Genomic DNA, 140,802 nt, shown 5'->3' with positions numbered 1-140,802 from the left:
GGAGGGTGGTGAGGGTCCGAATCTCCACGGGTAGCTCGTTCCAGAGTGTCGGAGCAGCCACAGAGAAGGCTCTCCTCCGGGTAGTCGCCAGTCGGCATTGGCCGGCGGATGGAATTCGGAGGAGGCCTAATCTGTGGGATCTGATCGGTCTATTGGAGGCAATTGGCTGTTCAACTATGTATCAGATTTGATGTTACCAAGCCAGCATGTTCTGTGGTCGCCCCTTCTTCTTGTTCCACTAACTGTTCCTAGCATCATTGATTCTCCAGTGAATTTGCATGACATGACATGGCCAAGATAAATCAGTTGTAGTCTTCTGATCGGCTTCTAGTGACACGTCTGGTCAGTAGTATTTTGGTATTTTTTAAAATATACATTGATATCTAACTGTGGTATATATATTTTTCCCCCCACAACCCTACGAGGAAGGTGGGTTTGAGATTAATTTAGAACCATCAGGTGATTTTCCTTGTTTGAAGATGGACAAGAACTTGGCTCTTCCAGCTCCTAGTCCAACTGATTTGTCAATAGAGTTCCATGCTTGTAATAGGCTAATCAATTTTTTATAGGTTGCTCTAAATGTTGGTGTTGGGCTTTAAAGTTCTTCTGTTCTGAACTTCATCTTGGCGTGCATATATTTGGCATGTCCAAATTTGTATAAATGCTTTCCTTACCTGAACAGTCTTACTATATTTCATTGCCCTGCTGGATGGCCAAATGGCTTCTATTGTTTTTGAAGAGAAAGACTCAACAGCTAAATAGCTGCAGAAAAAATTATATTGTTGACAGAAATCTCTGGTTTGCTTGGATTATGCCTCCTGTCTCTGTGGAGGTCTGTAGCCACATTATAAATGTGACTAATTTTTGCTAATGTCAGTGAAAATGTCACTATTATGGACATGAACAGGAAAATTATTCACGTAGCTTTGGGTGGGATGAATGTGGTCCTCACCATTTCCTGTATATACCAATTTTTTTAAAAAAATTATATGGCTTGGTATATATCTAAATGCCTTTTGTAGTTAAAATGTTCACCATCGCTTTTAGTTAGCTTTCTTTAAATGAATGGCTCTAGCCCAGTAGAATTGTTTAGCACCTAAAAATTACGTTAAATATTTCTTTAAAGCCTTTAGATAATTACAGTATTAATTATCTTAATGACAGGTTGTAGAGTTTTCTGAAACTTGGTTCTGGAGACAGGTTGAGAGTTGTTTCTTTAAAGTATATTTAAACTTTACCTATAAAAGCAAAATCTCAGAAATTTCATGTACCGTATGTTGCTGTAGTTCTCTCCTATTAAGGCAAGCTGAATGTAAGAAATTGCATTTCTGAATATATGTGGTGTGTGTGTGTGTGTGTGTGTGTGTGTGTGTGTGTGGAGTGGGGGCCTGTTGTAATTTCCTACACACTTTTTCACATTGACTTTCTATGAGATCAGAATGGTACTGTGATAACTACTAAATGGCTACATTTTTCATGTGTACCGTCTCTTTCCACCAATGGTGGAATATGGTGGAATGAAATATGCCTTCCCTACAATGTGCACAAATTAATTTGATGGCAATTTTAGTTTCCTACAGTATAGTGGTGTCACTTTTACTCCAGGGATTTCCACTTAAAGCAATAGACCCACTTGCAGTTTTGCCTGAGCCTAGAAACCTTTATAGTCATGAAAATGACCGTATAATTTTCTCCATTAAAAAAATATTTGTCTTCCTTAAACCATTTGTTTCAATACACACATGAATCTTTATATGCCTCATTATTGTTTAACGTTGAAAAAAATTGCTATTTCAATTCATATGTTTCAGAATAAAACCTACACGTTTGGTTCATTTTATGTTAATTAAAATCTTATATTTTTTAAAAAAAAATTTGGGAGAGATTATGTTCAGAGATGTCATGGATATTAGGAAAGGATGTTGCTTCCAGCTTGTAATTCCCATGATTAAATCCTGCTTTTAAACTAACGTCCCGAAATGCTGAAGGCCAGATTAAACCCAATGCACAAAAGTCTGGTAATACAAATATTTCTGGTTTTTCAAGAAAAACCTCCAGATAGGAAAGAGACTTTGAAAAAAAAAGTTGCTGATCTGAACATTCATGACTATAGTAATACAGCTTCTATTTATGTTCGGGTACAAAATTTTTCTTTAAATTATACACATTGTATGTTTCTGATCTCTGGAATCTTGAGCTTATTTAATGAGCGGTAAAGCTTAAAATGTTTTGAATGAATGTTGTATCACCAGTCTTTTAAATAAACAAAAACAAGGGAAGAAAAACTGTTATGCCATAGATAAAAATATTTACCCCATTTCTGCATTGTTTCCCCATTTTTTTTGTCCAATTTAGTAATGTAACTATTTTGTTCAGTCGCATAATTGGTGAAACGGGAATGGAGAATCTTCAGCACATGGAAGCTTCTTTAGTGAAATGTCTTCTATTCCGTTGCTGCTTATCCTACACCAATACGTATCTTTTGAGTAGGAAAAGGCCAGGGGACGCTGGCTCTTATAAGGTCCTTGATGCTCTCTGAGCTTGGTTGTTTCCTTGATGTTTCATTATCATGCTGGGTAACATCATTGGTTCTAGAAGGGAATGGGGTTTTCTCTTGTTTTATGTACTAGTGGTTGACTGTCAGTGTCGCTGGGAATAGTATTTTCTACTTTGTGCTTCCTTGATTGGAGTATTACTTTTTGATTTTTGTCTAGTGTTAATCTCGGTGTTAATGTCTGTTCATCTGGATACTAACTGCTAGTGAGAAAGTATTTTGGTCTTTGTTTCCTTTATGGCTTTTTGGTTGCCTCTCTTGAATGGTATGTAGATGTTATTTATTTCTATGTGTCTGTTGATGGTCAATTTGTCTGAGCACCAAGTTTCCAGAAATTCTCTAGCATTTTGAAACTTGGCTTGGCCTAAGATGCTCAGAGTTTCCAAGTGGAATGTATGTTAAGTCTGTCCATGTGTTGTAAAATTCAGGAGTTTTTATCATGTCCACTGACCAGCACAACTATAATAACAGGTCGCTTGTGTGTCTGAAGCACTCTAGATATGTCAGAGAAAAAAGGAGAAATGGTGTGACAACACAAAAAATAAGTGTCTAAAAAAGCAAAAGCAACATTTGTGAATATCCATGGGATATTTTTCCTATTCTAACTCTTCTACCTTTGTGGAATTAAGGTAATCTGGATCTATCCTATAGAGTTTACTTTCCCTGGACAGGTAGTCAAAAATTCAAAATCCAGTTTAAACATCTCTATGGTGAACAATAATATTACATTTATCCTGCTTTTCTCTTTCTCTGTCTCTCTCTCTCTCTGTCTCTCTTTCTCTCTCTGTTTATGTATATATAAAGTGTGTGTGTGTGTGTGTGTGTAAATGTATGTATGTTTCTGCAGTATATATCAGTAAGTGCATGATAATAATGATTATATAGTCAATTATTTGTGAACAAATAATTTAAAATTAAAGTTATTTAATTTGTTCCTCTGTGTGTGTAAATGTATCTATGTATGTTTCTATAGTATATATCAGTAAGTGCATGATAATAATGATTATATAGTCTGAAGCTATTGCGAACAAATAATTTAAAATTAAAGTTGTTTAATTTGTTCCTGTGATATTTATGTTTTGGCTATGTATTTTTCAAAAGAGCATAATGGATTAAAGTTGATGCTGGAGGAATTCTGCATAATACGTGGGGCTCTGTAGGGTAGCTAAGAAAACATAGGCATCTGTTTTGAGCAAGATGAGGAAAAAATCCTGTAGAAAATGAGTTTGTCCATTCTAATATTTGTTTACATATTTTGTTTTTCAGTCTTGGCCTAAGTATGAGGATATTTATAAAAAAATGCATGCCCTTGCAGATTTCATCGATCTGCCTTGTTTTCCAGATATAACAGAGGGCAGCTTTCTTCATCCAAATATTCTTTGCATGAAATACATGATGGAAATCAACTTGCCTGGTAAGGGAATATTTAGTAGTCTACTTTAGTATCTTCTAGTTGTTTATATGTTCTTGGTCAAAACTAGTGGTGGGTTTCAAAAATTGTTGGAACCTACTCTGTGGGTGTGGCCTCCTTTGTGGGTGTGGCTTGCCACCCATGTGACTGGATGGGAGTGGCTTGCTGCCCATGTGACCGGACATGAAATTATGAATTAGTACTTAGCTCGGTCCAAATAGCTATTCAGAAACTCTGGCATTGAAGCATGCAAGTCTTAAAGCTGTCAAGTTACAAGATCCTTGCCAGTGGTGGGTTTCAAAAATTTTTGGAACCTCTTCTGTAGGTGTGGCCTGCTTTCCGGGTCCACTGGTGGAACCTCTTCTAACCGGTTCGGTAGATTTGACGAACCGGTTCTACCGAATAGGTGCGAACTGGTAGGAACCCACCTCTGGTCAAAACCTTATTTTTTGAAACAGAGGGTCCTATAGTAAAACAAGATAATGGGTACAATGAACAAGCAATTGAACCTTTACAAAACAAAAATAAAGATCTTTGTCTGTCTGTCTATCATCTATCACATCTATTCAGACCATCACTGCATCTAGTGAAGGTTTGTGACATCCTTGCTAACTCGAAAAGTCAGAAAGATTCTTACATTATGCTCTGAATTTAGTGTAATAACGTAAAAAGAAAACCAAGAACAATTAAGTTAATCATACTATCAATCTATAAAACCTCAACACATACTTTTTTAAATTTAATTTTTGACCTGACCATGAACTGTAATTTAATTTTACTTAGTGTATTAAGTTTCTGATTGCTTATACTTTCTAACAAAAATCGCTGGAAGTTTATGGAGTTTTACTTTAGTTTTGTAATGCCAAAACAATCAGTTGTTAAGAGTTTTATTTTTACTGAGCCCGGTCTACTTTGTACTAGGAGATATTCTAATACGATTTTCCATTTTATCTGAAATGCTGATTCCTAAAGGCTAAGCATGTTTACTTGCAACTACGTAACTATTTCAGAGAGACAATATGTAGCTTATTGGTTGATGTGACTATTTCAGAATGTTGCATTCTGTAACATAAGAGCCGAGGTGGCGCAGTGGTTAGAGTGCAGCACTGCAGGCTACTTCAGCTGACTGCTAGTTCTGCAGTTCGGCTGTTCAAATCTCACCGGCTCAGGGTTGACTCAGCCTTCCATCCTTCCGAGGTGGGTAAAATGAGGACCCGGATTGTTGTTGGGGGCGATATGCTGACTCTGTAAACCGCTTAGAGAGGGCTGAAAGCCCTATGAAGCGGTATATAAGTCTAACTGCTATAAGTCTAACTGCTATTTGAGGCTGCTCCCAATTTTTTTTTCCCATTCAGATGAAATGAATAAATGGACTTGTAAAGTGATAAAAAAAATTGGTGTTGGTGAAACAGACTTTCTGACGCTTCATCCTGGCAATAAATCCACTTGGAAAGTGAAATACGATATACTTGCCGTAGCTATTATTATAGTAGTGCTGAAAATTCTATTCTTGTTGGATGATGAATATGAGTGGTAAGTGTCCTTATCTTTATTTTTATTTTTTTTAAAAAGAGAATATTTAACTTTGCAACTCTGAATTGTAAAGTTATTAGTCAAATGTTCTTAATTATAAAAAAAATCTTTAAGAATTGAAAATGGTTTAGATAAAAGATAGCTTCTTGTTTGGTTAATATTAATTTTCACCCATGCCTCTTCACCGGATACCTTTGGGTGAGTCAGTTTCTCTCAGCCCAGCCTTCTTCCCCAGATTGTTGTTGTTTGGAAAAAGGGAGTCAGCACTAAGTACCGTCTTGAGCTCCTATACAAGAGACAATACGCAAACCTAATAAATATAATAAATAAAAAAAATTAATTGCAACTTGCATTTCCCTTTCCCATTTTCCTACGACAAATTGTGTTCATTAAAGCCCTAATAGCGTCAGAATTTATTGAACCTAGTATTAATCAAAGTATTATTTATCTTATGTGCAGGCAGATAAAAATTCTTTTGACGCAGTGAAGTTTAATATTTGGGCTGCGCTGGCAACCTGAATTTCTACATGTGAAAATTTAGCGATGCCCCTCTTTGATGGCAGCAGATGCTCATTTGTAATGTAGTGTAAATATAAGGCTGACAGACTACAGTACTTTTAAACAGCCCAGTGGTAGTAATTCAAATATTAAATATAGCAATAGCAATAGCAGTAGACTTATATACCGCTTCATAGGCCTTTCAGGCCTCTCTAAGCGGTTTACAGAGAGTCAGCATATTGCCCCCAACAATCTGGGTCCTCATTTTACCCACCTCGGAAGGATGGAAGGCTGAGTCAACCCTGAGCCGGTGAGATTTGAGCCGCTGAACTGCTGATCTAGCAGTAGCCTGCAGTGCTGCATTTAACCACTGCGCCACCTTGGTGGCTGCATTTAACCACTGCGCCACCAAATACATTTTGATAAGTTTAAACGCAGGGTCATGATTCCAATAAAGAAGCCAATCTGATTAGCATTTTGTACTTTCAGGTTGCTAGCAAACTACACGGAGGAAAGAAACAAAAAAAATGAAGAAGGTAACCAATCTTTTAAAAAATAGCAATATAGATTAAGTTTTGTAATTTCAACCATTCCTCTTAAAGTATCTATAATTGTGAAGACTTGTCTGAAAAATATTCAAAATTAGGAAAAAAAATCTCTGCATGGTTTGTAATATGTTGGCAGATGACTTTAAAAATATTCAAGGGATTGCCTGAATTTTTACAGTTGCTACTTATAGGATATAAGTTTTGAGTCAGTGAATTCAGAGATCATATGAATCAACCAGTTCTTCAGTTCATGACCCGACAAAACAGCGATCGACAAAATAGTGCCGATTACAACGCGATGTCATAATCGCGCCCACAACTCCGCCTTGATATAAGCGCGACGACAAAACCGCGATGAAGAAAACCACACCCCATTTAAAAGCAGTAGAAATTTATTATGTCAATAAATAAGTTAAAAATTCAGTCACAGGCATTCACAGACTGGCTGCAAGTTTATGCTTTTCTTTCGCACGGTCTCTCACTCTTTCAATGCAGTTTCCCTCAAACGTTCCTGCTGTCCACAGCTGTGATCCATATTAAACTTTTTTGATGACCTACATGTTTTGGGTCAGTGGGGCGCTGTGTTTCCGAGAGCTATTATGGTTTAAATCAATAAAACTATAAACTATAAACTATTATGGTTTAATGAAGATGGTTTTGTCACAGGGTGACAAAGCCGGTAAAATCATTTTATAGGCTTCGGTGTAGGTTGTTTGGGATTAAATCATTATCTTTGAAAATCTGCATTAGGAAGTAGACTTGTTTGTATTAGTTAATATATGCGCTTCATCTTAGGATATCGGAAAATCAGTGTAGCACATTTAATTGCAAAGTGGAAAGAGTTGGCCTGGTTTGTTTGTGTAATAAGGCTTGCCTCTTTCCGAGTTTGTTTCTCTGTTGAATGCTTTTAAGAGAAGAGTTACAAGTTCTCTTGTTCTACAGGTTGTCAGATTTTTGATATTAGAAAATGGTACATGGTGGTAAAGAATATTCTGGATGTGGAGCAGAAAAAATATAATGAAGAAAGAATCAGGTATGTTTCTTAAATACATTCTCTTAGTTATGCGAAACAAAGCAAAGGAGTAAGAAATAGTGAGCCAAAGGAAATAGGGCATTGTAAGAAAAGAAAATACAGCTTAATGTAGTTTATATCAACACCGGTCATTGCATCTCTCCATTATCTTTATATCCATGTGAACCAATCTTGCTTCCCTCACATGTATACACTGCTTCATCCATTTTTTCAGTCCTTTAATCTTCCCTTTATTTCAGTTTCTCATCAACTTCAATCAATAATAGTTTTATCGGTCTTCCTGTTACTCTCAACCTATTCCTCCTTCGTATATTTCTTTTGGAACTCGACCCTCATTCATTCTGTTTGAACGACCAAACCGGCTTAGTGTACATCATTCACTTTTAATATTTGGTCCCTCTTCTTCAGTCCTGACTTTTATCTCTTCTTATTTTCCATGTCAGCCTTCTTAAACACCCGCTTTCCACCACGTTCCACTTGTTTCCCTGACACACCCAAATCTCACTTCCTGGTAACAAAGTGAACAGAAGCCTTCCCCTAAATGTAGCCATTTCACTTTTTCAACAAATGTTTATTCCTTGCAACAACGTCACACAACATCACCGGCTCATCTTAAAATGTCTTCACTTTCTATCTTTAATACATATTACTACATTTAACTGTTTGCTGTGATTTCCTCCCCCACTCTAACCTCCCCCTTTTTTTGGGAACTCAGACCAATTTGCAGTGAGTATAAACATTTAGAGCTCCTTTGAAGCCATACTGTAAATGGTTGTATTTGCCTAGTTGTATGTTAAGTTGTATATATGGATTCAGACTTCTGTTGTGGATATGCGCTATTAGTTTTGCCATTGCTGCTGTTCTCTAAGTTGAAGTCCCCTATCAGATATTGTTGCGTGACCCGACAAATGTGCGCTAGTCAAATGCGCGCCGACAAAACCGCAACATCAAAACCGCGATTAGGGTGAGGGTTAGGGTGAGGGTTAGGGTTAGGGTGGATGGGTTATAAGGTTGTTTTCACGTCCTAGTTTGTTGATTGTTGATTGGCACGCAATTTTGACGTCGCGGTTTTGTCATCGCGGTTTTGTCGGCGCGCATTTGACTAGCGTGCATTTGCTGGTGAACCATATTGTTGGTGTTACATTTCAGTTTTCAGGCACAGTCTTTAATACTTACATGTCAACTCTCCACCTCACAAGCATGTCTGTATTTTCACATTTCTTTAATATACATTCTACACGTGTAGTCTTCTGATTTCTCAACATTCCCACTATATTTATGTTTCCTTTTCATCAGTGTGTTGCCTGGATGTGCATTTTGTTCCCATTTTTTTTGGCAAATCATTATCATTCCCCTAAGGATCTCAAAAATATTCCAAATATTTCCTCATGTCGGTTTTATCCCAAATTATTTTATGTTTTTTTGTTTTTAATTCAACTCATTCTGCTGAAGATTCCTTATTGGCCATTTTCATTCACTTGAAGAACTATATTTTATTATAATCGAAATTGTTTTCCATTACCCAGCCTGCTTTAAGCATTAGCTTGTTTAACTAATTCTTGCTCTGTTTGTTTTTGTTCATTGCAACCTTCTGTATTTCACATTATATTTACAGTATACAGTATATTATATGCTTCTTTTATCATTTTGCAGCAATCATTAGCTAATACACTATAGTGTAAATTCTTCAGAACTATGCGTAATATTGTACTACTGTGTCAGAGGTTATCTGATTCGCAGTGAAGAGAGTCTGCTTAAACAATGAAGTGCACGGCTTTCTGTGAGGTTTATTTAAACAGAATATCTATTAGCAGGAACTGGATGAATTCCAATTCCTGCAAGCCATAATATTATACAGCATTATGGATAATTCTAAAAAGTTCACAAATTCCCCTCACTGATTCTGTTCTGTCTGTTCTGCTCTGTTCCTCATCCACAAAAGACTCTTACGCTTAGTCATTCTGCCTAGTATTCTTTTTCATATCTATAACTCTATGGCGTTAACTCTTCTACGGTATTCTGCACTATAATTTGTTTCAGTCTATTCCAAAGGGTTTCCTCTTCTTTGCATCTATATATTTTCTATTTATTGTGTTGGGAAATTATATTGCTACTCCTTTTTCATATGGGGGTTAATATTTTATCTTCCTGCAGGCTTTCAATTTTCATTTTGGGTTATTTTTTTTCCATTTCTTTTTTTCCATGTTTTTCCCCAAGGTCCCCTATGTATCAACTAACATTTTAAACTCTCATTGTTCTCGTATCCTTTATTAACGCACTCAGTCTTTTTTTAATACACTTATAATTTATTGACATTTTCTATACATACAATTAAACAGACATGAGCCGTCTGTTTGAACACTATCCATTTGAGGAAAGAATAATGCTACTAAAGAGAGAACGATAAAGTTAGAAGTCCTGTAAAACTGTGTATGTGGGAGGGTGACATAATGTAAGCTGTGAGTGTATCTCAGCTCTCAGAACTTAAGGGAAGGGGGACCTGTACATCGGTTTGATTGTAACATGACCATTTGGGGATATTTAGATGTTTCTTCCATGCACTCACAGCCAGTATTTCATTTTTAGGCGTTTATGGCGATGTGAGAAGCCACTACTATATTCAGCCTCTGAAAAGTACGTTGTCCTCAAGAAGAAACGTGAGTATACTTACTTCCCTTTCCTAAAATACACATCATATTCTTTTTTGTTCAGAGAATGAGAGGCCAAAATAACGTGCTCTTCCATTATAAAATCAATTTTTTTAAATTTTATTTCTCATATATACATTCACAATTATATGATCTCATAACTGTTATTAATAATATGTATTTGTAACAATTTTTCTCCCCTACAGTTGACAATATACAACAATCCTACTTCTTCCTTCCTTCCTTCCCTCCTTTCTTCTCTCCTTCTCTCCTTCCTTCCCTCCCTCCTTCCTCCTTCCCTCCCTCCTTTCTTCTCTCCTTCTTCCCTCCTTCCTTCCCTCCTTCCTTCTTCCTTCCCTCCTTTCTTCTCTCCTTCTCTCCTTCCTTTCTTCTCTCCTTCTCTCCTTCCTTCCCTCCTTCCTTCCCTCCTTCCTTCCCTCCTTTCTTCTCTCCTTCTCTCCTTCTTTCCCTCCTTCCTTCCCTCCCTCCTTCCCCCTTCCCTCCCTCCTTTCTTCTCTCCTTCTTCCCTCCTTCCTTCCCTCCACTCTTCTCTCCTTCTCTCCTTCCTTTCCTCCTTCCTTCCCTCCTTCCTTCCCCCTTCCTTATAGAATCAGTTTTATTCATTTGCATGTTTGTTGATTTATATGATTTATATGACTGCTCCTCTTACACAGGGGACTTGCGAGGTGATTTACCAGAGTATGTGCGACATATCAGGATTACAGGAGCAGATCCTCTCTAGCTAGATCACTCACCCTAATCTTTCCGAGTAGATAACATTAAGCATTTCCTAGAACCATTCCTTCCAGCGAATCCATTTCTAGGCTCTCTTTCCCATTCTGCGCCCTAGTAAGAACACTTTCGAAGAGTATCTCCTTACTTCCTTAACATATAAGAACTAGCATTGAATAGCTTCTACCAAGTAGGTTTTTCCTTTTATTCCCCCCAAGAGCCGAGGTGGCGCAGTGGTTAGGGTGCAGTACTGCAGGCCACTTCAGCTGACTGTTATCTGCAGTTCGGCGGTTCTAATCTCACCAGGCTCAAGGTTGACTCAGCCTTCCATCCTTCCGAGGTGGGTGAAATGAGGACCCAGACTGTGGGGGGCGATACGCTGACTCTGTAAACCGCTTAGAGAGGTCTGAAAGCCCTATGAAGCGGCATATAAGTCAAACTGCTATTGCTATTGCTATTGAATCTCGAGGCAACTTTTACAAAGGATTTGAATGTGTTATGTGAAGGGTGTTCCTTCATACAATCTGAAATGTTTGGGTGCACCTAAAACAAATCTTGACTGGTTGTACTTTATTATTGTAGTATTTTGTTTTGTGCAGAGATGGTAATGGATCTTCAGAGGCAGTTTCGTACCCTGACAGGTTGCTTGGAACTAACTGAGAAGCGAAAAACTTCCCTTTTCCAGTTCAACTGGACTGAAGAAAGCACAAAAAAGGACTGTTTTCATGGTCACAGTCTCGGAGCATTTTTGCAACAAAAAGGGGACATCTTCACCCCTCTGAACAGAGACTATTGGTTGTGTTCAGTTAAAAAGTGCAAGAGGTAAATATTTAATGCTTTTGTTGAAAATGTATGTTCTTGTCCTGACCGAGGCTTCCTTAAAAAGCAAGAAGCAGATTCTTAGTCCCAGGAAAACCCCTTTTGTTTACATGACTCTGAATTCCTTTCATTCACAGTCTGCAAGGCTTAACAAACAGTTTTTCAGAGGAAGGTTTAACAAAGGTTTATGACTTTTGGCTGCCTCAAAATATTGGAAAAACAGCTCGTGTACCAGCTCTTGAATTTGAGAAATTTACAGGGTTGCCTGGTAGGCAACCCTGTAAACAGTCCTACAAAAATGCCATCCCTGTGATACGTCTACGTGAATATAGTATGGTGACTGTTGGAAATCAATCAGACTCACACAACTCTGTCAATCCAATTAGTCATTAGATTCAGTTTTTAAGGAGAATCGTGTAGTTTCGTTTCCTTTATTTTTGCCATTAGAGACAATGACAGCTTATACTTTCCAGTACCAAAATGAGAATGAAAACCTCTACACAAAAGCAGCTAAATATTGCTAATTATATGTAGTATTTACCTTGTGGTTTGAATTTCAAACAACTCCTCAACCACTCCGTCTTTTCCCCAGTTTATATGACTATGACTGACTTGAAGTTACAGTCTTCAATATTTATGTTTCTGGATCCTTATCTAAGTTTCTTCCTCAGAGTGTCAACAATCTATGTGTAGATAGGGACTGTATGACTTTACAGATTTATTTTGAAGGCAAACAATGCAAAAGATTATAGACTACATCCAGTATTATGGATTACTCACTTTACCTTCACTCATTTCCTAAATGTATCCCAGTTCTGCTTTGGAAAATGTATATTTTAGGGGAAGAAACATGAATCTGAAATTATGATTTGTTCTACTGATGGAATGACCTCTATCCGACACCACTACTCTTCGGTTCCACCACAAAACCGCGGTCGACTAAAGCGTGCTCGACGAAACCGCGTACCTGACGTCATCACAGCGCGACGAAAAAAGCACGCTGTGAGCGGTAAAGCTAAAATTAACGCGTAAACCCGAAACCTAACCCTAAACCTAACTCTAAACCTAACCCTTAACCTAACCCTAAACCTAACGCTAACCCTTAACCTAACCCTAAACCTAACGCTTAACCTAACCCTAAACCTAACCCTAAACCTAAACCTAAACCTAAACCTAACCCTTACCTTAACGTAAATCGGCTTGCTTTAAAAGCGCCCTTTTTTCTCCGCGGTCGTATTTGTCGCGCTGCTGATGACTTCAGGTACGTGCTTTAATTGGGCGCGCTTTAGTGGACCGTAGTTTTGTCGTGCCACTCTACTCTTCGTTGTATTACTGTGTTTTGCAGTAAAGAACATCAGATGATCTGTAATGGTTTCATTGAGGGCCCTCTGGTCTAGCATTATGACTAAGCAGATGCATTCAAAAAGCTAATAAACATGGACAGGGGAACAGTAGCCATCTTCCCCATTGTCTTTTATCGGCAGGTATTTTGGACATAATTCCTATGATTTCAGAAGTACTACATAGACATTAAAACCAAGACCCAAATAGATAGCTCAGTCTTAATTAACTTATCTTGTCTGTTATTTATTTGTATTTATATTTTGCTTTTCCTCCAAGGAAATTGACTTGGGAATCTTTCTTTATTTTAAGCCCTTAAGGTGATTAGTATTTGTGATTTGGTCTTTTTAATTTTAGAATACATTTGTGCTACTTTTCTTATCACATTATTTCTTTCTTTGTTAGGACGCGCAGTCCTCACGGACGGTACAATGAATCGGATTTCCCCCATACCTATCGCTTTGTGTTAGATCTGTTTTCCTTCCTCCTGAGAGTCCCGCCCTATCTCATCCATGAAGAAGTATCTACAATAGAACATAAACTGTTTCATTCCAAATTGCATATGAAGTCCAGAATATTCAAAATTCAAAAAAAGTCATAAGGCCAATATCCATTGTAATGAAGACCTATAGTAACCAAAAATAATCCGTGTAAGTTTCATGCTCCGTCTCATTAATTCCATGGAAATCATCGGGTTAAGATAAAGGCATCCTGTCTGCAATTAAGTTTACATTTAGGTCAGCTTCAGAAATCAAATGCCCAATCTAATAAGAGCCAAGGTGGCGCAGTGGTTAAATGTAGCACTGCAGGCTACTGCTAGATCAGCAGTTCAGCGGTTCAAATCTCACCGGCTCAGGGTTGACTCAGCCTTCCATCCTTCCGAGGTGGGTAAAATGAGGACCCAGATTGTTGGGGGCAATATGCTGACTCTCTGTAAACCGCTTAGAGAGGGCTGAAAGCCCTATGAAGCGGTATATAAGTCTACTGCTAAGTCTACTGTTATTGCTAATAACCAAGCTTTGTGAAGAGAAAAAAAATATCAGTGATGAGTTTGAACGCTACCTCTGTTTTCTCAGGTCTCTTCCTGCTTAGCAGTCTTTATTTTGTAAAAGATGAACCAGTTTGTTAAATAACAGTTTTCCACAAAATGCATATAATACTGGGAAGACCCCCATTTCCTAAACATCCAGTTTGGGAAACTTTTGAGTTTGTGATTCATACAAACTGAGTTTACAAGCTGAATTTGTTGGATGAGTAATACGTTTGAACTGAATCTTGCACATCCATTCATCAGTTAAATTGTAGAAAAGATGAGATCTGACCACCAAAGTTTGTTTTTTTCTATGCAATACCAAGGATGTTGTAAAATGTTCATACATTTATTTATATTGTATAATATAAACATTATAGATAATATTTTCTTTATATACCTCTGTAATATTTTTTTCATTGAAGTGTATTTATTACTGAACACAATAAAACTTGATATATTGAAATGTTACCTTTTTGGAAATTAAGAATAAATCTGAATCTAATGAAACAGAAGGCCGTTTGTTACAATGCTTTCTCTCAAAATGCAGAGGCAGCTTTCGACTTTTCAATCTGATTCTCCGAACAATTTCAGACTCATTCCCTTCCTAATTCTCTCTTTATGAGGTTACTCATAAGAGCAGCTAAAGATGGCCATAACAATGACAGGTAAAGGATTTTTGTTTGTTTGTTTGTCTTGGGGGAGGAGAATCAAATCAAATATACTTGAGAGAGGATCAGGAATATTTCACTCCCTAACAATACTTTTGAAGAACTTGGAATACTAGTTGATTACAAACTGAATGTGAGTGAACATAGGTTGCCAAAGCAGAAAATGCAATTTTAGGCTGCATCAACAGCTGTTTCTTAGGCATAATAAACCATCCACTTATTCTGTATTTGGTCAGATCCCCAGCCTCAGCCCCTGTAGTCTGGATGCCTTGTTTCGAATAAGGTGTTAGATGAATTGGATCGGTACAGAGAAGGGCAATGAGGACTAAGAACAGAATCCTGTCAAAAGATGAAATAAACTTAGGACCATAGGGTTAAAAAAAGGCTGAAGGGATTCTTCAAACACTGAAAGAATGCCGCACAGATTATTCCATCATGTAAGACTTGGAATAACAATTTAAACAATAGAAAGGTAGATAACCATTAAATTCTAGAAGGAAAAATATCCTAATAAATCAATGAGAGTAGAACTGAATATACAAAGAGCTAGCAGAAAGAAGGACATTTTATCATGTAAAAAAAGCTTTAAAAAATTGGATACAAAATTCATACAGTACATTAATTAAGAATGTTTTAAAGATTAAAATACGATTGAGACCAGAGGCTTTCTTTCGGAACTAATAGGCAATTAGAAAAAAGGCATGAATCTTCGTTCTTATATATGACACTTGCAACAAGATTATCACATGCTGGTGGAACTTGCAGAGACAGCTAAATTAACTATATATTTTTTTTGATTAGAGAAAATACATTTATCTACATTTATGGCTGATTAAAAATCTCATAATTTTTTTGCATAAAACAAAAAATGTACTTTTGATTTTCAGTTTTGATGATTAGAAAAAAGTGGATGCACTTAGTTAAAGCCTTTAACCCTAGTTAAAGATGATCAAGAAACAACAATTATCTCAATCAATTTGAATGGACTGAATGCTGGCATATAGACTATAGAATGAAAGAGAGAGAAAAAAGAAATGATATGAAATTATATGGGATTGTGGAAATACCATCCCCAAGAAAACATAAATTGAGATTTGAAAGAGACACCTATAACAATAGAAAAAGAAAGGGAAGAAGGAAGGAAGGAGAGGAGGAAGGAAGTAGTGAAAAGAGGGAAGAAAGGAGGGAAAGGAGAGGAGGATGGAAGGGAGAGAAAGAAGGAGAGATAGTAGGGAAGGAAGAGGAAGAGTGGAGGAGAGGTAAGGGAAGAAGAAAGAGATAAGGAAAGGGGTAGAAGGGACAGTAAGAGAAGGAGAGGAGGGAGGAAGGGAGAAAAAAGGAGAGAGTAGGAGGGGGAAGAGAGGGTAAGAGTAGGAGAGAGGTAAGGGAAGAAAGAAGGGGAAAGGAGGTAGGAAGGAAGTAGAGAAGGAAGGGAGAGAAAAAAGAAAGAGAAAATAAGGTGATGTCACAATAGATGCTTGGGATGGTAAACAATACAACCCAAACTGTACTCTATAATCTCTTAAATGGAATAACAATAGTATAACATTGGCAAAGAAAAAGAAGAACCGTGTGAATGTTTACCTGGAATTGTATGTATATATAGCACATTAGAGATAAATAATATTTGGTTATAAATAGCTAATTATAGAAAGGGAAAACACTTAACTGTAAAGAAACAGATACGGAACTGCTGTATGATATATGATGGAACTTCTTGTTCCTATGTTGTCTTAAGTCATGTGTTTGTTCTTGTTGATGTGTTTATGTGTGTAAAATAAAAACTTAAGAAAAAGAAAAAAGTGGATGATAGAAAAAGGTGGGGTTCTTTTTTGTAATCATCAGGTAAGAGAGAGCTTTGTACTCATTTGCTAAAAAGGAAATTGGAAGCTTCTTTCTTTTTATATATTGGGTTTCCCCCCCCCCCCCTTTGTTCTCTTTTATTAGTTTCTGTTAGAATTTTGTTCTTTTTGTTCTCTCCTAAATTGAAGAAGGGCTGGGCTCCATGCCCTAAGTGGCTTCTTCTTGCTGTAGTATTTTAAGTTTATAAAATAAGTGTAGAACAGCGGTCATGCTTAGTCAGATTTTTTATTTTACGCTATTCAAGTTAAACTTGTAATACTGGACTACTACAGGTTCAAAATTGGTTTCCCTGGACCTTACCATTTCAAGTTAAACTCCACCCTGCGTCTGAGATACAATATTAACTTTTAGCTAATTGTATAGATGTGTTTTAATTGCTTGCCTCCTTTTGAAAAATGGGGTGTATTTAATGACAGATGCAACTTCATTTTGGAACTACAGGGAGTCAATTCTATTTGTCCTACTGTTTATCTTGAACCAGTCGTGGCCCAAGCAATTTGTTGTATTCTTTTTGGGATGCTGGAGCAGTTTAATATTCGGTATACAAAACTAAAACTTTTTTTTTTAGTTTACACCTTGCATTTTGGATCCAGGATTTACAAATAAAAGGTGCCACAATTCTTAAGCAATTGATCTCTGTTCAAGCATTCAGCATTTTATGAATTAAATCACAAATAAAAGGCAAAGTAATAGTGCCTAGTAATGCATAACCTTTCTGGGGTTTTAAGGGAAAACAAAGTGGAAAAAATATCCAGATCACTTCTATATGAGGCCAAGAAAACTTCATACATTCCATGTAGCCGTGAAAGGCCCAGAAGTTAAGAAGACCGATTTTATGTATACGAGCCTAGAATACCAAATGCATTAAGTCCACTTCACATCACGCTGAGGTGGAGCTGTATTTCTCAAGCAACTAAAAGTGGAATCACCTGGGGGTAAGGTGTGAGGCTCTAAATAATAACTCTGAAAAAAAACTTAACTACTTTTCTGTTTGTATTCAGATTAGCATTCTTTGTTCTCTTCCCAAATGTAGAATCAGCAGTTTGGACATGTCCAAAGCTTGGACATCTCATAGAGGGGAACAAATATTCCATCGACTCCCCCACTATAGTGGCTCCAGAAAAATCAAAGATGTAAAAAGAGAAAATGAAAGTATGGTTTCATTTGATGTCACAGCCTTCTTTATTCCCATTGGTCTGGGAACCAACCTAGTCCAATACGCTAAGACTGAAATAACCAGAATCATACGTCTCATCGATCTCTGACGCTCTACCAACTTTCAGTTTGACGGACAAATAGACCAACAGATCAGAGCAACGCCCATGGGATCTTCACATTTAAGGCTCAGCAGAGGCCAGAATCCAACATCAAGAAACTAGCACTCCAACACGTGCAACTAAAAATATGGATCCAGTATGTAGATGATACATCCAGTATGTAGATGACCTCTCCCTCATAATAAAAAAAAAACAACTGGAAAAGATACAGAAAGGCCCAGGGGGGCCTATGCCCAGGTTCATCTGGTGCACCAATTGCGGCCCTATTTGGATCGGGAGGCACTTCAAACGGTTACTCATGGCCTAGTCACCTCAAGGCTGGATTATTGCAACGCGCTCTACATGGGGCTACCCTTGAAAAGCGTTCGGAGACTGCAGTTAGTCCAGAATGCTGCCGCGCGAGCGATATTGGGTGCACCGAGGTACACCCACATTACACCTGTCCTCCGCGAGCTGCACTGGCTACCAATTGGTCTCCGGATGCAATTCAAGGTATTGGTTATTAGCTTTAAAGCCCTACACGGCTTAGGGCCAGAGTACCTTCGAGACCGCCTCCTGCCACATACCTCCCAGCGGCCAGTAAGATCCCACAGATTGGGCCTCCTTCAGATGCCGTCAGCCAGACAGTGTCGGCTGGCGGGCCCCCCGGAGGAGAGCCTTCTCTGTGGCTGCTCCGACTCTTTGGAATCGTCTACCCCCAGAGATCCGGACCTTACCCACTCTCACGGCCTTCAGGAAAGCGGTAAAAACCTGGCTGTTCTGGCAGGCCTGGGGCTGTTGACCTCACTGTTGAGGTCCAGCCCCAATTAGAATGAATGTATGAAGTGTTGCTGTTTTTAAACTGTTTCTTTCGTTATGTGTTTCGTTATGTGTTTTTTCTCTTTATTTTTATAAGCCGCCCGGACTCCTTCGGAATTGGGCGGCATATAAATGTGTCTAATAAATAAATAAATAAATACAAATTTCTAGTGATGTCAGCTTTGCACCTTAGCCATATGGATAGAACAAAGTTAGGACATTAACGCAAATCTTCTTTGCTACAAATAATAAGAAACAATGCTTTATATTCTGTAAATCCCCTTTAATATTTATTATGAAATTTTAAGTGAGACAGCATATTATTTTTGTCATGAAATCAAAGCAATATATAGCAGGATCCCCAACAGTTCAGTTGCGCTCAAAAAACATGCACATCAGATAAATACACCTAGCATGTAGATTTGCCTAATATAATCTACTTACTCGTGGATAAGCCAAGAATTCTAGGTGTCAAAATGCACCACAAAAATTGGGTTTGGCTTAGCCATGGATCACAAAGTAAACATGGTAACCTCACTGTTGAGGTCCAGCCCCGATTAGAATGAATGTATGTAGTGTTGCGATTTTAAACCGTTTTTTTTCTCTCTTTTTTTGTAAGCCGCCCGGAGTCCTTCGGGATTGGGCGGCATATAAATTTTATAAATAATAATAAATAAATAATAAAAGCAATCAACAGCATTTTGAAATGAATAAAAGCAACAATTCACTACTACCCTCCCTACATATCCTGACCAGCAGAAGTAATGACAGCAAACTAGTAAAACAAGCCAATTAAAAAACAAGCCATACTCACCAAATGCTCTATTGCCAAGGTAACAACCAATGCCTCACAAGAGAAGCTGTATAAGAACATTATTCAGATGAGTACAAATACACTGCATTAACCTAGAACACCGGAAAAAGGAAACAGACTGCCTGTACATCTTTCAACAGAATGGATCACCATGCAACATTATCAAAATGTGCCTGACTAATATCAGTTCCTTACACAACAATTAATAATATCAGTTCCTTACACAACAATTAATAAGGTACATTGTAATGTTCAGATGGCTAAAACCAGAGGGAGTGATGATTACCTGGCAAGATAAAAGATATAAAATAGACACAGTCGAGAAAGCGCATGAGTTCTTTGAACATCACTTCACCGTTGAGGAAGAACAAGAGAGTAGAGAGGAACCAGAGAGTAGAAGCCAAGAAGAACAGCCAGTTGAAAATAGGGAGAAAGAGAAGAAAGAAGAAGACAGGAAGGAGAAGAAACAGAACAAGAAGGTAGTAGAATAGGAATAGAGACAAGAAACGCAAGGAAACTAAGGGTGGCACACAACACAATGGAACAAGAAATTAAGTTACTCTCACTAAATATAAATGGATTAAACTCACCGGAAAAAAGAAGGCAAACTTTGACCAGATTACAAAAAATGAATATCGACATAGTATGCCTTCAAGAGGTACATATCAAAAGCCAATATAACAAGCTACTAGAATATCCAAAGTTAGGAAAACTAGCACACACAAAAAGAGGAATTGCAATATGCATTAAATAATGGATAAACACAAAAAATATATATGAAGAGGGGAGGATTTTAATGATAGAAATAGAAACAGAACAAAGGAAAATTCTCCTCGCAGCAATATACGCCCCAAATAAAAATCAAAAAGAATTTTACAAGAAGATACACCAAAAAATAACAGAAATAGAGTATGAGGATATATTTCTAATTGGCGACTTCAATGCTATAACAGATATCAACGATGACTACAAGAGTAACAAAAGAAATAAGAAAGAATGCTAGCATTTACCTGTTTTGAAATGGTGCAGGAACTGAACCTGAAAGATGTATGGAGAGAAGAGAACATAGGAAACCAACAATTTACATATTATTCAAATCCCCACAAATCATGGTCAAGGATAGATATGATTTGGTCAACCCAAGAATTGAGAAGAGATACAGAAGAGATTGAAATAATGATAAACACTTGGGCAGATCACAATCCAATAAAAATGACATGGAAAGGACCAAAATAGCAAAAGAGAGGGACAATGAATGAAAGAATATTGAAAGATAAAGAATATATAAAAATGATAGAAATGGAATTGAAACTTTTCTATAAAGTAAATGAAGAAACATCGTTACAAAACCTATTGGACACTACAAAAGCTTTTACAAGAGGGTTGACAATAGAATTTTTGGCAAGGAAAAACAAGGAAAAGAGACAAAAACAAGAAACATTAGAGAAAGAACTAAAAAAATTGGAAATGGACCTGCAAAAAAATCCACAAGAAGCAAAAATAAAGGAGAAAAAAGAACTAATAAAACACAAATTAAATTTGATGACACAAGAAGAGACGGCCCCAAAAAATCAAATTTGCGAAACAAAACTATTTTGAAAATGCGAATAAACCGGGAAGATGGTTAGCACACAAATTGAAAAAAGAATAATACATCAACTACAAGGTGAAAGGGGAAACATTCAATATTGGAAAGAGGAAAAAAAATATATAGTACAGAGTGTTTTTGAGAAATTATACAGCAAAGAAAATATATTACAAGACAATATTGAACAATACTTAAATACCGTATATACTCGAGTATAGGCCGACCCGAATATAAGCCGAAGCACCTAATTTTACCACAAAAACTGGAAAAGTTATTGACTCGAGTATAAGCCTAGGGTGGGAAATGCAGCAGCTACCGATAAATTTCAAAAATAAAAATAGATACCAATAATGCCATTGCCCATTGAATAACATATACAGCCTGCCTGTGCCCATTAAATATACAGTAGCCATTGTAAAAATTTGCTCTGCATAACAAATTATTATCACACAATACCGGTGTATTCAATGAAATACTTCACTCACCTCATGATGCTGATGTCCCGCTGTGATGATGATGTCCCGCCTCCTATGACACACGGCACAGTGATTCCTATCATTGGATCACTGTACCAGAGGAGGTGGGACATCGCTATGTGGCTGCTTGCCATAACAAGGAGGAGGTGGGACATCGTTGCAGAGCGGCAGGAGGGGGAGGAAGGGGAATCGTAAGATAGCCTTGCATTACATTAGAACGTGAGGAGGGGGGATGGTGCGGTGCACGCTGCGCAGCAAACTGACACAGAGGGAGGGGAAACTCACAGGGGCACTGGGCCATTAACGAGCGTCACCCAGCGGCATGGCCCCGCCCCTTTTTCTCCTCCATTTCGGGCAAATTTTTCACTGACTCGAGTATAAGCCGAGGCGGCTTTTTTCAGCTCAAAAAGTGGGCTGAAAAACTAGGCTTATACTTGAGTATATACAGTAAAACGAATCTACATGAAATTGAGGAAGAGAAAAGAGAAATGCTAAATAAAAAAAAATCACAGTGATAGAATTAAAGGAAGCATTGAAGAGACAAAATAATAATAAAACGCTGGGCCCAGATGGTATACCTGTAGAATTTTATAAAGTCACGCAAGGGCAGACAGAAACAGTGATTTTAGATTTATTTAATGAAGCACTTAAAGTAGCAAAGCTACCAAAATCATGGAGGGAAGCATATATAACATTGATACCCAAAAAGGATTCGGGCCATCAACAAATAGAAAACTACAGACCAATCTCTTTACTAAACGCAGATTATAAAATCTTTACATCAATAATGGCAGAGTGAATTTAAAAAAAATATTAAATGAAATCATTCACACAGATCAAAAAAGCTTCTTACCAAAATGCCAATTAAAAAATAATATGAGGATAATTATAAACACACTAGAATATTATGAAGAGAATCCAGGAAAACAAGTTGCACTGGTCTTTTTAGACACCCAAAAAGCATTTGATAACTTTAATTGGAATTTCATTATCACACAGTTAAAAATGATGAGATTTGGAGAAAAATTTATAAAAACGATAGAATCAATTTATTCGGCTCATACAGCAAAAATAATAAAAGGTGGCGCAGTGGGTAGAGTGCAGTACTGCAGGCTACTTCAGCTGACTGTTATCTGCAGTTCGGTGGTTCAAATCTCACCAGGCTCAAGGTTGACTCAGCCTTCCATCCTTCCGAGGTGGGTAAAATGAGCACCCAGACTGTTGGGGGCAATATGCTGACTCTGTAAACCGCTTAGAGAGGGCTGAAAGCCCTATGAAGTGGTATATAAGTCTAACTGCTATTGCTATTGCTATAATAATGACACTACAGAAGAATTTAAAATATGGAAAGGAGTGAGGCAGGGTTGTGCATTATCACCATTATTATTTATACTAACACTGGAAGTTCTATTAACAGAAATTAGAAACAATCAAGAAATAAAGGGATTAAAAATTTAAAAAGAGGAACATAAAAAACAGGCATTTGCAGACGATATGGTACTCATATTAGAGGATCCATTAAAATCAGGAATTAAATTAATTCAAAAAATAGAGGAATTTGGTAAGATAGCAGGACTTAAAATTAATAAGAACCAAGCAAAGATCAGCACGAAGAATTTTACCAAAAAACAAGAGCAAGGATTAGAGGAAAACATGGAAATGCAAATAGTAAAAAACGTAAAATATTTAGGAATTTGGCTGACAGGGAAATGCTCAACAATTAAGGAAGATAATTATGTTAAAATGATTCAGGAAATTAAGAAAGATCTGGAAAATTGGAGGAAACTACAAATAATCATTAATGGGAAGAATTGCCATCGTTAAAATGAATACTACCCAAAAAATTATTTTTATTTCAAGTGGTACCAATTAGCAATTAGGGAAATTAAACAAATTATTTGCACATTTTATTTTGTCAGGGGAAAAAACCCCACGAATTAAATTAAAATTGTTACAGGACAGTAGAGAAAGAGGAGGATTTGGACATACAACAGTTCACTAAGTAGAGCCGAGGTGGCGCAGTGGTTAAACGCAGCACTGCAGGCTACTTCAGCTTACTGCAGTTCAGCAGTTCGGCTGTTCAAATCTCACCGGCTCAGGGTTGACTCAGCCTTCCATCGTTCCGAGGTGGGTAAAATGAGGACCCGGATTGTTGTTGTTGGGGGCAATGTGCTGACTCTGTAAACCGCTTAGAGAGGGCTGAAAGCCCTATGAAGCGGTATATAAGTCTAACTGCTATTGCTATTGCTATGTCGAGGACTACCTGGACTGCATTCTGAATCCTGGATACCTGAGGGGCCACTGATCTCCAATTGTTTCTGCCTGCCCAGTACGTTCTGGCAGAGGGAGTATGCGCAGGGCCTTCCTATTAAGTGCAGTTATCTTGTGGTACCAAGGAAGTGTGACCTTGTCTGTCACCATCTGTGCTCTCTGGAACATCATTTCCCACCCACCCACCCACCCCCAAGATTCAGACACCTCCTCTCTCCTAGATTTCTGGAAAGCTCTTAAAATCTGGCCTTGGTCCCAGGCTTGGACTTTGTGAGGATTTGAGGGGGGGGGGCTGGTTTAGTTTGATTGGTTCCACCACAAAACCGCGCTCGACTAAACCGCGTCCGACTAAACCGCGTAGCTGACGTCATCAACAGGGCGACAACAGCGCGGAGACAGAAGCACGCTGTAAACCCTAAACCTAAAATTAACCCCTAAACCTAAACCTAACCCCCCTAAACCTAATCCTAAACCTAACCCTTAACCTAACCCTAACCCTAACCCTAACCCTTAACCTAACTCTAACCCTTAACCTAACCCTAAACCTAACCCTTACCTTAAGTTGAATCGGCTTGCTTTCAAAGCGCTATTTAAAGCGCCCTTCTTTCTCCGCGCTGGCTGTTGTCACCCTGTTGATGACGTCAGTGACGCGGTTTAATCGGGCGCGGTTTAGTCGAGCGCAGTTTTGACGGGTCACGGTTTGATTTGTTATTGTTCGATTTCTTTAGCCTGGGCTGTCTGTAGGATTGTATGCTTTTAACTGTTTTTATTGTCTTGTATTTGTAAGCTACCCACAGTCTATGGGTACGGGCAGCTATAATTAATTTAAATCATTAATGATGATGGATGGTAATTTTTTTTTAACTGTGTGTCTCCAGTTCTACTTTTGATTTAATCGCAGTCCTCCTTGCTTCAGATACAGAACACTAATACCATAAGCAGGACTTTAGCATCCTTTGCTAATTAGGCTCAAATAAACTCTTTATTGTATAAAAAAAATCCGTGGCACGACAAAACCGCGAAGCCCTTATCCGCGGAGACATAAGCGTGTCGCTAAAGCTGCGATGTCATCATCGCGCGTCATCACCGCCGCGACAACAGCACGGCAACAGAAGGGCGCTTTAAAACGGCGCCGCGGCAGAAAGCCGATTTCCATTAAGGTAAGGGTTAGGATTAGGTTTAGGGGTTTGTTTTAGGGTTAGGTTTAGGGTTAGGTTTAGGGTTAGGTTTAGGGTACTGAGTGCTTGGGAATGCGCGGATTTGCCCTCCGCGATTATGTCATCGCGGTAGGGTCGCGTTTTTCCTTAGCGCTTTGAACGGCACGAATTAGTCTTCGCGCTTATGTCTCCGCGGATAAGGGCTTCGCGGATTTCTGGTGGAACCAAAAAATCAATCTTCCTGTCAGAAAAAAGTCCAGGTGGCTTTGAACAGTTTAAAAACGTGCACACATGCCAAATTAATAAACTATCACAACAGACAAATAATGCTATGTATCATCCTGGAAAAGGAAACTCAGGTTTTAAGAAACGACATTTGCATATTGAAACTATTCAGCTCATCAAGGAAAATGCCTGCTAGAACAACTGCATCTTCAACAGGAGCCGGGTGTGTCTGTGTTGAGTTTCCCAGGAAGCAAATTCCATTCTGTAATCAGGTGCATCTGGAGAGAATAATTTGTCCAGATTTGGGCAACAAACCACTACGTGGTGATAATCAGCAGAATGTATAAAATAATTTCCCGTACTGAATTTAATGCAGTGTTTTTCAAAGTCGGCAACTTGAAGTGCCAACTTCAACTCCCAGAATGTCTTCAAGTTGCCGACTTTGAAAAACATAGATTTAGAAAGAGGGGTAGAGAGGGTGGGAGAGAGGATTGGAGGGAGGGTGAGAAGGAAGGGAGAGAGTGTACTGGGAGAGAGGAGTGGTAGAGGGGGAGGGGAAGTAGGGTAGAGGGGAATGTTGGAGGGAAGATGGAAAGTTGGAGGGGGGCGAAAGAAAGGGTGTATGGAGGGTCGAAGAGGTACATTGGGTTTCTATTTTGGGGGGTATTGTTGACAAGAGGAATGGCTGTGTTTATTGTTTAATGTTATATGGCCCCGGTTGTGCACAGTATATATGTGACTGTACGAAAATGAAAATGGAAAATAAAAACACATTTACAAGGAAAAACATAGATTTAAAGGAATAATAGGACCCAGTAGCAAAAGCATTTAGACTTATACGCTGCTTCACAGTGCTTTACAGCACTCTCAAAGCAGTTTTAAAAAATCAGCCTATTGCCCCCAACAATCTGGGTCCTCATTTTACGAACCTCGGAAGGATGGAAGGCTGAGTCAACCTTGAACCAGTCAGGATCGAACTCCTGGCAGTGAGCAGTCCATTAGCCTGCAATACTGCATTCTAATCATTGGGCCACCACGGCTCAGATAACCTGTTAGCTATCCTAGATCTGAATTAACTGCAGTAATAAATACTACAAATTGCACTTATAGCTAAAGTACATTGGGAGAAATTCATTGTAATACAGATTACAGGTACAGATCTACAGTTCTGATTTTTTTGCTGCCATATTCTTGCTGGCTACAATTTCTGCAGCTGAAATCTCTGAATGACAGTCCTATGAAGAGGATGTTGCCAGAGGTGGGTATCTGTCGGTGTTACTGCCTGTTCGTTGCGCACACGATTTGCTCCATGTGCGGGCGCAGTTGTCTGTAAATAGATTTGTGCATGTGCAGAACATTAAAAATGTAAAAAAAAAAAAAAAACCATGCCGCGGCGACCGGGGAACCGGTTCGGGGGAATGGAAAGTCTGCCGTCCTTACCACTTCAGTGACCCAGTCGCACTTTCCACTACTGGTTCACCCAAACCGGTGCGTACTGGTAGCAACCCAGCTCTGAGTGTCGCAACAGTCCGATGATGTCTAAGTGAGGTTGAAGTCCTATGCTTATTTAGAAATAAGCCAGGAAACAAAATAGAAGTTACTTCTGATTAGATCAGGGGTGGGTTTCAACCGGCTCGTGGCGGTCCCTGCGAACCGGTTGGTCGGCGAGCCCGGAAGTAAGTAACTTCTGGGAACGGCGACTGGCCCACCCGCCCGCCCGCGCTCCTTACCCAGTTTTGACGAGTTCTGCGCTTCCACGCATGCGCAGGACGCATACAGCGCCTGTGCAATCATCCAGGAGCAGCTGGAGCGTCGCGCAGATGCTAGTACGCATGCGTGCGCTGCACGCATGCACGAGGACGCGCCGGCCCCGTTCCAACCGAACCAGTTGGAATGGGGCAAGAAACCCACCCCTGGATTAGATATACATAGGATTATATTGTTAGGCTTAGATTACCATCACCCGGTCTGATCTAGCTTAAGCTTGACAACAGTTCCTAAAGCTAGCAGATGACATCCAAGCATTCAGAAGCAAAACGAGGTTCAGATAATTCTCACCCTGTGGATGTAGGCAGCTCTTTCATACTTTTGTAAAGTGGTGCAGTATGGGAGGCCATGAACAAGATCCATCCTCAGATTCTTAAAATAGAGTAAAGTGGGAGGACAGCAAAGCTTTAGGACATTTTTCAAAGCAGGATGGTTTTATCTCCCAAATCAGTAGGCTAATAGTCTCTCTTTGTGCTAGCAAGTGAATAAACTAGTAGAAAAGCTTCCAATTGTATTTGTCCCAAGAGGAGGAAAAGCAGAGGGGGGTTCCTACCAGTTCGCACCTATTCGGTAGAACCGGTTCGTCAAATCTACCGAACCGGTTAGAAGAGGTTCCACCAGTGGACCCGGAAAGCAGGCCACACCTACAGAAGAGGTTCCAAAAATTTTTGAAACCCACCACTGACACACACACACACACACACACACACAGACTCACACAAAGAGAGAAAGAGAAAAAAAGGAAGAAAGAAAGAAAAAAGAAAGAAAAAGAGAGAGATGAAAGAAAAAAAGGAAAAAGGGACAGAGAGACAAAAGGAAGGAGAGAGAGAGAGAAAGAAAGAAAAGGAAGGAAGGAAGGAAGGAAGAAAGAAAGAAAGAAAGCACATGGCCAGTAAGCCACTCCCACCAGGTCACATGGCTGGCAAGCCACTCCCACAAAGGAGGCCACACCCACAGAGTAGGTTCGAAAAAAATTTGAAACCCACCACTGACACACATACACACACACACAGACTCACACAGAGAGAGAAAGAGAAAGAGAAAAGGAAGAAAGAAAGAAAAAAAGAAAGAAAAAGTGAGAGAGAGATGAAAGAAAAAAAGGAAAAGGGGACAGAGAGACAAAAGGAAGGAGAGAGAGAGAGAAAACACCTGGCCGGCAAGCCACTCCCACCAGGTCACATGGCTGGCAAGCCACTCCCACAAAGGAGGCCACACCCACAGAGTAGGTTCGGAAAATTTTTTGAAACCCACCACTGAGGAAAAGATGTATTTGTCACAAAAGGGGTGGGGGAGAAGAGGGGAAATCCAAGAGCCCAGCCCATAAGGAAGCAGAGCTTGGATATTCCTTTTTTCTTTGAGATGTGTTTCCCAGGTTCTAACGTAAATAGTACCATTTCACAAATTTTGAAACCATTCAATGTTAAAAGTGGCTGAAGTTCTTCTGTGGGTTCTGAAAGGTGAATTTATGAAGTAAGAATAAATAAAGCCTTAGTGAATTTAGATACCTTTACTCTTGGCTCAGCTTACCATAAAATTGCAGTTACATCCTGTAAACTTATGAAAGAGACATTAGTGGTTTGATCTCATTGTGTGTCCGCATTTATAATGAAAAAATAAAATAAACCAGTGTTTAATTCCTCTAAGTATAAATAGAAGAATACATAAATATATCCATCATCCATCCATCCTAAGGGCTCTGATAAAGTTTGAAGAATGGTTGAACAGACTACTAACAAATATTTTACACTTTGGCAAATTCTAGTGCTAACTTTAAGATACTTCTCATTTCTCACACTTTAAAGCAAAGACTAAATATCCATTTCTCTGTCGGTTGATGTATGTTTTTCTTACAATATTTGACACTGGACAGTATGCAGTGCCCCTGCGTCTAGAAAGGAAAATCCTCCAGACATTATAGATTATCAATAAAAACATTAATGTTGATTTCCTTTGTAATATATGGGGCAGCTTTGAGTTAATGTGTTAAATGTTAGAACTATACACACTTTGAAAATTATATGGAATCATTATTTTGGACCAGGCACAAGCCCAGTGCGTCTCTACCTTTGATTAAACCAATCTAGGTGCAGAAACCCTGGAAAAAAGTGTGAGATATGAAGATCTTCTTCCAAAACCTTTTTGAAGTATGGATACCCTTATTAAATATGCCCCCGTTACTTGGCTGTCTACATTTTGTGAGTCCCCAAAAGGATCTAAAGATCAATAAGATACCGATGCTACATATTATCATATATGGTGGGCCTGCCAAAAGGTTAAGGCATTCTGGATAAAAATATGGTGGATTATGCAAAATATCTTTAAAAGAAGGATAAAGTTTATTCCTCAGTTATTCTTACTAGGTATATGTACTGACTTTACAGTGGTAGAGACTAACTTATAGAGCCAAGGTGGCGCAGTGGTTAAATGCAGCACTGCAAGCTACTGCTAGATCAGCAATTCAGCGGTTCAAATCCCACCGGCTCAGGGTTGACTCAGCCTTCCATCCTTCCGAGGTGGGTAAAATGAGGACCCAGATTGTTGGGGGCAATATGCTGACTCTCTGTAAACCGCTTAGAGAGGGCTGAAAGCCCTATGAAGCGGTATATAAGTCTACTGCTATTGCTATTGCTATTGCTAACTTGATTCTGCACCTAATAACGGCAGCAAGACTGTTGGTGGCGCAATACTGGAAGAAGGAAGACTTGCCTACAACTCAAGAATGGACATTGAAAGTTACAAACCTAGCCGAGATGGCTAAAATATCGGCATATCTTAAAGATCACTCAAATGAGAGATATAAATGAGACTGGAAAAAATGGATTAACTATATATAAAATAAATACGGGACCAAGAAATTCCAGTTAGCCTATGCTTAAGATCAGAAATGATTTAAATTGTTTAAAGTTAGCTCAGCAAGAAGAAGCTAAGGTCAATGTAGAGATGTCATTAATTTCTTTATTTCTTTTTTCTCAATAGATTTTAGACTGTGTTTGTTAAAAATTCATACTGTGTACGGGTTCTGGGAAGTCGGGGGGGGGAGGAGGAGGGGGGTTGGGGGGGAGGGGGGAGGGAGGGAGGGGTACACATCAGGCTAGACAAGAATTTGGTGGTAAACTAGAACTATTTTGACACACAAAAAATTGTACTGCGATGTCTTACTGATTGAGGAATGATGAAATGTTTGTTTTAAAAGAAATAAAACTTTTCAACCAAAAAAAAAAAGAGATACACTGTATAATTCACCTGGTGGAAGAAGACCCCCATAACAACAGCTGCAAACGAGCAATTTTAATTTTAAATCCACCTTTTCCTTTTACCCAGTGAATAAGTTGCGAGAACAATGTGCAGCAGAAAATACCATGTAGTAACGGTATGTAGCAGGTGGAAAATGCTATATTTAAAAAGCACATTTGAGATTGCAGTTTCTCTGAGAATTTCACAGCGAGTCCCACATAAATTACACAGGAACGAACCTGGATGTTGTTTTGGCTTGAAATCAAACTGTAATCAAGTGGAGAATCTGTTGGGTTGGCTCCATTTGGGAACTGATTATGCAGAACTAAAAATTGTGTGATTATGACTTGAAACAGTGCGGCTGCAGTCACATGGATTCCTCTGAAGAATCAGCAACAGAGGTGGGTTCCTACCAGTTCGCACCAGTTCGGTAGAACCGGTTCATCAAATCTACCGAACCGGTTAGAAGAGGTTCCACCAGTGGACCCGGAAAGCAGGCCACACCTACAGAAGAGGTTCCAAATTTTTTTGAAACCCATCACTGACAGACAGACACACACACACACATACACACAGACTCACACAGAGAGAGAAAGAGAAAGAAAGAAAGGAAGAAAAAAAAGAAAGAAAAGAAAGAAAAAGTGAGAGAGATATGAAAGAAAAAAAGGAAAAAGGGAGATTGAGAAAAGGAAGGAGAGAGAGAGAGAGAGAGAGAGAGAGCATATGGCCAGCAAGCCACTCCCACCAGGTCACATGGCTGTCAAGCCACTCCCACAAAGGAGGCCACACCCACAGAGTAGGTTCGAAATTTTTTTGAAACCCACCACTGATCAGCAACTGTTGGCGTCTATCTCTGCTGAGGTTACCATCAAGGAAGGAATATAGAGCAGGAGTTCTTCCAAATTCTTCTAAATAGAGTTAGCAGAATACCCTCTACCATAAGCAGAAAACTAGATTGCCATTTCTGATGGCAAAACGAAGGCACATTAAAAGGGAGAGAAGGAGATTACTAAGGCCACCGATTAAAAATATCCAACAGCAACACATTTTTCAAACACTTATTCCTCGGGGATTCCACTTCCAATAGTAACGTGATTGCTTTGAGCATCAAATGATGAGTGATGAATGGAAGATATTCTAATAGCAATACGGACAATATGAGTCAAACAAACCGACAGGCTTAAATCATTAACAAAAATAATAGAGGGCACGCCGCACTTCTGCTGCCAATTTTATTTTCAGTAACAAAAAAACAAGGTAACTAGGCTGGCTGTAAGAAAAATATTATGGTAACTATGCCTGTGTTTCTAGAGCTGGTCAGAATGAAAAAGGTTTTATGTGCACTGCAGGCTGAAATTTTTGTTTTAGAAAAGGAGATAATCTCTGAGCACATTGGAAATTCTCAGAGCATATCATGGGTGCATTCAAATAACTCTGGAAGTTAAAGTCCAGGTCTTAAAGTTGCCAAGGTTGGAGACTACTGGACTAGATGACGTACAAGGTCCCTTCCAACTCCCTTAATCTGTTAAAGAAGTCATGTAGAATTCAATGAAATCTTTAAGCCACAAATAATTATAATACCAGACAAATGTCCTGGGGGAGGGAGGGCTTTTGGTTTCCCTCACTGTGGGACCTAACATGCTTTCACAGAAAAATGATCAATAGGAATGGAAAGAAAGATTGGAAACCAGAGCTCTCGACAACTTTTCTCAACTCCAGGGCAAATACAACAATGTTACAAGCCGTTTACTTCTGCTTGGCCCATTAGTGAAATGTCTTACAGCCACCCAGTCTGGGCAACAAAAGAGTCTTACTCCACTGAAAGCCTATGAATGGAGTCACTGATGAATCAGCCTGGTTGGCGTGGGAGGTGCAGATTTCTTTCTTTAATTCAAACAAATTTAGAGGCACGTGTTTGACAGTTTGGGAATAGAGGGAGATATGAAAAGGAAGTGTAAAAACAACCATCTAAGTACTTGCCCAGATTTGCACTTCTTGGTGAGAAGATAGTTTAATTTCACCAGTGGTGAAATTCAAAATATTTTACTACCAGTTCTGTGGGCGGGGCTTGGTGGGTGTGGCAGGAGGGGGGGATACTGCAAAATTTCCATTCCCACCCCACTCTGGGGCCAGCCAGAGGTGGCATTTGCTGGTTCTCCAAACCACTTAAAATTTCCACTACCGGTTCTCCAGAACCTGTCAGAACCTGCTGGATTTCACGGTTCCACCACAAAACCGCGTTCGACTAAAGCGCGCTCGACAAAACCGTGTAGCTGACGTCATCACAGCGTGATGAAAAAAGCACGCTGTAAACGCTAAAGCTAAAATTAACCCCTAAACCTAAACCTAACCCCCCTAAACCTAATCCTAAACCTAACCCTAAACCTAACCCTTAACCTAACCCTAACCCTAACCCTTAACCTAACGCTAAACCTAATCCTAACCCTTAATCTAACCCTAAACCTAACCCTTAGCCTAACCCTTAACCTAATCCTAACCCTTAACCTAACTCTAAACCTAACCCTAAAGCTAACTCTAAACCTAACCCTTAACCTAACCCTAAACCTAACCCTAACCCTTAACCTAACGCTAAACCTAATCCTAACCCTAAACCTAACCCTAAACCTAATCCTAACCCTTAACCTAACTCTAAACCTAACCCTAAAGCTAACTCTAAACCTAACCCTTACCTTAACTTGAATCGGCTTGCTTTCAAAGCGCTATTTAAAGCGCCCTTTTTTCCCCGCGGTCGCTGTTGTCGCCCTGCTGATGACGTCAGCAACACGGTTTAATTGGGCGCACTTTAGTGGAGCGCGGTTTTGTCGTGCCACAGATTTCACCCCTGGTTTAACTCACTTTGTCTCTCTTCCCTCTTCTTTATAGTATTTTCCTCCTCCTCCTCCTCCTCCTCCCCCTCCTCCCCCTCCTCCCCCTCCCCCTCCTCCTCCTCCTCCTCCTCCTCCTCTCTGCACCTGGGGTGACTTTGTCCATATTTCCTTGATGAAAAAGGGGGCTACTTTAAAAAAAATAAAAGGCAATTGGAATTAGAACATCATGAATTGAGATTTGGGTGGCACGGTTATGGAATGAGAAGTCTGAAATTAATGTAGCATTTAAAAATCATTTTGTTAGATAATAATATAGGAGTGGTTTGCCATTGGATTTTTCTAGGGTGCTGTTTCAAACTTTTAATTGAATGGCCACCTACTACTATAAGAGACAGCATTGATAAAGGCCACAAAGAGCTACTGGGACGGCTAAAGAGTTGGACTGGGGGAATCGGGTTCAAGTCCTCCCATCATCACGAGTCTCATTGGATGACTTGGCTTAATTCCCTCTCTTGCAGCCCCGTCTTACTTCTCGTAGTTGTTGAGAGGATCAAATAATGGATCACTCTGAGCTCTTTAAGAACAAAGCATTTTATTTTAACCAATGAAATGATGATTTTATGGAAATTCTGGAAAAATTACAGAGAGTTAAGTTTGATTACAAAAAGTTTGTCCGAGACTCAGAATTGACATACGTATACATACCCTATATACAATGCATATGCATCAGTGGTGGGTTCCTACCAGTTCACACCTATTCGGTAGAACTGGTTCGTCAAATCTACCGAACCGGTTAGAAAAGGTTCCACCAGTGGACCCAGAAAGCAGGCCACACCTACAGAAGAGGTTCCAAACATTTTTTGAAACCCACCACTGCCACACACACACACACACACTCACAGAGAGAGAGAGAGTTAGAGAGAGAGTTAGAGAGAGAGAGAGAGAGAGAGAGAGAGAGAGAGAGAGAGAGAGAGAGACTGACACAGAGAGAGAAAGAAAGAGAAAGAAAGGAAGAAATAAATAAAACCGAAAAAAAAGAAAAAGAGTGAGAGAGAGATGAAAGAAAAAAAGAAAAAAGGGACAGAGAGACAAAAGGAAGGAGAGCGCGCACGCGCGCGCGAGAGAACACATGGCCGGCAAGCCACTCCCACCAGGTCATATGGCCAGCAAGCCACTCCCACAAAGGAGGCCACACCCACAGAGTAGGTTCCAAAAGTTTTTGAAACCCACCACTGATACACATACATGTGTGAGTCAAATGAACCAAAATGTTGATTTAAGCAACCCCCCCCCCAATCTCTCTCTCTCTCTCTCTCTCTCTTTTTCTCTCAATGTCTTCACAGGAAGTCAAAAAAGTCAGGATGATGCTTGTGATCAAAGGCTAAAGCTTCGATTAAACAGCCGTGACTACCTTGTGGGTTTTTCAATTCTTCACCCACACCAGCCACACTTTCAATTTGCACCCATCCAGCCAAGCAACAGGAGGGAGAGTGCAGGGAGAAGCAAGAAATGCAAGCCCTCCTCAAAAAATTAAAGGCTCAAGATAAGAACAAGAAAAGGAAATATAATTAGCATTACTAACCCAACACCATTCACTGTATCCATATCTCTCTTTTTTCCAGACATCCCTTGTAGAGGTTTTTTTAGCAGATTTTTAAAATCATTTTTTCCCTTCTACAACACCTTACAGTCATCACATCAACATTGTTATGTCATCATACCTGTACATGTATATAATATTTCGCTTCTATATTTACATACTTTATACACAGATCTCTCTCTCTCTATCTATCTATCTATCTATTTGGCTTAATTAATTTTATTCCTGTTTTGCAGCCATTTGTACCAATTGTTCAAAATTTCATAATATTCTGACACTTCTTTATCTTTCCAGTGTTAATTTGTCCATCTCTGCACAATCCAAAGTTTTTTTTAATCACTAATTCATCCGAGGGGGGTATTATTTTGTTTCCAGCATTGGGCAAATGCTATTCTAGCTGTAGTTAGCAGATGTGTTAATATGTACTTAATTTTCTTTGTATATTTCCCTTTGATTATTCCCAGCAGAAAGATTTCGGGTTTGTATTTTATCTGTTCTCCTGTAATTTCTTGCACCCATTTCCAAATTTTTGTCCAATATTTTTGTGTTTCCGGGCAGGTCCACCATATGTGATAATAAGTCCCTTGTACTTTTTTTTACACTTCCAGCAGGTGGGCTTCATGTTTGGGTACATTTTAGTCAATCTTGTTGGTGATAAAATGCCACCGATAAAACATTTTGTATATATTTTCTTTTAAGTGCTGCTGACCGTGTTAGTTTATAATTTGTGTTCTAAATTCTTTCCCAATCCACTAGATCTATGTTTGTACAGTTCTTTATACATTGATTTTTGTGCTTTAGACTTCTATCCTCTCAACCAACTGACAAACTCCATCAACCCCGATTTTTCTTCCTTCCTCCTCCTCCCCCATTCCTTCTTCTTTCAGTTGAAAGATTGGAAATCCGATGCTCCTTTTCCCAATCTAACTAAAATCATGCCAGTGGTTTCACCACCCCAACTTGGCCACTGTGAATTCAATCCACATTCATTCATCTCCCTCATTTTTCCCCGGTCTCTCCTCGTTTCGGTTCCACCACAAATCCGCGAAGCCCTTATCCGCGGAGACATAAGCGCGAAGACTAATTCGCGCCGTTCGAAGCGCTAAGGAAAAACGCGACCCTACCGCGATGACATAATCGCGGAGGGCAAATCCGCGCATTCCCAAGCACTCAGTACCCTAACCCTAACCCTAAAACAAACCCCTAAACCTAATCCTAACCCTTACCTTAACTGAAATCGACTTTCTGCCGCGGCGCCGTTTTAAAGCTCCCTTCTGTTGCCGCACTGTTGTCGCGGCGGTGATGACGCGCGGCGATGACATCGTGGCTTTAGCGACGCGCTTATATCTCCACGGATAAGGGCTTCGCGGTTTTGTCGTGCCACACTCGTTTCACCACACCCACTCCTTAACAATCCCACTTCATTCCACTTATTTTTGTGTTTCTCTTGACACACCTGATCCTCACTTCTATATAATACAGGGGATAGACAACAGACTCCTCTGCACAGCCATTTTAGTTGCTGTCCATTAGCTTTTGACTAGCATTTGGCTGTTTCAAACATTCATGTATTTAATAAACATTTTATCAAGATAAGCAGTCAAAATCATTCAGTTTTGTTTTGCTTCTCTGGACTTCCAGAGTTTCTTTGTTTTACTGCATCCTTTGCAACCATCTTTTTCTCTTTCTCGTCATCAGGCAGCATCTTTATTTTGGCTTCATTCCTGTGCATGTTTTCTCCTCCACAGCTACTTTCACTTCATCATTCCTTTAAGCAATTGTTTCCCCATACTTCCTATTAATGTGCCGGTAGTCCTGGACTTAGGACCATTCGCTTAATGACAGCTTGAAGTTATGACAGGCTTGGAAAAAGTGATGCACTATCCTTGAAGTTAAGATAGACACATCTCTCCTGCAGTTCACAATTTAGGCACTTGGCAATCACATTTATGACGGTTGAGGCATCCCACGGTTGTTGCTTGATTGTGATCTGTGATATTCTCTGCCGGTTTCTGACAAACAAGTCAATTGGGGAAATTAGATTTGCTTAACCACCGCAGTAAAATTAAATATAAAACCAGGTCTGGTTACATGATGATTCCCTTTACAATTGCACTGATTTATAACAGAAATTCTGGTCCTAATTGTGTCATAACTTACCTGTAGCTCTTCACACTTCTATGCAGCCTGTGATGTACAATACTTTTTCTTCTGACTCATATACCTCTCCAAATTCTCTTTCCTTACATCCCCTTCCATTCATTCTGTGCAGAGAGTCACTTCTCTTTTTCATACAGGATTCATCAAGGATTCAAATTTTCCCTTTGTATGCTAATTTCTCTCACTTTTCTTCCATGTACATTTTTCTTTCCTGAAATCCGCTCTTGACATTAGCAAGAAATTATCTTGGCCACATTTAGAATCTCTCACCATCTTTGTACCCTTCGCTAATTCAATCTTTCATTGTAAACAAATGAATAAATCATGTTCTTAGAATTCTAGGCATTCCTTTGCCATGTCTATACATCATTATACCGTGACCCGTCAAAAGCGCAGAGGACAAAATCGCGCTCGACGAAAGCGCGCATGTGACGTCATCACAGCGCGATGAAAAAAAATAAAAATTGAAATAAAATTAAAATTAAAGCAAGCCGATTCACATAAAGGTAAGGGTTAGGTTAAGGGTTAGGGTTAGGGTTAGAGCGTTAGCGTTAGGTTTAGCGTTAGGTTAAGGGTTAGCGTTAGGTTTAGCGTTACGTTAACGGTTAGGTTTAGGGTTAGATTTAGGGTTAGGTTAAGGGTTAGGTTTAGGGTTAGGTTTGGGGGGGTTAGGGTAAGGTTTTAGCTTTATTTTTACATTTTTCGATCACAGCGCGATTTTGTCCTCCGCGATTTTGTGGTGGAACCCATTGGACATGTTTAAATCATATAATCAAAACAAGTATATCTTTTTCTCCAAAGACTATCTTTCGTACTGGGATCTCCAATGACCAGTTCACTTTTTTTTATATCTTGTCTTATTTTCACTATCAATTTATGTCACACAACAAAATCCCACCCCCCAAGCCATTTTTGCAATGTTACACAGTGTTGCACAATTACTCCTGTTTGATTCCTTCATTATTACTATTCTGCTATTGGAGTGTAACGTTTGCTGGTTTTATTATTAAACATTTGAAGTGTGTTTTATATGTGATTTGAATAGTAAACGTTTCCTCTGTCAATGTAAATGTTACAAATTTTAAATATGTAGTTATGCATAATGATAACTCTAAATTGTGGGGAAGTGGAGTTGATAAACAAGACTTTAGTATGTCAATATACAAGCAACAACACTGGAAAAAAATGTCCAATTATCTTTTCAAAGGCTGGTGCCTATTGATGTTTTGTTGATAATTTTAATCCTTCGTTAGTGATTGATCTTGCCCATATTTCAATGTCCTATTACAGTACTAGGAAATGTAGAGATAAAAGAAATATCTGCATTCAAAAAACCACCCATCATCAAGATATTTGCCTTGGGCAAATCACTTTATCCAATCCATTTTATTGGGAGGTTAAGATAGAAATCAATATGAGGAAGCGTTTTGTTTACAAAGTGTTTACATATATAAAATGCCACACACATATATAACATGCATGTGTATATGTATGTATGTATGTATGTATGTATGTATGTATATATGTATTTAGTGTCACAACCCCTGGTATGCCCAAATATGGGAGGAAGCCTACTGCTTCCTTTCTCTGTCTATCGGCTCGTCACAAGAGACCATCCAGACAGAAACCCAATATTTTTACTGTTGCCTTTGTTACATTTGTGTTGTATTTGTGCTGATAAATAAATAAAGGGAGACTAGTATAGATCTATTTCAAGCTATTTAGCTCTCATCAGCTAGCCATACCCTTACTGGGATTCGAACCTGGGCTGTATTACATATTAGGGAGATGTGTTAACCACTAAGCTAAATAGGTATGTATTTACCTATTTCCCTGGCTCAGCTGATAAAGGAGGAGAACCTTGTGGCTTCGTGGTTAACACATCTGCCTAATATGTAATACAGCCCAGGTTCGAATCCCAGTAAGGGTATGGCTAGCTGATGAGAGCTAAATAGCTTGAAATAGATCTATACTAGTCTCACTTTATTTATTTATCAGCACAAATACAACACAAATGTAACAAAGGCAACAGTAAAAATATTGGCTTTCTGTCTGGATGGTCTCTTGTGATGAGCCAATAGACAGAGAAAGGAAGCAGTATGCCTCCTCCCATATTTGGGCATACCAGGGGTTGTGATGCTAAGTACATACCTATTTCCCTGGCTCAGCTGATAAAGGAGGAGAACCTTGTGGCTTAGTGATTAGCACAACTGCCTAATATGTAATACAGCACAGGTTCAAATCCCAGTAAGGGTATGGCTAGCTGATGAGAGCTAAATAGCTTGAAATAGATCTATACTAGTCTCCCTTTATTTATTTATCAGCACAAATACAACACATATGTATATATGGGTATACATACATATATAAAATCACACACACACACACACACACACACACACACACACACACACACACACACACACACACACACACACACACACACGAGAATATAGATTTAGAGATAGAGATATTTGAGACGCGTTTCCAAGATGCCTCCATCAGTAAAGGCAGCAAAGTGGACGTTTAAATATAATTCGAGAGAACGTGTCCGCATTCTCCATAAAAGTGAAATCGGGGAACAGGTTTTCGATTTAGTTCCGGCCAGTGAAACAAACACGCGGACTCAAAAGAAATCCCCGCCCGTCGAAATCATCTGCCAGTGACACACTTAGGATACGCTTTAAATCCTCATTCCGATCTTGCGTCTCTTAACCGCAGCCAGGATTTCAATCACGGGCGTCTCTTTCTCTCTCTCTTAAGGAGCGTTTACACAATTTGGCCCTTTCTTCTCTCTTGGCCGCACCGAGGAGGTTAGCGAGGGGGAGCCCGAACCCCGCCGGGGAAAGCTGCGTCACAACAACGCTACGTGGACAGAGAACCTCCGTGGAGGATCCGCCGCGATCCTCCGGCCCAGCGCGGCGCAACGGCGGGGAAAAGTAACAAGTTCTCCCCAACGTTCCAATTTAGAACGCGGCCACGCCGCTCGGCCACGCCCCCCTCCGCCGCCCTCCTCCAATCGGGGCGTTGCTCGTCCGGCCGTTCCCTCCCACCCGGCACCTGCCTCTCGTCTCCAGCCAATGGGAAGCCCGGGGCTGAGCTCCGAATCCACCTGCGACTCCCGGGAGCCACCTGAGCGAGCGAGAAAAGCCGACAAAACCCGTTTGTGCGGCGATCTGCGTTGCGATCTTTCCCTCGGCGGCTGCTGCTCTTCTTCGGCTCTTCCTCCCGTCCCCTCCCTTCAACTCCGCCTGGGCCGCGGCAAGTTTCCCCGTCCCAACCAGCCGGGCCAGTTCTGCCACCCCCACCGCCTGCCAGACATGACACAAGAATACGACAAGTAAGTGATCGAGCTGGGCAGACTGGAAGGGGAGGAAAAAAGGGGGTGAGCCCGGGCAGGTTCGACCGGTGCGACTACCCCCTCGCCCACACTCCGCCCCCCCCCCTCCCTTGGGTTTTTTCCTCCCAGGTTAGGATTGCGGCTACTAACGGCGCAGGTTGGGGGGGCGCAAGCGATCCGAGCCGTTTCAAGGGGGTCGAGCAGCCGCCGCCGGGTCTTCCTCGCCCCGTCGTAAGATCTACTAGGCTTCCCTAGTTAAAGACCGAGCCTAGCCCTGCGATTAGCCCAAGAGGCCGTCGATCCGGATTAAGGGGGAGGCTGCGCAAGCGATCCGAGCCGTTTCAAGGGGGTCGAGCAGCCGCCGCCCCGTCGTAAGATCTACTAGGCTTCCCTAGTTAAAGACCGAGCCTAGACGAGCGATTAGCCCAAGAGGCCGTCAATCCGGATTAAAGGGGGGGGGGGTGCGCAAGCGATCCGAGTCGTTTCAAGGGGGTCGAGCAGCCGCCGCCGGGTCTTCCTCGCCCCGTCGTAAGATCTACTAGGCTTCCCTAGTTTAAGACCGAGCCTAGCCCTGCGATTAGCCAAGAGGCCGTCGACCCGGATTCAAGAGGGGTGCAATATAGGCATGCGAACAGATCGGATCCCCCCAAAATGGCCCCGTCGACGTGGAGGGGAAGCCGAGCCCCGCGTGGGGCTCCCTTTCCTCGCGAACACCTGCGCAGGAATCCGCGCCCCGGCTCCCGTTTTTAACCCAACCGACAGCCCCGCGCGTCCCTCTCTCCCAAATCCCTTCCAGCGGCCGGGAGTGTGGTGGGGCGTCGAGTCTTCGCGGCTCGTTTCCCCAGAAATCCGGGTTGTTGCGGGTTGGTTTCTGAAACGTGGGGCGGTCTCTTAACTGGGGGAGGGGGGGTGGTCTTCCTTCAGCGTCGGACTACAAGTCCCATCGTACACAGCCGCCGGGGTCGCTGGAACAGAATTGAGAGATCCTCCTGGAGGTCCGGCAGGGGCGATCGGAGACATCGAGATTTGGAGCCGAGAATCCGCGCCGGTGCGGGGGGGTCTCTCTCTGTGTGTTTGTGTGTGTGTTTGTGTGTGTTTGTGTGTGTGTCTTTGTGTGTGTGTGTGTGTGTGTGTGTGTTTGTGTGTTTGTGTGTTTGTGTGTTTGTGTGTGTGTTTGTATGTGTCTGTGTTTGTATGTGTCTGTGTTTGTGTGTGTGTTTGTGTGTGTGTGTGTTTGTGTGTGTGTGTGCTTGTGTGTGTGTGTTTGTGTGTGTTGACCTGATCACTGGTAAGAAATCGAGCTAAGGATAAACACCCCAGCCCTTCTTGGGATTCAACAAGGAAGAGAGCGCGTTAAGGGGAGCCGCTGTCTTCTCTCTTAAGGGAATCCGACGTGGGTTTGAACAGGTGCTCAACTTCGCCTAGATCCGGATTGATGTTTGCAAAACGAATCCCCGCTCTGAAATTTGAAAGCGCTGCCTGGGACAGTTGCCCCCAAGGCAGAAGCCACAACAGCAAGGGAGGCTCGGAGTGGAGGAGTGGAATGGCTTTTGGATTCTCTCCACCTTCTAATGTTCTGGGTTGACTTTTGCCAAAGTGGCTTTTTTTTTTGGATTGTGGGCTCTTTCCACTGGGAGCCATGGCTGAGAAGAGCCTGCCTTTGAAACCTGACTCCCATGCCCAGGGGGTTTGTCATCTCCCCACCCCACCCCATCTTCTCCACCACGGCCTCTTTAAATGTTGAGTGTGATGAATAATCCCTTGTCTCTCAGGAGGAGTTTAAGATCCCCACTTTCCAAAAAGGACTAGAAGAAAAATAATGTCCACTTGGAGGTTGGCTCTAACCATGAGCCTTCGCCTTGCCCAGGGCTGTCCCTTGGACTGATTTATCTAGTGTAGAAACTTAATGAAGGGCTGTGCATATTTTTTTTCCTCCTCCTCCTCCTCCTCCTTTGAAGATGAGGACAAGGGCTGGGCAATGGGAGAGTCGCCTTAACTGGGGCATCGTTACTTTGGTGTTAATTGCTTTGAATGCTGTTGATTTAAGATTTTGCTGAGACGAGGTTCCAGTAGGCCCTGATGTGCAGGCTTATTCCGTGGATATCAAAGAGACGCCTCTTAATGCCTTGTTGAAGGGGGGGGGAGGAAAAAACAAAACACGAATGGATTTTTATGAAAGTCACTCTCTAGGGAAGGTGGATTTGTCCAGGTAATTTTGCTCTTCTTGTAGATGTTTTTAAAATGACCTTATATCTGCATGGGTAAAAACATATAAAGTGATAAGTAATCTCCATCTAGCCAGGATTTTATTTTTGTGTGCGGTGACTCTAGTATGTCTGTTTTCAAGCGTTTGTGCCCTTTATTACCTGTGATAAAAGAATGGCTGTGTAAGTTCGGGGATTAGCTTTTTGGACTGATTGCATGCAAGGTGGATTTAAGAACCGCTTTAATAATACTTTTGCTTCATTTCTGGCAGCATATGGTGAAATAACTTTTTAATAAAAAAATTATGTGTTCCATGATAAAGATAGAAGGCTACATCTTTTGGGAAAGGGAAATTTATTGAAGGCAGGTTCATAGAGATGCTTATTAGGTCTTTGGCTAGGATTATATGTATGTATGTATGTATGTATGTATCTATGTGTATGTATATGTGTATATGTGTATGTATGTATGTATGTATGTATGTATGTATGTATGTATATATGTATGTATAGCTCTCTCGTTCGATTCCCAGCAAGGATATGGCTAGCTGATGAGAGCTAAATAGCTTGAAATAGATCTATACTACTCCCTTTATTTATTTATCAGCACAAATATAACTATAACTAACTATAACTATAACTATAACTATAACTATAACTATAACTATAACTATAACTATAACTATAACTATAACTATAACTATAACTATAACTATAACTATAACTATAACTATAACTATAACTATAACTATAACTATAACTATAACTATAACTATAACTATAACTATAACTATAACTATATATATATATATATATATATATATATATATATATATATATATATATATATATATATATATATATATATATATGTCACAACCCCTGGTATGCCCCAATTATGGGAGGAAGCTGCTTCCATTATCTGTCAATCGGCTCGTCACAAGAGTCCATCACAACAGAAACCCAATATTTTTACTGTTGCCTTTGTTATATTTGTGTTATATTTCTGCTGATAAATAAATAAAGGGAGACTAGTATAGATCTATTTCAAGCTATTTAGCTCTCATCAGCTAGCCATACCCTTACTGGGATTCGAACCTGTGGTGTATTGCATCTTAGGCAGACGTCTTAGCCATTAAGCTATGTGTGTGTGTGTGTGTGTGTGTGTGTTGTATTTGTGCTGATAAAAAAATAAATACAATATTTATAGAGAGACCTTTTGAGAATGCATCACTGCTTGTTCTGGCTCTGGGGACAGAACATTGCTGCAGATAGAAAGCTGTCATTCTTTGGGCTCCCAAGTTCTATATCTAATTTGATGTTTCAATAGCCATCTGGCCACGCAAGGATTTTGAAGAGTGTATTGCTGCTCCAAAACTGAATCTGTATGGATGCTGGCATCCTCTCCTCCTTCCTACTTTGCAACATGGATTTTTATCGAGCTGTCAATGCAACGTGTATGTGTTTCTCTTTGCAACTTCAGTTGCATTCAGTTGCACGCGTCCATATGTTACCGTGCAGGGTTGTTGAGGATTGGAGGTCAGCCACTGCAAAAGCTTCTTGTTCGATCTAGCGCAATGTTGCGTGGTAGTACGGATAACACGTCTCATGACAAGAGCAAATTTGATTTCTAGAACTGGAGGAGAGTTTCCTGCAGATTTAGCTAAGACAAGGTACCTCTTTCCCTTTTGGTGCTACACCGTAGTTTTACTCATCCATACCTAAAGTGGATCCCATTGTGACTGTATATGGTTTATTAATAAAGGAGAATATTTGTAACTCGGGGTTGAAATTAGGGCTCCTGGGTGCTCTCTGAGATGAGTTTGGTTGGGTTTTTTTTTGCAGATGTTTCATTACCCAAACTAGGTAACATCATCAGTGCTAGTTTGTGTAATGAAACATCTGTGAGAAAACAATCAATCTCTCAACCAGGCTACATATGGCTTACTCTGTAGTTTGTAGGTATTGTTGAAGTCACCTCCAATGATTTTTCTCTAAGACTAGAGTCGTTATGCTGAATCCTGGAATTCATCTTGCAATGACTACATTTTCCAGTGACAGCAATTAAATCACTGGGAAAACTACTCTAAAATTGTAAGGCATTAGAATGACATTTCAGCATAAGAGAAGGAGAATAACTTCTATTAATCATACTTTTTAATTGTTGGCTTTAAGGGTGCTCTGTTTTCCTTACCGAAAGACATTTCAGGGAAGACTTGACAGAATTCAGGTATATTGGCCAAGTTGTTTTTAAAGATCAAATCCAACTGCGCTGTTTGTCAAGATTTAATGTGTGCACGATTTGTAAACGCCTCTTCTCATATTCACCTAAGTGAAGCCAATACATTTAGATTTATTATGACTGAAATACCACTTCTCTATGTAGTCTTTTCCCAAAGCAGAATTTGGGAACTGGGTGCGTGGTTATTTTTCAGTAGACCAGACAATCAAAGCTATTTGCTTTTTTCAGGGTTTTGCAAATGTGACAATCTTCTGTTTAGTTCATTATCTCTAAAATTCTCAGAGATTGCTTTATCGAACCATCAAATTAAACAGCCTTTGTTTGGCAAACCTCTCTGTATTTTGGCTCTTTGTTCTCTCAACCTTTTAAAATGTTCTTGTTTCCCAGTGTTTGTTGGGGGGGAGATTGACATTTCAAATGGCTATCTGCCATTATTTATATTCCGAGTGGCACCTGTTCCTTCCCCTCCCTCCAACCACTAGTGTTAAAATATGTCTAAAAAGTATTTGCCCACCACATAGATAATTGATTGGTGAGGTATCCCTTGTTGTGATTATGTGGGTTCATAAATTCACAGAGGAACTGTCAATCATCAATCAATATCCTAACCCATACTCATTAGGTGGAAGGAAAAATACTAGACAGCTAAAATTAAATGGGCGTAATAGATTGGTGCACGCAACTCTCTGGTGGGCTAAAACTTTTTGGTAGGCAAAAAAAAATAATGAACAAGAATGTTCTGAGCTTTAAAAAGTTTTAAAAGGAAAACAAAACCCATAAATATGTTTCTTCTTTGGCTGTTTTAGCTTCACAGAGCTCTGATCAAGGAGGTGTGACCATCGATTCTTTTAAAATTGTTCCCTAAACAGCCATACAAGTCTTTAAACGTGTATTTAAAATGTCTTTCATAAGATTTGAAGGAAACTCATTTGATGCGGTAAAACTTGTCGAAAACCAAAGGTTCCTAACAGCTGCAAAGGAATTAACAACGTCCATAGATGATTAGAAAAGGAAATTTGTGGATTTAGTGTCCTTTCAAGGATACCAACTGCAGTTTGAACAAGATGGTGATTTCCTCCTTCCCTAGGGCTCTAGCTCCACCAGAGACCTCTGTCTTTACGCAGTCTCTTTGTGAGGAGGAATTGAAGGGAGCACTTGTGGGCAATCTCAAATCCTCCTCTTGTTCAGAGAGGAATGACAAAAGCTCAAGACTGGACTACTGCAATGCGCTCTACATGGGGCAGCCTTTGAAGAGCATTCGGAGACTTCAACTCGTCCAGAATGCAGCCGCGCGAGCGATTGTGGGTGCACCTCGGTACACCCACGTTACACCTATCCTCCGCGAGCTGCACTGGCTACCGATCAGTCTCCGGATACGCTTCAAAGTGCTAGTCGTAACTTATAAAGCCCTTCATGGTATTGGACCTGGGTACTTGAGAGACCGCCTGCTGCCAATTACCTCCCAAAGACCCATTAGATCACACAGATTAGGCCTCCTCCGGGTTCCGTCTACTAGCCAATGTCATCTGGCTACTACCCGGAGGAGGGCCTTCTCTGTGGCAGCTCCGGCCCTTTGGAACGAACTCCCCGCGGAGATCCGGACCCTCACCTCTCTCCAGGCCTTCCGGAAAGCCGTCAAAACCTGGCTGTGCCAGCAGGCCTGGGGTTGATGAGTTCCCCTCCCCTCTCGACTTGTATGCCTGTGTGATTTTGGTGTATTTTAATTACGTGTATTGTGTTTATGTCCCCTTTTTCCCCTTTGAGTTGTTCGCCGCCCTGAGTCCCTCCCGGAGAAGGGCGGCATACAAATAAACTAATCTGAATCTGAATCTGAGCTCTTTTGCTGGCTCTTCCTTCCACCGTGGTTACTGGCTCTGCTTTGCCTAGAACCGTCCTCAGTTCATTATGTCCTTCCCAGAACATAGCGAACTGTATTTCACTATGTCTGGGGAAAGACATAATTCCATATTCTATATTCTATGTAAGCATGACTCCAAAAAAAAAAAAAAAAGTCCTAACACTTTATCATCTGAAGAACCTTTGTATTATAACTACTTCATCCCTGTAATGCATTGCTGCTGTAATGTTTTGCTATCTTTTTTTTTTTGCAAATTATTCAAGCAGAAAACAAACGGGTACTTTATGAAGTAATTACAAGCACAATAGAGGATTTATTTGCAGATCTTGCCAAATGCTTTTTAGCATTGTATAGCTAGTTCACTCTGCCAGTCAGTCAGAACTTAAAACTTAACACAGGACAGCTGTCAAAAATATACACATTTTTGAGGGCTTTTTTTTTAAAAAAAGAAAAAAAGAAAACATGGTCTCATTTTCCTAAAAGAACCTGCCGTTTTGTTCAGAGATTGAGTTACAGCCAAACCCTGGGCTTTGTTGATAGCTCTAGAGATAATTCTTTCTACACTCCTTTTAAACAGAGCTTAGGTTAGCTTTAAGGCACTTTGAGGATTTTATTTGGGGGTGATGCAATGAGAATGATGGAGAAAACATGAAGTTAGAGTTTTGTCTTTTTTTATATATATTAGCAATGGTATAATTTGGGGGGCTCTGCCAGTTGAGACCAAATTACAGGGCCATTATTTTTTTAGGGAAAAACACCATCTGATCATAATTTCCCCTGCTACTAACTAGGCCATCTTACAAATATCTGTGTCAAATCTCATAATAACTTACCCAGAAATGAATAAGTACAATCCTTTTGACTCGTTTGTTTAATTGGGTTGTCTTTATCTAATTTTGGGAATTGTGTGGAGAACAGATTATCCTTTAACGGAGAGGTGGAAAGAAGGAAGGAGAGAAGAAAGAGAAGAAAGCGGGGTAGGAAGGAGGGAGGGAAGCAGGGAGGGAAGCAAGGAGGGAAGGAGGGAGGGAAGGAAGGAGAGAAGGAGAGAAGAAAGGAAGGAAGGAAGGAGGGAATCTAAGAGAAAAGAAAGAAAGGAAGGAGGGAAGGAGGGAAGGAAGGAGGGAATGTATGAGAGAAAGAATGGGGAAGGAGAGAGGAAAGGGAGGGGGAAGGGAAGGAGAAAAGGAGAAAAAGGAGGGAAGGAAGGAGGGAAGGAGAGAAGGAGGGAGGGAAGGAAGGGGAGTGGCAGAGAAGAAACGAGGGAAGGAAAGAGGGAGGGAGGGAAGAAGATGCCTAACTTTTGATGTCTATAACGATTCTGTTATTATGGAAATGTCTCGAAACGTAGTCAAATGTAAAGCAAAACAGTGGCGGATGTTGTATTGTCTTTTGCAATCTATTGGCTGTTGTATTTTTCTTTTACTAATTAAAAAAAAAAGATTATCCTTTAAGGTCACCAGTTCTGAACCTGTGATCCTCGGACCCCTTTGGGGGGCGGGCATGATGTCGTGATGGGGTCCGTGAAGGCTTGAAGAAATGTTAGGATTTAAAACTTGAGTTAAGTCTCTTGGGGGTCTGTGGCCATGGTTCATGGCCACAAAAGATATTTAAAGGAGGCCCATGGTGAAGAAAAGGTTCAGAAGCCACTGCTTTAGGTCATATTATGCAGAAATATTGAACTTGCGAAATTTCACACATTTTTAACTCACTACTGTAAGAAACTCACATCCAAAGCCTGATTCTGACTGAGGTGTTGGATGAAATTTGTTCTACCTTAAGCAGAAGTAGTTGGAAAAGAGGCGAAGGACTAAAAAAACCGAAATACTACGAGAAAACTAAGGTGGCTTTGGGTAGAATCTCCCCTAATAGAACCTTTCACAGCTCTTCCTAGCCTTCCAACAGCAGGAAGACACTTCATTGGCTTCCTAGATATCTTGGTGTGCTCTTCCATATGCTACCCAGATTGTGCTTCACCTATTTCACTAAACCACAATAGGAGCTGTTTTAGTACAGTGTATATTCTCCCCACCCTTTCAGCTCTGGTTCATTAAAGAAACCATATTTTGTTTAAATGACTATGGAGATTCTCAGTCATCCAAGTCATGGTTTTCTCAAAGGTCCTTTTTCACCGACGTGTTTTGTTTAATTTAAACTATTAAACCATATAAGTGAATATCTGTAGTGTCAGCCAATAGTAACTTTACAGATAGCAATAGCATTTAGACTTATATGCCGCTTCACAGTGCTTTTACAGCCCTCTCTAAGCAGTTTACAAAGTCAGCCTATTGTCCCTCAACAATCTGGGTCCTCATTTTACTGACCTTGGAAGGATGGAAGGCTGAGTCAACCTTGAGCCGGGTCTGGTGAGATTCGAACTGCCAAACTGCTGGCAGCCGGCAGTCAACAAAAGTGGCCTGCAGTACTGCATTCTAACCACTGAGCCACCACAGCTCTTGGTGTCGGACAGTTCTTAAATCCAAGACTTTCTGGTTAAAATACATTTTCGACTATAGCTATTTGGAGGACTAGCGTCCATCAAAATATTTTATAATGCAGGTGTCTTTTGGGGAATGGATGGCTTTCTTGTTGAAGTAGTAGGAATAATCAAACTGTCCTGTACTGTTTGGACCGAATTAATCCTAAATTTGTTATTGAACTGCAGCAGCTCGCATAGGAAGATAGGAGACTCTGAGCAGGAGACTCTGAGCAGGAGCATAATCTTGATGCAACATCTACTAATCACTGGGTGGTTGTTATGTAGATGAGGGCAGCTTTAATCTGCTGGATAAATCATGCATATTATTCATGACTCTTTGTTAGAGGATAAGGGAGGGAATTAAGTAGAAAGTGTTGCACAGGACGACTCACACATTTTGGGAATCCTTGGTGACTGTATGGGCCGAGCTTCCAGATGAAGGACATCAAACAGCAACTGGGCAATCTTAACTGTCCCATTAAATATAGCAGAGCAACCTGTAAATGATGCACTTGCCTTGGCTTCAGAAGCAAGTAGAATTTTAGTTTGGTCATATAATAGATTAAGGTGGAAATTAGGCAGGCAAAGGAATTAGTAGAGAAAGAGGACTGACAGAAAGCAACAACTGCATTTACCTGGTGGAATCAAGATAGCAATAGCAATAGCAGTTAGACTTATATACTGCTTCATAGGGCTTTCAGCCGTCTCTAAGCGGTTTACAGAGTCAGCATATCGCCCCCACAATCTGGGTCCTCATTTCACCCACCTCGGAAGGATGGAAGGCTGAGTCAACCTTGAGCCGGTGAGATTTGAACTGCTGAACTGCAGATAGCAGTCAGCTGAAGTGGCCTGCAGTACTGCACTCTACCCACTGCGCCACCTCGGCTCTTGTCTGATGTTTTCAGTTGCTAACAACTGGTCAGTGAGTCTGCTTAAAGTGCACCCCGTTTCTAGCCTACCCTTTCTGCTGTTAGAAAAACAGAATCACCCGTCTTGGGGATGCCAGTCTAATTTCAGCCAACGAAGACACCATTTCAATATATTTGATGTGACTCATAAAACAAATAGATGTCCAGACAGGATAATGTAGTAGAAAGGAGACTGGATAATGTCATGGTCCCACATAATAAAAGATTTTAGAGCTGTGCTTATTTAAAGGAGAAAAGGTGATTTGGAATACACCTTGCACCCGTCAGCTGCTACTTAAAGAAACTGACTCTTCCCACGGGGCACAGACGGTGGCAGACATACAATCAGTGGTGGGTTGCTCCGGGTTCGGCCTGGTTTTGGCTGAACCGGTAGTAGTGGCGGCAGGAGGCCCTGCCCACCCGCCCGGATGCTTCTGCGCATGTGCAGAAGTTTGGGTGCGCAAGCGCAGACCGGAGCGTCCCCCAAACCGGTAGTAAAAATATTTGCAAGCCACCACTGCATACAATCCCAGGAAAATATGCTTTTGATTTAAGGAAATGCTGACTGGCCTGATGTGAAACACCCACACGCATTCCAAGTCACCCTTCAAAGCCAGATCTCTGCATAGTATTTTAAAAAGTAACCACTAGAACTTAAGACTTTCATCATGGAATTAAATTTTTAGCTACTTTAGGACTTGTAAAATATGGATTTTGAAGACAGTACTTGTTGAGTTGAGTTTATTCAATTTGCATGCCGCCCTATTCCTGAGAGACTCAGGGCGCAACTAAATGGACTAAATAAAATATCTCCACTCTTTTTAAGAGCAGTCACCCAGTGTTTCTCAACCTTGGCAACTTGAAGATGTCCGGATTTCAACTCCCAGAATTCCCCAGCCAGCATTCGCTGGCTGGGGAATTCTGGAACTTGAAGTCCAGACATCTTCAAGTTGCCAAGGTTGAGAAACACTGAAGTAGCCTGTTCTAGATGTTACCTGTGGATTTTTAATAGGACAAAACCTTTTTCAGAAGAGTATACAGATCAGAGGTGGGATTCAGCAGGTTCTGACCAGTTCTGGAGAACCAGTAGCAGAAATTTTGAGTAGTTCGGAGAACCGGTAAATGCCACCTCTGACTGGCCCCGCCCACATCTATTCCTTGCCTCCCGAGTCCCAGGTGATCAGGAGGAAATGGGGGATTTTGCAGTATCCTTCCCCTATAAGAGCCGAGGTGGCGCAGTGGTTAAATGCAGCACTGCAGGCTACTTCAGCTGACGGCAGTTCAGCAGTTCGGCTGTTCAAATCTCACCGGCTCAAGGTTGACTCAGCCTTCCATCCTTCCGAGGTGGGTGAAATGAGGACCCGGATTGTTGTTGGGGGCAATACGCTGACTCTGTAAACTGCTTAGAGAGGGCTGAAAGCCCTATGAAGCGGTATATAAGTCTAACTGCTATTGCTATTGCTACAGTGAGGTGGGAATGGAGATTTTACAGTATTCTTCCCCTGCCACGTCCACCAAGCCACACCCACCAAGCCACTCCCAGAGAACCAGTAGTAAAAATATTTGAATCCCACCAATGGTACAGATGGTAAATCAGATGAAGGTGGGAAAAATATATTGCTTGAAAGGCATTATTTGGATTTTCAGGAATGGTGATAAATCCCAAAGTGCCCCTTAGGCTGTATACCTTTCACCAGGTTATATAATTTGGCTTAATCCATCTGGCCAGTGATTTAAGATACTATTTAATCCATTGTTTCATTTGGGATATGCTGAAATAGAGTAGTGAATATTACACCATGTCTCCGTTTTTAAGGTATCTCTGCTGAGAATTTTCATGAAAATACTATGTAAGTAACGTGGGAGAAAAATATATCCTGTGTGAAATCCCCCACGATTGCCCTATGGAGCAGTGGAGACTACTACTGGCTTCAGTGGTGGGTTTCAAAATTTTTCAGAACCTCTTCTGTAGGTGTGGCCTGCTTTCCGGGTCCACTGGTGGAACCTCTTCTAACCGGTTCGGTAGATTTGACGAACCGGTTCTACCGAACTGGTGCGAACCGGTAGGAACCCACCTCTGACTGGCTTCCACCGCTAGAAATAAATTCTATCCAGATTGAAAACTTCAGAGAAATCTGAAGGCGATTTTCTGGCCTTCTCGAACTTAAATTGTAGCCCAGAGTAAATAAAGCTTTCTCTGTTCTATAATCTGAAAGTTTGAACGATAGAATTGGAAAGGACTTCAGAGGTTATTTTATTCTGCCTCACTGCTGAAGGACTTTGCACAGAGGATCTCTCAACTGCTTCCGTGAAGGAGAATATAGACCGGTCCATGAAATGGGCTGTTGTGCTGGCTGTTCGCTTTGATTGGCTGGAAACTCCTCCAAATATAGAGCTTGAATCTGTGTGGTTCGAGCCATTGGTTCTGATCATTGCCACCAGGGGTGGGTTTCTCGCCCCGTTCCAACCGGTTCGGTTGGAACGGGGCCGGCGGCGTCCTCGTGCACGCGCGCGGTGCACGCATGCGTACTAGCGCCTGTGCGATGCTCCAGCTGCTCCTGGAGGATCGCGCAGGCGCTGTATGCGTTCTGCGCATGCGTGGAAGCGCAGAACTCGTCAAAACCGGGTAAGAAACGCGGGCGGGCGGGTGGATCCTTCGGCGTTCCCGGAAGTTACTTACTTCCGGGTTCGCCGACCAACCGGTTCGTGGGGACCGCCGCGAACCGCCTGAAACCCACCCCTGATTGCCACCACAGGTCAATTGCAACAATTTTACTTCTTCCTCAATATGACAACCTGAAGTCTACAGTCATACCTCCCGTCCGTCTTCTCTCCTGCAGGCAAACATGTTCCTTGCGGGAACTTGATTTCCCATCCTCACATCAATTTGGTTGCCCTTTTCTGAATTCCCCTCATTTATTTATGTCCCTTTTAGACTGCAGTGCCAAGAACAACGTGCTACTCCAATGTTATCTAAGCAAAGCAGAGCAGTTTGGGACAATTTCTTCCCGTGCTCTATGCTCTGTTTCTGGACTCTGTGTTAATATAGTCCAAAATAGCATTTGCTCTCTTTGCAACCTCATTATAACTATTGGCTCATGTTCAACTTACAATCTTCTACAGAACACCCAGTTATTTTTCAAATATGCTACTATACCAAGCCAGGTGCTCCCCATCCTATACTTATACCCTTTCTTTTCACTCCCTAGCTTTAGGATTTCGCAAATCTCCCAATTAAGTTCAGTCTTGTTTGTTTTGGCCCATTGTCCAAGTCTGACTAAGTCTTTCTTCTTCCTCTTCTAAATTGTTAACCCCTTCTAGGTTGGGCCATCTGAAAATTCACTAATCATCTGCGTACAGGTCGTTAATATAAAGTTTGGACAGCTGGAGCCTCGTGGTATTCCTCTTGATATTATTACTCTGCAAGTTGATGTAGAATCTAGTGTGAGTACTTTGTGGAAATGGCTATTCAGTGAATTATAAAACCAACAATTATATCATCTGGGTCACATTTTAGCAATAGCAATAGCAGTTAGACTTATATTTTATCCTTTCTAAAAAAAGGGACATATGTGATGAAGAGTGAGAATAGAATAGAATAACAGAGTTGGACGGGACCTTGGAGGTCTTCTAGTCCAACCCCCTGCCTAGGCAGGAAACCCTACACGACTTCAGACAAATGGTTATCCAACATCTCTTCTTAAAAACTTCCAGTGTTGGAGCATTCATGACTTCTGGAGGCAAGTTGTTCCACTGATTAATTGTTCTAACTGTCAGGAAATTTCTCCACAGTTCTAAGTTCCTTCTCTCTTTGATTAGTTTCCACCCATTGCTTCTTGATCTACCCTCAGGTGCTTTGGAGAATAGACTCCCTCTTCTCTGTGGCAACCCCTGAGATATTGGAAGACTGATATCATGTCTCCCCTGGTCCTTCTTTTCATTAAACTAGACATACCCAGTTCCTGAAACCGTTCTTCATACGTTTTAGCCTCCAGTCCCCTAATCATCTTTGTTGCTCTTCTCTGCACTCTTTCTAGAGTCTTCACATCTTTTTTAGATTGTGGTGACCAAACTGAATGCCATAGTCCAAGTATGGCCTTATCAAGGCATTATAAAGTGGTATTAACACTTCATGGGATCTTGAGTCTATCCCTCTGTTTATGCAGCCTAGAACTGTGTTGGCTTTTTTGGCAGCTGCTGCACATGGCTGGCTCCTATTTAAATGGTTGTCCACTAGGACTCCAAGATCCCTCTCACAGTTACTACTGTTGAGCAAGGTACCACCTATACGGTACCTGTGCATTTCGTTTTTCTTGCCTAAATGTAGAACCTTATTTGATATCCATTTTCTCCAGCCAGATGGCATTTAGATGTTTGGGAACTATTGGTTTGGTATTGTGGAAATTATAGGTCCCTCCCAACATCAGTGATTGACAAAAGAGTGTCCTTTGTAGGTTTCTGCTACTTGGGCTTCAAGGACTGATAGTATCTTATGTTTACATGTGGTTCCAGCCCTTCCAGAAATATACGGTATGAAGCAAAACTCTTGATTCTGTCTTAAATGTTAACTAAATCTTGTGCATGCTCAAGGACAAACTGTGTTTTAACTGGTTTAAAGCCAGCTCAAGCAGCATTATCTCATCTGTTAGGGACAAAGCAGATATTGGATAAACAGCATTTTAGAAATTACCTTTAAAAATATGTTGAATATTTTAACACATTTACTAGGCCAAAGAAAGCCTTGTAGATAGTCAGTATTACTCTGTGCAAGTTTCCTTCTACGCACCTAATTTGTTTGTTTGTTTATTCGTTCATTCCTTCGATTTCTATAGCTGCCCATCATAATCAACTTGATTCTGGATAGCTATAGAAATCAAATAAATAGATAAATAAGTGTGCATGCTGAAATAAGAAATAAATAGAGTTTAATCCAACCGAGATGCCAGAAATGGAAAGTCTCAGTTGAATTGGAACCGAAATGTGGATTTCGAGGGCAAAAATGATCGTATCGGTGTTGCCTTTCACACTGTTTTAGGCACAAGTTGAATTGATGGGAAGATTGTTGGCTAGAGGAGATTTCTGAATGTATCCAGCACAGGTGAGACTATAGGTAGCTCTGAATTGCTGTGTTCTAGCTCAGGGATCCCCAACCCCCCATCTGTGGACTGGCACTGGTTCATGAAAACAAGCAAAGCCCATCGCTGGGATGCAGGCACCAAGAAAAACTACATCCCCCTCCAGTCCACAGAAAAAACTTTCTCCATTCAACCGGTTCTTGGTGCCCCAAAGGTTGGGGGCCTCTGCTCACTAGATGAGAGAAAGCTTTGAGAATCTCTCCAAAACATAGAAATCAAGTTGATATTTTTTAAAATAGAGGGGTTTGTCTGTTTGCCTTTTGCTTTTCAAGTTGGCATTACTTGTTCTACAACAATTAACTCCTCTGGACCTGTTTCTATAAATGTGTTGACTTTAAGTTTTAAGCTTAATGGGAGATCATAATTTATTGTAAAAACAAATGTCTCTTACATATTAAATTCCAGCTAGGTTTTATACCTGTTATCTACCTGTAGCTCAAATCCCCAGGGATGACTGTGAGGCTTTGACTAATTATCTGATTTGATGTCAGGCAGATACCAGCAGGTCCTTACATCCTTAAAGCACATAAGAAATCTCAGAGGTGTGCAAGCAGAGTCCTAGGGCTGTCTGTCCTTCTCATTTGGGTACCGTAAGCAGAACTCCTTCAGAAAATGTCACCAAACTTGAAATTTTAATAGGCCGAAGTGGAAAATGCTCAATTATAATGGGGATAATCATATAACTGCATCACACCTAAATAATGACATTACATTTCTCTTTCTGTCATGGCCCAATCTGATATTCATCAGTGGCTCATTGCAAGACCAAATCGATTTTTGAGCTTACAACAGGTTGTAAATCCCTTCAATATTCTAAACATTTCTCCAAATTTTGGCTGACCAAGGCTGATGGGGAAATTCCTGAAATTCCAGCGCATGTGAAAGTTACAGTTTCACGGCCCTAGAAAAACATTGAAAAATGAATGGGATCCTAAGTCACCGTGTGTAATTTCCAAAGTTTGATCATCGATGGCGAATGAAAATGAAAATATTTTGCCTCCTTGGATTCCTACAAAATAGAATTGGGCTAGTAACACTGTACGTTGTGTAATAATAAAGTTGAACGTCAAATTCCATGGTTCCACCACAAAACCGCGGTAGACTAAAGCGCGCTCGACGAAAGCGCGTACCTGACGTCATCACAGCGTGACGAAAACATCACGCTGTGAGCGGTAAAGTTAAAATTAACGCGAAAACCTTACCCTAACCCCCCCAAACCTAACCTTAAACCTAACCCTAAACCTAACCCTAAACCTAACCCTTAACCTAACCCTAAACCTAACCCTAAACCTAACCCTTAACCTAACGCTAACCCTTAACCTAACCCTAAACCTAACCCTAACGCTTAACGTAACCCTAAACCTAACCCTAACCCTAAACCTAACCCTTAACCTAACGCTAACCCTTAACCTAACCCTAAACCTAACGCTTAACGTAACCCTAAACCTAACCCTAACCCTTAACCTAACCCTAAACCTAAACCTAAACCTAACCCTTACCTTTACGTGAATCGGCTTGCTTTAAAAGCGCTTTTTAAAGCGCCCTTTTTTCTCCGTGGTCGTATTTGTCGCGCTGCTGATGACGTCAGGTACGCGCTTTAATCAGGCGCGCTTTAGTGGACCGCGGTTTTGTCGTGCCATGAAATTCCATAGCTGGGAAACAGTCTGTGAGTGTCTTAGTTTGTGTGCTGGGGCCTTTTGCTACAGAATAAATTGATCCAGGCCAAGAAGATGTGAGCTATTAATTTAATAGATGTGCACAGCTTACAGAAAGTTGTGGTTGTTTGTGTATTTTGAGCGGTGAATCAAACCAGCCTACGTCAGTTGACGATAATGGGTCAGATAATGGGTACCCTTTCAGATTGCCATCCAACATTTCATCCTAAGTCATAATGTGGTTTGTTCTGAGTAAGTTTGAATCTGACCATGATGGCTTAGCAGGTAGGAGAACCTGCTTCTTCTAGATTCATGTTAAGCGTGGTCATTGGCAACAAGCGTGACCCGACAAAAGCGCTAACGTCATAAGCGCGCCGACAAAAGCACGCCGACAGAAGCGCGATTTAACTTAAGGTAAGGGTTAGGTTTAGGGTTAGGGTTAGGTTTAGGGTTAGGGTTAGGGTTAGGGTTAGGTTTAGGGTTAGGGTTAGGGTTAGGGCTAGGTTTAGGGTTATGTTACAGCGCGCTTCTGTCGGTGCGGTTTTGTCAGCGCGCTTCAGGGCTCATTCGTCGCGTGGTTTTGTCGGCGCGGTTTTGTCGGCGCGGTTTAGTCAGGCGCGCTTTTGTTGTTCGCGCATTTGTGGTGGAACCGGCAACAAGAGCACTGTTGTCTGACACACACAACTTTAATGGGTGGTGGAAGTGCTTTACCGTCTGGATGCCAATCAAAGTTTGTGTTCAACTTCTTTGTAATTGTACTTTGTTCAATCTCTCTCTCTCTCTCTTGTCTCTCTCTTTCTTTCTTTCTCAAGCAAAAGGCCTGTCTTGGTTCTTCAGAATGAAACCCTCTATTCCCAAAGGCGACCATACACTAGTGAGGATGAAGCCTGGAAGTCCTTTCTTGAAAACCCCCTTACAGCAGCTACCAAAGCTATGATGAGCATCAACGGGGACGAGGACAGCGCAGCGGCATTGGGCCTCTTGTACGACTACTACAAGGTAGCTCATGGGAGCTCGGACGGCTTGAATTTATTTCTCATTCTTCACGCAGGGGTTAGCAACAGTAAACCGTATGGGTTTCTCTCAGCCTCGTGTTACTATTAAGACCTAAATATTATTTATTATCAAAATTTATATGCCGCCCAATCCCCGAAGGATTCCGGGCGGCATATAAATAGGGGAACACCTCACCCTAGAGTGGGACGCAACTGGACAGGGGAACCTTAACTATTACCTCCTTTCCTCTCCTCCCTAGGGTTATAAGCCGAGTAGTGATCTCTCTTCAGAACTAATTGCCAGACTGAAGAGAGCTGTTGTGAAGGCGTTTGTGGCTTTTATTTCATTTGGGTTTGGTTTGGTTAATTTTATTTTACAGTGTTTTGTCTATTAAATCAAAGCGGTGCATATGCGTGGCTATTATGTGTGTGTGTGATGATTACGCATATTGTTTCTGGTGTGTCTTCTCTGTAAACTGCCAAGAATTCTTAGGGATTCAGTGATGGCGGCGTCATTGTCATCATCCTCTCATCATCATTACCACCGCCACTATCATCACCATCTCACCATCATCATCTTTTAAGAGTCTATTGCAGGGGTCTCCAACCTTGGCAACTTTAAGACTTGTGGACTACAACTCCCAGAGTTCCTCAGCCAGCTTTGCTGGCTGAGGAACTCTGGGTGTTGAAGTCCACAAGTCTTAAAGTTGCCAAGGTTGGAGCGTGACCCGTCAAAACCGCGGTCCACTAAAGCGCGCCCGATTAAAGCGCGTATGTGACGTCATCAGCAGCGCGACAAATACGACCGCGGAGAAAAAAGGGCGCTTTAAAAAGCGCTTTTAAAGCAAGCTGATTCACGTAAAAGTAAGGGTTAGGGTTAGGGTTAGGTTAAGGGTTAGGGTTAGGGTTACGTTAAGCGTTAGGGTTAGGTTTAGGGTTAGGTTAAGGGTTAGCGTTAGGTTTAGCGTTAGGTTAAGGGTTAGGTATAGGGTTAGGTTAAGGGTTAAGCTTAGGGTTAGGTTTAGGGTTAGGTTTGGGGGGGGGTTAGGTTTAGATTTACGCGTTAATTTTAAGTTTACCGCTCACCGTGCTGTTTTCGTCGCGTAGTGATGACGTCACGTACGCCCTTTCGTCGAGCGCGCTTTAGTCTACCGCGGTTTTGTGGTGGAACCAGGTTGGAGACCCCTGCTCTATTGGACCTGGAGTTTCAACACAGAATTCCTGAAATATATAGACTAACCTGAAAATTCTATGTCCTGACTATGATAGCCTTCCAAGGTATTAGTATTAGTATTTAATAAATTTATAGGCCGCCCAATCCCGAAGGACTCCTGAAGGTGGCTTATGGTTGACTTACAAGCAAACAAACACTGCCTACAGTCAAAACTGTATTTTTCCAGGGCTTCTTGACTCACGCAGGACTGCACACATAAACACCCCTCTGATTTGCTAAGTTGCGCTTAAAGCCATTTTGTACAACATTATGGTCTTTTTGACAAGTAGTCAGCTGCTTAAAGAGGGCGTTCCCACGGTCGTTTTACATGGTTTGTGTTTAGCAAACAAAAATGTTTGGATGCGAAAGTGTTGCTGATACAGCAGATTTCCATGCTGGAGGATACTGAACTAGCAAGCAAATTGCTTTGTTAATTAAAAAAAAAATGTTGTTAAAGTACAAATGATCTACTTCACGCTTACGAAAGCTGCGATCTTTTTTTTTTTTTAGACTGTAGAATTTCTACAATATTTTTGTATCATGTCTTAAAAAGCAAAGGTTCAACTTAAAATAGAACGCCGTGGCCATAATCTCCTATTTGATTGATAAAGCAATTCTGAAGTTGTTAGCTTATGAAACAAGACTGTTTGTTTTCAGCTGATGTTCTCCAAGCCAAATACTTATGCTTTTAAAAAGTATTTGTGATAACACCGTGACCCGTCAAAAGCGCGGAGGACAAAATCACGCTCGACGAAAGCGCGCATGTGATGTCATCACAGCGCGACGAAAAAAAATAAAAATTGAAATAAAATTAAAATTACAGCAAGCCGATTCACATAAAGGTAAGGGTTAGGTTAAGGGTTAGGGTCAGGTTTAGAGCGTTAGCGTTAGGTTTAGCGTTAGGTTAAGGGTTAGCGTTAGGTTTTTCGTTACGTTAACGGTTAGGTTTAGGGTTAGATTTAGGGTTAGGTTAAGGGTTAGGTTTAGGGTTAGGGTTAGGTTTAGGGTTAGGTTTGGGGGGGTTAGGGGAAGGTTTTAGCTTTATTTTTACATTTTTCGATCACAGCGCGATGTTTTCGTCGCGCTGTGATGACGTCAAATGCGCGCTTTCGTCGAGCGCGATTTTGTCCTCCGCGATTTTGTGGTGGAACCGATAACACTGTATTCCGGTCATTGTTAATATCCTAAAAAACACCGGGCTTAGTTAATGTCCTTTTAATAAATTAATTGATACATTTTATATTTCAAGGTTCCCCGGGAAAGGAAAGCTTCTACGGTGAAACCAGATGTAGACCACTCTGATCAAGATCATGGGAAAAGGTTCAGTATTCAGTTTTGAATGTGTATATGTATGTTTTAAGCCAGGATCCTTTTTAAAGAAAGGAATAATTTTTAACTACACTGAGATTCGGTTTCTTTATAGGGAGTTGACCCCAGAATTTTTTTTTACCTCGGTTGTTGATTAAATCAAAGTATCTTAGTTTATACAAATTGGTTAGCTGCAATAATTGTGTTAGCAAATCGCACTCTTGTATGGCAAAACCAATTAACCAAGTTATGGTTTCATTAGTGTAAGATATGAACCCAGGGAAACTATCAAGTTGTTTAAAGCTTGAGTATACCCAGATATAATACAAATGTAACTTCGCTCTTTTTCTCAGCTTAATATAGGTAGATTAACATAAATAAAGAAGTGTTTGGCTCATATGACTCAACTTGGGTATTTCAAAAAGAATAAATTCTTGGAAAATTCAAACTCATTTTAGGCACGTCCCAAAAGTCATTATATTTTTGTCCAGATTATCACTGCAGAGTTATAGAAAATTCTGCAGCTTAATTTTGAAAAACGGCGGGGATATGATTATTGTTTCTTCTTTACAAACTCAAAATTTTGTGATTTCATCAAAAGTAGCCGAAATGAAGAATCTGCCACTGCTGCTGACTTCTCCCTCAGCTTCAGATTTGAGGGGACTCAAATATTACGGAGGAAACGTTTCCCATTTCTTATAGCTAGATACCTTTTTTTTTATTATAACCTGAATCTTTCAATTGTGAGGAGTTCCTGGTGGTGCTTTTATAACTAATCATGCAATGTGATCCTGCTACCTTTGACTATACAAGCATTAGAAGATTTGCCTGTTTGGATTTTAATTTATAGTTGCACTGTCTTTACTTGAGATACTTGGTCTCTGATGAAAATGTGTGTTTTGTGAATGCAACTGCTAGTGTGAAGCCTCAAGCTAGGCATACCAACTGTAGGATGGTGCTAAGGAATTTCTGAGAGATTCCAGGAACTGAAAGATAATCACCGCTTAAAGAGGGCAAAGGACTTATCCCAATATTCAAAAATGCTCAGTTTGAAAGAAAGATTATATGCATCTGTTTTGGCCCCTTATCTCTAGTCTGAAGAAAATAAAAAAAAAGAGGAACAAATAGTGGAAGGGTTAGAAATATTCCCTCAGTGTTTAGTATTTCTATTGTCTTGGGAGGTTGAATGAGTTGCCCCCGGAGCTTCGTATCATCCCCGACCTCCGGTCCTTCCGACGCGCCCTAAAAAGTTGGCTTTTCCAAGAGCCAAGGTGGCGCAGTGGTTAAATGCAGCACTGCAGGCTACTGCTAGATCAGCAGTTCAGCGGTTCAAATCTCACCGGCTCAGGGTTGACTCAGCCTTCCATCCTTCCGAGGTGGGTAAAATGAGGACCCAGATTGTTGGGGGCAATATGCTGACTCTCTGTAAACCGCTTAGAGAGGGCTGAAAGCCCTATGAAGCGGTATATAAGTCTACTGCTATTGCTATTGCTATTGCTATTGCTAAGCCAGCTTGGCCTGAACAAAACAAATCCAAGTATTGATTATTGTTAATTTTAATTTGAATTCTTTTTTTTAAAAAAATGTGTCATTGTCCATTTTAATTGGGTTTGGGGATATCCTGAGCCGAGATGGCGCAGTGGTTAGGGTGCAGTACTGCAGGCCACTTCAGCTGACTGTTATCTGCAGTTCGGCAGTTCTAATCTCACCGGCTCAAGGTTGACTCAGCCTTCCATCCTTCCGAGGTGGGTGAAATGAGGACCCGGATTGTTGTTGGGGGCGATAGGCTGACTCTGTAAACCGCTTAGAGAGGGCTGAAAGCCCTACGAAGCGGTATATAAGTCTAACTGCTATGGCTATTGCTAATTTCTTTTTTAACTTTTGTAGTATGTGTTTCTTTTAATGTTGTACGCCGCCCTGAGTCCTTGGGAGAAGGGCGGCATATAAATCGAATAAACCTCAAACGTCTTTCTTCCAACAATGTGTTGTCTGGATTAGTTTTTTTTTGCTCACGGGTAGCAATAGGAGAATTATTCACGGAGGGAAAGTGACATCCAACAGGCTTCCGCATTATCATTTCTCCTCTTGAAATTGATTCTGTCTGCCCTATGCTTAATCTGCCACTCAATCAGTTCTCCTGTTTGTTTAGGAACAGCATGCCAAACCTGATGGAACAGTCACTTATTTCTGCTGGGGAGAACAGAGTGCAAGTCTTGAAGAACATGCCTTTGAATATCGTCCTTCCGCACAGCTCCCAAATGGGCATGGACAAGAGGGGCCACCTGACAACGCCAGATACTACAGTCACCGTCTCCATTGCATCCATGCCCACCCATTCCATCAAGACAGAAACTCAGCCGCACAATTTTACCGTGGGCATGCCTCCAAACGTCTATCACCCTGAAGCGCCGGAGAGGGTGGTGGCTTTAGAGCGGAGCCTCAACACTGACCAGTTTAGCACCAACAGCCAGCCTCAAAATTCCCAGCGACGTACTCCTGATTCCACCTTCTCCGAGTCTTTCAAAGAAGATGTGCCAGAGGTACAGAAGTAATCTGCGTCTTTTGCTTATGGCAGTGGTTCCCAAACTTGGCAACTTTAAGACTTGTGGACTTCAACTCCCAGAATTCTCCAGCCAGCTCTGCTGGCTGGAGAATTCTGGGAGTTGAAGTCCACAAGTCTTAAAGTTGCCAAGTTTGGGAACCACTGGCTTATGGGGTTCTTAGCCTAGAACTGGGTCTTCTGTAGAAATGAAGCCGAGGTGGCGCAGTGGTTAAATGCAGCACTGCAGGCTACTTCAGCTGACTGCAGTTCTGCAGTTCGGCTGTTCAAATCTCACCGGCTCAAGGTTGACTCAGCCTTCCGTCCTTCCGAGTTGGGTAAAATGAGGACCCGGATTGTTGTTGGGGGCGATATGCTGACTCTGTAAACCGTTTAGAGAGGGCTGAAAGCCCTATGAAGCGGTATATAAGTCTAACTGCTATTGCTATAAGAAAAGCTGTATAACGTAACGTTGGAACGTGATCTTGGGTAGACAATTGGCCTTCCAGAGAATTATGAAAACGAGTTCTTACAGTTGCAAATTATGACTGTACAAATAATGAAAACAGTAAAACAGATTTTTTTCTTAACAAAATAATAGATGGGAATAATTATAAGACGTTTGATGTCACCCTTTTGTTCCTGCTCATTGTCCAGACTCTGCTATAGATATTCATGTAATAATCACTTTAGATTCTGAGTAAACACAATGAGATTATGTTGGAAAACGATTAAAAATGCAGATCTTAGAACTTGGCTACTTGGATGTTGACCATCTTTAAAAGCAGAGTCTAACCCCAGCTCTGAGAATAAATAACAATGGCATTCCTTCTCTTTTCCCCCTATGATTTTGAGTGTACTCACTAATCTGTACCATGGATATCAAGTTCCTATTTAATTCTTATGTAAACCTGAAATTTCAGTCCAGTGGATTAGAAATAGAAGATTTTCTTCCAGGCTGGATATGGGTAAATAATTCTAAATTTAAAACAAAAGCAACTTCTGTAGAAATTGCTCGCAAGAGAACATGGCTCACCTTACAGGAAAATATGGGTCACTCACCTTGAATGTGAACAAATTATATTTGTGTCATACATGGGTCACCTTGGTTCTAGACTAAGCTTGTTTTGTATCTGAATTTTGGGTGCCAGCAAATAGTCTATTGGTGAGAGATTTAGTGCCGTAGTGCTATTTAAAAATGACTGTTTGTCTGAAATCCTTATGAATTACCTACAGGTTTTTTTCCCTTCCGAACTGAATCTTCGGATGGCCAATGTCAATTCTGAAGACTATGTCTTTGAAAGCATAACTGGGTGAGTGTGTTTCCCTGCAAATTTAGCTCTTGCACAACAACTGGATGCTCTTGCAAGCTTGTCTCGACACACCTCACATTGGCTGCGTCCTCTTGCTCATGCTCTGCGTTGTGAAATGAAAGACTGGATCCCCGATGGTGGTGAGATTTGGCCATTCCACCCCTAATCCCTTTGGAAATCTCACGTGAATCAGAACACATACGCAAGAGTGTGCCTAGGTAAACTGAGGTACTTTTCCCGCCCCTGGATTGATACTTAAAAGTACGGCGTTGCGGATTGTAAAGCAGTGTGGCCTCGCGAAGGAAAGCAGGTGGATTAATATTGAGTCTGTGGAAGTGTGTTTCATTGCTCTTTTGGTGTAGCACAGAAAGTGAGCTGTGAATCAGAAAATGCTCCTACCACAAACACATTAGTGCAGTGTTTCTCAACCTTGGCAACTTGAAGATGTCCGGACTTCAACTCCCAGAATTCCCCAGCCAGCGAATGCTGGCTGGGGAATTCTGGGAGTTGAAGTCCGGACATCTTCAAGTTGCCAAGGTTGAGAAACACTTCATTAGTGGGTCTCAAGAGCTGTTCTCATCACTTTAGTCACCGCGTCTCTGATTGGAGGAGAGTTGAGAGTTTCATTTAATCAGACAGTGAAAACGAGGTGCCTCAAAAGCATTATATAAAAGTTATTATTTTACTCCTTACTTTCTAGGCAGCGTTTTTTTTTCTCATTCTCTACACAAATATAAACTACTGTAAACCCAAGTGCAAATCTGCAAATCCTCTGCCTTGTTCCTAAAATTATAAGAGAGGATCCAGTGTGATGTCATCTTAAATTTCCAATCCTGTATTTCTCACATATCTGCCGTTTTTGGTCAGTTCCACTCAGTGGTGTATTAACCATTCAGCAGAATGTGCTTAGGATACTTGAGTTATTTTTGGTGCTTAGGACACCAAAACCCAAAGGGGCACCACAAAGTTGAGAAAGAAAAAAAATCAATGAGGATTTGTACACTTATGTACAAAACAGGGGGAGCACCAAGATTTGTCAGTGCTTAGGACACCAGTGAGCCGTAATCCGCCACTGGTCCCAGTATTGAGTCTTCAGCTTTAATATCTAGCACATTGGGATTGTTATGCTTGGATGGATTTCATGCAATACGTTGTTTATAAAACTTCCTGTTCTGAATTTTTTCCAGGAACAACTTTGAATATACGTTGGAAGCTTCAAAATCACTTCGGCAGAAGCCAGGAGATAATACGATGACTTATCTAAACAAGGGGCAGTTTTATCCCATTACCCTGAAGGAAATTAGTGGCGGTGAAGGAATCCATCAACCTATCAGTAAAGTCAGAGTGAGTTACAACTAAGGAAAGTGGGAAGGAGAGAAGGCTTGTAATAGCATTTCTGGTGGGCAAAAGGGGAAAATACTTTGTTTGTGGATGACCCAAACTTTTTATTTAAGAGCCAAGGTGGCGCAGTGGTTAAATGCAGCACTGCAGGCTACTGCTAGATCAGCAGTTCAGCGGTTCAAATCTCACCGGCTCAGGGTTGACTCAGCCTTCCATCCTTCCGAGGTGGGTAAAATGAGGACCCAGATTGTTGGGGGCAATATGCTGACTCTCTGTAAACCGCTTAGAGAGGCCTGAAAGGCCTATGAAGCGGTATATAAGTCTACTGCTATTGCTATATTGCTATTGCTATATTTATGGACTACCCATAATTTGAGAGCTACAAACAGTCCATAACTATTCTCAATTGACTTCGATCTGATCGATCCATCAACTTATTTCTCTTCTTTTTAGCAAGTTTTTCCTTAGAATATATAGACTTTTCTTTTTTGCTTGCCGTCTAGGAAGGAGTATTGTAGTGTTAATCTAAATTAACCTAGTATTTTTTGAACCAGGTGTGTACAATTCTTTCTTTAGGTGTTGACAGTGGTTGTTAATTAAATCAGGCTGACAAATAATTACTACCTTCTTCATTCATAATATTCACATACATCAAAACACCTATCTATGAAAAAGTATAAAATCATGAACAATGACTGTGGCTGGACTGGTTTGATTTTTGCAAAAACACGCAACCGATTATTATGAACCTATAATGAACCAGACTTCCTCAGTGATACTTAGTAATCCTCCTTGCAAAGAGTGGGCGTTTATTTCTAACTTTCCCAAATAAATGGAGGTTCTTCCTTTCTTTTGGAAGAGCCGAGGTGGTGCAGTGGTTAGGGTGCAGTACTGCAGGCCACTTCAGCTGACTGCTATCTGCAGTTCAACGGTTCAAATCTCACCGGCTCAAGGTTGACTCAGCCTTCCATCCTTCCGAGGTGGGTGAAATGAGAACCCGGATTGTGGGGGGTGATATGCTGACTCTGTAAACCGCTTAGAGAGGGCTGAGAAGCCCTATGAAGCGGTATATAAGTCTAACTGCTATTGCTATTGCTATAACGTACACGGGACATCTTCAAGTACCATTGAAAGGCAGAATGCTATCAGCCTACTTAACAAGAATATTCCATTATTATTTTATTATTATGCTGCTTCCTAAACTATTCCAAGTTATGAATTTTTTGAAATGTTATGGCGTTATTGTCTGAGGACTTTTACTTTTGCTGCTGTTGTAGGTCTATTTCCAGAATTTTATTTTTCAGCCTGTGATATTTTTGAAAGAAAGGTTTTTGGATTATAGATGGAGGAAGTGCTTAAACCTTTTCTCTGGTTTTCAGGCACCCTTCATGGTTAATTCCTTGTGGCTGCCATTGTCATACTCAAATCTGAGAAGCTTGTTCTTCTATATCTGGAAAGTTCACTTCACTTGTCCCTCAGAGCCCACAGATAAAGAAAGAGGAGATAAATTTCCAGAGTTGCTAATCCTAGGTCAATATGGCTAACCTTTTTGCCATCGCTTGCCAAAAGGGGGGGGGAGGGAAGGGGGTTGCGTACGTGCGTGCCCACACCCATAATTCTATGTGTGTAATCCCCCCTGCACGTGCACACGCGACACACACACACCACACACATGCGTGTGCGACTCCCACCCTCCCCCCACTTTTGGTTCATGATGGACCCGTTTTTCGCCCTCTCCAGGCTCCAGAGGCTTTCTATGAGACTGGGAAGGGCGAAAACGACCTCCCCTTGCCCCCCCCACCCTGGAGGCCCTCCAGAGGTTTCAGGAGGCTTCCCTGAAGCCTCCATAGGGAGAAAAATGGCCCAGTGTACAAAGCGGAAGTCTGTTCCCGAACTTCTGGTTTGTCCGTTGGGTTGTTTTTCGCGAGAAACAGCTGAAAATTAAGGTGCGCGCTGGAGCTGTGGAATGCATGCCATAGATTCGCCATCACAGTCCTATCCACCCTTCAGCAAAAATCTCCCCCTCCCCTAACCAGCCTTCTCTGTGGGAGCGCCTTCCCTCTGGAATGAGCTGCCCCCGGAGCTTCGTATAATCCCCGACCTCCAGTCCTTCCGACGCACCCTAAAAAGTTGGCTTTTCCAGCAAGCCAGCCTGGCCTGAACAAAAACAAATCAAAGTATTGATTATTGTTAATTTGAATTTGAATTCTTTTTTTAAAAAAACCGTGTCATTATTAATTTTAATTGGGTTCGGGGATATCCTATTTAATTTCTTTTTTAACTTTTGTAGTATGTGTTTCTTTTAATGTTGTACGGCGCCCTGAGTCCTTGGGAGAAGGGCGGCATATAAATCGAATAAATCTCAACTTCAACCATATGGCTTTTCTGTTAATAAAGCTTTTCTCCTCCTCCCTCCCCCTGCCCCCCCCCCCCGGGCCGCCTTTCTCTTTCCTCCTCTTTGCAGAGTGTCATCATGGTCGTATTTGCTGAGGACAAAAGCCGGGAGGATCAGCTCAGGCATTGGAAGTACTGGCACTCCAGGCAACACACAGCGAAACAAAGGTGCATTGACATAGGTAAGAAGCTCTCGAGCAGCAGGTGCCAAACGCAATTTAGCAGGTTTCAGGTCTTGTCTTGTCTGCAAGAGCCGAGGTGGCGCAGTGGTTAGGGTGCAGTACTGCAGGCCACTTCAGCTGTCTGTGATCTGCAGTTCGGCGGTTCAAATCTCACCGGCTCAAGGTTGACTCAGCCTTCCATCCTTCCGAGGTGGGTGAAATGAGGACCCAGACTGTGGGGGGCGATATGCTGACTCTGTAAACCGCTTAGAGAGGGCTGAAAGCCCTATGAAGTGGTATATAAGTCTAACTGCTATTGCTATTGTGTTTGCTTGTGAGCTCAGCACCATCTTCAGCCAACGGTTCCCAATCTTTCCTGGCCCTCTTTTGGGGTTAGATGGAAATCCAACAGCCCCATCGATATATTTTTAGTTGGGAGAGAATTACAGATTTAAACAAATAGACCAGTGTTTCTCAACCTTGGCCACTTGAAGATGTCCGGACTTCAACTCCCAGAATTCCCCAGCCAGTTGAAGTCCGGACATCTTCAAGTAGCCAAGGTTGAGAAACACTGAAATAGACCAATCTCTTGTCACTTGACCAGCCGACCGATTGATCAAATGTGGGTCCGTAGTTGAGGAACAGAAGTTTGAACTTGTTCTTTATGTTAAAAAAACATTGATTTTGATGATGTTTGTTGCTTACAGCAAAACAGACCAACAGATGAAATGTGAAAATGGCAATTTGGTTTAGCTTTGAAATTAATTTAGATAAAGGGACGAAGGTGAAATGTTTTAAGAGTGCGAATTCGAGAGACATATTTAGTGATGGAGTTGATGTTATTGTAAGAGATTAGAAATTATGGGCGATTTAAGGGTGTTTAATGTACTAAGAAGAAAATAAGTTTAAGATAAAAAATACAGAAAGAGAAATAACATGGCTGAAATTGGAAACAAGAGATATGATGTAAAAGGGATTGTAAAAGAAAAGATCCGGACAAACACTTTGTTCATAAAATACGTAAACATTTGCAATAAAAATAAAAACCTTAATTAAAAAAAAAAGAAGTTTGAATTTGGAATGGGTTTTAAAAGGAATCTCAGACGCTGAAAGCTGGAGAATGGTTCGTTGTGATGTAAGCTTCTGGTTGCAAGGTTGCTGAAACAGAACGGGATGCAGCTGTTACATTCTTGTGCCGCATCTGCCTATATCAAGTTTATCCTATCTGGACATTGCAGAAGTTTGAATAATCCTCTTTTCTGAACTTTATTAAATTTTCAGTCATCCCCTCTTAGAATCCTCTTTTTCTTCTATCCCTCTTCCCCAAAACGGCATATTTTTTTTCATTCTTAATCCCCAAACCCCTCTTGCCCTCAATGTTGCCTGTATTTCATGCCACCAATCCTGGAAACTCTGGGCTTTATAAATCAGGAGTGGGTTCTGGCCGGCTTTACTGCCAGTTCACTGGTTCGTGTGCTTTGCGCGCGCATGCGCAGTTCAATTAAAATTGTTCTGCGCGAGTACAGAACTAAAAACAAGATGGCGGCAGCCACCGGGTAACCGGTCTGGGGGCGTGGCAATCCTGGGCCGCTGCTGGTTCCAGCGACCTAGGCTGCCATACCAGTACCGGTTCGGCCGAACCAGCCTGAACCGGTAGGAACCCATCTCTTCTATAAATGTATGGATCAGAAGTGGCAAGTTTAGAGTTTAGAGTTTTATTTAGCTTGTATGCCGCCCTATTCCCAGAAGACTCAGGGCGGCTAACAATAAGAAGGGAAGGGGGGTACAAAAATAAAAACGACAATTAAAAATTCAGCAACAGTCATAACATAGGATGGGGCTGGATAATTCAACAGCCCCAGGCCTGCCGGAACAGCCAGGTCTTAGTTGCTTTGAGGAAGGCTGGAAGGATAGTAAGGGTCCGGATCTCAACGGGGAGATCGTTCCATAGGGCCTGAGCAACTACAGAGAAGGCCCTCCCCTGGGGAGTCGCCAGCCGACATTGGCCGGCAGATGGAATCCGGAGGAGGCCTAGTCTGTGCGATCTTATAGGTCTCTGGGAGGTAATTGGCAGGAGGCGGTCTCTCAGGTAGCCAGGTGACTCGGTGCAGAGGGGAATGACACTCTTCACATGAGCAAAGTTGCTGTTGCTTCTTAGTCAGAGGGCTCAAAGGACGCTTTGAGGTTGCAAAACAGGTTCCGAGATTGAGTCCTTGGCAGAAGTGAAGCCTTAGGTAGAGTTTGGGCAAAGAGATGAAAGTTGACATTACAGATACCCATTTGCCTTCGGCCGAGCTGTGATTGGCCCATTTCCAGCTCCTTTGGTTTGAAGTCAATCTTTTTTTTTTCCCCTCTTGTAAATAAAAGTGGGGATTAAAGCTTAGCCCTTAAAGGGAGACGCACATGCAAATTTTCCTTTATTATGAGATTTTTTTGAAGAGCGCCATATCCTGGTTGTGCTGTCTAACATTTTTTTAGAGGAGAATTGAAGGCATAACAAAGGCAGCAGGTATTGGCTGCCTCCTTTGCTATTTCTTAATTTCATTTCCTGCATTGCACTTAAATAAAAAAAAAAACTTAAAGGGGTGCCCAGAGAAACATTTAGATTTCTTTCGTCTTCTCTTCAGAAGAAAAATGACTGTTCGCTTAATTTGGGTCTGGTTTGTCAGTCAACTAAGCTATTAGAGAGCCGAGGTGGCGCAGTGGTTAAATGCAGCACTGCAGGCTACTTCAGCTGACTGCAGTTCTGCAGTTCGGCTGTTCAAATCTCACTGGCTCAAGGTTGACTCAGCCTTCCATCCTTCCGAGGTGGGTAAAATGAGGACCCGGATTGTTGTTGGGGGCAATATGCTGACTCTGTAAACTGCTTAGAGAGGGCTGAAAGCCCTATGAAGCGGTGTATAAGTCTAACTGCTATTGCTATTGCTATTGCTATCTACATGGGGCTGCCCCTGAAGAGTGTTCGAAGACTCCAGTTAGCCCAGAATGCAGCCGCGCGAGCGATTGTGGGCGTACCTAGGTACACCCACGTTACACCTATCCTCCGCGAGCTGCACTGGCTGCCCATCGGTCTCCGGACTCGCTTCAAGGTGCTAGTCGTTACTTTTAAAGCCCTACATGGTATCGGACCTGGTTACCTGAGAGACCGCCTCCTGCCACTTACCTCCCAGAGACCTATAAGATCGCACAGACTAGGCTTCCTCCGGATTCCATCTGCTGGTCAATGTCGGCTGGCGACTCCCCGGGGGAAGGGCCTTCTCTGTAGCTGCTCCGGCCTTATGGAACGATCTCCCCATTGAGATCCGGACCCTTACTACCCTTCCGGCCTTCTGCAAAATGACTAAGACCTGGCTGTTCCGGCAGGCCTGGGGCTGTTGATGTATCCAGCCTCCATCCTAAGTTATGAATGTTGTGGAATTTTTAATGTTGTTTTTTATTTTTTGTATGTCCCCCCTTCCTTTTTTACCTGTAAGCCGCCCTGAGTCTCTTGAGAGTGGGCGGCATACAAACCAATTAATTAATTAAATAAATAAATAAATATTTTAATATATTTTCCCTCCTTTATGTTGTCAACAGCTGATTATAAGGAGAGCTTCAACACCATAAATAATATCGAAGAGATAGCCTATAATGCCATCTCCTTCACTTGGGACATTAATGATGAAGCAAAGGTAAGCACCATGCCTCTTCCTTCATGACCCTTCTGAGTATTAATGAAAGAAAGGGAAAGCTTAAGTGGAGAGTTTGTTGTTTGTTGAGTTTATTTATAGGCCGCCCTTTTCCCTGAGCCACTTGTCTCTAGTTCCCCGATGGTGAACCTATGGCACGCCGGCCACAAGTGGCACGTGCAGCCCTCTGCGGGCATGCGAGCTGTTGCCCCAGCACAGCTCCACTGCCCATGCGCGCAAGCCGATTTTTGAGTCTCTGCTATGCATGCGGAGGAAGCATGTGGGAGACGTACATCCATGCACAGGGGGCAGGGGGTGCGTGCGTGCATGCGTGGGGGGGCAGGGGGAGCATGGGGGTGTGTGGTGTTCCCCCCGGGCTCAATTTTTGGTCCCAGAAGGCTTCAGGGAGGCCTGCTAGGACCAAAACGGGGCGTGGGGCGGTGGCACGTGCATGCACAAGTGGGCGGGGCACAGGCTAGAAACAAGGAGAACTGTGAATTCTAGTCTCGCCTTAGGCATGAAAGCCGCTGGTAACTTTGGACCAGTCTCTCTCTCTCTCTCTCTCTTTCTTAGCCTATGACATCAGGCTTGGGTTACAAGCTGGTTAGACAATTCCGGTCACAACCAATGAATCAATTGTTGGGTGGTCCCAAAAAAAACCAGCCCTGACATAGGTAAGAGCCGAGGTGGCGCAGTGGTTAGAGTTCTGCTGGCTGGAGAATTCTGGGAGTTGAAGTCCACAAGTCTTAAAGTTGCCAAGTTTGGGAACCACTGGCTTATGGGGTTCTTAGCCTAGAATTGGGTCTTCTGTAGAAATGAAGCCGAGGTGGCGCAGTGGTTAAATGCAGCACTGCAGGCTACTTCAGCTGACTGCAGTTCTGCAGTTCGGCTGTTCAAATCTCACCGGCTCAAGGTTGACTCAGCCTTCCATCCTTCCGAGGTGGGTAAAATGAGGACCCGGATTGTTGGGGGCGATATGCTGACTCTGTAAACGGCTTAGAGAGGGCTGAAAGCCCCATGAAGCGGTATATAAGTCTAACTGCTATTGCTATCTTGTGGGAAAACGCTAGGAAGAAAATTTAAAATTAAGCTCGTAGCTCTCTTAAAAACAAACTATGATTGAATTGCTGCTAAAAGATTGTCAAAAGCTTTCTGGGTAAATAAATGTTGAAGCCGATGAAAGCATCACAGCTTGGATTATGAAATGGCACGAAGCCCCCCAAAAGGTGACCCTTTTCTGACTATTTTTTTCCCCCTTGCCTCTGGGTTTAGTCTGATCAAAAAAGGCGTGAATGAACAGGAGTCAGAAAGTGCACTAGGCCTTTTCGCTATTCTTCCAGCAGAAGGAGAGGGGGTTGGTTCAGCAGCATCTGAGGCTGCTGTTTCTCCTATTCAAACACATAGCTTTCAGTCCTCTCCGTTTAAACAGAGGTGTGTTTGCAGGCTGGAACTTGTAGTCCTCTGCAAATAGTCCATCTCCTCCACCAAGTGTCCTTGCATGTCGATCGAGTGGAGTCATTTTCCATTTTCCATTTGCTCCCTGGATATCGTTAGATAGACTCATGGTGATGTCACCTATGGAAATTTCCTTGTGTTTCGGTATGGAGCTTTCAGAGAATGATGGGTAACCATATTTTGCACACTCAAAGTCTCCTTGAACAGGCGGCATATACCTTTAATAAATATAAATACATACATACATAAATAATTCTCATTTTTAATAGACATTCAAAAGAGAAGCAAAATTTCATCCATGAACAATAGCCAAAATTGTTTTTTTATTGAAGGTTTTTCCAAGCCACCTGGTTTGGTTCTTGATCGGTTCTTCTTTCGTTCAGAATATTCTCAACTTTGCCAGGAAAAAAAAAAAGATACTCAGAATTATTTGAGATATTAAAGGAATTCTCAAATGATTCTGAAATAATTTCTTAGGGTTTGGTGGTGCCTTTCACACTGGAAGCCCATCGATGCTTGTGATGTTTCTAAATTTACCAGTGTCTTAGGAGAATTCTACCAAGTCTTAACATGCTTCAGCAGTGATCCGGGTCTCTTCTAGCAATGTTCTGAACTGGTGCATTAGTCTCAAATTCCCATAAACATTAGTCAATATAGCCAGAGATCTTGGGTGAATTAGGTGAGTTGAAGACCAATGTATGTGGAACGAATTTTGGGTAGAAAAGGCAGGTCCAACGGCTAATCTGCTTTGAGCCATATAAAGAGCAAGTATAGACCATGGAAAGGACCGTGGCACGACAAAATCGCGGTCCACTAAAGCGCGCCCGATTAAAGCGCGTCGCTGACGTCATCAGCAGCGCGACAACAACGACCGTGGAGAAAAAAAAGCACTTTAAAAAGCGCTTTTAAAGCAAGCCGATTCACGTAAAGGTAAGGTTTAGGGTTAGGGTTAGGGTTAGGGTTAGGTTAAGCGTTAGGGTTAGGTTTAGGGTTAGGTTAAGGGTTAGCGTTAGGTTAAGGGTTAGGTTTAGGGTTAGGGTTAGGTTTAGGGTTAGGTTTAGGGTTAGGTTTGGGGGGGTTAGGTTTAGTTTTATGCGTTAATTTTAGCTTTACTGCTCACAGCGTGCTTTTTTCGTCGCGCTGTGATGACGTCAGGTACGTGGTTTCGTCGAGCGCGCTTTAGACGACCGCGGTTTTGTGGTGGAACCGGAAAGGACAGCAGTGGAAAGGATCTTTTCACCAGGAATCCTCTTGGAACTAATAGAATCCTGACCTGATAGAGGACTTAATTGCGATGGGGAACTAAAGGTGTGTCACTGTGTGATCTATTTAAATTGTTTTTTTAAATACTCTCTAGAATTTAGAATCACTGAGTTGGAAGGGACTTTGAAGGTTTTCTAGTCCAACTTTCCTGCTTAGGCAGGAAACCCTACACCGCTTCAGACCAATGGCTATCCAACATCTTCTTAAAAACATCCAGTGTTGGGGCATTCACAACTTCTGGAGGCAAGTCGTTCCACTGGTCAATTGTTTTAACTGTCAGGAAATGTCTCCTCAGTTCTAAGTTGCTTCTCTCCTTGATTAGTTTCCACCCACTGCTTCTTGTCCTGCCCTCAGGTGCTTTGGAGAATAGCTTGACTCCTTCTTCTTTGGGGCAGCCCCTGAAATATCTGCATTAATAAACCTCTGGATTTGCCACTGGATTTAAAGAGCACTGCTCTCTTTCCTGGAGAATTTAGGGCTGGGTTATTTTCAAAGTCTGCCTCTTGCTCGAGATCAAAAAGAAGAACCCGTGTATTTAGGAGAAATAAGTACAAAAAATAGCATCCTGAATATGATGCCAAGTATGCCAAGACTTTCGGGCTGGTAATCTAGCCTCCTTGTGTGTATATATCTATGTAGACATCAGTGGTGGGTTTCAAAAATTGTTGGAACCTACTCTGTGGGTGTGGCCTCCTTTGTGGGAGTGGCTTGCTGCCCATGTGACCGGATGGGAGTGGCTTGCCGCCCGTGTGACCGGATATGAAATTATGAATTAGTACTTAGGTCGGTAGCTATTCAGAAGTTAGTGGTTAGAAGCAATCGTAAAAGCAGGAGATGGAATTAAAACCAGAAATATTTTGTTGGCTATTTGAAAGGGAGTATAATATATATTTAATTTTACACATGTGAGCAGCTGCTGGAATTGTGTTTGCACAACAGTGGAAAAATAAGAGATATGTAAATGAATAAATATTACAATGTGCAGGAATAAATACATTGACAATTAAAATCAAGAAGGCTTTGAATACTTTTTCACGTGGGATTTGTTTTAGCAATTGCTAACTAACGGGAAACAGAAATTAGAAATCCAAAAGTATGAAAGAAAACACCAATTATGTAAGGAAAGGTCCCTAGAATGTATAAGGAAATATTACTAGATCATTATTAATGCGTAGATAACTGTGGGACATTACACACCCACCAGTCGTGGGTTTCAAAAAAATTTTGGAAGCTCTTCTGTAGGTGTGGCCTGCTTTCCGGGTCCACTGGTGGAACCTCTTCTAACCAGTTCGGTAGATTTGACGAACCGGTTCTACCGAACTGGTGCGAACTGGTAGGAACCCACCTCTGGTGGACATATAGAGGAATATGGAGATGGCCTTGAGAAAGGAAGTGTTAAGTAAACATCAGTTTAGCCCTGGTGTGATAAAGAAACACATGATAATCCTGAGTTGATTCTGTTTAGTATCAGAGAGAAACTGTGACGGGTTTTTAAGATTCTCTCGCTCTTATATCCTAAATAGAGTCTTAGAATACCTTGCATTTCCCTCAGCTGCAGCACCTGTAACAGGTGTACAGAAAGGACTGCAACATTTCAAGATGCATTTCTGTCTGCGTATGTGTGTGTTTGGGCTGGTGGGGGGGAGAGACTGCTGCTCTTTCAAATGCTATTCCTCATTTTCTCTCAAACAAGAAAGAATTCCAGAAGCCATTTCTGCATTTTCTCCTGGCTGGTTTAGAATAAAGAAACATTGACAAAATCTGTAAGTGAAAAGGAACAGCTAATTGTCAAGTATCACCAGGAGAGATTGGGAGTTGGACCACCTCGTAAATCAGGCTCCTTTTCTGGATACGGAGCTTCCCCCCCCCCCCATGTCACTCTAGTCTAGATTCTGAACTCAGAGTAGGGTTTCCAAAGCGGTTTTAAACGGCATTCAGATCAAGAGTTACTTGTTGAAGAATTGAACATCACCGGAACTCCATATACACAAACCTTAGCATTGACGGCAGTATTGCATATATATAACTCAGAGAGTAATATTTTTCATAGTTAGTCAGAAGGAAGTCCTGTTTTCAGTAGGATCAGTGGTGGGATTCAGCCAGTTCGGACCTATTCGGGAGAACCGGTTGGTAACTTTCTAAGCAGTTCGGAGAAACGGTTGTTGGAAGAAATCTTTTGTTTTTTCCCCACTTTACAGGGCTAATCCTGTAAGGAAGGCAGGAAGGAAACATTCTGGTGTTGTTTCTAGCCTAATTCTTATTGCCCTGCTTACAGAAACTGCCTCTCCGGTTAACCCTTATTACCATTGTAACAACTAAGGCGAAGCGCCCATCGACCTGAGTGACATTGACTTGGCCACACCCACATGATCACATGACCACCGAGGCCCGCCTACCCAGCTGGACATTAGGACAGAGGACTGGTTGGTGATTTATTTGAATCCCACCACTGAGTAGGATCTATTCTCTACGAACAGTTCTTAGGATGCAATGTCAGTCTTTCTAGAGCAGGGGTGTCAAACTGGATTTGAGGGCAAGATCAGCATTGTCTTCTGCACGCCTTCCGTGCCCTGTTTTAGGCGGCAGGGTGCTGCAGGAGGCTCTCCAAGCCGAAAATGGGGTGAATGGGAGGCAGAGGGACCGTGGGGCTGGTCCTTTGCTATTTCCAGGCTGGCCCCACAGGCACCCCGCAGGCCTGGATCTGGCCCGTGGGCCTTGAGCTTGAGACCCTTGTTCTAGAGAGTTATCATAATGTGTTAACCATAATCTGAAACCTGGATTAAAATCTCTGTTTAGCTTTGAATAATTCACCTTATTGATGCGTTGAACCGCATTCTCTCAGTCTGTTCCTTTCATCTCTGCACATACCACTTGACTTCTGCCTATAGAGCCGAGGTGGCGCAGTGGTTAAACGCAGCACTGCAGGCTACTTCAGCTGACTGCAGTTCGGCGGTTCAAATCTCACCGGCTCAGGGTTGACTCAGCCTTCCATCCTTCCGAGGTGGGTAAAATGAGGACCCGGATTGTTGTTGGGGGCGATATGCTGACTCTGTAAAACCGCTTAGAGAGGGCTGAAAGCCCTATGAAGCGGTATATAAATCTAACTGCTATTGCTATTGCTATTTTTAAGCGCCTTTGAATAGTTGGGTATACTTCCAAACAAAGCAGTAGGCTGTTGCCACGTACTATATTTATTTTGCCAAATCTAGGGGTTTCCTAGGCGTTTATATAAATAAACATAATGTCCAAAGTATCAGGCTGGAAAAATGAGAGACCATGAGTTCAAGTCCCACCTCCACCAATTACCTCCAATAGACAGATCAGATCCCACAGACTAGGCCTCCTCCGAATTCCATCTGCCAGCCAGTGTCGGCTGGCGACTACCCGGAGGAGAGCCTTCTCTGTGGCTGCTCCGACACTCTGGAACGAACTCCCCGTGGAGATTCAAACCCTCACCACCCTCCAGGCCTTCCGCATAGCCCTTAAAACCTGGCTGTTCCGACAGGCCTGGGGCTAAAGAACCGTTGCCCCCGTCTCGAATTGGTATGACTGTTGTGTGTTTTTAATTATGTATTGTTTCTGTGTTGTTGTTAACTGTCTGTATCCCCCCTTCCCTTGAGTTGTGAGCCACCCTGAGTCCCTTCAGGGAAAAGGGCAGCATACGAATGAAATAAAACTCAAACGCCTTAGCTATGAAAGCCAGCTGGGTGGCTTTGGGCAAGTCACCCTCTCTCAGCCCAACCCAGGAGGAAGGTGTGTTGTATATGCTTGCCACCTTGTGTGGTTAGTGAAAAATAATAAAAGGCAAGATACAAATTAATAAAAAAAAATGAATTAAAATCACATGCAAAAAAAAAAAGTTGGGTGAGGCAGAAGACTGAGCCGAGGTGGCACAGTGGTTAAATGCAGCACTGCAGGCTACTGCTAGATCAGCAGTTCAGCGGTTCAAATCTCACCGGCTCAGGGTTGACTCAGCCTTCCATCCTTCCGAGGTGGGTAAAATGAGGACCCAGATTGTTGTTGGGGGCAATATGCTGACTCTCTGTAAACCGCTTAGAGAGGGCTGAAAGCCCTATGAAGCGGTATATAAGTCTAACTGCTATTGAAGACTGCTATTGAGCAAAATACTCCTTAAACAGTCAAGCGAGGACATAAGGGAAGCGTCTGTTGAGTATGTTTCCTGCCCCACCCCACCCACCCCCCCATCCTCACTCCCACTTTGAATGCTTCAAAAAAAACGTGAGAATCACAAGGTTGTTGCCCTTTTCTTAGCTCCACCTGACAGATGATCTGGGCAAATGTTCAGAGGGGAGGAAATGGAAGGCTTTCGCAGTTGAATTTGGCAGGGGACTCTTCAAGGAAGGATTTGTGGGCAGAGGAGGAGGTGGATTAGGGGATGGGCGCGAAGCCGTTCCAAATCTTTATTGCTAAATAAATATTCCCTCCTCATCAGGTAAAGCCTGATGTGCTTATCCATCCAGCACGTCGGCGTATGCTGATGCTTAAAATGGCGTAACTGAGAAGCGGATCTCAAACGCCAAGTTTTCCTGCATGGCCATCTCTAAAACAGGGTATATTATAGGTTTATAGGTTTATTTCATTTATATGCAATAGCAATAGCAATAGCAGTAGACTTATGTACCGCTTCATAGGCCTTTCAGGCCTCTCTAAGCGGTTTACAGAGAGTCAGCATATTGCCCCCAACAATCTGGGTCCTCATTTTACCCACCTCGGAAGGATGGAAGGCTGAGTCAACCCTGAGCCGGTGAGATTTGAACCGCTGACCTGCTGATCTAGCAGTAGCCTGCAGTGCTGCATTTAACCACTGCGCCACCTTGGCTCTGTTCCCAGAGGGACTCAGGGCGGCTAGCAAACCCAGGGGAGGGGGGGTAATGCAGACAAGGCAAAAACAACAAACAGGATATTAATCTTCATTGCACTATTTTTTAAAAAACTGAACTAATTTTTTTTAGGGTTAATTGAAATCCGGTAGTCATTGGAGCTCAAGTTGAAAGAGCCATCTATTAGTTCATTTCTGCATCATGCAAATTATTTAAGTCTCTCTTAAATAATCCGTGAGAACAGGTAGAATGAGCCCAAAGGCTGGCAAACAAATAATTCATCTTGATCGGTAGCTGCAGGATGTTTAAAAACTTCCAAAAGCTGGCAGAATATGTGAGTGCTACACTGTAAGTTGATAGTGGAGGGAGCATGAGCATTGATGACCAAAATTGTACAAGTTGTACTGCAACTCTATACATATCTATTTAGTTAAACGCCATTGTATATACCCGTATATACTCGAGTATAGGCCGACCCGAATATAAGCCGAGGCACCTAATTTTACCACAAAAAACTGGAAAAGTTATTGACTCGAGTATAAGCCTAGGGTGGGAAATGCAGCAGCTACCGATAAATTTCAAAAATAAAAATAGATACCAATAATGCCATTGCCCATTGAATAACATATACAGCCTGCCTGTGCCCATTAAATATACAGTAGCCATTGTAAAAATTTGCTCTGCATAACAAATTATTATCACACAATACCGGTGTATTCAATGAAATACTTCACTCACCTCATGATGCTGATGTCCCGCTGTGATGATGATGTCCCGCCTCCTATGACACACGGCACAGTGATTCCTATGATTGGATCACTGTACCAGAGGAGGTGGGACATCGCTATGTGGCTGCTTGCCATAACAAGGAGGAGGTGGGACATCGTTGCAGAGCGGCAGGAGGGGGAGGAAGGGGAATCGTAAGATAGCCCTGCATTACATTAGAACGTGAGGAGGGGGGATGGTGCGGTGCACGCTGCGCGGCAAACTGACACAGAGGGAGGGGAAACTCAGGGGCGCTGGGCCATTCACGAGCGTCACCCAGCGGCATGGCCCCGCCCCTTTTTCTCCTCCATTTCGGGCAAATTTTTCACTGACTCGAGTATAAGCCGAGGCGGCTTTTTTCAGCTCAAAAAGTGGGCTGAAAAACTAGGCTTATACTTGAGTATATACAGTATTATATGGGGCTTATTACCAAATTGGGGTGGGGGTGGTACAGATTTGCAGGTGGAGTGGACAGTCTAATCCTAAACTGTGTGCATATGAAAGAGAACGATCGGTAACATGGCCAACATCATTCCCGTGTTCAAATCAGCTAAAGTGAGAGCTAGCAAGTTGGTGGATAAGGATGAGATGTTGATCTAGAGCCTTTGGGAGAAATGAAGGGGTTTGGGCTCCATGTCATTAATTGATTTGATTTTGATTTGATTGATTTTATTATATTTATATGCCGCCATTTTCCCCCGAAGGGGACTCAGGGCGGCTCACAATTCAAATCAGGGAAGGGGGGTACAGAAAAAAATAAAAGACAAAACATAACAATACATAATTTAAAAACACACAACAGTCATACCATTCGAGACGGGGGCAACAGCTCTTTAGCCCCACTAATGTCAGTTATAGCAATAGCAATAGCAGTTAGATTTATATAGCGCTTCATAGGGCTTTCAGCCCTCTCTAAGCGGTTTACAGAGTATTCATATCGCCCCCCACAGTCTGGGTCCTCATTTCACCCACTTCAGAAGGATGGAAGGCTGAGTCAACCTTTGAGCCGGTGAGATTAGAACCGCTGAACTGCAGTTAACAGTCAGCTGAAGTGGCCCGCAGTACTGCACCCTAACCACTGTGCCACCTCGGGTCATTGCTTACTACCTGTCAGGTGGGAAGAGTCAGGACTACACATTAACTTCTAGTTAAGCTGATTTAATGCTTATACCTATACACAAGAAACTAGTCAACTAACGTTCAGCACTAGATTGGCGCTAGTAAGAGTCAATGGAATTCAAGTGGGGTTGGACTTAGAACGTTTATGTTAACGTAATGATTCCAGGCTGGTTCCTCTCTTGGCTCTGTCCTCAGGCTCTGCCTTTGCTTTTTCTACACTACCAATGAACATATTGGTAGCAAGCCTCTTTCCTCAAGCATTCTGTAGACAGATTGATAAAGTTGAGGGACATCATTATACCATCCTAATGTCTTTAGTTCAAGGAATTAAAAAAGCTGTTTGTTATAGTGAAATGTGTCTATTGGAGTTTGATATACACAGCTTGGCCTAATTGTGAAGACTCGTAGGAAACCAGTCTATTGCTCCCTTCTTAGAGAAGTATGGCCTTTACTTCAGAAAAGTATGATGTTATTGAATATTTTCCCCCACGTTCTGTTCACAGATTTTACAGAAAATATCGCTTATCCTTGGCTGTATTTTCTGGCCGGGAAGAATTGGGGTTGAATAGTATTGGAGTCAAAATGTTAGGAAAGGCTGCTGCAGAACAATAATGAATATTCCCCTTTTCCATGTCAACAGACCCAAGTGTTTTTTTAAAGGATTCTAATTGAGTTTGATCTTATAACATTATCAAATAGCAGGAAGCAAAATCAGATTTCCCATAGCTATTTTGGATTGCTGTATTTCTTATTTAATCTTTTCCTCCTCCTTCAGAGAGAACAGATTTGACAGTGATTCTTGATCAGATTACTTGGGCAGACAGAGCAGCAATTCTTTCTTAGCACTCTGATCTTATCAGGAAGAGATCTAGCCAATTTCCACTATTTTCATTACATGGTTCATTTGACTGCTCCATTTATTTATTTTTAATGACAAAGACTTTTATGTGGTGCTGTGCACAGGGACAGCAGGGACAAAAGCGGACTTAAAAGTGAGGTTCTTACTACATATCTTGGGTGGTAAATCCTGATAACAAGTTTTGCATCAAAGGATATTACGAATTGGCTGCAGAACCATCATTTGATTCAGAGAAACTTGATTTAACACCCCTAACTTGAATTGGCGCAAATGTGTGGCGGGCATGAGTTCAACGGTGTTTTGGAGACGAGTGGAAGAACCGGCTAGGAAATAAAAAGATAAGCAGTCCTTTGAGATGAGCTTGACCTCCATACAGACTCTACGCAACCATCTGGAAATGGTTTCTCTTTGCCTCCTTCTGAGATGTTTATCTCAGGTTAACCCTAATAATCTCCTACCCAACTACTAAGTAAGTTATATCTCACTTTGCCTTTTCAAGATTAGTCAAAGTCAACCAGTTAACATGTGATAAACGATGGAGAACAGGAGGGAAACATACTGTATTGTTCGGAGTATAAGACGCACCTTTTCCTCCCCCAAAAGAGAGTGAAAATCTGGGTTTGAATACAGCATTTTTGGCCTACTGAAGCCCTGCCCCCTTTGCAAAAATAGATGTGCAGAGGGTTTGGGAGGCTTGCAAAGTACTTCTGGGAGCTGGGGAGGACAAAAATGAGCAAAAAAGTTTTTGCTCCCGGCAGCCAAGTGGTGAGTTTCAAAAATTGTTCGAACCTACTCTGTGGGTGTGGCCTCCTTTGTGGGAGTGGCTTGCCGCCCATGTGACCGGATGGGAGTGGCTTGCCGCCCATGTGACCAGATATGAAGATGCCGACGACACTTGTCAGAACCACCTTAAATTACCTCACACACAGCACTGGCATGCATAAGAATATGATCTGGTCACAGCCGTCAAATGGTGTTCTAAGGTCAGCTGTGGGTCCAGGAGGACTCCCAAGTTGCGAGCCCTGTCTGAGGGGCGTAAATTTTCACTCCCCAGCCTGAGTGATGGGATATTGACCAAATTCTTGGGAGGGAAACACAACAGCCAACCAAAACACAAGAGCCAAGGTGGCGCAGTGGTTAAATGCAGCACTGCAGGCTACTGCTAGATCAGCAGGTCAGCGGTTCAAATCTCACCGGCTCAGGGTTGACTCAGCCTTCCATCCTTCCGAGGTGGGTAAAATGAGGACCCAGATTGTTGGGGGCAATATGCTGACTCTCTGTAAACCGCTTAGAGAGACCTGAAAGGCCTATGAAGCGGTATATAAGTCTACTGCTATTGCTATTGCTATTGCTAAACAGCCACTCGGTCTTGTCTGGATTGAGCACAAGCTTGTTAACCCCCATCCAGACCCTGACAGCCTCCAGGCACTGGCACATCATGTCAACCGAGACCAATCGAGAATAGTGGTAAAGGCATCAGGCTAGAGATTTGGAGTTCTACTCCTGCCTTAGTCACAAATCCAGCTGGGTGACCTTGGGTCAGATAATCTCCTTCACTCCTAGGCAGAATAAGGTCATGGTAAACCCCTTGTGAAAATCTTTCCAAGAGAACTACAGGGACTAGTCTAAGGCAGCTGCCAGAGACAACATTGACTCAAAGGCAATCCCTGTGCAAAGGAGAAGAAAAAAGGAAAGAAAGAAAGAAAGAAAGAAAGAAAGAAAGAAAGAAAGAAAGAAAGAAAGAAAGAAAGAAGAAGAAAGAAAGAAAGAAAGAAAGAAAGAAAGAAAGAAGAAAAGGAAAGGAAAAAGAAAAGGAAAAAAGGAAGAAGAGGAAGTTGGAGGAGAAAGAAAGAAAGAGAAAGAAAGGAAGGAAGGAAGAAAGAAAGGAAGGAAGAAGAGGAAGATGGAGGAGAAAGAAAGAAAGAGAAAAAGAAAGGAAAGAAAAAAAGAGAAAGAGAAAGAAAAAGGAGAAAGAACTCTGAGTAGTAATTAAAATGAACTACGCATAACAAAACCCAATCCCTAGTTAATAGAAAGAATGATCACTATGATAAATTTAAATGCCTATATGGAATTCCTACACCTATACGTCATTAAATTTATCCTATAACAGGATACCGTATTATCTTATTTTTAGAATCCAAATCCTTTTCAAAAATAGATAACGTTCATATTTTGGACCCATTTCTTAAAATAAGAAAGGTGAGTTCCTTTTCTAGCTAGCTAATATTACCCTCTTTTGTTGTACCCCAGACCTAAAAGAGTCAAATTCTGCATGGGATGACAAAATGCACGATTTAGGAATGTAGTTCAGTACCATATTGAAATTCTTAAATATAATATTTCTTTCCAGAGTTATATTTTATATATGTATTAATTTGAAACCAAAACAAAGCTGTAACAGAACAAGACCAAATCCTGCGCATTAAAAGAATGTTCACATTTCTTACATCGGCAACCTAAGACAGTTGACTAAGGATTCTGAGTCAGTGCAACACAATTTATTCCTTTTAGCCCAGAAAAAGTTTATCTTGAGTTGGCACAGAGACTCAACACTCTTGACTGTGTGGGAGAGAGCAGGAAGAAAGGGGAGGAACTGATTTGATTTGATTTGATTTGATTACATTTATATGCCGCCCTTTTCCCCAAGGGGGACTCAGGGCGGCTCACAATTCAAATCAGGGGAGGGGGTACAGACAAGAATAAAAAAGACGGAACATAATAATACATAATTTAAAAAACACACAGCAGTCATACCATTCGAGGCGGGGGGGGGCAACAGCTCTTTAGCCCCAGGCCTGTCGGAACAGCCAGGTTTTAAGGACTTTGCGGAAGGCCTGGAGGGTGGTGAGGGTTCAAATCCCCACGGGGAGCTCGTTCCAGAGGGTCGAAGCAGCCACAGAGAAGGCTCTCCTCCGAGTAGTCGCCAGTCGACATTGGCCGGTGGATGGAATTCGGAGGAGGCCTAATCTGTGGGATCTAATCGGTCTAGTGGAGGTGATTGGCAGCAGGCGGTCTCTCAAGTACCCAGGTCCAATACCATGAAGGGCTTTATAAGTGACGACTAGCGCCTTGAAGCGTATCCGAAGACCAATAGGCAGCCAGTGCAGCTCGCGGAGGATAGGTGTTACGTGGGTGAACCGAGGTGCACCCACAATCGCTCGCACAGCTGCATTCTGGACAAGCTGAAGTCTCCGAATGCTCTTCAAGGGCTGCCCCATGTAGAGCACGTTGCAGTAGTCCAGTCTAGAGGTCACAAGGGCACGAGTGACTGTTGTGAGGGCCTCCCGGTTCAGGTAGGGACGCAACTGGTGCACCAGGCGAACCTGGGCAAATGCCCCCCTGGTCACAAATGGTGTTCGAAAGTCAGCTGTGGATCCAGGAGGACTCCCAAATTGCGAACCCTGTCTGAGGGGCGTACTGTTTGACCCCCCCAGCCTGAGAGATGGAATACTTGGCCAATTAGTAGGAGGGAAACACACCAGCAACTCCTGTTTAAGAGGCATTGTAGCCTGATATGGAACAACCTCTTATTTTTCATCCCTCCTTTCCAGTAGTTGATCTATCACTGTAAGCTTAAAAATGAAATAAAACAGATCTGGCTTGTACTACCAATTACCAATGGGGCTGAAGTGTCCTTGCAGGCACATGCCTGCTTGGAAAGGCTTTCAGAATCACATGGAAATCCGGAAAGCATGTGTGAGCTGCTAAGATGCTAGAAGTAGCTCAGACGTCCATATCTTTATGTCCACTATCACTGAGCTTATACAGGTGATTTGCTGTCTTAGGGGACAAATGTATCATCCAGGCAAATCATGGATTATTTGCATTCTCTATAAAGCTGATTGAGGACTCACCTAAAAAATGGTTAGAAAATCCTGCAACCACAGATCTTACTTTGCTTGTCGTCCCAGCCTCAAGTTTATCTGTTACATCTGGTAACAGGTAGCAATTTTATAATGGTTCCACCACAAAACCGCGGACGACAAAATCGCGGTCGACGAAAGCGCGCATTTGACGTCATCACAGCGCGACGAAAACATCACGCTGTGATCGAAAAATGTAAAAATAAAGCGAAAACCTTACCCTAACCCCCCCAAACCTAACCCTAAACCTAACCCTTAACCTAACCCTAAATCTAACCCTAAACCTAACCGTTAACCTAACGCTAAACCTAACGCTAACCTTTAACCTAACGCTAAACGTAACCCTAACGCTCTAAACCTAACCCTAACCCTTAACCTAACCCTAACCCTAAACCTAAACCTAACCCTTACCTTTATGTGAATCGGCTTGCTTTAATTTTATTTTTATTTCAATTTTTAATTTTTTTCGTCGCACTGTGATGACGTCAAATGCGCGCTTTCGTCGATCGCGCTTTTGTGGACTGCGCTTTTGACGGGTCACGTTTTATAATTTCCTACAATTTTTCTTATCAATTTAATGTTGATGTCAGCGTTCCAAGGATCATGTAGAATTAAATCAGAGTCCAAGGCAAAACGATCCTTAAAGTTCCAATTTAATAAAGCAGACATCTTAGCATATCTGTGTTAATCCCAATTCTGGAAAATCACGTCAGAATCCCACCCAGTTAAAAGTTCATGATCTTGTCCCCATACCCACAGTCCATCACATGGTCCAATCTTCTTCTTCCATGCTGGCATCCACACCCAGCTGCTTCCGGTCAGGTGTAAAAGTGCGGAGACAAAAGATGACCTTGGCTTCTAGAAAAGAATGAAAAACAATACATTCCACAATCCTACTCCTGTCTATTCCCCCCTCCCATCGACTATACTAATGAAACAGCACAATGAAATAAGAGAAAGTGTGGCAGGCCAAAATTCTGAAAGGAATATAATTGCAGGCCTGACAGTTGAATCCCTAGAGGTACATTCAGAGGAGCCAAAAGGCATGTCATGGATTAGCCAGATGACATCTTTGTTGTTGAGTATAAGATTTTAGCAACTGTCCAGGGCTCCCAAGTACTGCTCCTGGTCCCGATTAGAAGAGTTCAAGTACCATCCACGGTGGCGCAGGGGTTAGAGTGCAGTACTGCAGGCTACTTCTGCTGCCTGCCGGCTGCCTATAATTTGGCAGTTCAAATCTTACCAGGCTCAAGTTTGACTCAGCCTTCCATCCTTCCGAGGTTGGTAAAATGAGGACCCAGATTGTTGGGGGCAATAAGCCGACTCTGTAAACCGCTTAGAGAGGGCTGTAAAAGCCCCGTGAAGCGGTATATAAGTCATTGCTATAGCTATTACTATCCTGTGGTACAATGGTCATTCACAGCCACCTATTATATAGGTAAGTCGTCGACCTATAACCACAATCGAGCCCAAAATTTATGTTGCTAAGTGAGAAATTTGTTAAGTGAGTTTTCCCTCATTTTACGACCTTTCTTGCCACAGTTGTTAAGTGAATCACTGCAGCTGTTAAGTTATTAAGTGAATCTGGCTCCCTCCCCCCCCCTCCGCTGGGTTTGCTTATCAGAAAGTTCTAAAGGTGATCACAGGACCCCAAAACACTTTAACCATCATTATTAACAAGAGTTAATTGCCAAGGTGTCTGAATCTGGTCATGTGACCATGGGGATGCTGCAATGGTCACGCGCCAGTCACTTTTTCAGTGGCACTGCGATTTCAAACCGTCATTAAGCAAACTGTTTGTAAGTCGAGCATTACCTGTGCTGTGGATGCATTCGTGGGAAAGCTCCAACTAGCCTGTGGCACAGGATGGCTAACTCCCTCTGTGTCAAAAGCTGCAAGTTCTGACTCGTTGGCAGGCTGGGTGAGATCTCTAGTCATGGGGTGACATCACCAAATAAAGCGGGCCTTAACATTTTCTTTTCCATCGTTGCGACCTCTGAAAGGTAGGAATTGGATCAATTCATCTCGCAGAGGACTCCTGCTCTAATTTTCATTTTTTATTCGACTAACTCAAAAAAATTGCACTGATAAAATTTAGCCGTATTGTTGATCAACGTGACACAGTTTGGGAGTTTTTATTAAACGGAGGGTTTGAAGCAGTGGTGGGTTTCAAAAAATTTTCAAACCTACTCTGTGGGTGTGGCCTCCTTTGTTGGGAGTGGCTTGCCGGCCATGTGACCTGGTGGGAGTGGCTTGCTGGCCATGTGTTTTGTTTTCTTTCTTTCTTTCTTTCTTTCTTTCTTTCTTTCTTTCTTTCTTTCTTTCTTTCTTTCTTTCTTTCTTTCTCCCTCCCTCTCTCTCTTTCTTTCCTTTTGTCTCTCTGTCCCTTTTTCCTTTTTTCTTTCATCTCTCTCTCACTTTTTCTTTTTTTCTTTATTTATTTATTTATTTCTTCCTTTCTTTCTCTTTCTCTCTCTGTTTGAGTCTGTGTGTGTGTGTCAGTGGTGGGTTTCAAAAAATTTTCGAACCTACTCTGTGGGTGTGGCCTCCTTTGTGGGAGTGGCTTGCCAGCCATGTGACCTGGTAGGAGTGGCTTGCTGGCCATGTGTTTTCTTTCTTTCTTTCTTTCTTTCTTTCTTTCTTTCTTTCTTTCTTTCTTTCTTTCTTTCTTTCTCCCTCTCTCTCTCTCTCTCTTTCTTTCGTTTTGTCTCTCTGTCCCTTTTTCCTTTCTTTCTTTCATCTCTCTCTCACTTTTTCTTTCTTTCTTTCTTTCTTTCTTCCTTTCTTTCTCTTTCTCTCTCTGTTTGAGTCTGTGTGTGTGTGTGTGTGTGTGTGTGTGTGTCAGTGGTGGGTTTCAAAAAAATTTGGAACCTCTTCTGTAGGTGTGGCCTGCTTTCCGGGTCCACTGGTGGAACCTCTTCTAACCGGTTCGGTAGATTTGACGAACCGGTTCTATCGAATAGGTGCGAACTGGTAGGAACCCACCTCTGGTGTGAAGCAATGTAACGTCTCAGGTTTTTCTTTTTCTTTCATTCCAGGCCTGGCCTTAGCACCAAAGAGAGAGAAAAAATGTGCTGTCAAAATATGGCCCTTTTGAGGATAGGTTTCAGCGGCGCAGTCTCCAGGGAAAGAGATAGGATGCTGGGAGCAGTTCAGGCTTCCCCTCCGTGTTACAGAATCATTTAGAATCACCTAGGATTCTCTTAAAAGTAAAAATGGAGGAAAGCAGCTCAAGAGCCGAGGTGGCGCAGTGTTTAAATGCAGCACTGCAGGCTACTTCAGCTGACTGCTAGTTCGGCAGTTCGGCTGTTCAAATCTCACCGGCTCAGGGTTGACTCAGCCTTCCATCCTTCCAAGGTGGGTAAAATGAGGACCCGGATTGTTGGGGGCGATATGCTGACTCTGTAAACCGCTTAGAGAGGGCTGAAAGCCCTATGAAGCGGTATATAAGTCTAACTGCTATTGCTACTGCTATTGCTATTACAATTAACGTATTGATTATATTAATGTACTCCTTTAGATTATGAGGTCACTCACAGCTGCAAGGAAGTTTCCCCCCCTCCCCTCGTGACATACTCAGTCACCCGGTTCTCCAACATAAGGTGTTGCCCCTGTTTTGCCTGTATAACCAGTTAGGTTAGGATGAAATTAAATGAGAGACATATTACAGATGAGTCAGCCACACTTGGCGTTTGGGATCATTCAGACTGTAGCGCGGGCGTTAGCAGTCTCCCGCACGTTTCCTTGAAAATACATTCAGTGTGTTCAGGGGAATGTGCTGAGAGTAACAGTGCAGAGGATTGCAACTTCTTGTTCCTTCTTCCTTGTGTTTGCAGTTCACAGCCTTCTGATCATTGCTTTGAGTAGGTGATTTTGGGGGGCATCGTTCCCTCCTTTCCCATTTCCATTCGGGTATGTAGTTTTTTAAAAAGGAAAGGAAAGGTTTCCCTGTCCAGTCGTGTCCGACTCTTAACGGCGCATTGGTCATCTTGATTCCTTGGCTGGAGGGAACCAGGGTTATCCAAAGTCATTTGCGAGACCGCCTACTGCCACATACCTCCCAACGGCCGGTGAGATCCCACAGGGTGGGCCTCCTTCAGATGCCGTCAACCAGGCAATGTCGGCTGGCGGCTCCCCGGAGGAGAGCCTTCTCTGTGGCTGCTCCGACCCTTTGGAATCAGCTACCCCCAGAGATCCGGACCTCGCCCACTCTCATGGCCTTCCAAAAAGCTGTTAAAACCTGGCTATTCCGGCAGGCCTGGGGCTGTTGACCTCACTGTTGAGGTCCAGCCCCGATCAGATTGAGTCCGTGTGTGTGATGTTTTTTTAAATTGTCTATCCTTTATTCTTTTTATTAATTCTTTTTTTCTTTTGCTTTGTAAGCCGCCCGGAGTCCTTCGGGATTGGGCGGCCTATAAATGTTATTAATAAATAAATAAATAAATAAATTTGCTTGGTCATGTGGCCAGCATTGCTATATGCCAGAGGCTCACTGAACACTGATATCTTCTCCCCGAAAGAGGTTCCCATTAATCTATCCACATTTGCATGCTTGGGGGGTCTGCTAGGTGTTAGGCACAGGTTTTGCTTCGTTGCAGTATCTTAATATGTTTTATGGGTAAACTTGTTACGGCATTTTCCAGCTAAAGAGCAAGTAAAAATATTTCCATATGCAAAGCAGTCGCTTCTTTCTTGCGTAAGCTGACAAGCAGAAGGCCTAACACAAAAGAGAAATGGGATGATGAAGGAAGAGAAGGAAAAAAAAACCCAAATCCTGCCATAGTTATAATACAGCAATCAGCATCCATCTGGAATAAAAAATAGTTGAAGAGCCGTAGGAGTTGACGTCTTAGCATTCAATGAAATGACGTGTTATCTCCCCAGTTTCCTCTCTAAAGTACTACAATCTTATGAAATAGCTGCTTTTCTTCAAACCGAACCACTAAAAATCCTAGAGCCGAAGTGGCTCAGTGGTTAAATGCAGAACTGCAGGCTACTTCAGCTGACTGCAGTTCTGCAGTTCGGCTGTTCAAATCTCACCGGCTCAAGGTTGACTCAGCCTTCCATCCTTTCCGAGGTGGGTGAAATGAGGACCCGGATTGTTGTTGGGGGCAATATGCTGACTCTGTAAACCGCTTAGAGAGGGCTGAAAGCCCTATGAAGCGATATATAAGTCTAACTGCTATTGCTGTTGCTATCATTGATCTCTCTGTGCTGAATTTTTTTTCTGCTATTCTGAATTTCTATCATGCCTTAATTAAAAGAAAAGAAAAGTGCCTTATACGATGCAGTTCTAATTATTTTGGATGCAAGCAAATAGGAAACTGATCGCTAACCACAATATGCTTAATCAGCTAAAGCTAGTTAACATTTAGCCTTCATAACTTTGCCGTCGAAAGATAATGAAGATGTAGGAGAAGCTGTGGTTTAACTAGCTAGCAGTCTTTTTTTTCCCCTTATAAGGCACCTGTGCGTGCTTTAATGCTGCTCTAATTGCAACATGCTCCAGCCAATATAATCCCAAAAATGAAACCAGATTTATATAATTTATAACTTCCGCCACCAAAGTCCGGGCAACCGAATTCTGTTCAGGTTTACACCAGAGAGAAAGCTTGTGTGAAATTCGGCGAGGTTTAATCTCTGGAAAATATATGGCACCGTTTTAATCGTAAGACATCAAAAAGTGTTTACTCAGAAATCAGTCTTAGGGAGTTCGGCATGACCTACTGTGTAGGATGTGTGCATAGGATTATCTGTGTATATACGCAATCTTAACTGATCGATTTACTGAATAAAGCTGGCCAGCTTTACGTCAACCAAGAGTGAGAAACAGCCAGGCCCAAGGGTTGGATTCTGGCCCAGACTCTCTCCCATGGGCTGAACTCCATTTAAATTGAGGCAGCAGGAGTCAAGCCCTGCCTCTGAGGAATGAAGCATTGGGGCTTTGAAGCAACTTTCTTCCTTCCTTGAAACAGGCCTTGTAGTTCTTCCTTGCCCTTCGGGGTGGAGGAGCCAAGGTGGCGCAGTGGTTAAATGCAGCACTGCAGGCTACTGCTAGATCAGCAGTTCAGCGGTTCAAATCTCACCGGCTCAGGGTTGACTCGGCCTTCCATCCTTCCGAGGTGGGTAAAATGAGGACCCAGATTGTTGGGGGCAATATGCTGACTCTCTGTAAACCGCTTAGAGAGGGCTGAAAGCCCTATGAAGCGGTATATAAGTCTACTGCTATTGCTTTAAAGACCAGGGCCCAAAGCAGTTGGCTTCTATTGCCAGAGTCCCTGCTCGACCAAGTGCAAGATCAGCTGTCTGCACCTTCCTCCAGGGATGAGAGACAGGTGTCTGTGGCTGGGCTCCCCCACCCCACCCCAGGCCCTCAGGCTTGGCCCAGATTGTAAGGAAGACAAGGGATGGGCCCATCCCTTCACCCAGAGGTTCTCCATAAACTGTGTTTATTCACTCACTCTCCTTTCGTAGATGACAACCTTACTCCGAGTGTGGGTTATACGAAAAGAATCTTCATAATTAAGGTTTATCTCAACAAGTCATGGCACTGGATTGTCAAATACCATTTTTTTTTCCCCAATAGGCTGTCCATCCTTCTTACTAGGAAACTGCTTGCCTGTATCTGGATGAGCCCAAATGGGTTTCCTCACTGTGAGCAGCAAACTTTGAGACATAGTTCAGTGGGACTTGCTGAATCGTTTTCTTTTAATCGTATTTCTAAACTTTTATAACTCTTTCAGCTGCTGCCACAAAAAAAGAACTCCTTACACAGATTTGATTACATTGGCAAGAGAATCTTTCTGGTTGGTTGACTGTCTGTCGATATATTTATTTATCTATCTGTCATGTATCATCCTGTCTATACATCCATTCCTCTGTCCAGCTATATGTTGTTTACAACGGGGTTAAAGCACGTTCCTCAAAGTTAAGGCAGCTAACATGGCACGACATAACCGCGATGTCAAAAGCGCGCCAACAACAGCGCGCCGACAACAGCGTGCCGACAGAAGCGCAATTTAACTTAAGGTAAGGGTTAGGTTTAGGGTTAGGTTTAGGGTAGGTTTAGCGTTAGGTTTAGCATTAGGTTTAGGGTTATTTTTAGGGTTATGTTACAGCGCGCTTCTGTCGGTGCGCTGTTGTCGCGCGGTTTTGACGGTGCGGTTTTGTCACCGCGCTTTAGTCACACGCTTTAGTCTACCGCGGTTTTGTGGTGGAACCGGCAGCTAACCTTTACTGAATATGCTTGATCACTTTTCCTGTAACTTAACAGAAGTGTCCCCAGTTCGTTGACTTGTTCTTCAGATACTTCACCTCTGTTAAATCTCTCGCGAGGTTCTTCTTTTTTTTCAGCCTTCGCTTTTCCCATCAAATTTCCCACGAAGTTTCCAGGAATCCCTTCAAGAACAACCGAGTCAAATAATTTTTCCAATTGTCTGACAGATCTTTTTCAGAGTTTAAAAAATCTCACTAATTATATTACTCATGGGCTTTCTAATTGCTAATAGAGCCTCTGACCCATCCGAATCGACTTTTACAATATATCAACCGTTTCTAAAGTCCCAGCTTGGATCTTCTTCCCCTAACAATCCTAATTAAGCAACCATATTGCCACCTGTCTAATGCAGTAAGAAAAATAGATTTCTAGTTTCCCATCTACATTAAATTTCCTCTCAAAGGTTACTTGTGGAATACAGTGATTGCTAAGGAATATATTCTTTCAAGTTTCCCTTTGGTTACTGCTAAAAAATTTTTTTTTGTAGCCTAGATTGTATCAACTGCTCCTAGGACTGCTAAATTGTACAAAATCTCTCCCATGAGATTATCCATGTTAGATCTGCTGACATGGTATTTCCAGGCAATTGAGGTACAGGAGTATAATTCCCATTTATTAAAACTCATTGAATGAATAATTCTCAGCATTCTTAAGTGTGGGAAAAATATTACAAAGCGAACACACCCACTTGCCTAGGCAGACTTATGGCATATTAATTTACCTGTGTGAATTCCTGAATAATGCTCTTGATATTTTTCTGTGTTACAGGTGCTGTTCTTCCATTAGATTTTCACAGATTGCTATGTATCTATGACTATTTTTTTTTCCTTGTAAACCACTGTCTCTGTTATATATATTACTATCTTGTGGGAGATGCTTTTAAATTTTGCAGATCTAGTTTTTTTTGTTTTTAGTTCAGCTACTTTCTCAAAATTGCTACAGCAACTTTTGGTGAGCTATATTGACAGGGAAGGGAGCTCCAGAAATCGGTTAATCAATCAAATGTGTAATTACAGTCATAGACTGTAAATTGAAATCATAGTCATAAATCAAGACCTAAATTGAAATCTCAGTCATATACAGCAGAAGGGCTCATGTTTAGGGAAAGCATTTATAAAGTTTACATCAAGATTATGCATTCTCAAACTTCACCATACATTACTAAGGAGTGAAGTGGTGGTGATGCTTAACTTGGTCAATGTTGATTTCCCCCCCCCTTCTTGAAGAGGAATAGGAATTATTCAATATATTCAAGCCCTTGAAGAGCATTCGGAGACTTCAACTCGTCCAGAACGCAGCCGCGCGCGCAATTGTGGGTGCACCTCGGTACACCCACATTACACCTATCCTCCGCGAGCTGCACTGGTTACCGATCAGTCTCTGAATACGCTTCAAGGTGCTAGTCGTAACTTATAAAGCCCTTCATGGTATTGGACCTGGGTACTTGAGAGACCACCTGCTGCCAATTACCTCCCACAGACCCATTAGATCTCACAGGGTCGGCCTCCTCCGGGTTCCATCTACCAGCCAATGCCACCTGGCTATTACCTGGGGGAGGGCCTTCTCTGTGGCAGCTCCGGCCCTTTGGAATGAACTCCCCGCAGGGATTCGGACCCTCACCTCTCTCCAGGCCTTCCGAAAAGCCGTCAAAACCTGGCTGTGCCGGCAGGCCTGGGGGTGATGAGTTCCCCTCCCCTCTCGACTTGTATGGTTGTGCGACTGTTGTCTACTTTTATTATTTGTATTTTGTCTTTTATGTTCCCCTTTTTTCCCCCCCTTGAATTGTTCGCAGCCCTGAGTCCTCCCGGAGAAGGGCGGCATACAAATAATAAAATACAAATACAAATACAAATATTTTTTTAATGGGAGGATTTACCAAGAACAGTGAGAGCAGCAAGCTTTGTTCAATGTTTATTGGCTGTTCTTAATCCAAAAATGACAGTAGAACAACATACTGAGAGTTTTACCATCTTTTTTTGCTTCTTTTTAAATATCCTGCTTGAACTCCCCCCACCCCCAAGAGAAAAATAAGAATTCTTCTATTTTTGTGAGTGTGTAATGAGATAAGAAATGTCTACTCATCTCTCCAGAAAATACTTGCAGGAATCTTGACTATGAGATACTTTGATCTCTTTATTTTGGTTTTGAAATATAATATCTCACAGTCCGATAGAGTGTGCCTCCTCTTTTCTTATTCGGTGAAGAATAATGATGCCCACATGTAGCAGTTCTTATGTGCATGCGCTGAGCAATTTCCCAATAATAGATGCCCTGGGGATAGCTGAGTTTCCCAAGAATTGTCAGATTTGCCCACACAAGCAGGACCTCAAAATGCATCAATGCATGTATACTTTGTACCTAGTCTCCCCCACAGGTGGGTTTCTGCCAGTTCGGCCCAAATCGGGCGAGCCAGTGGTGGCGGCGATGGAAGGCTCCGCCCACTCACCCGGACGTTTCTGCGCATGGATGTTGCATTACGCATGCACACGTTTCGCGCACGAGCGAACCAGTAGTAAAAAAAAAAATGGAAACCCACCACTGGTCTCCTCCCTTTGATCTGCATTTAAGGACCAGATTATAGAAAAATGTTTATCAAAACCCACAAGCCAATTTTCATGTATCTAAGAATGCGGAATAGTCTTCTAAAACCAGAAAGACGATCATAAGAGGAATCTTGCTGTACAGGCTGAAGGGGTTGAGCAACTTCACCACTGCCTGATCCTTCAGAAATTTTTGGGTGGTAAATACCTAGCATAGTCACCTAGCTTTCTTTTTCTCCTTCAAAGCACAGATTCAAAGATTCTCTCCCCACCGAAAACCACCAATGTTCTTCAATTCACTTTTTTAAAAAAAGAAGAAGCTATGAGGCTATTCGCATGACTCAAAATACTCCTATCGTTGCGTGTTTTGTTAATCCGATTTTAAAAGTAGAAACTTATTTTAGATGGCTATCTCAAAAGTTGCTGAAACACCTCTCTGATCCTCATTTTTTGTAAGCCACAAAAATGAAAAGACCTTAGAGAACAATCACTACAAAATGTAGCATCTATAGTTGACTTCTGTTTACAGACAAGGGTGGGGCTCAAGACTGGATTATTGTAATGCGCTCTACATGGGGCTGCCCTTGAAGAGTGTCCAAGGACTTCAGTTAGTCCAGAACGCAGCCGTGCGAGCGATTGTGGGTGCACCCAGGTACACCCACGTCACACCTATCCTCCGCGAGCTGCACTGGCTACCCATTAGTCTCCGGACCCGCTTCAAGGTGCTGGTCGTTACTTACAAAGCCCTTCATGGCATCGGACCTGGGTACCTGAGAGACCGCCTCCTGCCGATTACCTCCCATAGACCGATTAGATCTCACAGGTTAGGTCTCCTCCGGATTCCATCCGCCAGCCAATGTCGGCTGGCGACTCCCCGGGGGAGAGCCTTCTCTGTTGCAGCTCCAGCCCTTTGGAACGATCTCCCTGTGGAGATCCGGACCCTCACTACCCTCCCGGCCTTCCGCAAAGCCACCAAGTCCTGGCTGCTCCAGCAGGCCGGGGAGCTTGTGAAACATCCAGCCCCACGGAAACTGTGAATGTTGCGTTTTTAAAAGTGTTGTCTTTGTCTATTTATCCCCCTTCCCTTGTCTATTGTGAGCCGCCCGGAGTCCTCCGGGAGTGGGCGGCATACAAGACAAATACATTTAATTTGTCACTCTGATGTTAACAAGACAGGTGGGTTTGCTTTCAGAAACTCTGTTTCCCTGAAAGTAAGACCAGATCTTATCTTAATCTTTGCTCCAAAACACACATTAGGACTTATTATCTGGTTAGGTCTTATTTTGGGGGGGGAAATAGGGCAGTAAATGCATCTGACTGATGATCTTAACGGGGGGAATATTTTGGGGGTGGGGCTTATGAGAATCCTGAAAAATCATACTAAGGGCTTATTTTTCTGGTTGAGTCTTATTTTGGATTGGATTTGGATTTATTCGACTTGCATGCCGCCCTATTCCCAAAGGGACTGGAGGAAACCCCTTAGTAAGCGAGGAGACTGACACATATTTTGGCTGTTTCGAAGTTTGCAGCAAGGCTGCCTTTAAGAGGGAGGAAAGGTTGCCTTGACAAACAGATGATAGAATATAGAGCATTCTATTCGCCACATGGCTGTCATTGCATTCACACTAGTAATTTACGTGGCACGTCAAAACCGCGGTCCACTAAAGCGCGTACGTGACGTCATCAGCAGCGCGACAAATACGACAGCGGAGAAAAAAGGGCGCTTTAAAAAGCGCTTTTAAAGCAAGCCGATTCACATAAAGGTAAGGGTTAGGGTTAGGGTTAGGGTTAGGTTTAGGGTTACGTTAAGCGTTAGGGTTAGGTTTAGGGTTAGGTTAAGGGTTAGCGTTAGGTTTAGCGTTAGGTTTAGGGTTAGGTTAAGGGTTAGCATTAGGTTTAGCGTTAGGGTTAGGGTTAGGTTTAGGGTTAGGTTAAGGGTTAGCGTTAGGTTTAGCGTTAGGTTAAGAGTTAGGCTTAGGGTTAGGTTTAGGGTTAGGTTTGGGGGGGTTAGGTTTAGATTTACACGTTAATTTTAAGTTTACCGCTCACAGCGTGCTGTTTTCGTCGCGCTGTGATGACGTCACGTACGCGCTTTCGTCGAGCGCGCTTTAGTCTACCGCGGTTTTGTGGTGGAACCATAATTTATTTTCTTTACAATGCCTTTTATGCCTTGAGAGATTCAAAACCTTGTCTCCCAGCCCAGTTTATTTAAGCTCGGAGAACCTGATATTGATTTTAATATGTGATAATCCAGATATTAGGTCTGTTTTTTTTTTTTTAACTCATGCTCATGTGAATGACTATGGGATATAAGTTCTCAAGAGGATGTGGCTTCTGAGGAAAAATACATGTGCAGAGTTGTAAGATATTATTATTCTGCAGCAGCAGGGTGGTGTAGTCAAGAGTTTGTCAAGGCTGCTTCACTTAGTAACCAAGAAAGAATCCACTCAACTCCATTTTGCAGAATTAAGAGTACTTTTACGGGTTATGAGTAGATAGCAGCTAAGCAAAGCAAGATCTGAGGCAAAAGCGCGCGGAATCATAGATATCAATAGGTGACCCAACCCCCTCCCCTTGGTAACCCCATCCCACAGTCCAATCAGCACATTCCTCAGGTGTCATGTGGGAGACATCTTCAAAAAGCATCATCACGCTGGTATGCTGGACAGTTGGCCTTGGCGGCAAAACCTTTATCTGCAACATGCGCACAGCCGAGGTGGCGCAGTGGTTAGGAGTGCAGTACTGCAGGCCACTTCAGCTGACTGTTATCTGCAGTTCGGCGGTTCTAATCTCACCGGCTCAAGGTTGACTCAGCCTTCCATCCTTCCAAAGTGGGTGAAATGAGGACCCAGATTGTGGGGGCGATATGCTGACTCTGTAAACCGCTTAGAGAGGGTTGAAAGCCCTATGAAGCGGTATATAAGTCTAACTGCTATTGCTATTGCTAGATGGTGAGAACATGGTGAGATGGTAACTTATAAAGCCCTTCATGGTATTGGATCTGGGTACTTGAGAGACCGCCTGCTGCCAATTACCTCCCACAGACCCATTAGATCTCACAGGGTTGGCCTCCTCCAGGTTCCATCTACCAGCCAATGCCATCTGGCTACTACCCGGGGGAGGGCCTTCTCTGTGGCAGCTCCGGCCCTCTGGAATGAACTCCCTGCAGGGATTCGGACCCTCACCTCTCTCCAGGCCTTCCGGAAAGCCGTCAAAACCTGGCTTTGCCGGCAGGCCTGGGGGTGATGAGTTCCCTCCCCTCTCGACATGTATGGTTGTGCGACTGTTGCTAATTTTATTATTTGTATTTTGTTTTTTATGTTCCCCTTTTCCCCTTTTGAATTGTTCGCTGCCCTGAGTCCTCCCGGAGAAGGGCGGCATATAAATAATAAAATTCAATTCAATTCAATTCAACACCTCCCTTTATACAGTCACTCCTGTGGTGACACTTCCCCACCCACATACAATGCCCCCCCCTTCCAGTTTCAATGGCAGCCGAAAGCAAGCAGCAAAACAGAGGCTGACAGAGTTGATACTGACTTGATAGCACACTTAATCAGGGTAATAACAACATGGAACTAAACCACCTATAGGGGTGTGGTGGCTTCGCAGTTAAAGACACTGAGCTCGTCAGCTGGAAAGCTGACAGCCTGGGTTTGAGACCCAAGTGCTATGCAACAGGGTGAGCTCCTGTTCTTGCCCCAGCTCCTGCCCACCTCGCAGTTCAAAATCATGCAAATGCAAGTAGATCAAGAGGTACCACATTGGTGGGATAGTAACGATGTTATCTGTGCCTTAGCTGGTAGTCAGGCTGGCCACAAGACTATAGAAGCGTCTTTGGGCAATGCTGGTTCCCGTGGCTAAGAAATGAAGGCAAACACTGCCCTCTAGAGTCCGACACGAACTGGACAGGGAAAACATTTAACTTTTCTATACCACATATATTTTTTTACAATTTTTTTTTTCATTTGCAATGCAGACTATTTTAGAGTAGGGATTATTAAAAAAAAAACTTGTGTAAGTTTTGCACAGTGGTGGCGCAGTGGTTAGAGTGCAGTACTGCAGGCCACTTCAGCTGACTGCTATCTGCAGTTCGGCGGTTCAAATCTCACCGGCTCAAGGTTGACTCAGCCTTCCATCCTTCCGAGGTGGGTAAAATGAGGACCCGGATTGTTGTTGGGGGCAATACGCTGACTCTGTAAACCGCTTAGAGAGGGCTGGAAGCCCTATGAAGCGGTATATAAGTCTAACTGCTATTGCTATTGCTATTGATGTAAGCCAGTGCGGGGTGCATTGGTTAGGGTGCAGTACTGCAGGCCACTTCAGCTGACTGCAATTCTGCAGTTCGGCGGTTCAAATCTCACCGGCTCAAGGTTGACTCAGCCTTCCATCCTTCCGAGGTGGGTGAAATGAGGACCCAGACTGTGGGGACGATATGCTGACTCTGTAAACCGCTTAGAGAGGGCTGAAAGCCCTATGAAGCGGTATATAAGTCTAACTGCTATTGCTAAATTCCATTCCCCCCCCCCTCTTTTTACATTAAACACTTTTACATTGCGACGTACTGTACACAAAAAATGAATTAGGAAATCTGTTTCGTATTGCAATGCCTGATTTGTTCCACTAGGAGGCTCACATTCCCCATAGATCAGTTCTAAATTTAGTTTTTTCTTCTGAAGAAAAGCAGTAGGGAATTAAATCACACTATACTTTACTATTATCGGGATGATATTGCCTAATATTTGCTGTTGATTGACAATGATGTTCATATAAAGTGTACAAAAACTATTTGTCCTGAATCCCTAAAAATGTGCTGAGGCAGAATGAGTTTTTGAAATGTACCCTGAAGAGTTAAAAAGCAGTGGGAGTCCATGAAAGTATGTCGCACTGCTAATTCTCTGCTTTTCTAGACGTCACACTTGGGCTAAAAATAAACGTGAGGAGAAAAACCATTGAACATGTAGAGTTGTGCAAGGTTTACTATTCCTTATTTGCATAAACCACAGTCAGCTATGCAGAAATAAACAGAAATCTAAGCTGGTTCCCACGTTTAATTATTTGTATCCCTTTTATTTGTTTCCTTTCCTTTTCCTATTTTTATATATATATTTTTCCCCTAAAATGTCTAATATATAAATATATGGGGTGAGAGCACGAGACAAAAAAAATTCTAAGCTAGTTAGGTTCATCAAGACACTAACCTCAGTTATTTTTCTGGGTTCCACCACAAAACCGCGTCCGACTAAACCGCGTAGCTGATGTCATCAACAGGGCGAAAACAGCGCGGAGACAGAAGGACGCTGTAAACCCTAAACCTAAAATTAACCCCTAAACCTAAACCTAACCCCCCTAAACCTAACCCTAAACCTAACCCTAACCCTTAACCTAACCCTAACCCTTAACCTAACCCTTAACCTAACCCTAAACCTAACCCTAACCCTAACCCTTAACCTAACCCTAACCCTAACCCTAACCCCCCTAAACCTAATCCTAAACCTAACCCTAACCCTAACCCTAACCCTTAACCTAACCCCAACCCTAACCCTAAACCTAACCCTAACCCCCCTAAACCTAATCCTAAACCTAACCCTAACCCTAACCCTTAACCTAACCCTAAACCTAACCCTAACCCTAAACCTAAACCTAACCCTAACCCTAAACCTAACCCTAACCCTTAACCTAACCCTAAACCTAATCCTAACCCTTAACCTAACCCTAACCCTAACCCTAAAGCTAACCTTAAACCTAACCCTTACCTTAAATTGAATCGGCTTGCTTTCAAAGCGCTATTTAAAGCGCCCTTCTTTCTCCGCGCTGGCTGTTGTCGCCCTGATGATGACGTCAGCGACGCGGTTTAATCGGGCGCGGCTTAGTCGAGCGCGGTTTTGACGGGTCACGATTTTTCTGAATGCCAAGATGAGCATTTGTTCAGTAACTGAGAATTAACTATGTTTGCAAAACCTGTAAGTGCACCTTCTGTGAGGTTAATAGGTCCAACTGCTGCTTTGGGATAAAATCCTAAAAAAATGCTTAGTCATATGAATAGACCCTTGGCCTGCAATGTACGTATAACTAGACCTGAATATATTCATTTAGTGCTGTTTTTAACAAATTGGGCAATTTATCCGAAGCAGAGCCGCAGACTGGGAGGGGGAATTCCTGATGTCGAAATGCATAGTGTTCAGGCCTGGCTGAGTTATTTTGGCCTCTGAAGGTACCAAATTTCACAAAAACCTTTTCCCGGGAGTGAAAACAGAGCAACAGTAATCAATAACCTTTGCTGCAGGTTTGTGAGACCCAAGTCACCTTCCAAAACCTTCCTCTGAGGATCACCTGCTTTTCGTGTGCAGTTCAGGGAATAGGAATAATAGGAATAGGGTACGGTAGAGTAGAGTAGAGTAGAGTAGAGTAGAGTAGAGTAGAGTAGAGTAGAGTAGAGTAGAGTAGAGTAGAGTAGAACAGAGTAGAACAGAACAGAACAGAAACAGAACAGAACAGAACAGAACAGAAATGGATAGAAATAGAATAGAGTAGAGTAGAACAGAACAGAACAGAAACAGAACAGAACAGAAATGGATAGAAATAGAATAGAGTAGAGTAGAACAGAAACAGAACAGAACAGAAATGGATAGAAATAGAATAGAGTAGAGTAGAACAGAACAGAAACAGAACAGAAATGGATAGAAATAGAGTAGAGTAGAACAGAACAGAAACAGAACAGAAATGGATAGAAATAGAATAGAGTAGAGTAGAACAGAACAGAAACAGAACAGAACAGAACAGAAATGGATAGAAATAGAGTAGAGTAGAACAGAACAGAACAGAAATGGATAGAAGTAGAGTAGAGTAGAGTAGAACAGAACAGAAATGGATAGAAATAGAATAGAGTAGAACAGAATAGAACAGAACAGAACAGAACAGAACAGAATAGAATAGAATATTCTTTATTGGCCAAGGTTGACTGGACACACAAGAAATGTTTTTCTGGCACATAAGCTCACAATGTATATATAAACAACAAGTAATAGGTCATAGATCATCAATCATCGTTACAATCATTAATCATAAGTTAGAATTGATAAATCATAAGAAACCAATAGAAGAGGATAGTAGGGAAGATGAGAAAAAAATGAGAAACGAGACATTGCTGTGGGATTAAGTGTTCAGCAGAGTGATGGCACCCCGGGAAAAAGCTATCTTTGTGCCGAGTTGTTTTGGCATGTAATGCTTTATAAGGGGGGCATTTGCATTAAAATGTAGGCAGTTCTTGATATGGATTGACAGGCATTGGGCTATCAAGTCTAGATTGTTGACAATGACTAAAATAATTCTCTAGGCATCCTCCCACGAGGGAGTCTGTCAAGGGGCTGAACTTGGATCCAGTCTCCAACTCAAGTTACAACATCATAAACTATCCTTGGCTTTTTTTGTTACAGTAAATCATTGTCAAATGATTTTGGACAGTAGAACAGTGGACTGAACCAAAATGTCAAGAAAGGGACACATCACTTATAGCAGTGGTTCCCAAACTTGGCAACTTTAAGACTTGTGGACTTCAACTCCCAGAATTCTCCAGCCAGCGGAGCTCAATTTAAATGGAGTTCAGCCCATGGGAAAGGGTCTGGGCCAGAATCCAACCCTTGGGCCTGGCTGTTTCTCGCTTTTGGTTGACGTAAAGGTTGCCAGCTTTATTCAGTAAATCGATCAGTTGAGATTGCGTATATACACAGATAATCCTATGCACACATCCTACACAGTAGGTGAGTGATTCCCAAACTTGGCAACTTTAAGACTTGTGGACTTCAACTCCCAGAATTCTCCAGTCAGCAATCCGGGTCCTCATTTTACCCACCTCGGAAGGACGGAAGGCTGAGTCAACCTTGAGCCGGTGAGATTTGAACAGCCGAACTGCAGAACTGCAGTCAGCTGAAGTAGCCTGCAGTGCTGCATTTAACCACTGCGCCACCTCGGCTTCATTTCTACAGAAGACCCAATTCTAGGCTAAGAACCCCATAAGCCAGTGGTTCCCAAACTTGGCAGCTTTAAGACTTGTGGACTTCAACTCCCAGAATTCTCCAGCTAGCAGAGCTGAAAACTAGGAGTAAAAGAAACAATCTCAGCTAAAGATGGATCAAGAAATAACAATAAATGTCGATAAACTTGAATGGACTGAACGCACTAAAAAAAAAAGAGAGAGAGAGAGCCCAGATGTTTAATATTCTTAAGAAATTGAAAGTAGATATGGGTTAATGGGTATAGATGGATGGAGCAAAGAAATAAAAAGCAATGAAAGAATAGAACCACTCTCAAAAATAATAATAATTATGAGTAAAACAAGGGGGTCATGACTGGTGAAATCAAATCAGGATGATAGCTGGCATATAGACTGTAGAATGATAGAGGGAAAAAGGAAATGATATGGGGAAAAAATGGACTCGTGGAAATAACATCCTCAAGAAAACACAGACTGGATTTGAAAGAGACAACTGTAACAATAGAAAAAGAAAGGAAGGGAAGAAGGAAGGAAAGGAGGGGAGGAAGGAAGTAGGGAATGGAGGGACGAAGGAAAGAAAAGAAGTGGAGGGTGGAAGAGAGAGAGGGAGAAGGAGAGATAGTAGGAGAGGAAATGTGGAGGAGAGGTAGGGGAAGAAGAAAGAAGTAAGGAGAGTTGGGTGGAAGGGAGAGAAAGAGGAGAGGAGGGAGGAAGAGAGAAAAAGAGAAGGAGAGAGGTTAGGAAGGAGAAGAAAGAGGGGAGAAGTAGGGGAGAAGTAAGGGAAGGAAGAAGGGGAAGGAGAGAAGGAAGGGAGGGAGAAAAGAAAAGGAAGAGAAAATAAGGTGGTGTTACAACAGGTACTAGGGATGGTAAACAAAGCAATCCGAACTATACCTTATAACCTTTCAAATGGAATAATAATAATATTGGATTTGAAAGAGACAACTGTAACAATAGAAAAAGAAAGGAAAGAAAGAAGGAAGGAAAGAGCTGCAGAGCTGGCTGGAGAATTCTGGGAGTTGAAGTCCACAAGTCTTAAAAGTTGCCAAGTTTGGGAACCACTGACTTATAGGGACGTTCCTACTGTATAGTTACAGATGCGCCAAGGTCTTGGATTCTGGTTAGTGATAGATGAAGCTTTGTCCTGATTTATGTATGATTACGTACAGTATATATTGCCGAGGTGGCGCAGTGGTTAAATGCAGCACTGCAGGCTACTTCAGCTGACTGCAGTTCAGCAGTTCGGCTGTTCAAATCTCACCGGCTCAGGGTTGACTCAGCCTTCCATCCTTCCGAGGTGGGTAAAATGAGGACCCGGATTGTTGTTGGGGGCGATATGCTGACTCTGTAAACCACTTAGAGAGGGCTGAAAGCCCTATGAAGCGGGATATAAGTCTAACTGCTATTGCTATATTGGAGGGAAGTGATGTAGCACGATGGAAAACATTGAATTGTTGAATTGTTTTTCGGAGCAACTTTAGATTTAGTTTATGCTTGGTTTGCCTTGCAGGTCTTCATCGCTGTGAACTGCCTTAGCACGGATTTCTCCTCCCAGAAAGGCGTCAAAGGCCTCCCTCTCAATCTTCAGATCGACACCTACAGCTACAACAACCGAAGCAACAAGCCCATCCACAGAGCTTACTGCCAGATTAAAGTCTTCTGCGACAAGGTAAAGCTGACCCAAGTCCTTCTCACCTCTCTCCAGGCCTTCCGGAAAGCCGTCAAAACCTGGCTGTGCCGGCAGGCCTGGGGGTTGATGAGTTCCCCTCCCCTCTCGACTTGTATGGCTGTGTGACTCTTGTGTATTTTTAATTACGTGTATTGTGTTTGTATCCCCTTTTCCCCTTTTGAGTTGTTCGCCGCCTTGAGTCCCTCCTGGAAGAGGGCGGCATAAAAATAAACTAAATCTTAATCTTCTTGAATCTTTGGTTTCGGCCAAAACATTTAATATAGCCGCTCAGGGGTACCAAGACATGCAAAGAGAAAGAACACCAGAAATTATGGATAGGAAGGTGGATGGGCTATCCTTTGGAGCTGGTGAAAGAGACAGTTATTCTCTGATGGTGGGGAGATGGCCAGTGAAAAGATGCCAAGGGATGAGCATCAAAATAACACAGGGGTGCCATGTATTAGAGCCGAGGTGGGGCAGTATCAGTGTTTCTCAAGCTTGGCCACTTGAAGATGTCTGGACTTCAACTCCCAGAATTCCCCAGCCAGCATTCGCTGGCTGGGGAATTCTGGGGAGTTGAAGTCCAGACATCTTCAAGTAGCCAAGGTTGAGAAACACTGGGTTAAATGCAGCACTGCAGGCTACTTCAGCTGACTGCTAGTTCTGCATTTCGGCTGTTCAAATCTCACTGGCTCAAGGTTGACTCAGCCTTCCATCCTTCCGAGGTGGGTAAAATGAGGACCCGGATTGTTCTTGGGGGCAATATGCTGACTCTGTAAAACCGCTTAGAGAGGGCTGAAAGCCCTATGAAGCGGAATATAAGTCTAACTGCTATTGCTATTGCTATTGCTATTATGTACAGATAATCCTCAACTTATAACCATTGACTTAGTGACCATTTGAAGTTACGACGACATTGAAAAAAAGTGACATGTGAACATTTTTCACACTGATGATCACTGAGGCATCCCCGTGGTCATGTGTTCAACACTCAACGCTTGGCAACTGACTCATATTTATGACAGTTGCAGTGTCCTGGGATCATATGATCAGCTTCTGACAAGCAAAGGGAGTGGGGAATCCAGATTCACTTAACAACTATGTTACTAACTTAACAAGGTCGTAGAATGGGGCAAAATTCACTTAACAAACGTCTCACTTAGCAGCATAAATTTTGGATTCGTAAGTCGAGGGCAATCTGTAAGGTTCCCCCACAAAACCGCGCTCGACTAAACCGCGCCCGACTAAACCGCGTCGCTGATGTCATCAACAGGGCGACAACAGCGTGGAGACAGAAGCACGCTGTAAACCCTAAACCTAAAATTAACCCCTAAACCTAACCCTAAACCTAACCCCCTAAACCTAATCCTAAACCTTAACCTAACCCTAAACCTAACCCTTAACCTAACCCTTAACCTAACCCTAAACCTAATCCTAACCCTTAACCTAACCCTTAACCTAACCCTAAACCTAATCCTAACCCTAAACCTAATCCTAACCCTTAACCTAACCCTAAACCTAACCCTAACCCTTAACCTAACCCTAAAGCTAACCCTAAACCTAACCCTTACCTTAAGTTGAATCGGCTTGCTTTCAAAGCGCTATTTAAAGCGCCCTTCTTTCTCCGCGCTGGCTGTTGTCGCCCTGTTGATGACGTCAGCGATGCGGTTTAATCGGGCGCGGTTTAGTCGAGCGCGGTTTTGACGGGTCACGATCTGTAAATATGCAGGAGGGTAGGTAAGTAGGTAGGTATGATGTATTGTCTATGTTTTGTGCAGCCCTTGAGTGAGTTGAAATGCAATCAGAATTTTTTTCAGCCTTTGACAGTGCCTGATATGATTAACTGCATTCTACCTTTCATATAGTTGATAGCCAAAGGCAGATTCCATCAGTTCTCCCCCTCTCTTTCCCCCCCTCTCTTTTGCTTTATTACTTCGCACAATGAAGAATCCCGAAACGCTCAAAACATCGCACACTATTTCATGACCTTGAATTCTATTTCCAGTAGAAAAATACATAAACCGAGTTCTTTGCACACACGGGATAGTTAATAAATCTGAGTAACAAGCAACAAGTGGATTTTGCAACTCCCTCTTAGATTCCACCTGTTAAATTTTATCTTACAATTGATAGCATTTGGATTATATTTTTTATTTACTTCACAGATCTTGCCTAGAAGATTTGTGCCTTGAAAACGGTGGTAATTTTAGTCCAGCTGAACTTTATTAAATAAACTGATTACATGACACAATTCTTGATCCAGGGAAATTCTAAACCCTGGTTATTTTCAGCTTTTGAGAACATACTTCGTTAGTCTGCCAACTTTGGCCTAGTTGGTTTTTTTCCCAACGGCTTTTGGCATTTCCACAACATTCGATATCAAGTGGTCACTCTGTCCTGTAAATTCTGTCTCCGTCAACAACAAAAAAACTAACGCCAAATTTAAGTGAGACATTGGGGAATAAAGCTTATCTGCTTAATCTCTGTTTGAGACTGCTTTAATCAAGATTGCTTTGAAAGAGACAAGAGAGGGATAAAAGGAATTTGTAAAGTTCAGTTCAGATTACAACTTCTTTTGATCAGCTGGCGTGACACAACCTGCAATTTCCTCAGGGGTTTCCAGCAATATGCCTGCATTTTTTTTCCCGTGCTGTAGTCAATAATAAATCTCAATCTTTAATTTCGATGCTGTAACGTTTTATTATGGCATTTAATATTCCTGTATACGTTACATTTTTAATTTAGCTGACTTAAGCACTGAAAACTTGTTTACAGACAAATCTGAATATGAAATGCTTCTATGGCCTAACTAACATTACTAATACTAACATTAAAATATAATTAAAAGTATTGACATTAAAAGTGGATAGTAACATTATGGTCCAAAGATTGTTAAAAGGTATGTCCAGATAATTGGTACAAGATGGTACTATATTCTGAAGCCATTTTTTTTACTTATGGACATTGCAGCAGCACAGAACTTTCCCACTGCATACGTGGTAACCGGGTTAGTGTCCTGGAGGAGGAAGCCTAGATAAAAATGGTCTGCCCTCCCTGGCAATCTCTCTAATAAGGGGAGAATATGTGCAGACCTACAAGCTCTGTATAGCTCGCAGTGTAATAGAACATGTGAATTATCTTCCACTTCAGATTCAAATGAAGTTTACAAGTAAAGGATGGTGTTCACCACTACTTCGAAGAATATATTTGTTAGGACGGTGTATGTGATCCGTGACCTTATAAAATATCTTAATGGTATGTTGATGGGCTTACAGAGTAGGCCTTGGTTTTTCTTGGCCGTCATGCCAAAATGGTATGCGTGGTAATTAAGCTTCATCCATGATTATACAAGTTTGCCTTACAGTTACTGCAGCTTAACTAGCTTGTGTAGTAGTGCCTGAAGCTTCAAAGAGTGTAGGGAAGTTGAACTCCAAAGGTAGATTTAAAAAACAAACAAACTTAAGAACTGGACATGTTCCTTCCTTCCTTCCTTCCTTCCTTCCTTCCTTCCTTCCTTCCTTCCTTCCTTCCTCCCTCCCTCCCTCCCTCCCTCCCTGCCTTCCTGCCTGCCTGCCTCCCTTCCTTCCTGCCTGCCTGCCTTTCTGCCTGCCTTCCTGCCTGCCTCCCTGCCTTCCTTCCTGCCTGCCTGCCTGCCTGCCTCCCTGCCTGCCTGCTTGCCTCCCTGCCTTCCTTCCTTCCTGCCTTCCTTCCTGCCTGCCTGCCTGCCTTCCTGCCTGCCTGCCTGCCTTCCTGCCTGCCTGCCTGCCTTCCTGCCTGCCTCCCTGCCTTCCTGCCTGCCTCCCTGCCTTCCTTCCTGCCTGCCTGCCTTCCTGCCTGCCTGCCTGCCTCCCTGCCTGCCTGCCTGCCTTCCTTCCTGCCTGCCTGCCTCCCTGCCTTCCTGCTTGCCTCCCTGCCTTCCTTCCTGCCTGCCTGCCTTCCTGCCTGCCTTCCTGCCTGCCTGCCTCCCTGCCTTCCTGCCTGCCTGCCTGCCTGCCTTCCTTCCTTCCTTCCTGCCTGCCTGCCTGCCTTCCTGCCTTCCTGCCTGCCTGCCTGCCTGCCTGCCTGCCTTCCTGCCTGCCTGCCTTCCTTCCTGCCTTCCTGCCTTCCTTCCTGCCTGCCTTCCTGCCTGCCTTCCTTCCTGCCTGCCTGCCTGCCTGCCTTCCTGCCTGCCTGCCTGCCTGCCTGCCTGCCTGCCTGCCTGCCTACCTACCTACCTACAGGGAGCAGAAAGGAAGATCCGGGATGAAGAACGGAAACAGAGCAAAAGAAAAGGCAAATGCAGTGACCCCAGTTCTCAGCTGAATGCCTGTAAGTAGAAAATATATAGGGTGCCCTCTAACCGAGTGGAAATAGTCAAATAAACCTCATTCACTGTGTAAACCAGAAATCAACAAACCTTTTTATTTCGTTTTGTTTTTTAGGAAAAGGATAATTTTCCTAGGGATAATTAAGTTACTGGTTCTACAACTGAACTTTGAGCTAAGAGGTGAAAAGGAATAATGTAAACAGTTTTAATATGGTTGGAGTAAGACAGGCAAATAATACAGATCCATACCGATATCTCTATATATATCACTGGTGGGATTCAAATAATTTACCAACCGGTTCTCTGTCCTAATGACCAGGTGGGTAGGCGGGGCTTAGTGGTCATGTGATCATGGGGGCATGGCCAAGTCAATGTCACTCAGGTCGATGGGCACTTCGCCTTAGTTGTTACAATGGTAATAAGGGTTAACCGGAGAGGCAGTTTCTGTAAGCAATAAAGATTCGGCTAGAAACAACACCAGAATGTTTCCTTCCTGCCTTCCTTACAGGATTAAAAAAGAGCCGAGGTGGCGCAGTGGTTAGGGTGCAGTACTGCAGGGCCACTTCAGCTGACTGTTATCTGCAGTTCAGCGGTTCTAATCTCACCGGCTCAAGGTTGACTCAGCCTTCCATCCTTCCGAGGTGGGTGAAATGAGAACCCAGACTGTGGGGGCGATAGGCTGACTCTGTAAACCGCTTAGAGAGGGCTGAAAGCCCTATGAAGCGGTATACAAGTCTAACTGCTATTGCTATTAGCCCTGTAAAGCGGGGGGAAAAACAAAAGGAGATTTCTTCCAACAACCGGTTCTCCGAACTGCTTAGAAAGTTAAGAACCGGTTCTCCCGGATAGGTGTGAACTGGCTGAATCCCACCACTGCTATATATTTATGTCTATACCTATAACAAGGGGACGCAATGGCTCAGTGGCTAAAGACACTGAACTTGTCAGCCTGGGTTCAAGACTCGAGCCCACACGATGAGATGAGCTCTCATTATTTGACCCAGCTTCTGCCACCTAGCAGTTCAAAATCAAGTAGATAAATATGATATGAAGATATCAGCATTCCATGCACATTGAGCCATGCTGACCACATGACTATGGGAAATGTCTTTGGACGACGCTGGCTCCCTTGGCTAAGAAATGGAGATCAGCACTGCACTCTGGAGTCAGACATGACTGGAGAGAAGAAACTGTTACCTTTATGTTCTGACCCCATGTTCAGAGCCAAGGTGGCGCAGTGGTTAAATGCAGCACTGCAGGCTACTGCTAGATCAGCAGGTCAGCGGTTCAAATCTCACCGGCTCAGGGTTGACTCAGCCTTCCATCCTTCCGAGGTGGGTAAAATGAGGACCCAGATTGTTGGGGGCAATATGCTGACTCTCTGTAAACCGCTTAGAGAGGCCTGAAAGGCCTATGAAGCGGTATATAAGTCTACTGCTATTGCTATTGCTATTACCCCCCTCGTCCCACACCAACACACTCCAAGCCAAAGATACTTTACGGGATTTATTAACAGACAGACAGGTCCTTGGCAGCAATCCAACACAGATAAGCCTCGGCAGCAATCCAGCCTGCCAGGCTCACAGTACTGTTCTCCAACATTAGTTCCTGCGTTGACTTCTGCAAAAGGGGCGTGTGCACAAGCAGTCCTTTTATAGCCTGGAGAGGAGCCTAATTACCACCAGCTGAGTGCAGTTACCTCCTGTAACGGCGCAATTGTTCCTTATGCCTATTAGCTCTCCGGTGCCGGGCATCCAGGAACAACTCACTGCTGACATCAGGATCACGCTCCCTTGTCTCCTCCCCACTGGTCCAAGGCTCAGGCGCCTCCTGGTGGCCAACCAGCCTCTCTGCGCCCTGCTCCACATCCTCCAGAGCCAACTCATAGGGTCCCTCGCTGTCGGAGTCTGGTGGCAGCTCCAACGGCTCCTGCTGGGCCACAACACCTTTATAACTATACCTTTATTCGCATCTGGCTGAAAAATTATTAGACCGCCAAATCTTGCAAGATTCCAATATTCTTGCATGAAAATTCAGAGGGGGGGGATATCAAAATCAGATGAGATTTCAATTGAAAATACGTAACACCTTATTGTAAAATACAGGCCTTTTATGAGATTTAACTTGTAAAGCTTTTGGCCATTGAAAGAAACATATTTTTGCCATATTAGTGTGTGATCGTATTAAATTATTTATAAAAATAATAAGGGTGGGATATAAACAAACGAAAAAAAATAAATATCACCCTCGCTTTATATAAGCATAACATTTAAACTTTTGCATAGCTAAAGGGATTCAGAGCCAAGAGTAATATGCGATAAAATAAATTAATTTCTGCCACTGAACTGATAAACTTGTATTTTAGCCGAAAGCTTCTTCTCACAGCAACCACTCAGAATTATTTTTGCAAACTGACAGATGCACACAACATGTAACAAACATATGGGTAGGAAGAAAGGCAATAATTATTTCTTTCATTTCCCAGTTGCCTGGAGTGGTTGGGAAGGGAATTTTGATGCTCAGGAATCTGGGGCAACTTTGGGGTTGGACACTGATTGGGCAATGCTGTGTGTGTGTGTGTGTGTGTGTGCGCGTGCGCGCGCGCGCATTTGCCTCTTGGTCAGCTGGAGGTGAATACTTTAATGGCCCAGAGTGTTCCCTATTTGCTTTCAGAGTTTATGGTGAGGAGAAAGAAAGATGATAGCAGTACAGCTTTCAAAGGATTGAGAAATACAAAAAGTGGTATCTGGAAGAGCATTCTGCATCAGTGGTGGAGAACATCTTAGCTCCAACCGCAATCTATATTGCTAATTACAGCTTTGTAATTAGTTTAAAGAGGAGCCCCCCCTTCACAATTCAGTGTTTAAAAAAAGAACCCTTCTGAGACATGCTTAATGTTAAGAGCCCCTTATTTCTTCTCCTCCTCCCTACCAGTTTCTGATGTCAAGGTACCCATGCTTCCCTCCCATAAGCGGACAGACATCACCATCTTCAAGCCATTCATGGATCTTGATACTCAGCCAGTTCTCTTCATACCTGATGTTCATTATTCAAATATTCAGCGTGGAACTCACGTAAGTTTTCTCTCTTGCTAATTTTGTCAAAAGTATGATAGCAATTAAAAAAGAGCGTGGCACGACAATTCCGCGCTCGTCAAAATAGCGGTGATAAAACCGCGTCGCTAAAGCCGCGATGTCATCACCGCGCGTCATCACCGCCGCGACAACAGCGCGGCGACAGAAGGGTGTTTTAAAACAGCGCGGCGGCAGAAAGCCGATTTAAATTAAGGTAAGGGTTAGGATTAGGTTTAGGGTTAGGTTTAGGGTTAGGTTTAGGGTTAGGTTTAGGGTTAGGGTTAGGGTTAAGTTTAGGGTTAGGTTAGGGTTAGGTTCAGGGTTAGGTTCAGGGTTAGGTTTAGGATTAGGGTTAGGTTTAGGGTTAGGTTTAGGGTTAGGTTTAGGGTTAGGTTAGGCTGAGTGCTTCGGAAGGCGCGGATTTGCCCTCCGCCTTTATGTCAGCGCGGTAAGGTCGCATTTGCTTTAGTGATTCGGACGGCGCGGATTAGCACTCGCGCTTATGTCTCCGCGGATAAGGGCTTCGCGGTATTGTGGTGGAACCAAAGAAGAGTGGCCGTGTGAAAGAGCTGATCTTTGTTAACTAATCGCCTGCAGTTAATTGGTTTTCTTTTGGCAATTTGAGGGACAGGCAATAATTCCTTGGCCTTTTTAAACATTGGATGGCGATACGGTATCCTTGGAGACAGCTTAGCATTGTCTTTGCGGAGAGGATCTTTGGAGAATTAAGCAAAGGCCATATTTTAAAAGATAGCGCTGACCACATAATCTAGAAATCTTCAGGTTGAACATGCAGGTGGCTTGCAAACCACTCACTTAAAATATATGTGCATTTTTCTTTTGTGGAAACCAAAGATAGATCCTGAAGGTAGCATTAATAAGGCTAATTCCATTTCGATGCATTCTAACTTCATAGAACATAGTATTCGGTCTAGACTATGCTTATTTATATCGCAGTGTCAAATATTGTACAGATGCACTAATTTAATTAGTTAAATCATTTTATTTACAGCAGCTAAAAAATAATGCACTCTCTCCTGCTGGAGCATCTCAATGAGGCTTTTAACTCAAAGATATTAAACTAGAGCAAACTTGATACTAAAACAAATGGATTTATAAACAGCAATAAGCCACATTTAAAAAGAGTTCTCACAGAACTCTTAAAGTTGTTGTGCAGAAGATACAAAGGAAACTCCGTTTGAAATTAAATAGTTTCTATTTGTCATGAGTGAGCTGGAAATGAAAGAATATGTTTTACGGTATGGGGAATTAATCTTGATTGTCATCACATAAAAACTGAGGTTCAAGTGGAAAAATAGTAAGAGAACCATATGAGAGGTAAGAAGAAGAAAAAAGTGGTCCGTTGCATTTATTTAAATGTAGTGGGATACAATTTAATAGGTCTAGAGAATGAAACATTTGAAGGATGCTTTATGATGATACTTATACTACCATTTCCTCCCGAATATAAGACCTCCCCCAAAATATTGCAACACAGCAGCAGCCATGAGGTGACCACACTCGCCACCTCCTGCACCTCAAAAATAATAAGACCTCCCCGAAAATAAGGCCAAGCACTTATTTTGCGGTTCAAACGAAAATAAGACCCTGTCTTATTTTTGGGAAAACATGGTATTGATCACTTGTTAATATGGTTCTAGAATGTTTAAAATAACTTGTGTCCCTCCTTTCCTTGTAGAGTTTTCCAGTTGCATCTGATGAAATGGAAGGAGAAGGGTGAGTTTTGTGATTATTTTTCTCATTCAAGTTCCAATCATATTTTCAGAATGCTCTAGTTAAATGTTGTTGAATTTTTAATTGTTGTTTTTTATTTTTATATTCCCCTTTCCCTTTTTTATTTGTAAGCCGCCGTGAGTCTTCCGAGAGTGGGCGGCATGCAAACTAATTAAATAAAACAAACAAATAAATAAATGCGTCATACCATTCTCAGATTGACACTGTACTTCTGTGATCTTGCCTCCTTGTTACCAATGGGTAGTTCAGCCAATTTATTACTGGCTCATCTGCAATGCAGAAGGATTTAGTCAGAAGATAGTTTTCAAATATAGATGAATCACCTTGAGATGCGCCCTGCACCTGTTAGTTTATTCTAAAGCACTAAGCAAGGATGCCTTCATATCTGTATTGACATGGAATTATGCCCATGCAGAAGAGTGTATACCAATTTCCTGTTCAGTGCAACCTTGTGAACAGTTTAATGCTTGGACTGATATCTGTGGTGCAGCATTGGGAGGAAGTCAGTGGCTCAGCGGAAGAGAACTTGTTTTGCATGATGTCATCTCAGGTTAATTTGCCAACATGTCTAGTTAATGGAGTTTCAGTTAATAGTTGTTGAGGGACAGGCTGTTCTGAGCCAAGGTGGCGCAGTGGTTAAATGCAGCACTGCAGGCTACTGCTAGATCAGCAGGTCAGCGGTTCAAATCTCACCGGCTCAGGGTTGACTCAGCCTTCCATCCTTCCGAGGTGGGTAAAATGAGGACCCAGATTGTTGGGGGCAATATGCTGACTCTCTGTAAACCGCTTAGAGAGGGCTGAAAGCCCTATGAAGCGGTATATAAGTCTACTGCTATTGCTATTGCTATGTTTCTCTAATTGGGTAAATTGACCACAAACCTGAACTCCATATAAGGAAAGTAGGCATATGAAAAAATGTATTTTCCTTTTCTGCAATGCCAACATTATGAGCCTGTTTTTATTTATTGCAGTTATATCATGCCTTTCCTTTACATGCCCAAGGATGATCTAAGAGATAGTGAATGGCTTAAAGTCACCCAGTGAGTTTGCATGGCTGATGCTGCACTGTAACCTGGTTCTCCGCTTTCTAGTTAATTATGAAATCATACTGACATAATGTGATTGTCTAATTTCAGGACCCTTACAATAGTTTAGTTTAGTTTTGGTTTATTTGTATGCCGCCCTTCTCCAGGAGGGACTCAGGGCAGCGAACAACTCAAAGGGGAAAGGGAACATAAACAACAGTACACATAATTAAAATACACGAAAATCACACAGCCATACCAGTCGAGAGGGGAGGGGAACTCATCGACCCCAGGCCTGCCGGCACAGCCAGGTTTTGACGGCTTTCCGGAAGGCCTGGAGAGAGGTGAGGGTCCGGATCTCCGCAGGGGGTTCGTTCCAAAGGGCCGGAGCTGCTACAGAGAAGGCCCTCCCCCGGGTAGTAGCCACATGGCATTGGCTGGTGGACGGAACCCGGAGGAGGCCGACCCTGTGAGATCTAACAGGTCTATGGAAGGTAATTGGAATGAAGGCCCTTCTAATGATTACAGAAGTGTGTTAAACATATTGTTTCTTGATTATATTGACTATTAACATCTTAACCAGGGGCTTAACTAGTAGATCTTGCAATTGTATAGTCTCAGTTCATTTCTCTTCAATGCTTTGAAATATTTAGGGACAATCCTCTGCCTGGTGATTGCAAGTAATGCCAAAATGGATTGATTAGCTGATTTTCCTTTTAGGTCTACCATGAAGAGAGGGGCTTATATAAATGAAGATGAATTTGCTGCTAGTCCAATTAAGATGTCCCGGATAGAAGAACCAAAAAGAGGTAATCCATCCCTCAAGGGATTTTAGTTGTTGTTGAATTTATATTTCGTCTTTATGCTTTTAGTAAGCATTCAAGTCAGCTTACCATAGGAAAACAAATACGAAATACAAAACAGAATCATAAAATTGAGACAAAATCAGTGCAATCATTCAGTTTGTCCAGAGAATTGTATTTTGGGCACTTTTTTTAATTACTGGGAGAGTGTGGACTAAAGGCATCTCCTACCCGTAATTGGGGATCAGGGTTCACCGACAAAAGGGCGAACGACAAAACCGTGCCTGACTAAACCGCGGTGATAAAACCGTGTGTTCTAAAGCGCTCTGACTAATGAGCACTGAATCGCGCCGACAACAGCGCAGAGACAGAAGCATGCTGTAAAACTAAACCTAACCCTAAACCTAATCCCTTACCCTAAACGTAACGCTATTCCTAACGCTAAACCTAACCCTAAACCTAAACCTAATCCCTTACCCTAAACGTAACGCTAAACCTAACCCTAAACCTAACCCTAAACCTAAACCTAAACCTAAACCTAATCCCTTACCCTAAACGTAACGCTAAACCTAACCCTAAACCTAACCCTAAACCTAACCCTAAACCTAACCCTGAACCTAACCCTGAACCTAACCCTGAACCTAACCCTAACCCTAAACCTAACCCTTACCTTAAGTTAAATCGGCTTTCTGTCTCCGCGCTATTGTAAAGTGCCCTTCGGTCTCCGCGCTGTTCTTGCCGCGTTGATGACGTCGCGGTTTTAGCGATGCGGTTTAGTCGGGCGCTGTTTTGACGTTCGCCCTTTTGTCGGGTCACGGGGTATCAGAGGAGTCCTTCTCTCATGTATTAGATAGCTGAGCTTCTGGCAGAGTGGTCTTCTTTTAATACTCTAAGCCACCTTGAGTCAACCGCTTGTGAGCAGCTATATAAATTTGTTTAATAAATAAATCTTCATAATCTACTAAACAATTAAGCAGGTTCCTGGTGGGATAAGACAGGCCCAAAGATATTCAGGACTGTATTACAATGGACAATACCAAAATCTTAAATGTAAGTGCCTCATTGGCAATTAACAGCCAATATCAGCGAGGATCATTTGGTACAAATCTTTTGTAATGCTTATGTAATGTCTGTGCGATCTCAGCCTGGAATGGAAGTCCCCCACCCCACCCCACAAAAAAAGACATCTGGGGCTGCCCACTGCTAAGCCAAAGATCACCACAAATTGTTCAGGAGCAGAAGCTTTTGTGACTATTATTGTCTCTACACTTCCTGAGTCATTCAAACAGAGAAATAAGCACCCAGAATTGGTAGAGTGTTGGATAAAGCTTTGGATCAATAAGAGATAAGTCCTGTAGACTTATGCTTGCCGCCTATAGCCTGCTGCATCATAATTTAACTCAGGCAATAGCTTGGAGAGCTGTTAGCCAGGCCTCTGCCACTTGCCAGCTCCATGTTTTAATTCAAGATAAGGTAATAGATGTTATAATACTGTGTTTCCCTCTTTTGACCCCTGAAATAAGCGTTTGGCCTTATTTTCGGGGAGGTCTTATTATTTTTGAGGTGCAGGAGGCTGCTAGCACGGTCACCTCATGGCTGCTGCTATGTTGCAATATTTTTGGGGAGGGAGGGCTTATTTTAGCGCATGCTTGCAAAAGCCTTGTTGGGCATATTATCTGGGGAGGTCTTGTTTTCAGGGAAACAGGGGAGCAACTCATCTGCCAGTAAAAAAAAAAACAACAGGTCAGAGGATGTTGTAATATAACTCTTTGTGTAGGTGTGGGTCACCCATGGCCTAGCGCATAACAGGGCATGCGCAGCCACGCTGAACCACATAGGAAAGAACAAACTCCTAAAGAACATAACATCCTGATAGTACTCCATAACATCCTGATAGTTCATAACATAACATCCTGATACTTCACTCTAGATGTGCCTTACCAATGACGCCCAGGATTTGACCATATATAGACAGAACTTCCCTGAGCAGTAGATTAGCAATTGTAGTTTGACAGGCTGTCTTAAATCACATGCCGATTGCTCCTCCTGCCTTTGTCCTATCTCAATAAAAGGGGCTCCCAGACCTCCAATCTTGGTCGCTTCATCCCGAGAAAGATCGTGTCCGTGTCTTTTCTCAACATTGGCTTCATGAGCGAACAATGAACTACCTTCATTGCTTTCTTGATTGTCATGGTTAGACTGCAACCTGAAAGAAAGGCATCTTTCCACTGCAATGGCCAAGTAGCAGCTTCCCACCATTTTGCCCCCTGCCAGTTATTTACAAAAAATATTTCCTCCCAGTCATGTTCCATTCCTCATTTCCCCCCCATCTTCTTGACACATCTCCCAACACCAAGCCAGTTGATGACTAAATCATCAATTTTAAAAAAATCATCAAGCTGGACCAACCTCTCTCTTGTTAGAACTTTGCTTATGCATGACATTGAACTGGTTGGTCCAGCTGGACTTACACAGCTTCTACAAGAGGCAAGGGGCAAGCTAATTATAGCCATTGGAGCCAAATCCTGTCTCTGTGATGTGCTAAGTATGGTGCAATGAATCAAGTCTTCTTTTTTTTTTAATTAAAATTTTTTTTTAATTTTAATTTAAAACAAGTACAACATCTTTCTTTACATGCTATAGAAAGTGTATCAGTCGGTCACAAATAAACTTTTGTACATCTCCTCCACAATCAACAAACATAACTCATGTTAACTCAGGCATTTTAACTCAGATATTCATACATATCACCATCATCATATATCCATTTTCATTTAACTGTAGTTATTATTTAAAAATATTAATAATAATAATACTCTTAAACAATACATGCCCACACCAGTGGGAAAAGAAAAAATCAAAAAAAAAGAAAAAGAAAAAAAAAGAAAAAAGAACAAAAGACAAGGCAGGGAAGAAAAAAAAAAGAATACAGGTATATATTATTTAAAAAAAAAGTATATCAGCTGGTTACAACATGTTTTGGTGCATCTCTTCCATTAATTCATATTAATTCAAATATCTTAACTCAAATGTTTACCATATTGACATCATTATACCTCCACTTTTAGTTAACTACAATTATTTAAACATCCTTCAACCTTAACTATGCCAAAGAGGAATCAAGTCTTCTTCAGAGGGCCTCCAGCCTGCAAGTTTTAAACAAGGATTTCATAGTATTTTAAAAAAACAGTATCGCTGGGAAATTGGTGCTACAAGAGGTATTTTGCCTTATTTTATGGGGAAAAACCTCTTCACTGCATACAGCTATTATGCTGTTGTAGTTAATACATTAGATTAAGGGTCGAGAGAACTAGGTCAAGTCCACTTCAATTACAGAAACTCACTGAATCTCTTTTAGTCCTATTCTACCTCATAAGTTTAATGTAGGAAAAAAAATAGGAGAGGAGGAATATATACTCAACCTGGAATTCCCAAATAGTTGTAGAACAGTGTTTCCCAAACTTGGCAACTTTAAGACTTGTGGACTTCAACTCCCAGAGTTCTCCAGCCAGAAGAGCTAGCTGGAGAATTCTGGGAGTTGAAGTCCACAAGTCTTAAAGTTGCCAAGTTTGGGAAACACTGTTGTAGAAGATACAGCTAATAAATAAATATATCCAGATTGCCTAGAAGCGTCCCAAACAGGGGTGGGTTTCAACCGGTCCGCAGCAGTCCGCGCGGACCGGTTGGTCGGTGAACCCGGAGGTAAGTAACTTCCGGGAACGGCGAAGGGCCCAACCGCTCGCCCCCCGCTCCTTACCGGTCTTTGAAGGCTTCTGCGCTTCCACGCAGGCGCATGGCACATACAACGCCTGCATGATTCTCTGCAAGCAGCTGGAGCATCGCGCAGGCACTAAGATGCATGCGTGAACTGCGCGCGTGCACGAGAACACCGCCGGCCCCGTTCCAACCTGTACGGTTGGAACGGAACAAGAAACCCACCACTGGTCCCAAAGCTGATATTTTTTTCTACTCCTTTCCTGATAAGAGCCGAGGTGGCGCGGTGGTTAGGGTGCAGTACTGCAGGCCACTTCAGCTGACTGCTATCTGCAGTTCAGCGGTTCAAATCTCACCGGCTCAGGGTTGACTCAGCCGTCCATCCTTCCGAGGTGGGTGAAATGAGGACCCAGACTGTGGGGGCGATATGCTGACTCCGTAAACCGCTTAGAGAGGGCTGAAAGCCCTATGAAGCGGTATACAAGTCTAACTGCTATTGCTATTGCAATAGGAAATGAATATGTAGACACAAGATACACGTGGAGTGGCCTTAATTAAAATTATCCTCTTATGAAAGGGATCATTTGATTAACTAGCTAGGAAGGAAGATGAGAAAGAATGGAGCTGGAGTTCCTGTAATGTTTTACAGAAGAGCTCATCGACCTCGGCACTCGTGAGAAATCAGACCTGGTCTGAATAGTGTCTACTTGGGAGTCAAGTCCAAAGTCGAAAAGCAACTAAGTCAAGAAATATGTCACATTTTTTTCCATGTGACTTTTCAACAGGGCAAATACAGTCAGTCCGTTGGCTTGTTTTTCTACTTTGGTGTAAGTGACAAAATGAGTCAGTTGGTTTCTGTCGAGAATTCAAGAATCTTATCTGTGTTCTTTCAGACTTCGTTTCTCCTTGGGGGTTCATTTTTAAGCTCCTTGGCTTCAAGGATTTTTTCTTTCTGACTCACTTTGGAGTTTTGAACTCAGCCTCGATTGACATGTTGTTAATATAACAGTGGCACATAATCTAAGAGGACTTTGATATCAGTTGTTCAGGAGAAGTAAACCGAGGACAACCAATATATTATGTTGGACTTCCTGGCTTTAAGTGAGCTTAGTCTCATCAGTTTTTTCAGAATAAGATACAAGAACTGTTAGGAAACAGATAATACAGAAAAAGACAAAAACAACAATCAGAAAAACAAAACAAAACACAGGTGTCTATTATGAAAAAATAAGAAGTATATCAACTGGTTACAACATGTTTTGGTGCTTCTCTTCCATTGACTCCTATTAATTCAAGTATCTTAACTCGAATATTTGCCATATCAACATCATTATACCTCCGGTTTTAATTATTATAATTATTTAAACATCCTTCATCCTTAGTTATGCTAAGGAATTAGTCCATAACACATGCTGGCAGTTCATTTACTTATTTGTAAAATCCTCTATTATCATCAAATCCTCATATTCTATTTTAACTAAACATCCATAATATTCAATTATATCATATATCCTAACATTTTCCCAATATTATCTGTAATCGATTGATATATTAAGAAAGATGTTGTACCAGTTTTAAACTAAAACTAAAAAAAACATTTAATAATAAAAAAAAAGAACTGTTAGGAAACAAAACTCTGATAGCATTCTAGTTTACTGAGTATCTAGGAACTGGTGTTTACAAAAGGAGAAAACTCCACAGTATTTCCTGGTAAGGCTGGAAAAGCTTTTTTTAAAAAATACTTGGCAAACTGTCGGATTAGGCAATATTGTATTCGGCTCTAGCAGTATTTTTTCAACCTCGTTGACTTTAAGATGTATGGACTTCAATTCCCAGAATTCCCTAGCTCAGTGTTTCTCAACCTTGGCGACTTTAATCCTGTGGACTATGCTGGCTGGGGGATTCTGGGAGTTGAAGTCTACAGGATTTAAAGTTGCCAAGGTTGAGAAACACTGCCCTAGCTAGCATGCCACCTGGGAAATTCTGTGGAGTTGAAGTCCACGCATCTTGAAGTTGCCAAGGTTGAAAAAACACTGGACTAGATGGCCAATGGTTTAATTCAGCGTAAAGCAGATTATATTCTTAGTCACGTGTGCTAATTAACGGTTGTATTTCTTCAGAATACAACCTGAACTACAGAAGCAGAATTGTAGAGTCCCTTCTATGTTAAACCTCTTTAGACAGTCTTCTAGCACAGGGGTCTCCAACCTTGGCAACTTTAAGGCTGGCGGACGTCAACTCCCAGAATTGAAGTCCGCCAGGCTTAAAGTTGCCATGGTTGGAGACTCCTGTACTAGCAGTTAGACTTATATACCGCTTCATAGGGCTTTCGGCCCTCTCTAAGCGGTTTATAGAGTCAGCGTATCGCCCCCACAGTCTGGGTCCTCATTTCACCCACCTCGGAAGGATGGAAGGCTGAGTCAACCTTGAGCCGGTGAGATTAGAACCGCCGAACTGCAGATAACAGTCAGCTGAAGTGGCCTGCAGTACTGCACCCTAACCACTGCACTCCACTCTGGCTTACATCAACAGCAATAGCAGTTAGACTTATATAGCGCTTCATAGGGCTTTCAGCCCTCTCTAAGCGGTTTATAGAGTCAGCGTATCGCCCCCACAGTCTGGGTCCTCATTTCACCCACCTCGGAAGGATGGAAGGCTGAGTCAACCTTGAGCCGGTGAGATTAGAACCGCTGAACTGCAGATAACAGTCAGCTGAAGTGGCCTGCAGTGCTGCACCCCTAACCACTGCGCCACCTCGGCTCTTAGCTACCACATGATTCATGTGCTAATGGAGCAAGAGTACAAATCCTGACTCTCCCTCAAAAAAGCTTGATAATATTCTGCAGGGACTCTTCCCCCTCTGTTGCTGAATTGCAAGTCTAATCTGACAGAAAGGGAAAAAATGTAGATACAGGATTATTGTGCCTAACTGGCTTAATTTAGTGGAACTTCTGATTGTTAGAAGATTCAACTCTATCCTAGATTACTATATAGGCATTACTGTTTTTTTACACATATTTTATTTTGCAAATAAGTAGTTTAAGTTTCCCCCCAAAAAACTTAAAAAATATTTACATCTACATTATTAGTTTAAGATCAGTAATGTGTTTTAATCTCTACAGTTTATTCCGTGATAACAAAAAGTCCTTAATTGGTCTAGACAATTTTAAAAGGCATGTAATATATTAATAATGGGGAGATGCATAGCAATAAGTCGGAAGCATTGAACTTTCCTTCACAATCCTCTATGTATTTTTAGTTTATTTGTTTTTTTAAAGAAATATAGCAGTGGCTTGACTTCTAAATCCCATCTTCCTTTGCACAATCAATTCCGTCCAATATATTTGAGGATCCATTGAACAAACTGAAGGAAGAAAAAAAATATCAAGTACCAAGGTGTTAATTGGCTCATTGTTCAGAACAAATTTGGAAACCTGGCCAGGGTATAGCTTTCCAAAAGTTCTACCTGATGCCAGCAGCAGAGAAGGTTAATTTATAGGGAACTAGAGGCCAAACTATGCTATACTGTCCTATACCGTTGGTGACATAATCTGGAGTGTGTTAACCAGGGGTGGGTTTCAACCAGTTCGCGGCGGTCCCTGCGAACCGGTTGGTCGGCGAACCCAGAAGTAAGTAACTTCCGGGAACGGCGAAGGGCCCAGCCCCCCGCCCGCGCTCCTTACCTGGTTTTGACGAGTTCTGCGCTTCCACGCATGCGCAGGACGCATACAGCGCCTGCGCGATCCTCCAGGAGCAGCTGGAGCATCGCACAGACACTAGTACGCATGCGTGCGCTGCGCACGTGCACGAGGACGCCTCCGGCCCCGTTCCAACCGAACTGGTTGGAACGGGGCGAGAAACCCACCCCTGGTGTTAACTAAACATTGGGAAAAGGTGTGCATATATTTTGCCTTGCTTTGTCGAAGCAAAATAAGGCCAGTGAAATATTAAAAGTGCTATTAAGTTTAAGTTTTAAGTTTTAAGTTTCTATTTCTAAGTCACCCCAAGCTAAATTACTTGTTTCACGTTTTGTCACTTGCTTTTGGCAAAGAGGGAAAACACTGTTTATATATATATATATTTTTCTTTTATCACCTTTCTTTTAGTGTTGTTGTATGTCCGGAAAGAATCAGAAGAAGTATTTGATGCACTTATGCTTAAAGTTCCGTCTCTGAAAGGTCTTATGGAAGCTGTAAGTTGTAAGGATCTTTATTTATCATACTGTAAGGAAAAAAAAATGGAGTAACCTACATATCTTCTTCTTTGTACTTAATCTAAATAGCGACTGTGCGCTGTCTAAGTGTAGGATTCCAAGTGCTTGAATTATTACAAAAAAAATGGACTTACATCCTTATTCTGAATTAGCATAGAGCAGTGTTTCTCAACCTTGGCAACTTGAAGATGTCCGGACTTCAACTCCCAGAATTCCCCAGCCAGCATTCGCTGGCTGGGGAATTCTGGGAGTTGAAGTCCGGACATCTTCAAGTTGCCAAGGTTGAAAAACACTGGCATAGAGCATGTACCTTCTAGTTGCTGGAATTCAAGCAACAGTATTATTTCTGAGACATCCTATCTTGCATGGAAACGTATAATAGCATGCTTGGGATAAACTGGAACCTGACCACTAGTATCTTATGGATGGCCAGTATGTGATATGAATGCAGTGGTGGGTTTCAAAAAAATTTGGAACCTCTTCTATAGGTGTGGCCTGCTTTCCGGGTCCACTGGTGGAACCTCTTCTAATCGGTTTGGTAGATTTGACGAACCGGTTCTATTGAACCGGTGCGAACTGGTAGGAACCCACCTCTGCATGGATGTGATTACAAATGGTAATGTACAGTGGTTTACACCAACTTTATCTTCCTCAACCTGCACACTGTGGTGGATTAAGGCTCACTGGTGCCTTAAGCGCAGACAAATCTTGGTGCCCCCTCCTTTGTGCACACTGTACAAATGTTCATTATTATTTTTTCTTTCTTTGTCAGCTTTGTGGTGCCCCCTTGGGCCTGGTGCCCTAAGCACATGCTTAGTCTTCTGAATGGTTAATACGCCACTGCCTGCACATCCCTCTGAGAGGAGGGCAGGGCACTAGTGTAATTTTCAGAAAACTTACAGATTTCTATTATATCGATCATCCAAGAAGTCTCTTTTGTTTGGAGAAAATTTAGTTGTCTGAATTTCCCCTTTCCTTATAAAATGAATTCTATTTGGCAAGCAACTTCTTCAACAGCAAGTTTTGGAAATGTAGCTCTCTCCACACCAAATTTAGCATTCGTTATGAAGAAAAATGCATTGTAAATTTGTTCATAATAACACATTTTTTTAAAAGTATAAATTGTATTTCTCTCTCTTTTATCTCTATCCCATGCTGCTAAACTGGATGAAGACATTTTTTTGCATAGGTATTATGTAAATTCTACTGTTAAAAAAAAGAATCACGAAAAACTGAAAATTAAATTAATGGCTAACCTTAACCCTAACCCTAACCCTGATATATATATAAGAAATATATATAAGAAAAGCTTTAATTGGGCTACTTTCACTGTTCCATCAACAGACACATCAATAGCAGTAGACTTTTATAGCAATAGCAGTAGACTTATATACCGCTTCATAGGCCTTTCAGGCCTCTCTAAGCGGTTTACAGAGAGTCAGCAGTCAACATCAACCTAAAACCAGCCTACGAATCCCTCAGAATTCAAATCAACCGCACAGCCAACCAGAGATAGCACTGGCCCTCAACCAACCCGCGCAAGCACCAACCCAACCAGCACTTCACCTTCCAATGACCCTCACCTGACCTGACCTCCCCATCACAAGGCCCTCACTTGACCCAATCCACAGCTGCCCCATCAAAAACCCTCCCCTGATATGACCCTCCCCTGATGTGTCCTCATTATCACAAGATCTACTGATCACAACCCTTATAAGCAGAAGAACGTCGACATTGACATCCTCTAAATCCTGCTAAATATGTTACCTAGCCTGGGTAACAAAATGTTTGGAAAACAACCCACAAGTTATGGGAATTGTGCACGATTACTGAGAAATTCAACAGTATACATCAGAGATTAACTCAGTTCAGATATCACACCTAAATTGCGGCTAAATAAATGTGCTCAATTCAAGCTGTTCTTTGACTTCGGGAGCCATGATTAAGCGATCAGTGAGGAAACCAGAATCTGGAACTATGATTATAAACTAGACATTGTTAAACGTAGGCTGATTTGATGCGCGACCTGATAAGGCATAGGTACAGTGGTGGGTTTCAAAAACTGTTCAAACCTACTCTGTGGGTGTGGCCTCCTTTGTGGGAGTGGCTTGCCGCCCATGTGACCAGATGGGAGTGGCTTGCCGCCCATGTGACCGGATATGAAGATGCCGACGACACTTGTCAGAACCACCTTAAATCACCTCCCACACAGCACTGGGATGCATAAGAATAGGATGGAAACTTGTTTTTTAAAAGGCACCTTTGGTTTGCGTTAAAACAACTTCAACACACGCAATGTTCTGATTGCACCACAAACGCAAGAGTCATCCTTACCTTTCACAGAAGCCCTGAGTTTTATAAATAGGAGCAGGATAGTGTAGAATAATCATATCCAAGGACCAGTGGTGGGTTTCAAAAAGTTTTGGAACCTCTTCTGTAGGTGTGGCCTGCTTTCCGGGTCCACTGGTGGAACCTTTTCTAACCGGCTCGGTAGATTTGACGAACCGGTTCTACCGAATAGGTGCGAACTGGTAGGAACCCACCTCTGCATAGGTACAACCATTCCTCTGTTCTAGATTTCTGTTCTAATAAGAATGAATTCACAAAGCCAAAATGATCGCATGACAGCCTGTGGTGTGATGTTGGCTGGGCTAATCATTCTCTCTCAGCCCAACCTATCTCAGACAGGGACGTGCAGTCAGGGGAGGCAGAGCCTCACCACTGTCATCATGAAAAGAAAACAAATGTAAAAGGAAAAAGGCTGAGCTAGTTGCTGCCAGAGTCACAATGGATGACTCTGCTTAGTGCTTAACTGTTTAAAAAAGCCTCTAAAAAACTAGAGGAGGAGGCAGGAGAACGAGGTGCCTCATCTAGTCTGACTTTATCATCACTCGAGCAGAGCTAAGCAAGGGTTAAAAGCTGAAAAATTCCTGACCTAAGGAGGCACGTCGTTCTCCTGCCTCCTCCTGTAGAGGGCGTTATTTTAGAGGCTTTTTTAAACAGTTAAGCAGAGTCATCCACACGGTGACTCTGGCAGCAACTAGCTCAGCCTGACCTCATCTCTTGCCTTTTGCCTTTTACATTTTTTTTTCTTTTCATGATGGCAGGCAAGAGCAGAGTTGAAATCCTCTCTGAAACAGCTGGAAAGGGTATGTGATTGCATGCAGAGCTACGTTGCCTTTTTACACACACACACACACAGACACACACACACACAGACACACACACACATGCACACACACATGCACAAACCTGGATAAAAGTATATAAGCCCAGCTTCACTGATTACAAGTTTGAAAAGGGAACGTGGCTCCACCTGCAATCAAAGGCTCGGATCGGAAGGCAGCAGGGGCTGATATTCAAATAGAAATAAATAAAAACAGTCAATGAAATCATATAAGCATATTTATATGCTTATAAGTATAAATATAAGTATATTTATATCATGCTCTTTTTTTGCTGTATGTGATGGAAATTTAAATCATGATTTCAGTTCTAATGTATCTTTTGTTATAGGTATTAGCAAGTAATTCTGATGTTGTGTATTGTATAAAAGTATTTTCCCTTCTGGGGTTCAAAGTTTTAATTTTATCTATTTGATTTTTTTATATTTAGATATCTGACAAATATGATGTTCCCTTGGACAAAATAGGAAAAGTCTTCAAGAAATGTAAAAAGGGGTGAGTATACCCAAATTAACATTTCTTAATTGGTGGGCAGTTTTTTTTATCCTTTTCATCTTGCATACAGCCAACTTCTCCCTTCACTCAATCTGTGTTTTCTCCATTTCCCTTGAACCAGAAGGGGGGCAGCAGCTGACATCTTCTGTCATATTATCCAGACCATAATTATTTGTTCAGCAAACTGGGAGTTTTGTCTTTAAATTCAGATTGTACATACTGTGAATCAGTGGTGAGTTTCAAAAATTGTTCGCACCTACTCTGTGGGTGTGGCCTCCTTTGTGGGAGTGGCTTGCCACCCATGTGACCGGATGGGAGTGGCTTGCCGCCCATGTGACCGGATATGAAGATGCCGACGACCCTTGTCAGAACCACCTTAAATTACCTCACACACAGCACTGGCATGCATAAGAATAGGATGTAAACTTGTTTTTTAAAAGGCATCTTTGGTTTGCGTTAAAACAACTTCAACACCCGCAATGTTCTGATTGCACCACAAACGCAGTAGTCATCCTTACCTTTCACAGAGGCACTGAGTTTTATAAATAGGAGCATGATAATGTAGAATAATCCTATCCAAGGACCAGTGGTAGGTTTCAAATATTTTCGGAACCTCTTCTGTAGGTGTGGCCTGCTTTCCGGGTCCACTGGTGGAACCTCTTCTAACCGGTTCTACCGAATAGGTGCGAACTGGTAGGAACCCACCTCTGCTGTGAATTGACTTTGCTTATCAGAAAGTTGCAAAAGATAATCACATAACCCCCCAGGACACTGCAACTGTCACAATATGAGCCAGTTGCCAAGCATCTGAATATTGATCACATGACCATGGGGATGCTGCACTAATAATCTAATAAGATCTAATAATCTTTTAGTATTTTTTTTCCTAACAATTGCCATGAAGTTTCATAGAAAGCTACCTATACTTGGCTTCTGTATCGACTGCCAATGCCATATTTATTCTCAACTGCAGAGCAACTGGCAACGCTTTTCATTTTCAAAATCCGCATTATGTTTGCAAATGCCCTGGAATTCCTAGGAAATGGATGCCGTGTGGACATTTATTAAACTTTTCTATTGGACTTCTCAAAGTTACATTTTTAAGAGATCTTTGAGCAGAAGTTAAGTTTGTTTATACTATGTAAATGACCTTTTTTATTTACAGTGAATTAAAACAGGATAGGCTGCAAAAGAAAAAAAAGGTTGATACCTATAGAAGTTATGACATTTTCCTTAATGTCTTAGTGTTTTCAATGTTTCTTGCTAATAGGCTTGTTGTCAGCGTTCCAAGTATCATGTAGAATTAAATCAGAGTCCAAGGCAAAACGATCCTTAAAGTTCCAATTTAATAAAGCAGACATCTTAGCACATTAATCCCAATTCTGGAAATTACACCAGAATTCCACCCAGTTAAAAGTTCACGATCTTGTCCCCATACCCACAATCCATCACATGGTCCAATCTTCTTCTTCCACGCTGGCATCCACACCCAGCTGCTTCCGGTCAGGTGTAAAAGTGCGGAGACAAAAGATGACCTTGGTCTTCTGGAGAAGAATGAAAAACAATACATTCCACAATCCTACTCCTGTCTATTCCCCCCCTGCAACCACAGATCTTACTTTGTTTGTCGTCCCAGCCTCAAGTTTATCTGTTACATCTGGTAACAGGTAGCAGTTTTATAATTTCCTACAATTTTTCTTATCAATTTAATGTTGATGTCAGCATTCTAAGAATCATGTAGAATTAAATCAGAGTCCAAGGCAAAGCGATCCTTAAAGTTCCAATTTAATAAAGCAGACATCTTAGCATATCTGTGTTAATCCCAATTCTGGAGATGACATCAGAATCCCACCCAGTTAAAAGTTCATGATCTTGTCCCCACACCCACAATCCATCACATGGTCCAATCTTCTTCTTCCACGCTGGCATCCACACCCAGCTGCTTCCGGTCAGGTGTAAAAGTGCGGAGACAAAAGATGACCTTGGTCTTCTGGAGAAGAATGAAAAACAATACATTCCACAATCCTACTCCTGTCTATTCCCCCCTCCCACCAACTATACTAATGAAACAGCATAATGAAATCAGAGAGAGTGTGGCAGGCCAAAATTCTGAAAGGAATATAATTGCAGGCCTGAACACTTGTACTGCCTTGGACTGATTCAATTTCCTCCGTTGCTTGCTTAGAAACTAGTCCATAGTGTCAGGTTTTTTTAAAAAAATTAAGTGGAAAGCATGAAGTACAGTCTCTATGCTTAATATAATTTCCTCATTGAGAAGAGTGTGCCATTTTGCTAGGCTAACCAGAATATCCAAAGATGCTAACTTGTTCGTTACTTTGTTCCTGACAGTTTTTGGTTCCACTATGATATGTCCTGTTCTTAATACCCCCTTTTTTTTTCTTAGTATTTTAGTGAATATGGATGATAATATTGTGAAGCATTATTCCAATGAAGACACCTTCCAGTTACAGATAGAAGAAGCCGCCGGATCTTATAAACTCACCCTTACTGAAATCTGAAACCTAATTTGTTGGGATCCTTGTGGGATCTTTCAGTGAAGGCTCTAAATACAAAACCTCGCTTGCTTTTTGTCCTCAGGATCCAAATGTGTTTTTAAGGAAGAAGTCATTTTATTCTTCCAAAGAACCTAGTTTTGTTTTTAAAAAAATAAGAATGGCCAATTGATAAATCAGGCCCTTTGGCTGCAACATTGCACTTGAAACAGAAGAACAGACGTCGGTTTTATTTTTTTAAAAAAAATGAAATTTGCATACGTAACCAAAGCACAATTAAAACGAACTTGTTATATTATCAACACATTCCCTTATCCATTAAAATATGTGTGTAAATTTATCAGCTCAGAACTTCCAAACTCCTTTGGTGCTTATAGGAGTTTCAGAAAAGTGTAGAACTGGATTATCGTGACGTTTACAGGGCATAAGTATAAATTTCTGCGACAAATTTCTTGTTTCTTGCTTTATGAAGAACTTTTAATTGTGTGTATCCCACTGATGAACTATATCTGTATATAAGGGTGGTGTATTTTGAAGGGTTGTAAATGTGTACATAGATTATATTATATATAATATTCAGGATATACAGTGGATTAGATATCTACATAGATTATATTATATATAATATTCAGGATATACAGTGGATTAGATATCTATCTGCACGCATAACATCAAGCATATGGTGAAGCCAACCTGAAAAGGCTATATGTATATAGATGTATCACTAAGAAAAGCAATCTTGGTGCTAAATTAAATTTTTGTTGCACGTATTCAATCTCCTGTAAGGGAAAATAGGTAAAAAGGACATTTTACATACTTTATTTAATTTCTTTTTATTATTAGAGTCTGAGGTGAGACTTGTACTCTGTGATTATAACTGAAGAAGCATTAAGCATCAGAACTGGTATTAGTGGCTTTTGGGCTTCGGTTCTCAGTGCAATTTTCAAACATTATTTTCCTTTGCTCCATAATGTAGGTGTCTACCACTTTAATACATGAAACAGAGATTGTTTTCTCAACATTTTCCCATTATAAACCAGAGTACATTTGCAAGGTTTATGGGATAGAACAGATGCTTCCAAAATTTAAGCTCTGCAAGCTGAAATAATCCTGGTTCCATTCGATATGCTAAGTCATTATGTAGTTTATTTTGTGCAGGGATTTCCAAGCTGTGCAAACCCCCAAAATGGCAGTTTTAAGAAGATTGTGATCTAATCAACAAAAGGCCATTAAAAAAAAACATAACTTAAAATAATATGTGAGCCAGACAGCATAATGGGATTCCTAATAGAGCCCACCCACGCTGTAATACCAGTGCTAGTTGCACAGATGTGAATTCAGTATACGTTTTGAGGAGAAAGTGATGTAGCCAGTCAGGGGACACACGCATTACCTCCTACAACTAGCCAATAAAACTACCTGCTATTTCTTTGGGTTGCCAAAATTTTATTTGAGCTACATGTTTATTTTGAAATACGTTTTCTCCATACAACCCGCCTGCACTCTCTGTAATACACACGACCCTAGTCCAGATTCCTTTCGGTCAGATTTCTACTTTATTTAATATGGTTAGGTTTGTATATTATTTTTATTAATCACTTGGAATGTCTTTTATGGGCCCCAAAAATATTTTGAGCAAATATAAACATTAATAGTAGCAGAGGGGGAAAAAAAACAAACATCCACATGATGCCTATTTCAAAATGGCATTCGATAAACCTTTCGCAGCCTTCCCCAGCCTCCTAAATCCTGATATATTAGCTAAATTGCAGTCCAATACCACTAAACAGCATGAAGCTGTGAAGGTTAATAGCAATAGTTAGACTTATATACCGCTTCATAGGGCTTTCAGCCCTCTCTAAGCGGTTTACAGAGTCAGCATATCACCCCCAACAACAATCCGGGTCCTCATTTTACCCACCTCAGAAGGATGGAAGGCTGAGTCAACCCTGAGCCGGTGAGATTTGAACAGCCGAACTGCAGAACCGCAGTCAGCTGAAGTAGCCTGCAGTGCTGCATTTAACCACTGCGCCCCCTCGGCTCTTAGTTAGTTCTCTTAGTTAGGTTAGTTCTGCAATAGGCTAAACACAAAGTTTCACCTGGAATTTTGAACGCTTAGGGTCTTTGTTATTTGATTCCTTTATCTATTGTGTGTGGTTCTTGTTACCACTATAATTATTATAATTATTATTAGTATTATGTATATTGCATAGCAATAGACTCCTGAGAAATGTTGAACAGATTGTATATGCTGAAGCAAACCCAAAGAGAATCCTTCCTAGAAGAAAAAATATAGTAACTTTAATAAACTCTTAATAACTGTAAATAGTCATGTATTTACAGAGTAAAGATTAAACAGATCTTGTTGATGAAAACTAGAAACAGCTTAGGAAAACGCTGTCGTTAATAATTCAGAGTCGGAAGGAAGATGTTATATCAAGGTAATTTTTGTGTCTGTAAACGTGCGTGACAATTTCTTGTCTTTTGTAAAAAAAAAAAAAATGAGGTTTTGCTGCAGATAAAATTGAGTAAATATAAGATTTTTCTCTATTAAGAATGAATGCACTCATGGTGATATTTATATGTAATGTATGAATTAAACTGTTGATTTATGTTGTGGGACATGGGGCTTTTAACCATAGCCATATTTGTAGAGTTCGATGGAAGTGATTCTGCCCATGTTTGCTTTTTATGTGTCTGTGTAATTGAACATTTGCTGTAAGGCAAGAGCGATTAAATTTTATATGTCCATTTGTAACCATTCAGTTAACTTTGATTGGTATTTGTTATAAGGGGAGGTGGGTGTTTGCCAGGGGTGGGTTTCTCACCCCGTTCCAACCGGTTCGGTTGGAACGAGGCCGGCGGCGTCCTCGCGCACGTGTGCGGCGTCCTCGCGCATGCGTGCGGTGCGTGCGTGCACGCGTGCAGCGCACACATGCGTACTAGCATCTGTGCGATGCTCCAGCTGCTCCTGGAGGATCGCGCAGGCGCTGTATGCGTCCTGCGCATGCGTGGAAGCGCAGAATTCATCAAAACCAGGTAAGGAGCGCGCGCACGGGCGCAGGGGGGGGCCTTCGTCGTTCCCGGAAGTTACTTACTTCCGGGTTCGGCGACCAACCGGATCGCAGGGACCGCCGCGAACCGGTTGAAACCCACCCCTGGTGTTTGCTCAAAGAAAGGAAAGGCAACAATGCCCGCAGATATCTAATACTGAAGTCTTGTTTTCCTTCACTTCTACTTCACAATTTTTAAAAAAATAAGAAGGTATTCTGAGTAATGATAAAATTATTAAAAAGCCAAAAAAAGAAGATAATGGGAACAGATATTAAATATGTTTAGTGTAATTCTTTCTATTCCATTTACAAAGAGACCTCTTTGTAAATATAGGACAAATTATTATTCTTTTGATTAGAACAAGATGGGGTGTGGGTGATTTTCAAATGAAGGAAAAACTTTATGTTGGTATCCGGCCCAAGTAAAGCATTTTTGTAATGTTTTCCTCTTGTGAAACAGATCTGATCCTCACTGCACAGCATATCATATTTGTAAATTAAACCTCCTCTGCATTTCCCTATTTATATCCTGTTTCCCACCATTTGCTAAAGTAAGATTTACATTTCTTTTTGTTAGTATGTACTAGAGCAGTGTTTTTCAACCTTGGCAACTTGAAGATGTCCGGACTTCAACTCCCAGAATTCCCCAGCCAGCGAATGCTGGCTGGGGAATTCTGGGAATTGAAGTCCGGACATCTTCAAGTTGCCAAGGTTGAAAAACACTGTACTAGAGTACAGCTAATGTACCATTGAGCCACACTGGCACATTGGTTAGAGTACAGTAGTGCAAGCTATCTCTGCTGGCTGCTGGCTACCTGCAATTTGGCAGTTCAAATCTCACCAGGGTCAAGGTTGACTCAGCCTTCCGTCCTTCTGAGGTAGGTAAAATGAGGACCCAAATTGATGGGGGCAACATGCTGACTCTATAAGCTGCTTGTAGAGGGCTGTAAAGCACTGTGAAGTGGTATATAAGTCTAAGTGCTATTGCTAAGGGCTATTTCATTTAATTTCACTTTTCACGATATAACTATGCTATATAGCAATAGCAGTTAGACTTATATACCGCTTCATAAGGCTTTCAGCCCTCTCTAAGCGGTTTACAGAGTCAGCATATCGCCCCCAACAACAATCTGGGTCCTCATTTCACCCACCTTGGAAGGATGGAAGGCTGAGTCAACCTTGAGCCGGTGAGATTTGAACCGCCGAACTGCAGATAGCAGTCAGCTGAAGTGGCCTGCAGTACTGCACCCTAACCACTGCGCCACCTCGGCTCCTTATATAACTATAACATGAGAATACACTACATACAAGGATATTGACAAGAATCGAGCATTGAGCGCTATCTAACAAAATGAAATTCAATGGTGAAAAAAAGTAAGGTTCTACATTTAGGTAAGAAAAATCAAATGCACAGGTACAGTATAAACGGTACCTCACTCAACAGTATAACTCGAGCCGAGGTGTCGCAGTGGTTAGGGTGCAGTACTGCAGGCCACTTCAGCTGACTGTTATCTGCAGTTCAGCGGTTCAAATCTCACCGGCTCAAGGTTGACTCAGCCTTCCATCCTTCCGAGGTGGGTAAAATGAGGACCCGGATTGTTGGGGGCGATATGCTGACTCTGTAAACCGCTTAGAGAGGGCTGAAAGCCCTATGAAGCGGTATATAAGTCTAACTGCTATTGCTATAACTGTGAGAAGGATCTTGGTGTCCTAGTAGACAATCACTTAAATTTGAGCCAGCAGTGCGCTCAGCTGTCAAAAAAGCCAATACAGTTCTAGGCTGCATTAACAGAGGGATAGAATCAAGGTCTCGTGAAGTGTTAATATCACTTTACAGTATAATGTCTCGGCAAGGCCACACTCGGAATACTGCATCCAGTTTTTATTGCCATGATGTAAAAAAAGATGTTGAGACTCTGGAAAGATTGCAGAGAAAAGCAACAAAGATGATTAGGAGACTGGAGGCTAAAACATAAAGAACAGTAGCTGGAATTGGGTATGTCTAGCTTAATGAAGAAAAGCACTAGGGGTAACATGATAGCAATGTTCCAATATCTTGGGGGTGGGGTTGCCACAGAGAGGATGGAGTCGAACTATTATCCAAAGCACATGAAGGCAGGACAAGAAGCAATGGATGGAAACCAATCAAAGAGAGAAGCAACCTAGAACTAAGAAAAAAAATTCCTGACAGGACAATTAATCCGTGGGACAACTTGCCTCCAGAAGTCAAGAACGCTCCAACATTGGAAGTTTTTAAGAAAACATTGGACAACCATTTGTCGGAAGTGGTATAGGGTTTCCTGCCTGAGCAGGGGGTTGGACTAGAAAACCTCCAAAGTCCCTTCCAACTCTTGTTTTTTTCTCTTCTCGCTCCTCCCCTCCCCTCTTCTTCCATCCTTCCAAGGTCGGTAAAATGAGGACCCAGATTGTTGAGGGCAAGTGGCGCAGTGGTTAAATGCAGCACTGCAGGCTACTTCAGCTGACTGCAGTTCAGCAGTTTGGCTGTTCAAATCTCACCGGCTCAGGGTTGACTCAGCCTTCCATCCTTCCGAGGTGGGCGAAATGAGGACCCGGATTGTTGTTGGGGGCAATATGCTGACTCTGTAAACCGCTTAGAGAGGGCTGAAAGCCCTATGAAGCGGTATATAAGTCTAACTGCTATTGCTATTGAAAATAGGAGTCGGAAGGAATATTGTGTGTGTTTGCTGCCTTGAGTTATTTTTTAAAAAAGAAAAAAATGTGGGAGGTAAACAAACAAACAAACAAACAAAGAAATGGAGCTGGCTACATAGATTTTAGGAAAGGATATATAGATTTTAGGAAACAGAGTTAGTGCCCCCCCCCCCCAAGTGCCTACACAAAGCGAAAGGAAAAGGGGAAACTACAGGACGGTGGAAAGATTGAGTTGCTTCTATTAAGTACATAGAGAAGACAATACTCCATCCAGTGGCCTTTCAATCTAAAGACGGACAGGGCTCAGGTAAACCTGGAGATTGACTTCTATCGAAAAGAAGCCTTTTTTTTTAAGTGACTTGAGTTGAATTCAATTCAATAGCAATAGCAGTTAGACTTATATACCGCTTCATAGGGCTTTCAGCCCTCTCTAAGCGGTTTACAGAGTCAGCATATCGCCCTTTCCATCCTTCCGAGGTGGGTGAAATGAGGACCCGGGTTGTTGTTGGGGGCGATATGCTGACTCTGTAAACCGCTTAGAGAGGGCTGAAAGCCCTATGAAGCGGTGTATAAGTCTAACTGCTATTGCTAACTGCTATTGCTATATTGATTCTATAAACCACTTAGAAAGGGCTGTAAAGTACTATGAAGCAGTATATAAGTCTAAGTGATATTGCTATTAAGACACTGGGCTTGACGATTGAAAGGTTGGCAGTTCAAGACCAAGTACCAGGTGACAGAGTGAGCTTCCGTTACTTGCTCCAGGTCCTGCTAACCTAGGAGTTTGAAAGCATATAAATGCAGGTAGATAGATACCACTTCAGCGGGAAGGTAACAGTGTTCCATGCACATTTGGAATATAATGATGGCAGCCAAATGGCCATGGAAACAACTTTGGGCAACGCTGGCTCTTCAGCTGTGAGATAAGTGCCATCCCCTAGAATCAGAAACAGCTGGCAGGGGAAACATTTGCCTTTATAGGAATTGGATTTGGATTTATTCAGTTTGTATGCCGCCCTATTCCCAAGAGACTCAGGGCGGCTAACAATCAAAGAAGGAAGGGGGGCAGGGGTGGGTTTCAACCGGTTCGCGGCAGTCCCCGCGAACCGGTTGGTCGGCGAACCCAGAAGTAAGTAACTTCCGGGAACGGCGAAGGGCCCGCCCGCCCGCCCACGCCCCTTACCCGGTTTTGACAAGTTCTGCGCTTCCACGCATGCGCAGGACGCATACAGCGCCTGCGCGATCCTCCAGGAGCAGCTGGAGCATCGCACAGAAGCTAGTACGCATGCGTGCACCGCGTGCGTGCATGAGGACGCCGCCGGCCCCGTTCCAACCGAACCGGTTGGAACGGGGCGAGAAACCCACGCCTGAAGGGGGGGTACAAAATAAAAAATAAAAAAGACAAACACATTGTAAAAAACAACAGTCATACCCTCGAGTGGGGCTGAGAGATTCAGCAGCCCCAGGCCTGCCGGAACAGCCAGGTCTTAATGGCTTTGTGGAAGGGTGGTGAGGGTCCGGATCTCAATGGGGAGATCGTTCCAGAGGGCCGGAGCAGCCACAGAGAAGGCCCTCCCCCGGGGAGTTGCCAGCCGACACTGGCCGGCAGATGGAATTCGGAGGAGGCCTAGTCTGTGGGATCTAATAGGTCTATGGGAGGTAATTGGCAGGCATGACACGACAAAACCACACTCGACTAAAGCGCGCCCGATTAAACCGCGTCGCTGACGTCATCAGCAGGGTGACAACAGCGAGCGCGGAGAAAAAAGGGTGCTTTAAATAGCACTTTGAAAGCAAGCCGATTCAAGTTAAGGTAAGGGTTAGGTTTAGGGTTAGGTTAAGGATTAGGGTTAGGTTTAGGGTTAGGTTAAGGGTTAGGGTTAGGTTTAGGGTTAGGTTAAGGGTTAGGTTTAGGGTTAGGATTAGGATTAGGTTTAGGGGTTAATTTTAGCTTTAGCGTTTACAGCGTGCTTTTTTCTCCGCGCTGTTGTTGCGCTGTGATGATGTCAGCTACGTGGTTTCGTCGAGCGCGCTTTAGTCGAACGCGGTTTTGTGGTGGAGCCATTGGCAGGAAGTGGTCTCTCAAGTGCCCAGGTCCGATACCATGTAGGGCTTTAAAAGTAACGACTAGCACCTTGAAGCGTGTCCGAAGACCAATGGGCAGCCAGTGCAGCTCGCGGAGGATAGGTGTAACGTGGGTGTACCGAGGTGCACCCAGAATCGCTCGCGCGGCTGCATTCTGGACAAGCTGAAGTCTCCGAATACTCTTCAAGGGCAGCCCCATGTAGAGCACGTTACAGTAGTACAGTAGCAAACTAAGTAGTGTCTGCTCTCTCGCTTTCTCTCTCCCCCCACTCCCTCTCACAACACACCCCGACATAAATGTCAGGAAGATTTTATCACCTCTTGCTCTTGGTGTGTGTACATATTTGCTCACAACTAAGAGCCGTGCCAACGAAATTGACCTGAGGGCACTGTCTCATTATAAGTGGCCTGCTCGGGCAGTTCAGAAGCATGTAATGTGCCACATATGGGGCTGGAGGAACAGATCCCGGTGGGGCAAACTAATCTTCAAAGCTAGCTCCTTTCCCCTGTTGAAGATATGACATAACGGAAGCGTTAACAGATTTGCTGATTAGGCTGAGCCCAACATTCTGTTTAACTACAAAGTTAACGATTTGAGATACATGCATATTGTCACCCCTGGCCCATCTTCAATGTTCTATTATAACAAAGTCAATTAACATCCCCTGTTGTAATATAATTCCTTGTGTAGGTGTGGCGGTCACTCATGGCCCAGTGCATAACAGGGCATGCGCAGCCACGCTGAACCACAGGAAACAAACACCATAACATCCTGATATCCTGATAGTGCATAACATAACATCCTGATAGTTCACTCTAGATGTGCCTTACCCAATGGCGTCCAGGATATGACCATATATAGACAGAACTTCCCTGAGCAGTAGATTAGCAATTGTAGTTTTACAGGCTGTTTTAATCACATGCTATTGCTCCTCCTGCCTTTGTCCTATCTCAATAAAAGGGGCTCCCCAGGTCCAATCTGGGTCGTCCCATCCCGAGAAAAGCTCGTGTCCGTGTCTTTTCTCAACATTGGCCTCATGGGCGAACCACGGGTATTTCACATTTGGTAGCAGAGGATGGTTACTTGGCAATCCCCGAGGTACAAAAACCATGAAAAATAGAAAAAGTTTCCATCACACTGCTGGGGCTATGAGCTTAAATGTTTGATGCCATATGACACTAACTGTGGCTATAGACACTTTCCTTGGCTGCTGAATGAGCCTTTTGTGAGTGACCATCCTCAGAGCTTCTAAAATATCTAATATTCCTATTGCACTAAAGATGTTTCTACAGTACTTCTGTTATAGCAATTCATTGCCCTCTAATTACAGGACAAGTTAAATGAGAATAGAAAAACACTGATACTGGACCTGCTCACTGCTGCCAAGGTCTTTATTTGTTTGTTTGCTTGGCTTTCAGCCACTGAGATTTTGCTATTAGGTCTTGCTATTAAAGCACATTCTAGTTAAGCTTGTCTCGGCTTTCATTACTAGACGGAGGAGGGGGTCAGAACAGTCTGGGTCTCTGGCGGAGAATTGTGGGAGCTGAAATTCACAAATCACGAAGTTGCCGAGATGGAAGAACATTGTTCTGCTCTAAGCCATTCTAGCAATTGTTTCTGAACTGAGAAAAAGAAGTGATATCTCCAACACTTTGGCATCATCTGCTACACAGGATAACAGATGGCTCTTCCTGCCTCTGACTAAGGAATTCAAGTTTTACTGCAATTTGTCTTATCAAACTTCAGCTTTGACATCATTGCTAACAATACAAACCACAGCACCTCCTTGCAAGAACATGTTACAGTGGACTTAAAAAGCTAATGGTTAAATTTGAACGGGCAGTGTGTTTTCTTTAGCCTGACTAGGTGGCTCAGTGGCTAAGACACTGACAGAAAGGTTGGCAGTTCGGCAGTTCAAATCCCTAGTACAGTCTCCTGCGTGAGCAGGGGGTTGGACTAGATGGCCTCCAACGTACCTTCCAGAGCCGAGGTGGCGCAGTGGTTAGGGTGCAGTACTGCAGGCCACTTCAGCTGACTGTTATCTGAAGTTCAGCGGTTCTAATCTCACCGACTCAAGGTTGACTCAGCCTTCCATCCTTCCGAGGTGGGTGAAATGAGGACCCAGACTGTGGGGGCAATATGCTGACTCTGTAAACCGCTTAGAGAGGGCTGAAAGCCCTATGAAGCGGTATATAAGTCTAACTGGTATTGCTATTGCTAACTCTGTTACTGTTTAAGCTCAATGTCTTTCACAAATAAAACACACATTGTCAGAAGCAAGCACTGCCGAGTTTCACCGTTGCTTCCCGAAAATTCTCATAGAAATATAGCTATTCTCCTTCAGAGATTGACACCACCGGCCATTATTCCTGGGCGCAGAAACCTTTGTCTTTCTGAGGAGACATGCTGGCTGAGGAATCTGGGAGTTGAAGTCCACACACTTTAAAGTGGCCAAAGTTTTTTTTTTTGGGGGGGGGGGGGAGAACCATGTCTAGACAGGCTAAAGAGTGTGCTTGAGTTTCAGCCTGAGTGCAGGTAAACAGATTGTAATTATAGCAATAGCAATAGCAATAGCAGTAGACTTATATACCGCTTCATAGGGCTTTCAGCCCTCTCTAAGCGGTTTACAGAG

General features: G+C 42.2%; 2 protein-coding genes across 7 annotated transcripts in view; both read left to right on the top strand.

Moving 5' to 3' along the window:
* TAF1B (TATA-box binding protein associated factor, RNA polymerase I subunit B) overlaps positions 1-14,938 on the top strand; it is a 47,300-nt gene extending 32,362 nt beyond the window's left edge. For 2 of the 3 annotated variants that reach the window (XM_087702765.1, XM_087702763.1), the window contains 7 exons: positions 3,821-3,968; positions 5,321-5,498; positions 6,486-6,529; positions 7,487-7,577; positions 10,164-10,234; positions 11,557-11,779; positions 13,523-14,937. In XM_087702765.1, coding sequence (XP_087558891.1) covers positions 3,821-3,968; positions 5,321-5,498; positions 6,486-6,529; positions 7,487-7,577; positions 10,164-10,234; positions 11,557-11,779; positions 13,523-13,718 — 951 coding nt within the window. In that variant the 3' untranslated portion in view covers positions 13,719-14,937. Of the gene's footprint in view, positions 1-3,820; positions 3,969-5,320; positions 5,499-6,485; positions 6,530-7,486; positions 7,578-10,163; positions 10,235-11,556; positions 11,780-13,522 lie in introns of all 3 variants that reach the window. The other variant, XM_087702764.1, reaches the window with a different exon arrangement.
* Positions 14,939-40,044: 25,106 nt separating this feature from the next.
* Positions 40,045-133,123, top strand: GRHL1 (grainyhead like transcription factor 1). Of its 4 annotated transcripts, none has more exons than XM_087702762.1 (17): positions 40,045-40,216; positions 57,510-57,696; positions 60,155-60,225; positions 62,363-62,753; positions 63,989-64,065; positions 65,253-65,409; positions 67,871-67,982; positions 71,538-71,632; positions 105,117-105,275; positions 109,496-109,583; positions 112,516-112,655; positions 114,355-114,392; positions 116,156-116,244; positions 124,059-124,144; positions 127,781-127,845; positions 130,250-132,163; positions 132,423-133,123. In XM_087702762.1, the coding sequence occupies exons 1-16, from the start codon at positions 40,197-40,199 to the stop codon at positions 130,362-130,364; spliced, it is 1,890 nt and encodes a 629-aa protein (XP_087558888.1). In that variant the 5' UTR covers positions 40,045-40,196; the 3' UTR covers positions 130,365-132,163; positions 132,423-133,123. The 4 variants fall into 4 exon arrangements, with proteins under 4 accessions (XP_087558888.1, XP_087558887.1, XP_087558885.1 ...); XM_087702761.1 differs by lacking the exon at positions 40,045-40,216 and adding an exon at positions 42,271-42,425; XM_087702759.1 differs by lacking the exon at positions 40,045-40,216 and adding an exon at positions 43,927-44,093.
* Positions 133,124-140,802: the final 7,679 nt, after the last annotated feature.

This window comes from Thamnophis sirtalis, unplaced genomic scaffold (genome assembly GCF_051295495.1).
Source record: "Thamnophis sirtalis isolate CommonGarterSnake01/CBP01778 unplaced genomic scaffold, rThaSir2_p1.2 scaffold_16, whole genome shotgun sequence".
In the NCBI taxonomy this organism is placed as follows: domain Eukaryota; kingdom Metazoa; phylum Chordata; class Lepidosauria; order Squamata; family Natricidae; genus Thamnophis; species Thamnophis sirtalis.
The sequence above is the reverse complement of the archived record's forward strand: the minus strand, read 5'-3'. Positions and strand labels throughout refer to the sequence as shown.

Excerpts from the sequence above, each read along its gene's own strand:
- GRHL1 (XM_087702759.1), top strand. The coding sequence starts at position 44,029 with ATGACAAGAGCAAATTTGATTTCTAGAACTGGAGGAGAGTTTCCTGCA. Across the intron at positions 44,094-57,509 it reads GCAGATTTAGCTAAGACAAG|CAAAAGGCCTGTCTTGGTTC; the intron begins GTACCTCTTTCC and ends TTCTTTCTCAAG. Across the intron at positions 116,245-124,058 it reads GATAGAAGAACCAAAAAGAG|TGTTGTTGTATGTCCGGAAA; the intron begins GTAATCCATCCC and ends CCTTTCTTTTAG.